We start from the raw sequence: 114468 nt of genomic DNA on the forward strand, positions 1-114468 counted from the left end.
AACAACCGCCACTGTTACATTTGGCTATATTAGAAATTGCCTCTCCTCTCTGCCTATACAAACACAGCAACACAAAGAATATTTTTGCAGTTTATTTTTCATGGATGCCACTGTGATCTTGAAAATAAAAAAATCTTAAAAGTACCCTTTGGCACTGTTCTCAGTTTGTTGCCTAGCACTAAACAAGGAACACTTATACAGGAAAGCCAAATTCCCGTGTAGTTGCACCACCACATATTTTAGCTACTTCACAAAGATCTACTACTACTACTATTATTATTGAATCATTGATCTTCTGACTAGTTTGAAGCAGCTCACCACAAATTCCTCTACTGTGCCAACCTTTTCATCTCGAAAGTAGCACTTTTACCCTACACCCTCAATTATTTGCTGGATGTATTCCAATCTGTCTTTATCAGTAGCTTTTACCAATTATTACAGACCAGTTATAGGTTGGAATGAACACATTTTATTGATTTACATATAAAATACAGACAGCTCTGTACATTTATACAATACATTTAGAATATAAATTATACTTCAAAATGACTGAAATAAAAACTTCAATAAAAAAGTGCTACGAAAGATGTAAATGCAAGATCTCTGTACACAATACCATCTAATTATTAAAAATCAGTCCAACAAAGAAAGATCACAGAGCCACATTCAGCATCACTAACACCACATCAATACTGTAAAGATAAGTGCACTAAATCCCACCCTCCCAGCTCTTCATCCATTCCTCATCACGACTGGCAACGCAAAGCTGAACGATGGAGGCAGAATACTGTTAGGCGTTGTTACATCACGCTAAAACAGAATTGCATATTGCAGAAATGGGTGAATACACGAACTAAATCTGCAGGTTTAAGTCTTTATTTCCAAATTAAATACTGTACACAGTCTGTAACAAAGCAACACAACAGCATGTGAGCTACCTCCAACAGCTTCAAATCAGGAAAGGTTAGGACTTTATTTGCATATTAGAAGTGAAACTCCATGTCAGATCAAGAATTTCATGTTGATAATACTGAAGCATCCAAAAACAAATTAATTTGGACAGGTACAAAAATGACGTTGTATGGAGTGTGTTGTCATTATCTCGCTTCATCTCTCCCCCGTTGCCGAACTCCAGTAGTTATCCCCGATCACATAATCATCTAAAACAAATAAGCAATAGCACCAGGAAAAATATCTAGAATTAACATTAATTTTAGTGCATCAAAACCAAGCCAAATTATGTGAACATATGGAAAAGTCTGAATCCCCATTTATAAAGTAATCAACATTTCAAATTATCATTAATTAGGAACAAATTAAGTCAACTGTATGAAGTTTCTCAAATGCACTATTTGAGAACCTGGTGACAAGAAGACACAAACCTTGCATGCTGCAGCCTAATGGTGACTGTACCCATAGCCATTGGCCAACGGTGACATCATCTGTTGTGTTGTGTTAGAGGTAACAGAAGAAAGTGATGGAGCAGACTGATTGGTATCAGTCTGTGGCAATTTCTGAGAATCAGTTGTGGTCTGGGATGTTGGTGAAGAGGGAGGTTGTTGCAATGCAGCTGGAGGAGGCAGCCCACCATTGCTCCCCAGGTGAACCTGCTGAGGCTGCTCCTGATTCTGCTGTGGGTGTTGCTCTTGTCGCCATGCACGATCAGGTGAAGACTCCCGCAACTTGCCTGATCGGTCATCCCGCCTGTCACGAGGGCTGCGACTTCTGGAACGGGTCCTGTCCCTCCTCCTGTCTCTGCTGCGGCTTCTGCTTCGTCTGTCTCTGTCTCTGTCCCTGTCCCTATCTCTGTCTCTGTCCCTGTCTCTGCTCCGACTACGCGTGCGGGACCGGCTGCGGCTTCGTGATCTCGTCCGACTACGGCCGCCACCTAGGCCGCGGCCACCTCTACCACGCCATCTGTTCCGACCTGATAAAATAAAATATTAATTCTTATTACACAAAAAAACTGTCTAAGATTTATTTAGTTAACACATTGCAGGCTTTCAGAAAATAATAAATCAAAGGAAATGACAGAATATTTTTGTTTAGGCATCAAAATAACTTTTAGACACGTCACTCAAAGTTCTTTCAGTGCTGCTGGAGCAAAGGTAATATACGGAAATGCAAGATTTAAATAAATTTGTTGTAGGGATTAGTACTGAAACATAAAATTTACAAATCCACATAAGCAACACAATTTTTTTTTAAGAAGCCTTTTGACAAATTCAATAACCAATGGAGAGAATGAGCTGTTTGTATTACAATTTACGATCAATTCAACTGTCAATGTGCTAAGCCTTTTTGAGATGCTGAACCACAACACAAGGCATCTTACTGAGTTTTCATTCACCAGATATTCCCAATTCACAGGTAAATGCCTGCCCATTAAATATAACGACTAATAGACAAGTTTTGATGGATTATTGATAACAGAACAATGAGAATGTAATCAATTTGACAACATAAAACTTGTTCATGACCAATGGTACTGATTGAAGTTACCAATTTTCTCTCACCAACAGCACAGCTCAGCGTTTATGCTGAATTGACAACGACCCCCCTCCCCAAACAGCAAGCCAGTCTTACACCCAAGTTTTATTTGGAACAATGTCATCACAGATTTATAGGGCACACAAAAGCACAAACAGAAATTAAGCAATCTCACACTTATACAAATATCCGGTTGCAATTTTTTTTTGTTCCAATAAAACAGTTGTTACTACCTTTGGAAATTAATACTAAGTATGCCCGATCAGATTTCACCACATCCTCTCATTGTTAAGTGTATTGTTGCTTCTTTCCTAAGCTGTTTCAAAGGAATCACACTTGTGACAGGAAAGAAAAGCACTACACTGTTATGTAACCCTACACGAAATAATATTCAGCTCAGTAACATGAGGGCATCGCTGTCAAAATCCATGCTGTGGATCTTATTTTCAGAGTTTAGAGGTTATCTATGATACGCACATAACATGAACTTCCTGCAATGTAATGTTAACTGCAAGAACAACTACTACTGTACATGGGTTGGTAAAAATCTTATGATTTTACACATGGCATTCAGACAGCAACCTTACAAGAATATGACAGTTAATACAACCAACCAGTTGCAACAAGATTTTGCTTTAAACTAGTTTCGACACAAACTATGTCTGACGACAGCAGAAATTTCAAACAACTGTTTTGATTTCCTCTGCATGTCAAAAACAGGTTGAAGAAGTATCTAGTTGCTACCAGTTGGCTGTATTAACAAGTCCTATTCTTGTACGATTACTGTCTCAAAGCCTCACTTAAAACAGTTTGGATTTTATATTGAAGACAGCCAATCAGCGTTGTTTAAAGTAAAAGCTTGTTGCAACTGGTTTGCTGTAATACTGAACTCTTACTACTGTACATATTACAGGGCACCAGAATGACTTAGCTCACCCACGTTACATTTTGTAACTTAATGTACTTTTTCTTCCTGCAACTGTTACACCTACAACTTTGAAATGTTGACAGCTGTTTTCAGCATGTTTTGTTAGCTCACTGAACCATAATCAACTACCCGTAAGTGAGAGCCTCCAGTATATTGTTCACAGAATATAGAACTATTTCTTGGCATTTCGATCAATACTGGATTAGATAAAAACCCAAAAGAAGGGAAGGAAGGGGCTGGGCAGAAAGGAGGATGGTCTTACCACCAGCACTTTCGTATTCTACACCTACATACATATTGAAAATCCATCTTAGCGTGTTTGGTGACAGGTACATTGTGTACCAGTGTCATTCTGCCCCTGCCTTGTTCAATTCGACAGTGGTGTATGGGAAAAATTGCACAATTCCAACTGCTCTAATTTTACCTGTATGGCCCTTCTGTGGATTATATGTAGGAGGAAGCAATACACTGATACTATCTACTTGGAACATACACTCTTGGAATTTTAGTAGTAAACCACACCATAATGCACAACTACTACTTTTGTAGCATCTGTCAATGGAGTTGGACGAGGAGTTCAGTAACAGGTGCTCACTAAACAAACCCTTCGGAAACAACTGTTTTCTTTGCATCTTCTCTATCTCCTCTATCGATTGTCCCAGTCTCAACAGTACTTCAAGTATTAGTTGAATATAGGGTTTTTTCCCCCCAACGAGTCTTGAATCAACCTTTACTATAATCAATTTTATGGGAGCTGTTCCTCTTCAAATCACCCCTGACCAATTCTAGATTTTTAATGGATGTCACTAGCTCCAGTGACTGTTCAGCAACTGCTCAAACAAACAATAGGTCTTTCTGCCTACTTATGCAAAGTGAATTGATCTGTTTATGCTGACAGTAAATAGCTAATTCCTGCAGCAAGAAATGATAATCTTGCATTCCACTAGAAATTTCTAGCAATGACTTCTCTATACACAACAGCATTATCTGTCGCCAGCCTAATAGGGCACTAACATCTAAAATTACAAAACAAAACTGTCATGCAGTGTACCACATTTGCATTAAACACTATGACACGGCACACTTCTGTACCACAATCAAGTCCACTGTATCTGAACAGTCTATGATTACAATTTGCTTGTGACTTTATGACTGCTGTTGTTAAGAGTGCTGGAACTGTCAACTACTGAGTGGACATACACACTAGCAACACAAATTTTAACATTAGATATGTGAACATATTAAGACATAATTTATTAACTCACCTAAATGTGTTATTACCATAAGCACACATAGTAAAACACCAAATTGATGAACTGGTTTTATGGAAATTCCGCTTTTAATGAATATTTCCATTCGTCCCGGTGATACAATAACAAAGTTATTTCTTCATGCTTTTACCAAACCGCACTTTAAGCAAAAGTCTGCTTTTAAAGAATAGACATGGAACATCTTGCAAATTGAAAGGCAGTTTTAACATACCTCCTAACACTTTCGAGCAACTTTCTGATTTCTTTCCATTGAACAGTTGTGTGTGTGCATGTGTATGTGGACACAGTAAATAGTAATAGGACAGAGTGTAGTCCAACTATACTTCCTTTGTAGCTTTATCAGCACATGCATCAAATGGAAATCAATTCCATGACACTTAGGTCATGTGCTGTGACACCACAGTCACCAAGTCTATGAAGCTCTGAAGTGTAGCTGTTTGTTGATTGAAGTATCAAAGTTATCAGTTTCACTTTTGTGGAGTTATGGCCTGCAAAAGTTCGAAGCTTACAGTTCAGCAAAACCTGATGATAATCCGAGATGTTGGTGGCAGTCTTAGCTTAAATTTTTCCTACATGGCGAACAAATACAGCGCTGTCTAGATGTGCGGCTAATGATTCCTATGGATCCAAAATAGAGGAATGTTCATATGTCTACATTCAACAACAAGGAAAACTTCTAATTGTAGTTTCAAGGACTGAGAAGCAGAAGCATTCCTGTACGGGGAAACATAATGCACGAAAAAGTTTGAAATCACTATGAACATCGACATTGACACTTTAAGCGTATTAAACAGCTGCTGGAATAGTTAAAAAAAATTATAATCTGTAGTTTAAAAATGTAGGTTAGACAGCTAGGCTCTTAGAAAAGTGTAACTTAATGGAAGAACATTACATTGCCACAATTTATATAGAGCTATCAGCCCACATACATTTCATTTCAATGCTGTTGAAACTCTTCTCTTTTATAATTTAATTCCTGCAAAAATCGTGTTTCATCACGGAGGGGAGGTGGGGGGTGGGGGGGGGGGGAGGCCCCACAGAGGTTAAAAATAGTAAAGAAATGATGATGATACTAATGTATGTAAAGGGTGATGGAAATGAAAAGCTGTCTCCATTATCAATTCCCATGTGTTTCTCAAGCATAAAAATACTATTTTGTACTCAAGAGCACAATAGCAAATCCAGAAAATGTCAGAAATCTTTGCAACTTTTTCAAGCAGTTACATGCCAAGAGTGGAGCAGCAGGAAAAAATTAGTCTAATTATTGAACCATGCCCCATACATTCTAATGAAGCATATTTCTGAGGAATGTACAACTGCAAAAGTAATCTGCAGCCTCTGGACGAGGAAATAATACACTCTGTTGAAAGCCAGGTACAGAGCAACATTTGTGTAAAAGTCAATTTCATTCCATGCGAGGAAGGAAGTGATGAGACTCAGCACTGTACAGGCTATGCATCTGTTTCTGCCCGGGATTTTGTAAAACAGACTGTTATACAAATACTGACTCTGGTAAATTGGTTGCTATTGAAGGAGACGTTCCAGGAGAATGGAGTAGCATAACAGATGAAGAGGAGGGCATTGTGTAAAGTTTCACTGCTGTTGTGCAAGGAATTGATACTGTTAACAGTTTATTTTCCTGTTTTAATATAGACAGGTCAATTTTAAACTATATCAGGCAGCTTGAGCGACTTCTTCTTTCAGTAGAATATATGCTGTAAGAACAAAACTGCTTGATTTTTTTTGTTCAGTGAAGAGTGTAATAAATGTATATTCACTGCATTTAAATTTGTAGCAGCACAGGATATTGGTGATTTTGTAATTAAATAGCACTTTGAACTACAATTCTGGGTTTCCCTTTCCACGTACTCTGGCAAAACCCCAATTAATGAAAAAAATATTTGCGTACCCAGAGATTAATAAAAAATGGGTTTTACTGCGTTACAAAAAGCAGTATATCATCTATATCCTCAGGTCATCATATGAAGTCTCATTAACATTTAAAGCCTGCCCATTCTTGTTACCATCTCACAACCCCTTACAGTTTACACACAACAGAAACTGACCATGCAGATTAGCATGAGCTACTGAAATTAACTCAGATAGACTGCAACATTAGGAAGTGATGGTAAAAAGCAAACTGTCTTAACATAAGAACTCCATTTTCAAACGACCTTAATTCAGTTATTAAGCTTTTCAACTCTAGATATTTAAAACAGAAACATGTAATAAGAATCACATGTATAATTAATTTCTTTATTCTCTGGTTCTTACGAAGTTTTACTGATGCAAGGAATTTGTACATTAACTAAACCTATTGAGGACAGTATTTTAACTGTACTGAACCACAGGTATCTAGACTGGTTACAATGCAGAGAGCACAACAGGATTAATCATGGAAAGCTACAAAGGAACACATTCTGTAATGATTTTTGATTGCAAACACTAACAAATTTGTGTACAACGAAGGCTACAGCAATGAGGTACAATTTTAATATGGTTTAGCTGAACAAAAATTACCAATACCTAGGTATTAAGGAATAAAAGTAGTGTGTAATAAACCTGTAAGCCAAAATAAAAATAAAAATAACGTTTGTGTTGTTGAAGGCAGTGACCTTAACATAGTTCATGTAGAAACAATGCCGTTGTTTTTCATACAGTTGTGCTTCACACATTCATATGTCATCTATTGAATCAATCGTATCACGGTATGTGGTTTCTTCACACTGCTAAGTTTAAGGTTCACAAATCCAGATTACTTTTAAATTCACATTGACTACCACTAAATTTTACAGTTTCTTCGAAGGACATATCTAAATATCCTACACTTGGGTATTTTTGCCTTTAAAATATGTGGGCACCATGTGGGGAGTTGTTCTTTGCTTGTAACTTGTTTTATGAATTATGGGCGTAGAACATTACATCGCAATCTTCTTTGCAAACCCTTGACACTGCTCTTTTCTGTCACCTATAATGACTGTCACCAGAAGATTATAGCACTTTATATAGATGCACATAAAGTTAAAAATCATCATTCAAAAAATACTAAATTACACACAGAACCGCTGAGGACAGTGGAATGACACTACTGGTCGCAGGCTGTATGGTTCTCTGTCTTACTACTGTGAATCTCTCCACCACCACCACCACCACCACCACCACCACCACCAAACTAAATCCGTATGAAATTAATGCTGAAAACTGATTCTGTGCACTTTGAAGTCTTAATGTGTGTCAATATAAATTTGAAGTAATAATCCATAGCAGAAATGTAAAATGAATAGTGTACATCATAAGCTAGTAGCTAGTTACAAAAAAGAATGAATAGCTGGCATCTTTTTCTTGGTACGTACATGCACACCCATTCCAAATAAATTTGTTTTGAGTATTTGTTGCATGGAGCATATACGATAGGGAACAGCAAGAAACTTCCTGGCAGATAAAATCGTGTGCCAAACCAGAACTCTAACCAGTGATTCTTTGTTTTCATTGACACCTTCTCCACCAACAGAGCTATCGGATCAAGACTCACAACTAACCCTTATCACAGATTTACTTCCACCAGTAGCTCATCAGTGAGGCTATATTTGCTCATTGTGGATATGTTGTGTAGTCGGGTATGACAAATGATTGAGGACTGTTAAAATTTTTTTTCTTTTCTGGTGATTGGAGCCATAAGTTTTTGCACAATAGGAATTACAAGAAGTAAAACAGATGAAATAGATGGTGATCCAGTCTTGTATAAATTGTGAAATCAATAAGTAAAACTGATATTCATTAAGCTCTGGCTAAAATTTTCTATTTACACTACTTTCAGTTAATGCATCCAGCCTTAATACATAGAAGGTGCCAGTTGCCCAAATGTTTCCAAGAACAGTACGCTTGCAAAATGTCAATCACTATTCACTGCTATTTTAATGCTCACCATTCAGGCAAGGTTTCCGTATTATTAAGTACTACATAAATAAAAATTTGATCACCTCTTCCTCCCATTCCTTTTGCCATTTCAGCCATTTCATACAACTTAGGATTGATGACCTGATTTGCTTCTCTTAATACTGCAACCAAATCTGCTGCTTGTCTTGCATTGCTTGGTGTAAAAAAGGTATATGCAGTGCCTGTTCTTTGAGATCGTCCTGTCCTCCCAATACGATGAACATAATCTTCCGAACTTGAGGGGTAGTCAAAGTTAATGACAAACTTTACATCCTCCACATCTGAAAAAGCAGCAAAACTATGTGAGTAAGCACAAAACAGACAAGCGATGTTACAACATTAATAACTAATTAAAAACACTTTCAAATCAAACAGCAGTACAGTAATAAAAGTATTAATTTTAATGTAACTACACGTTTATTTTCAATTTACAGGATCTTCTGAGATTAAATGAAAAAATATTTAATCACTGATCACTATTAGTATAACATTAAAATGATTACTGATACCACATTAAACAATTAGCAAGTCATGACATTAGCCTGCAATAAAAAACCACAATGATTAAGGAAACGCCTGAGCAGGTGTAGTTTAGTTATTACCTGTGTGCGAACCACTAACAGGCCTAGTAGTGCAGTCAGGTGCACACTCCGCACAAGTTGCTTACTGCTGCCCTACAACTGGGCCATCTTAAGCAACTCGGTTGGGAGCATGCACCTGCGACGGCGAACGGGGGGGCGTGCAACCCCCTTCTGTTACTCGGCTTTCTCTCAGGGGCCTACCGAGTGGCCCGCAGGCCTACCGAGTGGCCCGCAGAGAAGCCAGAGAGGCACAGCCTGAACGACAATGCAAACCACCTTTGCATTATCTTGCTTGTGCCTCTGCAAGAAAAAAGAAAATAATCGAACTTGTTAATAACAGAAGTCTCCCACAGATCGTCACTTTCCTTTCACTGACTGAAGAGAACTCAAGACAGCAGGCCACTGCTATCCCAGTAATTTATCAAATGGCATTTTTAAAAATATTTACTAATACTATTTTGGAGGGCCGTGTAGCTCCAATGTTGTTACTGGCTGGCACCAACAGCTACAAAATTGCTTCTGCACGAGTTGCGTCCACAAACTGGCTGCGGCAAAGTATAGGTTCCCACAGACTGCATGTACTTGCCACTTACTGTAAGTAAAACTGATATCTCAATCAGTTTTCAGATTTCTGGAAACCAATCATATTAATAGAAATAAAAAGAATATTCATGGCCCCATAACCTATATATCATACTTTTTCAATGAACCCAGTGGCATGTTTTAAATATACTAACCACAAGGTACCACTTACTCCCACAACAAAATTAAAATTTGTGCAATATTTGATTTCAAGGGTATCCCACACTAACATGTAGCATACAAAATCAGAAGGCTTCTTTTTAAACACTTAACCATTCCCTTGCCTGAACCACTTTGCTTTTTACAGCATTTAATTTTGTAACCCTTAACTAAAGAATTCATGTATGGTCCTTAAATACTGTAACCCACAATATTTACTGCTGGAAATGTCATAAGTGAAAAGAGTGGTTTTAAAAACACCTAAGACATTTTCCATGCTAGTAGTGCCCTGTACACATCAGTCAATCCCCTTAAACTACTATCCTAATGTTGCCCTACTATTGTGAAATTGAACATACTGATATTGCAGAAACCGAGGAAAGGGGGGAGAGGGGAGAGGGAGGGAGGGAGAGAGAGGGGGGGGGGGTAGGAGGAGGAGGTAGAGAGAGAGGGGTAGGAGGAGGAGGGGAGAGAGAGAGAGGAGAGAGAGAGAGAGAGAGAGAGAGAGAGAGAGGAGGAGAGGAGAGAGAGAGAGAGAGGAGGAGGAGGAGGGAGGAGGGGAGAGAGAGAGAGGAGGAGGAGGAGGAGGAGGAGGAGGAGGGGAGAGAGAGAGAGAGAGAGAGAGAGAGGAGGAGGAGGAGGAGGAGGAGGAGGAGGAGGGGAGAGAGAGAGAGAGAGAGGAGGAGGAGGAGGAGGAGGGGAGAGAGAGAGAGAGAGAGAGAGAGAGAGAGAGAGAGAGAGAGGAGGAGGAGGAGGAGGAGGGGGGAGAGAGAGAGAGAGAGAGAGAGAGAGAGAGAGAGAGAGAGAGAGAGAGGAGAGGAGAGAGAGAGAGAGGAGGAGGAGGAGGAGGGGAGAGAGAGAGGGAGAGAGAGAGAGAGAGAGAGAGAGAGAGAGAGAGAGAGAGAGAGGAGGAGGGGAGGGAGAGAGAGAGAGAGAGAGAGAGAGGAGAGAGAGAGAGAGAGGAGAGAGAGAGAGAGAGAGGAGGGGGGGGAGAGAGAGAGAGAGAGAGAGAGAGAGAGAGAGGAGGGGAGAGAGAGAGAGAGAGAGAGAGAGAGAGAGAGAGAGAGAGAGAGGAGGGGCGAGCACACACTGCACTCACTTATTTGTACATTCTCACTGAATAATGAAATATTACTTTAATTCATATTTAACTGGGACTAAAGTAACAGTTATTGAAAAATATCCCACTTCTTGTGTACTGAATTCACAACTCAATAAAAACTCACTGCAGTATGGAACATTTGAAACTGTAGAAGCCTTCCAACCTCACAAAAAGTCTAATCAATGAAAACTGTTTACTGTCGCGTTCAACATATAAATATAAGATTTGTGTACATGACATACATACATACCTAAGCCTCGAGCAGCAACATCAGTAGCAACAAGAATCGGTGATTTTCCTGTGCGAAATTCTAGAAGAAAATAAAATCAAGTATCACTTTACACCATTCAACTTTCTGTCCACTTACATTGCATGCATGCCAAACCATTCTATACTTTATGATTTCCATAAAAACTCAAAGGGTGCAATGCTTGCATTATAATTAGCATAACAATCCAGTAATTTTTAAATGTGTATGTGTGTGTGTGCGTGTGTGTGTGTGTGTGTGTGTGTGTGTGTGTGTGTGTGTGTGTGTGTGTAGTGATAAACATTATAAAATTATAATTAGTACAGTGGGCACACCATCAAATAAGATGTGCAAACTGAGGTGCTGATATTCAAACAGCAATCGACAGATTTACGGATGCACTTATCAATTATATCTGCCCATTCTTAAGTATGAATATTGGCAATTCAGTCCTAAACAATGGACCATACACCCATACACACTTAAGCATAACCAATTCACTAATAACTTATTATGGCAGGGTTCTATTACATCCATTATTGGAAAGATCTCTGTTGGGCTCTACGAGGATGGAATCCAAACATTAGTCTGAACACCGAAGGCATAAAGTTCCCACAAATTGCTATACCTCCTATTTAATTCATGACATGTTAAGGACACAAAGCCATGCCAAGAAAGGAGGCCAATCTTTATGTATAGTCACATTCGTGTTGCTACACAATAACACACAAAAAATGACAGTCTCTTTCAGGTGTGTTAAGTACATGCATCTCAAACACTCAGCTCCACTGATGTTCGTTTTTATAACATAACATCTGCAGAATAACAATATACTTAATGCAATGGTGAACCTGAAATACAGCTACAAAAAATAATCTATTTGGGAAACAGAGCAGAAACTATACACAACAAGAAATTACTAGAATGCCTTGTATGAAAAAGTAACCGATATTTCTTCTTTCGTTTGTTATTGTTAGCTATGCATATGGCACTGGATCTCGTCTCTTTAATATTCATATCACAGCAGTTCTCTGCAACCATATGACAACTGGATGACAGGATTGCATAATGTTGCAGTACAAAGTCCATGAACCATTCTGGACTGTCAACAACAATCATGCAGTCAAACCTGGAAGTAATTTGTTGATAAGTCTACTAAAAACACACAAATGCAACACTACCTGCAGGACTCCACACCATAAACATTAAACCGAAAGTTTTACAATAGCAAGGAAAAATTTCAGTGAGTGAAAAAAATTGTTAATTCACACGCCTTTGGATGGAAATTCTACAAAGAGTATTTTTGTACTGTGATCCGTATGTGTTAAAACTCCTTTCCCCATAATCTAGCAGTAATGGTCAAACAACAATCACAATACACAGAAATCCAGTTTTATAACTGGAGACTTAATTTAAAATAAAGCAGTTTGAGTTATCAGAATACACACAGTACAATACTGATTTTACCTGTGATATGTTGTCCTGGAAACAGTAACATGATAGCTACTGTCGGGCACTACGAGGATGGAATTCAAACATCTTGTTTGAACACCGAAGGCATAAGTTCCCACTCATTACTATACCTCCTGTTTAATTCATGACATGTTAAGGACACAAGGCCATGCCAAGAAAGGAGGAGAAATCTTTTGTACAATCTCATTTCCTATATTTGTGCAAGTGCAGAAAACTTCTTACAAAATTTGATAGGCATCAAACAGCACAGATAACTGGACACTTACATTTCATCATTAATCTTTATTAATTTAACGATATGCCTAAACCAACTAAGCTTGGAACTACAGCTACAAAAATTTAACTAATTGGGACACAACATGCACTAATAAACTACTAAAGTCATGACATCCTGAAAAACTAAAGCAACTGCCCAATGTTTTGACCACTTCTCCGCAAGGTCTCTGATGCACGATTCCTCATTTTGTCTTTGTCACTGTAAAGAATGCAGGCCCCCTTCCCTCCCCCCAGTAGCACTCACACTACAGAAGCTCTTAGCAAACTCATGTCTTACCGTATTTACTCAAATCTAAGCCACACCTGAAAAATGAGACTCGAAATCAAGGAAAAAAAAATTCCTGAATCTAAGCCGCACCTGAAATTTGAGACTCTAAATTCAAGACGAGAGAAAAGTTTTAGGCCGCACCTCCAAATCGAAACAAAGTTGGTCCATTGTAATACAATTTAGGTCGAATGAATGACGATACAGCTACAGTAGTTTGGTTCGAGTCGTAAACTTAGCAGTTAAGCTTTACCAGGTAGCCATTGCTATGCGTCAGGTGCTCCGTATTTAAACGGGTACCCTTCCTTTTTCACGTGCTTCGTCTGGTTTGAATTGATTGCTTATTTTTCTTTGCTCTGATAAGTGCCAATCTCTTTGCTATAGGGATTTACGTCTCACTAAGCTGAAAATGCATTATAATAAGACTGCGAATGATAGAAGATGTTCTGTACGAGAGTTTAGCGAAAATTTTCTCCGTTTGAAAATGTTTGCAGACGCCTCTTTAGTACATTACATTCTGCACAAAAATTAGAGTCATCTTAGATTTACAAATCTAGTTAATTCATTTCTGACTGTATGTCTATTAGGCATAAGAATAATACAAATATATACATGACATGATATGTATTTCTTCCGCGTCTGCTGTTGTCTCACTCTAGTTTCGTACTTTATTAGGCAGGCAGGATTTAAATGAGATAGCAGCAAACACGAAACAATACATGGCAAAATATTTATTTTCGTATTATTCTTATGGTGAAGACAATACCGCATGTGATTCAAAATTCATAGAAGTTCCTATTACCAACCATCTCTTCTCACAGGAAGGAAAAAATTCAGAACGTAGAGTTTGCTTTATTGACAAACAGTCTTGCCAGTCGGATTTTTGTAGTACATTGAAATGCTGCTACATTCTAAGATGAACAGTACGGAATTTGTATTTACTTCATTGGATAATGTATGAAAATGCAGTGGTCGAAACTTGTGGCGGAGAAGAAAGCTCGTCTTCCACCTTTTTTTTTAATTTATTTACTGACGCAGAGGTTTTGGCACCAGTATTTATCTTTGTGCCTACAAAGCATGCCTGTGTATATTTTTCAGAACTTCCGCTTGCTTTGCACTCGATTCTAAGCCGCAGGCGGTTTTTTGGATTACATAAACCTGAAAAAAAGTGCGGCTTAGATTCGAGTAAATACGGTATGTATGACAGGATGAGAAGACCACACAGGATGAAAGATTACTTCACTGATCATAGTGTGTGTAAACTACTTTCCACTGTCAGCAATTGTGTTGAGGCACACCTAGGACACCAGCCAAAGAAGCCTATGTAAACACACATGCAACTATCTGAAGGAAACTTAACTTTAAGTTGCACATAAAGTTTTGAAACATTCAGTGAGTAAGAGGAGGGGGCTCTATGTGCTGGACATGAATTTCGGTAAAGTATTTGCAGAATTTCCAAAAAAAACTTGTCTCTCCAAAAAGTCAAACTAACACCATTAAGCACATAAGCACTGGTCAAAACTGCTATTCCCACAATACAACAGTATTGGTGTAACAAGTTCAAGAAAAACAATGAAATCCAATTTTATGACATGACTAGAGGCATTTAGTTTACACTAATCAGTTGTCATGTGGAGTACTACTCGAGTATGCAATACAGTAAAATGTGGCTTGCTTATTCCTTACTTAGAATTTGTTCTCCTAGAGACAGTCACGAATGGGAGGTAATATAGAGCTTTACAAGGATGGAATCCAAATGTCTAACCCTTGCCCGGGGACAAACACATGCCAAACAATGAGGTAGTATTATAAATGTATAATTAATCCTTGATTTACACACACACACACACACACACACACACACACACACACACACACAGTAATACCCTTAACACATTTATTCACTTTAGTTCACTGCCAAATTATTTCAATATATCGACTGGGAGGGAGGATTCGTAAAACTAACAAGAATTCATTCCCACAGACAGTGCTGTTACTACAGGTTTCTCCCACTAGGTGTTTGTACTACACACCAATTTTCCCTATCAACCAAACATAGGTTGCACTGATTTTTGCAAATGTTTGTCCATGATCCTAAATGCAGAATTCGTAGGCATGACAATAATATGTTACCATCAAGTTCTGATTCTCACTACAGAAATCAGAAACCCCTCACTGGAAAGAATTCAGCTTGCACGAGATCCAGTAGAAGTTCACTTTGACAGCACAACCAAAGCAAAACAAATGAAAACTAACATAGAAACAATTATGGATACTGTATGCAACATAAAACATATAGCCGAGTTTGAAATTATTCTCTATAGTAATGTAAGTAACCAGTTTACAACATCGAGGAGCTAAAATGTTGGGTGAGGAACTGTAAATCCCCCTCTCAATCACAGTGAAACTACTCACTAGATCCAAACCCCTCTCACTTATTACTAGCACAAAATTTTTTCTAATGAAATGAATTAAGGACACATTAAAAAATAAATATGGGTGAACTAAGGAATAACTTCCAACAAGGTTAAAATTAAATTTTGTCAGTTGGTGAAATAGGATAAGGACATTATGTCTCACTATTTACACTACTATAATTGTTACTACTGATGCCAAATTTCTTTGTAAATATGTCATGGGATGCTGAGGAGTATGCAAATTATCTCAGGAGGTTTTGTTGGGCTCTACGAGGATGGAATCCAAACATACCAGTCTGAACACCGAAGGCATAAAGTTCCCACATATTGATATACCTCCTGTTTAATTCACGACTTGTTATAACACAAAGCCACGCCAAGAAAGGAGGCCAAATCTTAATATGTATTGATTTTTGTAAATGTTTGTCCATGATCCTAAATGCAGAATTCGTAGGTAGGCATGACAATAATATGTTACCATCAAGTTCTGATTCTCACTACAGAAATCAGAAACCCCTCACTGGAAAGAATTCAGCTTGCACGAGATCCAGTAGAAGTTCACTTTGACAGCACAACCAAAGCAAAACAAATGAAAACTAACATAGAAACAATTATGGATACTGTATGCAACATAAAACATATAGCCGAGTTTGAAATTATTCTCTATAGTAATGTAAGTAACCAGTTTACAACATCGAGGAGCTAAAATGTTGGGTGAGGAACTGTAAATCCCCCTCTCAATCACAGTGAAACTACTCACTAGATCCAAACCCCTCTCACTTATTACTAGCACAAAATTTTTTCTAATGAAATGAATTAAGGACACATTAAAAAATAAATATGGGTGAACTAAGGAATAACTTCCAACAAGGTTAAAATTAAATTTCGTCAGTTGGTGAAATAGGATAAGGACATTATGTCTCACTATTTACACTACTATAATTGTTACTACTGATGCCAAATTTCTTTGTAAATATGTCATGGGATGCTGAGGAGTATGCAAATTATCTCAGGAGGTTTTGTTGGGCTCTACGAGGATGGAATCCAAACATACCAGTCTGAACACCGAAGGCATAAAGTTCCCACATATTGATATACCTCCTGTTTAATTCACGACTTGTTATGACACAAAGCCATGCCAAGAAAGGAGGCCAAATCTTAATATGTATAATCACATCCCATGTATTTTTTGTTGCCAGACACAATCACTTAAAAATAGTACGTCTTTCTGCTGTAATCAGTACAGGCATCTTAAATGCTCAGCTCCTTTTATTCTTACAATTGATCATTAACATTTGCAAAGTAGCGATGTACTTAATGCAATGGAAAATCAGACTTACAGAAAAAAATAAAAATTTTAAAAACTGGGAAACAAAGCAGCCTACAATACACAACTAAAATTAACCAGGACACCCTAATGAAAAAGTAAAACATTTCTTCCTTTGTTTGTTATTGCTAGCTGTGCATTTGGCACTGCATCTCAGACTCTCCAATATTCAATCACAGCCATTCTTGACACAATAACTTTACTACAGGATCACACAGAAGACAGATGTACTTAATAGGTCAAAGAGAGTGGACTGCTCTGGATTATCAGCAAAAATCCTCAAGCAGTCAAACCCATGACTAATTTGTTGAATACGGATGCAGAGGGAAACATTCCACATGGGAAAATATGGGCAGTAGTGTGTTTTTCGTTGTGCCTATCGACATACCGTCGCTTTCTCGTTTGGTAAGTTGATAGAGACAACACACACACACACACACACACACACACACACACACACACACACACACATGTAAATGCAAGGAGGTTGGGCTGAGATGTCAGTCGAGGCGGAAGTACAGAGGCAAAGATGTTGTTAATGACAGGTGAGGTATGAGCGGCAGCAACTTGAAATTAGTGGAGGTTGAGGCCTGGTGGTCAACGAGAAGAGAGGATATACTGAAGGGCAAGTTCCCATCTCCGGAGTTCTGATAGGTTGGTGTCAGTGGGAAGTATCCAGATAACCCGGACGGTGTGAACACTGTGCCAACATGTGCTGGCCGTGCACCAAGGCATGTTTAGCCACAGGGTGATCCTCATTACCAACAAACACTGTCTGCCTGTGTCCGTTCATCCGAATGGACAGTTTGTTGCTGGTCATTCCCACATAGAAGGCTTCACAGTGTAGGCATGTCAGTTGGTAAATCATGTGAGTGCTTTCACACGTGGCTATGCCTCCGATTGTGTACACCTTCCGGGTTATAGGACTGGAGTAGGTGGTGGTGGGAGGGTGCATGGGACAGGTCTTACAATGGGGGCGGTTACAAGGGTAGGAACCAGAGGGTAGGGAAGGTGGTTTGGGGATTTCATAGGGATGAACCAAGAGGTTACGAAGGTTAGGTGGACGGCGGAAAGACACTCTTGGTGGAGTGGGGAGGATTTCATGAAGGATGGATCTCATTTCAGGGGAGGATTTCATGAAGGATGGATCTCATTTCAGGGCAGGATTTGAGGAAGTCGTACCCCTGCTGGAGAGCCACATTCAGAGTCTGATCCAGTCCCGGAAAGTATCCTGTCACAAGTGGGGCACTTTTGCGGTTCTTCTGTGGGAGGTTCTGGGTTTGAGGGGATGAGGAAGTGGCTCTAGCTACTTGCTTCTGTACCAGGTCGGGAGGGTAGTTGCGGGATGCGAAAGCTGTTTTCAGGTTATTGGTGTAATGGTTCAGAGAGTCAGGACTGGAGCAGATTTGTTTGCCACTAAGACCTAAGCTGTAGGGAAGCGACTGTTTGATATAGAATGGGTGGCAGCTGTCAAAATGAAGGTACTGTTGCTTGTTGGTGGGTTTGATGAGGACGGATGTGTGAAGCTGGCCATTGGACAGATGGAGGTCAACGTCAAGGAAAGTGGCATGGGATTTGGAGTAGGACCAGGTGAATCTGATGGAATGAAAGAAGTTGAGGTTGGAGAGAAAATTCTGGAGTTGTTCTTCACTATGAGTCCAGATCATGAAGATGTCATCAATAAATCTGTACCAAACTTTGGGTTGGCAGGCTTGGGTAACCAAGAAAGCTTCCTCTAAGTGACCCATGAATAGGTTGGCGTACGAGGGGGCCATACTGGTACCCATGGCTGTTCCCTTTAATTGTTGGTATGTCTGGCAAATTTGAGTGTGTGTTTGTGTGATTTTTATTGTGTTCATCTATCAGCGCTTTCCCGTTTGGTAAGTCACAGCATATTTGTTTTTTTATATATTTTTTCCCACATGGAATTTTTATAAAATGGAAATTGAGGGATGCAACTGCTGATTTTGTATTGGCTCCAAACATCAACAGGCATCTGTATCGAGGTTCCACATGCAAGTGTCTGTTAAAGTTGCATTCGCCGTAATTGAGCACTATAGGTAGAATGGAAAAATCTTGTTTTATAAGTGAAAGCTTATAGTTCACACTAAAGCCAGCTGTCATTTTCAGTACCATCAGAACACACAATAAAGTGAGAACTTTTTTCTTTTTTACTTTGTGAACTTTTCCTGGAGAGTCACATAGGCATACTGTCATGCTTTAAGAGGATGTAGTCATGTTTTAACACTGAAGGCATAAGTTCCCCTTATTACTATACCTTGTGTTTAATTCATTACTTGTTAATGACACGAAGCTAAATGAAAAAAGGAGGAAATATTAAGTATGTGTAATAAGGCCTTAACATGTTAGCCATCGTATCTTCACCTCACTCCAACACTGAAGTAAGCAAATGCAAGCGGCAGCAACAAGCTGGAAAGGGCAGTGTGGGAGTATGTGACAACACAACATGAATGCATTTACTGCAGGTACTGACTGGTTCTCCTGCAACTTGTTAATACCTACAGAGTCGTAATAACTTTATCCAACACCATCTGTGTTGAAGCTTCGACTAGGTGGGATAGTAATTTCTTTTGCAAATTTTTTCCACGAGTTCATAACTGTAGTCTGCACGCATGACAGAACAAGTCAGCATCCAGTTTTGTTTTGTGTTTCAGAAATCAGTGGCAGAAACTTCCCACTGACCAGTAACCAACAAACAAAATCACTGGAAACCTGCTTCAATAACCTAACCAAACCAAACGAAGTAAAACAAGTCAGTAGCATCGTAACTACTTTTAAAAATGGAAATGTCTGGATGAAACAATACTTAACAGAAGGGAAAGTCAACCAATCTACCTATAGTGGACTCATGGGTGGGGCATAGAAACACACAACATAGAACAGTATTCACATTAGCTTTTGAGCTCTTGTTCTTTTGCTACTGAAAATACACACATTAACAGACAGACCCAGACAAACACCAATTACTGAAAGCAGTTGCCCAAGGCTGATGGAGGTGGGGTGGGGGTTGAGAAAGTTCGTTAGTTGATTTGGGGGAGGGGACAAAACAGCAAGGTCATTGGTCCCATCAGACTAGGGAAGAACTGGGAAGTCTGCCAGGCCCTTCCAAAGGGGAACCACCCTGACATTTGTCTGAAGCAATTTAGGGAAATAATGGAAAACCTAAATCTGGATGGCTGGACATGGGCTTGAACAATCTTCCTCCTGAAAGTGAGTCCAGTGTGCTAACCACTGCGTCACCTCACTCAGTTAGGGAAGGACACACATGGCAATGAGGCAGGTCTTTCACAACAGATGATTCAGTGGCTGCACAACAAAACAAAATTAATTCTGTGGGTAGAGCATTTAAGAGACAGAGACGAGAGAGAGAGAGAGAGAGAGAGAGAGAGAGAGAGAGAGAGAGAGAGAGAGAGAGAGGTGTAGACAGAGGAGAGTAGGAAAAAATAAGGTGAGGTAATGGGAAACTGCTTAGCGGAGGTTTGGGGCAAGGGGATTGCAACTGCACAGGGTCTGCTGGGGAGAGAATTCCCACCGGTGTAGTTGAGAAAAACTTGATATGGAAATGAGTATCCAAATGGCCCACATACTGATTCAGCTGTTGAAGTCGTTAGCGTAGTAGTGTGCAGAATTTCTGGAAAGCGGATGGTCAGGTTTGGAGTTTGCCTCACTTTTGCAGTAGCAATCCAAGTGAGTAGACAGTGGATTACTTGTCATGTCCATATGGAATGGTGTACAGTAATTGTAGGATAGCTGTTATGTAACACTACCACTTTCGCACTTTGCCCTGGGTAGAGAATGCTAGTATCTGGACTGCAGTAGGGGGTAGTGGATGGGTGCATGGACTTGCCTTTCGCAGACTCAGAGTGCTAGGTTGAGAGATGAATGCTCAAGGTTATTCTGTAGGTTGAGGGGAGTGGGTGGCGAAACACTAATTTTGGTTATGTGATACTTTTACTAGAAAAAGAGTGAGAGCTCAAACTGTACATAAAAACACACAGCTTACATGATTAATATTGAAGAACTGATTGCCCGATCATGATAAGGCTCTGAATCAATGTGGCAGTTTTTTCCCAAAAAATGTTAATCACAAAGTGAATTATGTTCAACCTTTTTTCTATTAATTAGGATGAAAAGTGACCAAATAAGTATTTGTTGTTCGGCTTTGTAGTAGACATGACAGAAAACTCACAGGAGGCATTCAGCATCCCAGCCCCGGAAAACAATAAAAAAATATTTCCATGGTGAAAAAAAGATAAGCTCATTAGGACCAATGGAGATTATCTTTAGCTAGATGCAAAGTGTAATGGAATTATTCTCTATTTATGGATTTAAGCTCATGTTAATTTTCAAACCATGAGCAACTACTGAAGTCTGAAATCATAATTGCCTTGGAAATGCCAACTGGTATGCTTGTAAGTTAGCAACAATATCTCTAAGGGTCCCGTCGGGCACTTCGAGGATGGAATCAAACTCTAATCTGAACACTGAAGGTTTAGTGCCCATATATATCTATACCTCCTGTACAATTCAATGCGTGTTAAGGACAGTTATGTCAAGGAAGGAGGCAACACTATCAATGTATAGTCAGGTCTTAGGTCCACCTGTCACAATACACAATGAATTTATTAATAATCTAATGGTAAAATGTTCCAGACATTTATCCACGTACGATCATGATATTTAAAACCAAGCAACTAATTAGAAGCAATTTTAAATCTGTAACCAATTTCAGCAAAATACTGCCCCAATCAGTGCACAAAACATTGCCAATGCTACTGGAAACTGATCAATTAGCAGTTGACAGTGCAAAATTTTGCACACCAACGCATTACAACCTTGGTATTACAAGGATTTAAGTGAGACATTGGTCTTAATACCAAAAACACCACCAATGGCAGGAAATTCTCACTGCTTTCTTTAGTTGCTGTTATCGCTGTCTTTATTTGCTGTTAAATTCAAGTTGTGTTAAGGAGAGATAGAGACCCTTTGCGGAGGTCAAGTGCACGCTAAAAACATATAATGCTCATGTATTACAAAATAACAATTTAACAAGTTTTCTAAAACCAACCTTGAAGAACCCAGTCTCTCTCTGGTTGAGATTTGTCTCCATGGATGCAAGATGCTGGCCACCTGTAATAAGTCCACTGTAATAGTAAATCTCAACCACAAAATTAACATTAATGCAACATCCATTACCATAAATTTCAAAAGATGAACTTTTTTAAATCTTTGAGGCAACAAAATATGCTGATCCAATCTATATATCATACATTCTTGCTGTGAAGCAACAAAAGTTAACACTGTAACAAACACCATGTGAAAAATTAAGTGAAAGAAAAATCGCACCGAACAACAGACTATAAAAACAATGTAATACATGTGAAAGTGGGTGTCCACTGCACACTGCAACATCATGTGGTTTCAATCAACAAACATCACTATAGTATGAAGGATATATATATATTTTATAATGCAGCCCAAAATTACAGCCACCCGGTGACAGGTCAATGGAAGATTTTCACAACAATTGAAGGGTACTTTTTGTGTGGATGATGATCTAAATATTTTTCAAGCCCAGAAAATGTTAGTGGACCTTCAAAAATTTCAAATTTGAGCTACTGCATCAATTCTTGTGTTTGCTAGAGAGAGTGTGTCTAAGCACCATCACACACAAAATAATACTATCAGAGAACAAAAGAAAAACCCCCAAAAGTGTTAATTTCTGTAGGTTAGTGGTTCCCAGAAGTAAGTTCTCTAACAATGTGCTTCAAATCTGATTTGCCTTTATTATTTTATTTTTGTGAGGTCTGCCAAACCTTCATGAAAATAGAAATAAAAACTGTTTATGAGTTTTTCATCAATTTTTCTGAATTATATCATTGCTGAAAACAGCCAGGTTTCAAGGGGAAGAAGACGATTTCAATGGCAGTGCCTTTTTTTAGAGGGCTAATGAAGATAAGGAGAAGCAGTGTTACCTTTCCTCTATTCCAACTCAAAGCTAAGCTACAGAACAAGCCTGAGAAGCAAATGTTACCCACACACTACTTCCAGCACTAATAAAAAACTGAATTTACTTTTCAGATTGAATAAGGCACTTGTATCCATGGCTTCTTTACAACTATGGTACAGCAGAAATTGATAGTCTTCATAAAGCATGACAAACCATGTCTGGATAAAACAATGACAGAAATTAGGGTATAGCTGAGAAAATCTGAAGAAAATGTGAAGGAATTTCTTTGTAGAAGGAAAAACTCTCGACACCTCCCCGAAGTTCCAGTCTGTATCAAAAAATTTAAGGCTTACAAAATTAATACAATTTAAATTCCATTATCTAAAATTGGTAACTCCTCCCTTTCTCATTCCAAAAATGATTTGAGAGATTGCACTTACACTTAATGAACTAGTAATGAAGTATCTGGAATCTGTTCAAAATTAACCAAAGCGAGCATTTCAAAATTCTGTGCAAGTCACTTCTGTCACTACTTACCCATCACGTCGCATTTTTCTCGTAATTTCATCAACGCGCCTCTTTGTTTCTATGAACACTATGCTTTTATTCTCTTTCTCAGCCATTATTTCTTTTAATAGCGTGCTTAACCTGCAAAATATTAACTGGATTACTATCAATAAAATGATTGTCCAACTCCTTATGTGACCATTTATTTATCCTGTAAGATAGTCTAACCTTTTCAATAACTTAATATAACATTAAAGGACTAGCAAAAAACATTGTAACAGATGTTTGGTAATTATTATAATTTCACCTCACCAGAGAAAAATCACAGAACTTGTGAAATTCATTAACACTCGCAAAAATGCCGTAGAGCCTAAAAACTGAGAAAAAATATTTACATGCTAACAATGATGAGATTATAATGAAAGCTACCTTTCAATAATCATAATTGCAGAGCTGCATTAAGCTGACACTGCCAATGCTCTATACTGGTGATTGACAGACTTCTGCAAAAGGAGTAATGCTACAATGGGCATCCATGAAATATTTTCCAAATCACTGAAGAAGACCCCTTTAGCAGTATACAAATGAATTACACTGCCTTTTATATGGAAAGTACATAGACAGTCATATCATTTTACAACCACCGCAATGTAAGGGATTCTCTGTAGCTATCAAGAAATACCATTTCTATTCAATGAACTTTAACGTGGATAAATAGCATGTTTACGTAAGAAGAAAAAGAAGAAGAAGATGATGATAACTAGAATTATAATGTTATAACAACAATCCACCTTGTAAATTTATAGCTGAGTCATTAACAACACAGGTGTTGAACCAGTTGACTCAAGAATTTGGGATCATTGAGAAAACTAAATTTGTCCTCTATGTCAAAGAGCACTCACACCAATGAGTTGTTAAGGGTTTTGAAAGATTTACAGTCTTAAGTTTGGGAGTCATACTTCAAAACCAGCGAATCAGTGTAAATAACTCAGTAAAGGTCTTACACAGCATACAGCTAAAGGTCATAATGTGGCTCTCCATGTTTGTCTGCCCCATGCAAATCTCTACAGCAGCCTACATCCATTTGAACCTGCTCACTACTGACATCCCTCTATCACCACATTTACTACTACTCAGTGCTTCAGGATGTGTCCATGTAAGTTTAGTCAAGTTCTGCCATAAAGATGTATTCCCCTCTACTAGATTCAATGCCTCTTCATTAGTTGCCTACTCATCTAATTGTCACTACTGTTCTCAGACACAACTTTTCAGAAAGCTTTTATTCTCTTCTTCTCTGAGCCACTTCTAGTGCCTGTTTAGTTCTGCCCAAGGCTACAGTCCACACAAATAATTTCACAGACGACTTAAGTCTTTAACATTTGTGTTACACATGCGTAAAACTGGGATATTGGTACCTATACTGCATCGCTAATACAACTATTACATCAGTAAGATAGCTAACAATGTTCTCAATTTTATCTGTGCACCTACCAATGACCCTGCAGCACTAATCTCTGACAAGTTATCTTTACTTCTTTCACTACGTATTCAATTACCATTTCTATCTAGACATGTAATTTAACAACGGTGCAGTCCCCAACACTCAGCCTTTACTTTTCATCCCGTCCAGTATGTCTCCCCTGACCCGGGGTTCTGGGTGACTTTTCTGAACTGTACCCCTTTTCCTAAACCTCTCCAATACTTTTCCTTCATCCCTTCAACTCTTCTGCCATAAGGAGGAGCCACAGGCTCCCGAAAGTTTGTAAAATTTAAACCCGCGCACGTGTGTGTGTGTGTGTGTGTGTGTGTGTGTGTGTGTTTTTTCCCTTGCCACTTGGTGAGTAGATTTTTCTATCTATCCATTTACATTATACAGATATGTAATTTAATTTGTACAGGGTACCCCACCAGAGCTAATTGCCTTAATTATTTAGGCACCTTTGTAAAATACCACAGTCTGATTAGGCAGTATGATCATATGGCGGAAATATTTACGGAGAAAGGAGTCAGGGAGGAATATCAAAATTACAACACCAATGCAAGAACCCTCCAGACACAGAGAGAAGCAAAGTAAGTGACTGCAATGCTGGTTCCCATTACACAAAGGTAAGTTTCTTCAAATTAATGTAGGTCTAGATTTTCAGTTAACTGTGTGCCTAGAAAATGCAAATACAGTGGTACCTTGCTTAACGTGCACCTCCCACAATGATAAAAAAATGACTTGTTTAACGACTGATGTTTCACACAACGAATGATTAATTAGTGTCACAACACCAGCCCTTTGCATGCAGCGGGAAAACATTCAACAACATCAACACCTTCCACTGTTGGCAGCAGCATATGAACTTTGTCTTTCAGTTTTGGTCGAGTGCTCTTTCTGCTACCATCTTAGTGCAGTTTTGAGCACACACTTATCTAAACTTGTGATCACACAGTGTTTTTTTGTGTGCAAATTTTAATAACCTTCGTAGAGATGTCCCCGAAAATACAGCCACAAGAGACAACCATAAGAGAAAGAAAATTACCTTCGAAATGAAATGTAGAATCATTGATAAACACGAACATTATCTGAGTGTTGCTGATTTAGCACGAACATACAATTGGTCTACATCAAATATTTGCACTATCCTCAAGAACAAGGACAAGATTAAGTAGAAAGATGCTTCCTTCCAAGGAAGTGACAAGAGTAAACAACAGTTTCGAATTCTGGATGACATCGAAAGATTGTTCACTATATCAATAAATGAAAAGCAACTGCAAGGAGACACTATTAACAAGAACAACGTTTATGAGAATGTGACAATTTTTGCTAACCTCAAGACAACAAAAGTGTCATTAGCAGCCGAAGAAGTCGCTGATTGTTCAAGAAGTTTAAGAGAAATATCAGCATCCATAGCATTGTGAGGTGCAGCAAACCAGCCACCTCCAACACAAAGGCAGCAGAGAATTTTATCAGCAACTTCAAAGTGCTCTTAGATTCTGCCTATTACCTGCCGGAAGAGGTTTTTAATTGTGACAAGATGGGTCTATCCTGAAAAAAGATGCCAAAATGCACCGTTATAACAGCGGAGGAGACCGCATTGCCCCATCACAGACCAATGAAAGACCGCCTCACACTACTATTCTGTGCCAATGTAAGAGGTGATTTGAAAATTAAACCGCTGTTTGCATTCGGAAACCCCACGAGCCTTCAAGAAGTGTGAAGTCCAGAAGAGCAGGTAAAATGTGATATTGGGGGGGGGGGGGGGGGGGGGGGGGGCGGCGGGGGGTTCTAACAACAAGGCTTGGGTGACACATGATCTTTTTTCTGTGGATCAATGAAGTGTTTGGTCCTTCAGTGAAAAAATACTTGCTTGAATGAATCTGACACTCCAGGTCTTGCTTTTTATGGACGACACTCCGTCCAATTCTCCAGGCCTACAAGACAAACTCCTTAAAGAGTTTCAATTCATCAAGATCCAATTTCTGCCTCCCAACACCACTCCATTAATCCAGCCTATGCGCCACCAGATTATTTCTAATTTTAAGAAACTCGACACTAAACCACTCATTGAGTATTGCTTTGAATTGACTGAAGCTACCAATCTCATTCTCACAGTTTTGGAAATATCAATTCAACATCATTGCCTACGACAAAATGATAGAAAAGGCATGGGAAGGGGTTACAAAGAGAACTCTCCCTTCTGTCTGGAAGAGGTTTTGGCCGCAGTGCTTTGTCGAATGTGACTGAGGTGTTTATTTTAGTCAGTACCTGTGGAGCCTGTAGTCAATGAGATTGTGTCTTTGGCCAAAAGCACAAGATTAGAACTGGATACAAACAATATTGAGGAGTTTGCGGAAGATCACAGTCAAGAAATGACCACCAAAGAGCTTAAGAGTTGCAGAGTAAGATAAAACTTAGTACTTTTTCTGCATCACCATATTTTACATTAATTTGTACAGGATAACCTGTTTCACTTAAAGAGGAGTGTTTCACACTGTGAGTGAGATTCTAAAGTGAATGATGCTGCCTACACAAGGTTCCACTATAGAATCTTTATTTCAAAACACCAATGTTAATGTCAATGGCACTGTTGCTTAACTTTAAAATGGTCATATGCTAATACGAGTCCTCAAAGAACTGTAGCCCCTATCTCATTGCTGTAGCACAAAGACAGTGGCCACAGAAGTAATAAAACAAGCCAACTGCATGAATAGCAAGAAAGGGACATACAGTGCATAAAATTTGTGACTATCAATTCGAGGTAAACCACAAAAAACTTCTGTGACTGGCATACCTTTCTCTTTTATGCAATACCTAAATATTTAATTTTGGGCTGCCTACAGGAAATCAACCTCATCAACGAGTCAAAATAATGAAGCATCTCTTCACTGTACCTGGACAGTGGAGCACGTTGAAGTCACCCACGAGGGTGATTCATATTTAACAAGAATGATTTAACAACTAGGATCCTTTTTGAGTGATGGATGTGGAATGGTAGTATGTTTCATTCTCCAGCAATCTATTTTAGCAATACAGAGTGTTCCATCATCTAACACTGCTATCAAAATAAATGTCAGGTGTTGCTGGGAACCTGATGCCTGACAGACGAAACAGACTCATCCAAAACGGATCTATGCTATCCTCCTCGTTCATTGTAACTCATTCGGTAATAGAATAACATTTAAACATTTTTGTTGCTGTTCAACTTTATTTCCTTAGCAGTAAGAGTAACAGAGTGCTCATTACAAAATCAGCAACGTAAGGTTTCCTACCCACATGAACCATGGTGGGGAGGCTTGTGTGCCTCAGCGATACAGATGGCCGTACCATAGGTGCAACCACAGCGGAGGGGTATCTGTTGAGAGGCCAGACGAACGTGTGGTTCCTGAAGAGGGGCAGCAGCCTTTTCAGTAGTTGCAAGGGCAACAGTCTGGACGATTGACTGACCAAAACGGCCTTGCTGTGCTGGTACTGCTAACGGCTGAAAGCAAGGGGAAACTACAGCCGTAATTTTTCCCGAGGGCATGCAGCTGCACTGTATGGTTAATGATGACGGCGTCCTCTTGGGTAAAATATTCTGGAGGTAAAATAGTCCCCCATTCAGATCTCCGGGTGGGGACTACTCAAGAGGATGTTGTTATCAGGAGAAAGAAAACTGGCGTTCTACGGATCGGAGTGTGAAATGTCAGATCCTTTAATCGGGCAGGTAGGTTAGAAAATTTAAAAAGGGAAATGGATAGGTTGAAGTTAGATATAGCGGGAATTAGTGAAGTTCGGTGGCAGGAGGAACAAGACTTTTGGTCGGGTGAATACAGGGTTATAAACACAAAATCAAATGGGGGTAATGCAGGAGTAGGTTTAATAATGAACAAAAAAAATAGGAGTGCAGGTAAGCTACTACCAACAGCATAGTGAACACATTATTGCGGCCAAGAGAGACACGAAGCCCATGCCTACTACAGTAGTACAAGTTTATATGCCAACTAGCTCTGCAAATGATGAAGAAATTTATGAAATGTATGATGAGATAAAAGAAATTATTCAGGTAGTGAAGGAAGACGAAAATTTAATAGTCATGGGTGACTGGAATTCGAGAGTAGGAAAAGGGAGAGAAGGAAACACAGTGGGTGAATATGGATTGGAGGAGAGAAATGAAAGTGGAAGCCATCTGATGGAATTTTGCACAGAGCTCAACTTAATCATAGCTAACACTTGGTTCAAGAATCATAAAAGAAGGTTGTATACATGGAAGAATCCTGGAGATACTAGAAGGTATCAGATAGATTACATAATCTTAAGACAGATTTAGGAACCAGGTTTTAAATTGTTAGACATTTCCAGGGGCAGATGTGGACTCTGACCACAATCTATTGGTTATGAACTGTAGATTAAAACTGAAGAAACTGCAAAAAGGTGGGAATTTAAGGAGATGGGACCTGGATAAACTGAAAGAACCAGAGGTTGTACAGAGTTTCAGGGAGAGCATAAGGGAACAATTGACAGGAATGGGGGAAAGAAATACAGTAGAAAAAGAATGGGTAGCTTTGAGGGATGAAGTAGTGAAGGCAGCAGAGAATCAAGTAGGTAAAAAGACAAGGGCTAGTAGAAATCCTTGGGTAACAGAAGAAATACTGAATTTAATTGATGAAAGGATAAAATATAAAAATGCAGTAAATGAAGCAGGTAAAAGGAATACAAACGTCTCAAAAATGAGATCGACAGGAAGTGCAAAATGGCTAAGCAGGGATGGCTAGAGGACAAATGTAAGGATGTAGAGGCTTATCTCACTAGGGGTAAGATAGATACTGCCTACAGGAAAATTAAAGAGACCTTTGGAGAAAGGAGAGCTACTTGTATGAATATCAAGAGCTCAGATGTAAACCCAGTTCTAAGCAAAGAAGGGAAAGCAGAAAGGTGGAAGGAGTATATAGAGGGTCTACACAAGGGCGATGTACTTGAGGACAATAGTATGGAAATAGGAGAGGAGGTAGATGAAGATGAAATGGGAGATCCAATACTGCGTGAAGAGTTTGACAGAGCACTGAAAGACCCGAGTCAAAACAAGGCCCCGGGAGCAGACAACATTCCATTGGAACTACTGACGGCCTTGGGAGAGCCAGTCCTGACAAAACTCTACCATCTGGTGAGCAAGATGTACGAGACAGGCTAAATACCCTCACACTTCAAGAAGAATAGAATAATTCGAATCTCAAAGAAAGCAGGTGTTGACAGATGTGAAAATTACTGAACTATCAGTTTTATAAGTCACACCTGCAAAATACTAATGCGAAATCTTTACAGACGAATGGAAAAACTGGTAGAAGCCAACCTCGACAAAGATAAGTTTGGATTCCGCAGAAATGTTGGAACACGTGAGGCAATACTGACCCTACGTTGAGGTTCGCCGATGACATTGTAATTCTGTTACGGACAGCAAAGGACTTCGAAGAGCAGCTGAACAGAATGGACAGTGTCTTGAAAGGAGGGTATAAGATGAACATTAACAGAAGCAAAACGAGGATAATGGAATGTAGTCGAATTAAGTCGGGTGATGCTCAGGGAATTAGATTAGGAAATGAGACACTTAAAGTAGTAAAGGAGTTTTGCTATTTGGGGAGCAAAATAACTGATGATGGTCGAAGTAGAGAGGATATAAAATGTACACTGGCAATGGGAAGGAAAGCATTTGTGAAGAAGAGAAATTTGTTACCATCGAGTATAGATTTAAGTGTCCGGAAGTCGTTTCTGAAAGTATTTGTATGGAGTGTAGCCCTGTATGGAAGTAAAACGTTGACGATAAATAATTTGGACAAGAAGAGAATAGAAGCTTTCGAAATGTGGTGCTACAGAAGAATGCTGAAGATTAGATGGGTATATCACATAACTAATGAGGAGGTATTGAATAGAATTGGGGAGAAGAGGAGTTTGTGGCACAACTTGACAAGAAGAAGGGACCGGTTGGTAGAACATGTTCTGAGGCATCAAGGGATCACAAATTTAGCATTGGAGGGCAGCGTGGAGGGTAAAAATCGTACAGAGAGACCAAGAGATGAATACACTAAGCAGATTCAGAAGGATGTAGGTTGCAGTAAGTACTGGGAGATGATGAAGCTTACACAGGATTGAGTAGCATGGACAGCTGCATCAAACCAGTCTCAGGACTGAAGTCCACAACAACAACAAGGTTACATTTTGACACCAGCCACCAATACAAAGGCTTTGACACCAGCCATCATTGCAAGAGCTGACACTCCCATCCTCCCTTTTTAATGGTTTCCTAATTTCCATTGTTTACAGTATGTGTATCTATCTATCTCCATCCCTCCTTAGTACTACAGGGGACAATAATGATAATAGTATACAGCAAAAATCAAAAGCTTCGTGAAAACACTGCTACGCACATGAAAGGATGCTCCTAAAAGAGATTAAGAATTTCATAAATTTTAAACTCTACTCTGTTGCATTTTTAAGTTTAAGAGATGACACCTCCATTTCTCAAGATTAGGTACTAGATATCCTTTATTCGGAACATTTAACTTAGTCCAGAAACAAAAATTTATATATACGTACTTCTGCTCCTTTTCATACTCTTGGCAGACATCGATTATCTGAAGAATGTTATGATTTGCTGATAACTGGAGTGAGCCAACATTAATCTGCGTGTAGTCTTTGAGAAATTCTTCTGCTAGATTTCTGACATCTTTTGGCCATGTTGCTGACCACATCAATGTTTGTCTATCAGGCTGCAATTATAAACATTAATTAATGCAATAAATTGAACTTTAAATACATTTATCAATTTTTTATAATAACGTTGTCATACCTGCTTTCCATTTAACTAAATTGACAAATTTCAAATGAATGTTCATTCAAGCATCACATGGGCATTTATCGCAATTGGATTATTGAGTGTGGCAATTTTCATAATAATATTGCTCAGATTTCCAAATTTTTCGGTTTGAGGTTCCAAATTTCTGAACCTATTTTTTGTGATGTGTAAGAGCAAGTTTTACTTTACTAGCCTCAATGGTCACGTATAGCATTTTTGTGTTGGCAATCTTCTACTTATTAGTAACAGGAAATTTAGGCATAAACAATAAACAACAAAACAGTGGTTTTTACAAAAATCAGAAAAATTGGCATTTTCATCGTAACCCAGGTAAAAGTCTTATAAATATTAAGACAGCCACTTACTAATACTGGTAACTGATAAGTTGTCAGCCAGTAAAAGCTCCATCCACCGAAGTCAAATTTCCTGATCCTTTTGTACAACACATCATACAAAAAATTTCACATTTTGAGTGATGTTTAGTGCTATACACTAATTAAAGTGCATATCTCTACACTACAAAAAGTATAAATACAAAACCACCACATACAACACTTTAGCTTTTTCAAAAACGTAAGACAACATTTTGGCACATTGTTTCATCACTAGGACTACATTACATATCAGGTAGTCACTACACATTTCACAAAATCATAAAAATAAATTTATGTTCTTAAAGCAGAAGTGCCATATTTGGCTTTTTTTTTAATTTGCATTTATATCTTATGAAAATATGCATTTTAGCTTAAGCGCAGAAATAAAGGTATCTCCAAAATGTGGTGTTCTTTCTATGATTTGTTGCGCAAAAGTTTTGAGAAGTACAAGGGTGGTTTCATAAGTCTGGTAACTTTCAACTAAAGAATGGAACATTTTTGTTGTGATTTCATGGTTGATAAGCTCGATTATTCCAATGATCGTATAAAGAATTTCAACAATGTACAGCACCAGTTCATTGTTGACACCCAACTGAGCTGAAGACCATTTATTTCTTTATTAATGAATTTAAACGGTCAGACAAGCGGGAGGGGGTGGGGGGGGGGGGGGGGGCATGCTCCAGCCGTCCAATAGAAGTCACCAAAAATTTGACTATAGAAAAACCCATGTCGTCTTAATGAAAGACTGCAGAATGAAAATTCATGACATTGCTGGGATTGTCAGCATCTCAACTGCACAAGTGCATAATATCCTACACGGATAATTGGCTGCGAAGAAGCTGTGTGCGACCCCTTTTCACCAGGCTTACTTCCGGGTGACCTCTTCCTCTCCCCTAACTTTAAACTTTGGTTCCTGGGAAGAAATTGTCATCAAATTAAGTGATAGTTGCAGTAAACAAGCATTTTGCAGTGTTAGAAAGAAACTATTTTTTCAATGGGATGAAAAACCTGGAGGGTCACTGGATCAAGTATATATCCCTGAAAGGAGGCTGTCTAGAATTAAGGCCACACACTGCGGTTTTTTGTGTGTGTGTGTGTGTGTGTGTGTGTGTGTGTGTGTGTGTGTGTGTGTGTGTGTGGTCTATTTTTGACAAAGGCCTTCGTTGTTGGCCAATAGCTAACTTTCTGCCAGTCCCTTTGTTGTGCCTGTAAGCAGCTCAGCATCTCTGCTATATGCAGGGTGTATATGTAGACAAGGAAAAAAAATTCCTGTATTTCCCGGTTAAAAATACACTTTTTCGGTGTTAAGTGACAGTATACTCTTCCTCGGCACTGTAAAACTCATCAATTCTTTGAATGTTTACGTTTTTATATACCGACGTTTTGAAAGACCCTTGATGTGCAGCAACATGTACGCTGCATATTTCCATATTACGAAGGTATAAATCTGAATTCCACCAAACACCGCATGTCACTTTCCGAAGCATTGAAATCGAGATTGTGAGGCGCTTTTGTAAGCCAGTCATAGAACATTGTCACGTGATCTCACCAGCAGATGACAGCACGGACACTTGATGTAGTAAGCCAATAGAAAGATCACTTGTAAGTAGCGCGAACACACAAATGAGAAAAGTTAATGGTTTAAATTAATATACACAGAATTCACATATAATATTGGTCTCTAAGATTAACAAGCTGGAAGAGAAGCTAAGCTTCTACATATGATGATCTTTTTTGCGCGCGTTACACTTTAAGATACATCACATAAATGTGCCAGTAAAATTTTTAATAACGACTTAAATGTTTGATGTTGTGGGCTCAAAATTCTTCTGAATGATCGTCCTCAAAGAGCTTATTTTTAAATGAAAGTCAAACGTTTTGTGATTTAAGTAATTCATCGTACATTCTCGCAAATAGTTCATCTTGCGTAATAGGAAATTGGGTTTGAATGTAACGCTTTTCAAACCACCATTTGCAGTATTTTCCTGCGACCTGTTAGAAATAGGTTCGTTTCAGCAGTTGGGGGAGAGCTCCACATAATAGGCGTCACCGCGCTTACGCAGCTACAATAACGCAGGAAGCCCATATGTGCGTACGTGTGAAACATTAAAAGATCTTACATTATGTCATAAAAGAAACAAGACATCAGAGGATACTTCCAGAGTATCCGAATTTCGTGAACCATGCTAAAATGCATAATTCGGCTTAAAATGCACATTCATATGTCCAGAATCGTATATAAATTTTCTTGGAGTACCAGTACTCTATTATGTTTTCTTCTTTATTATGGCATAATGCCATACGTGCACTTGAAATGCAGCGAACAGTTGAAATTAGTCAATAGTGTGAAATTAAACACTTCGTTTCAAATAAAACAGAAAAGATTAATGAAAGCCAAATCTCTTTAGCAAACCGACGAAAATAACTTCACTGTTCTGCAAGGCGATTAATGTTTGACAGTCAGGAAGGTGGAAATAAAATCTAAAACTAATAACTTATTTTAGCCTTCCGTAATTATGCGAACGTATTTTGATTCATTTGATAACTGCCGGCCGCAAAAATCCGTTTGTTATAATTTAACGTGAGAGCAATAAACTAAGAGGAAACAACAGAATCACTGAACGTAAACACAGGTCACGTGGAGACAATCCACCTTCCCACTACAACTCAGACTGTTCTGGGGATCGGCGCCAGATTTACTATATTTCCAAACCAGAGGCAATATTAAGTAGTGGCGCCCAGCCATACTTCTGTAACCAAAAGCAAAAGAAGGTACTACAAAAGAAGGTACTACTCATACGCGACTCAACTGCGCATGCGCAAGAGCCCGCCCGCCACTGCTCAAATGAATCTAATTTGAACAGTTGTCACGTCACGGTCATCCGAGGCAATTTGTTGTTTGAAGCATTGCATAGTCTTCCTAAAGCCTTTGGCCGGCCGAGGTGGCCGACCGGTTCTAGGCTCTACAGTCTGGAACCGTGTGACAGCTACGGTCGCAGGTTCGAATCCTGCCTTGGACATGGATGTGTGTGATGTCCTTAGTTTAGTTAGGCTTAAGTTCTAGGGGACCGATGACCCCAGATGTTAAATCCCATAGTGCTCAGAGTCCAGCCTAAAGCCTTTGACACACTTTGCTGCTGGCTGACACTTGTATGAGCACTGTGTTTTGTTGTTCTATACGGCGCATTTCCTTTGCAACTTAAGTTGCATTTTAGTTTTTTTTTCTCGTTCATGTTTTGTTGCTGTAGTATTATTCTGCAATAGTGGGATACAGTAATATCCTTCGTTAGAGTATTGGTTCTTACCAGTCAAAAATCACAAAAATTTAGCTAAACAATGAAATTCCTGGAAATCTAAAAAATTCCCGAGTTTTTCCCGGATGAAAAAATTCCCGGGTTTTTCCCGGATGAAAAAATTCCCGGGTTTTTCCCGGATCATATACACCCTGTTTATGGTGAGTAGCAACTATCATTTTCATAATATTGTAGTATTCTCTCCTGAAATTTCCGTTGTTTGAGAATTAAGGTGACTTGTTTACAAAACAAACATTTTTTTCTTGCTTTTTTACTGCTTATCAAATAATGTTCATAACACTGGCAGATAAAATTTTTATATCTATTCCAAGAAAACCGTTTGAAGATGCATTCTTTATCATGGAAAAGGAATGTTTAATGATTAAACTAGCAGACTGTTGAAAAAACCTCAAGTACTTCAGACAGAAGTGAAGGAAACAATGAAATGTATTGGACTGCACCTTTGAACTAGGCTGCCACCTCTTACAGCAAAAGATACAAGTGTGTGTTCACAGCAGTAAGTTACTATTTCAACAGTATGATGAACCCTATTAAAGATGACGTGGCAAAGATCCTGTTATGTATACCTGGAATGTCAGGTAACTGCAGAGTAGATCTTGTGAAGGAATACAAACCTCTGCAGAGTACAGTGGGCAGTTTTCGAAATATCCAGGGTGACCCCTTCACCTTGACCATCTCAAATAAACCACTAACCAGAAGCAAAATAAGAAATGCATCAAGCAAATTCTGTTTAGTACCAGGGGGGATACTTACCAACATAATGGTCTTGTTTGTAACTATTTGTTATGAAGAAATGAAGGGCAGTGAGTCTTTACATGATATTAAAAATGTAAAACAAAACTGACTCACTTATTAGTACGCAGTGCAAGTACCCAGGGAGCCATAGACACAAACTGGTATTTCACTTAACAGTCTACAGCATATGATAGGTTTTTAATTATAGACTGCCTCTCCCGTACACAATTTATTATTAAAAAGCACTACAGAATTTTAATACATGTATCAGTATTCTAAATATGACACTACTGCAATTAATGTTCTATTACCTGACATTCTCCACAGCATTTCTATCTTATCTTTGTTTGCGTATACTGCACTCGCACAAAGCTTCAACTGAAGACAGCTTACTGAGTTAACAGGGCACATTTCTCTTGTGTTTCTATTTGTTTAGTCTCAACTCTAGCCAGTGAGAGAAAAAAATGGTTCAAATGGCTCTGAGCACTATGGGACTTAACATTTGAGGTCATCAGTCCCCTAGAACTTAGAACTACTTAAACCTAACTAACCTAAGGACATCACACACATCCATGCCTGAGGCAGGATTCGAACCTGCGACTGTAGCGGTCCCGCGGTTCCAGAATTAAGCACGTAGAACCGCTCAGCCACACCGGCTGGCACTAGTGAGAGAGGAACCACCAACGGGTTCTGCGATCAAGCAACATGCCTCACACTTCTCAACCTTTCCTTATTTGACTCCACAGCACTACATCCAAAGCAGAATCTACGTAACATTTAATACGACAGTACATTTCCTCGTATAATTAACAGTTAAAGTCTCTTAGTGTCTCAGAATTCCCTGACAGTAAAATCAATTTCCTTGAGAATTTCTATTTTCCAGGTGTCACCATCCTGATTAATTAACACAAGCCTGCCCCCTCCCCCATAAAAAGCTCTTGAGTAGCAGTTCAAAGCTGCCCGTCCTACCACCAATATCAGTAACACAAACTGAGAGCACTAAGGGAGTTTCGTAACTTTTCTTCAATCTACATGCTTTTAAGATACTGAACCAAGGGAAAAACTTACTTAAATGTCACTCATTATGTTGAGAACAGAGATCTCAGAATCTAGACAAAACAGACACTGGATGATCAAAGTTCTCTCAGATTTACTTTACCTCCCATCAGCATAAACAGCCTGCTACTTGTAAACAACAGGGTTCTGCCAAGATAAGGAGGTTCAACCATATGTAGACTAATTAAACATAATCAACTAAAAATAAAAATATGCCATCAAAAAACACAATGTCGCAAAGAAGACATGTACGTCCACCTCATTACAATACAGGTGTATAAAACACACTGTTTGTGAACAAAAATAACTCAAAGGAAATCATCTTCAGTTATCAGCTAAGTAATGTTTTAGTAATCTCCAGACTCAGTTGCAGATTCCTGTAAGACAATCTACGAGACTGTTCATAATACTCTTCTCCCAAAGGTATTTCATGTGGACAAATCACAAGCTTCGGTAAGAGACTGTACAAGTCAGCAGCAGAATACTGGTCGTGTGTAGTCCATACTGCTGGTGCTGCTGTCTGTCCCTTTCATATGCTTTAGACCCATATAGCCTTAACTGACAGAGTGAAACCTGTGTTTCCACAACTGCCACCTAAACTTGGGCCGCAACAACCAACCTTAGTCTCAGGTACAACTATCCAAAGCAGACATTACCCAAATGAAGAACACGCTCTGGACATTGAGTGCACTCTTCCGCAAGGTTTTTGAACGACACTGTTGTTCCCGCTATGCAGCTGACGTAGCCACAAAGAGTGTAGACTACTGTTTGTCCACATTTCAAAGCCGTCAAGAGTTTGTGCACCAGCCACTAGAGGCACTCTTGTTTGGCATCAATGGTAGATTAATTCTCTTTGTTTTTTTTTCTTTTGCATTTTTCTAAAAAGTTATAATGTGAGAATTTCCTTATGAATACAGATATCAACTAGCACTATTCTTGCACACTAGTCCCAAGTTCTTGCTATCTTCATTTGTGTTCTGTATTTGTTAAATGCTTAGTGTTAATGGTACATGAGAGTGTATATTTCGTGTGCTATTTCAGTTGATCTGCTTTAATACACAAATTTAATTTGTTCAGATCATTACTGTCCCAAAATAACAATCCAGGAAGCAGTGGAAATAATGGTAAACAATTGTTAACATCAGGGACGACAACTTCTCATTTCTGTATCGCATAGGATCCTTCATAAGCAAAAATTTGGCAAGAACGCCTTCAACAGCAGTGTTTGCATGGGTAATGTGGACATGTTGCACCAGATTGGCAACAGCTAGATGGCCACTTAATTCCAATGTCAATCATGCCCTCCCAGAGGTACTCAATGATCCAAATGATGTTACTGCTGGAGAATAGATGCATAGTTGAATTGATTACAAAAGTTGTGAAATGTTGCTTCACGATGTCAGTTATTCTGAATATAACCCAAGAAGCTTCCATCAGTGAAATTTGCTGAAGAGGCTTGCCCTTTCACAGTGATAACAATGCTCTTTGGTTTGATGGACAATGCAAATGAGTCTTTAATGGCACGAAAAAATTATCAGTAAAAGTACAAGCACTAAGAACACCTTGATACACAAACTGGCAAATCCATATAATAGTTTGACTTTTTTATTATGGATGAGGGTAGATACATTTATTAATTACAAAATAAGGCATTTCTACAATGCAGAGTTTCAAAGCCAATACTAGCATTATTGCTGATAAAATATCAGCAATTAAACAAATATCAGCTCTGAAACCCGCTTTCTAAAAAAGTGCATACTTTGTAACAACTGTCATACAAATAACCAATGTCTAAAAGATACTGAAACTATTTCAGTACAAAAACAACCAATGTCTGAAGGTCTTAAGAAAACTGCTCAAGAACTTTTAATAGCACAAATAATAGCATTTGTGATCAAATTTATTAGTGGGAAATATGAAATTGCAGACCGAAGTATTAATAGCATTTGAACATCTCTAAATTTCAATGCTTGATTCCCACAAATACAGGGAATATACACAAACAAGAAAAAAAATCCCCAGGTTTCTTGGTTAAAAACATGCATTTCCCAGGTGAAAATACACTTTTTCCCTTGGAGCTGTAAATACTACTAAGCCTTTGAACAGTAAAGGTTTTATACACTGTCTTAGAGCTTCCCATCAATTTAAAACAAACCCCACAAAAAAAATAATGCATTTTGGAAAGGTATTTTGACAAGTGACAACATGTACACTGCATATTTTCTTATCAAGGAAGTATATAAGAATTCCACCAAATACAGCAGAGCATCTGCTGAAGTCTAGATTGTGCTGTGCGATTATAGATCACATCACATGATCTCACCAACCAATGACAGCAGATATTCAGAGCATAGGACACATGATGTGGTCAGCCAATTGCAACATCACTATTAAGCGGTGCAAACACACAAACAGGAAAAGCTGATGGCTTAAATTAATATACATTAAATAAGGGCATAAGTGGCCGGTCCTCAAAGTATTAAGTCTTGAATGAGAGTCATATGCTTCATGATCTAAGAAATAATCACCCATTCTCACAAATCACATAATTCATCTTGCGTAAAAATAAATTTACTTTGAAATTAACACTTCTCAAACCACTTCACAACACTTTCCCAAAACCTATTTGAAGGCAGCAAAGAGTCTTCTTCCTAGACATGCTGTCAAGTAATACAAATGACTTGGAAGTTTATATCAATAATGTATATATGTGTGTGTGTGGGGGGAAAAAAAGGAAACTTGTTATCTGTTACACAGAAGGTCTCCTGAAAGAAGATACTTACCTAATGTGTCATATTTAAACACTCAATAAAAGCCTTAAAAGATCTAAGTTGCAAAGACCTGATTTTTAGAAAATTACATTACTCTACAAATAAGAAGAATATTTAACAAGTCAGGGGTTCATAGACTACTCCGAGCTAAAAATCACAATGAGATAACTTAAAATACAAACAATACGTGGACATGTTCAGCACTGTGACATGTTCCATGTTCAGCACTGTGACATGTTCCATGTTCAGCACTGTGACATGCTCCATGTTCAGCACTGTGACATGCTCCATGTTCAGCACTGTGACATGTTCCATGTTCAGCACTGTGACATGTTCCATGTTCAGCACTGTGACATGTTCCATGTTCAGCACTGTGACATGTTCCATGTTCAGCACTGTGACATGTTCCATGTTCAGCACTGTGACATGTTCCATGTTCAGCACTGTGACATGTTCAGCACTGTGACATGTTCAGCACTGTGACATGTTCAGCACTGTGACATGTTCAGCACTGTGACATGTTCAGCACTGTGACATGTTCAGCACTGTGACATGTTCAGCACTGTGACATGTTCAGCACTGTGACATGTTCAGCACTGTGACATGTTCAGCACTGTGACATGTTCAGCACTGTGACATGTTCAGCACTGTGACATGTTCAGCACTGTGACATGTTCAGCACTGTGACATGTTCAGCACTGTGACATGTTCAGCACTGTGACATGTTCAGCACTGTGACATGTTCAGCACTGTGACATGTTCAGCACTGTGACATGTTCAGCACTGTGACATGTTCAGCACTGTGACATGTTCAGCACTGTGACATGTTCAGCACTGTGACATGTTCAGCACTGTGACATGTTGTTCAGAGGGGAAATATGGAGTTATGGTACTTATGGCAATTGTTTTATTATATCCTATCCAGATAATGAATGCAAAATAAGAAAGTAGTCCTTGACATAATATTTATTTCAAAGCTAGGCTCTGCAACACAAAGTACCCAATATTTTGCTACGTGGTGACTAACAAAGATTTTATTTTATTTAAACAGTAGTTTGTGTACACCACACCTAAAAACAGTAAGTTTTTACAGTTCATGTTCTACTCCATGAATAAATACGAAGCCATGTGAGGAGTTGCAATGATAAAACATCATGTGTTGTCAGTCGATAATTTAGCAAGGAATGGCATTCTGTAAATTTAAGACGTAAACAACACAATTAAGAAATAAAGTCAGTCCTATAGGAGATACCTGACAAGTGCTAGAACATTCCTTGTTATCGAAAAACATTGTTTTTCATGGAAGGCAGACTTGCAAAATTCTGCTAAAGCTGTCAATATACTGGAAACAAAATATTTTATTCAGTATTACTGACCAAATTTTCCTGCTTAGTTATCCTCAAGTAAACATTTACATATGCTGATACATGTATAGCATTAAGAGATGTTACATTATGTTGTAAAAGAAACAGGACATCAGAGATAACTCCAAGGACATCAGAATTTCGTAAACTGTACTAAAATGCATAATTTGGCTTAAAGTGCACAGTTTTATTTCCAGATTCATACCGACAGGCTAATACTGAATATTAATATTTTTCAGTGAGGTTTTCGGATTGCCAATTTTCTTGGCGTACCAGTGCTGTATTATCTTATCTTTGGTTCTTTATTATGGCATAATGCCACACATGCCGTCAAGATTAAAACAAGCACTTTACAAACAACTGAAATTAACTAGTAGTGAGGAATGAAACATTGTTTTAAATATATTCAATGCCTCTGTGGGAAAGGTTAATGAAAGCCAAATTTCTTCAGCAAACTGACGAAAATAACTTCATTGTTCTCCAAGTCAATTAATGCTCAATTGCTAATAACTTGGAAATAAAGTCAGAAAATAAACTAATAATATATTTTAGTCTTCTATAATTATGACAATGTATTTTAATTCACTTGATAGCACCCAGTCTCTGATATCTATTCTGTTTTATTTGATGCGAGAGCTATAAACAAAGACAAAACAGCAACATCACGAAATGTGAACATGCCTCACGTGCAGACTACTCGCCACTAGACTGCTCTGCACATGCACAACGTGCAATGTGGCAGCTTGGGCATGCCAGAAAAATTTTCCTGTTAGCATCTCGCTGCTTGCTGCTACTGCTAATCTAGCTAACAGCCACACTTCAAGCAGCCAGAAGCAGAAGACTGCCCGTATGAGACTTCAGCTCTGCACATGCAGATGAGCACACTGGCAACTGCTCCAGCAAACCTACAATTGTATATAGATGTGACATCATGCTCATCAAAAACAGTTTGCTGTTTGTCTTTGCCCTAAGGCCTTTGACACATTTAACTGTCTAGAGACACTTGCATGCGCGCTGTGATTTGTTGTTGTAACTAGCCCATTTTCTTGAAACTAAAGTTTTATTTTGGTATTATTGTTTCTTTTATGTTTTATTGCTGCAGTATTATCCTGAAATAGCAAGTTAAAATAAATTTCTTTGTTGAAGTATCAGTTTTTATGAACACAAATTACAAAAATTTAACTGAAAAATAAAACAATGAAAAAATTCCCATGAATCTAAAATATATCTGGTTTTTCCCCCAGATTTCCCAGAGCATTCACAAACTGAAATAAGTTTTGTTTTATTTCGACACTAATTGTTCTTGCATTAGACCACAGATGCAATTTACAATACATTCTCTGGCTCTGATACTGTTTTCACATACTAATTTCCAGTAAATGCTTGGGAAGTTATTTTCATAACTTCACTGTTACCTTTTTATTTGTGAAGAAAGAGGACTTCCAAACCATCTAACAATCTCAATGACAGTGTCCATACCTACTGATGTTCCACAATATATGAAGTGTTATTTCACCAAAACGTGTGAAGGAGACAAACTTAATTCTCAACTTTTTCAGTATGTCGCAAGCTACAGCTATCTGTGGCAATTCTACAAATGTAACTACGTATTCTTACCCGTATCTGTTCAACAATTTTGCGAATCTGTGGTTCAAATCCCATGTCAAGCATTCTATCAGCTTCATCCAAAACTAGATATGTGCACCTCTTTAGGTTTGTTTTCCCACTTTCAAGGAAGTCGATTAAGCGTCCAGGTGTTGCAATGACAATTTCTACACCTCGCTCCAAATCTCTTGCCTGAAACAACACAATTCAAACACAAAATAAGAATCTGGAAAGAAAATTGTTAAATGTTACGGAAAATTTCACCTCTACCTCTATTAAGAATGCCCCAACAATTCATCATATAAAATAAGAACTGAAAGGGAAAAATGGGAAATCCAAGATGGAATAACGAAAATTATGGAAACAAGAGATTGCTACTCGCCATATAGACGAGACGGTGAGTCGCAGATAGGCACAACTAAAGGACTGCTATACATTTAAGCTTTGGGCCAAAAGGCCTTCTTTTAAAGTAGAAAAAAGAGACACATTTGCGTAAGGACAATTAAAACACACACACACACACACACACACACACACACACACACACACACACAAATCCTTGTCTGGCATCTGAGGCCGAACTTCACAGCAGCTGTGCCTGATGGGAGAGGCAGTCTGTGGGTGGTGGGGGAAGGAGGAAGCTGGGGTGGTGAAAGGCAGGTATAGCAGAGTAGGGGTGGGGAAGATTTAGTGCAGCTTATGGGGTGACTCAACAACTCTCTTATATGGTGAGTAACAATATATCCATTTTATAATTGTAGTTATACATCAAAAATTTAGACAAGGTGCCTATACCCACTACCTCCACCACACTGATCAGCACCAATAGCTGTCCCTCCATACATGAATTTGCCTGTAGTGGCAAGCAATGTAACATGACTTGTCTGCATGAGCTAATTTCGCGTATCAGTACCATCGTACTACAACCAACATTCCTATCAAATGCTATTCCCAAATTACCACTTCTTTCTTTTCTGAAACTTGCCTCCAATACAACAGCCATGGAAGAAGTCAGAAAAAATGAAATTAACAACTTCATTGAAGGCACATGATACTCAATAGGTCACAACAGCAATCATGGGAAGAGAGAAAAAGTGAGAGAGATAGTGGAGAATGAGAGAATGATGGACGCAGACTGCCACGAGGGGTAATGAATAATATTATTATTATTATTATTATTATTTATGTTTATATCACTTTCCACCTCAGTCATTGCCCCCCTTATATTGTTTCCATAAGGACACTAAGAACTTGGAGACATTAAAATAAACTCAGGCCAAGGACGCGCACAGACTGTTTCACTCATTACATTGTAACACACAACCGCTTGTACTCAGATCTTAGGTCACACATTTTTTTGTGATCCACTTTCGCGCGCGCAAATGTGTCTCTTTTTTCTACTTTAAAAGAAGGCCTTTTGGCCCAAAGCTTAAATGTATAGCAGTCCTTTAGTTGTGCCTATCTGCGACTCACCGTCTCATCTATATGGCGCGCGCGCACACACACACACACACACACACACACACACACACACACACACACACACACAAAAAAAAAGCGGATCACAAAAAATGTGTCACCTACGATCCGAGTACAAGTGGTTGTGTTTTACAATGTAATGAGTGAAACAGTCTTAATTACCCATGTTTATTTACGTCCCATTTCAGATGAATTATGTCACTTTCAGATACAAAATGCTCACCACTGAACTGATTTGTGTCTACAACTAGTTTTTTTCTTAAGATGGCCCAATTCAATTCAGGCGAATTCAGTAATTATAAATAAATACGAAACTAATATAGACTTCTGTCCATAAAAGTTGGAGTTTTCGTTAACTCGCATTACAATGAGGTGAGCATTATAAAATAATGACTCATTATTATAAAATAACGATTATAAAATAGAAACTACCACCTACTGTGAAAGACAAACGTACTTTACACAACAATTTTGGCAAGAATTAAAATCTTTTCAATGCATCTCTTTTGTTGCCTAAAATACTGAGCAAGTCATCATAACAGGAGCACGGCAGATGAATAACAGTACAAATTACATAAACCAGGCTTAGAATCAGACTTTGATATGCAATGTTGGGAGAAGGCATATAACATGTTACAATAATTTAAGAAAATATATTCCATTTGCTACATGTGCTGAGGATATATGGCTGTTCCTGTTGATGTTTAAGTCTTCCAAAGGGGTCAACATTTCAGTAGCAAATCTGAAAGCTTAGGAACCTTCCCAACAGACTGCAACTTGAACCTGCTATCTTGCTTTTGGCTGGCGATAATACAGACTGATGCTGTTCGATAGGTTGTGACACCTCACCATCACAGTAAAATGATTGGAAGTGAAAGTGTTACTATACCCATGCCACTGAAACCTTGCACTCGAAACATGTTTTTCAAGTTAGTAGTGTAACAGTTTGACAAGTGAAGAACAAGTACATGGCGCTAGGTGTGGGGTGCGAAGCAATGCCAGCACAACAGTCATTTCTGGCCACGTCGTCTCAGCTCCTGCGTTGCCAGCTTTGTTTTGTGTGAACACAAAATTCATCATTGTTGGTTTCTGCCGTTTGCTTGCTTAATACTGCGATTTAGAAAATTCCGATAAATGGAAAATGCCAGCAGAAAAAAACCGTATTTACTCGAATCTAAGCCGCACCTGAAAAATGAGACTCTAAATCAAGGAAAAAAAATTTTCCCGAATCTAAGCCGCACCTCAAATTTGAGACTCGAAATTCAAGGGGAGCGAAAAGTTTTAGGCCGCACCTCCAAATCGAAACAGTTAGTCCATTGTGATATGAGACACAATTTAGGTTGAATGAATGACGATACAGATACAGTAGTTTGGTTCGAGTCGTAAGCTTAGCAGTTAAGCTTTACCAAGTAGCCATTGCTATGCGTCAGGCGCTCCGTCCGTTTTTATACGGGTACCCTTCGTTTTTCACGTGCTTCGTGTGGTTTGAATTGATTGCTTATTTTTCTTTGATCTAATAAGTGCCATTCTCTTTGTTATAGGTGTTTACGTCACTCTAAGCTGAAAATGTATTACTGTACTGTGTCGTGCATTGTTTGTCGCACTCTGGTAATGTGTGTTCACGACCTGTCGCCGCTCGCGGCATGACTTGCTTTGGTGTGCGCGGCCGCCACTTACAACTTAAAAAAAAGAGAGGAATCGTCTCATTAGCGAAACAATGGCAAGAGACTGCTATTTGTTGTTATTTACACTGCTGCTTTCTTTGATAATGATCAAAGAGAACCAAATAATAAACTGCGTATGATAGAAGATGTTCTGAATGAGAACTTGACGAAAATTTTTCTCTGTTGAAAATCTTTGCAGGCGCCTCTTTAGTACTTTCTGCACAGAAATTAGAGTCATCTTAGATTTAAAAATCTACTCAATTGCCGTGCTTCATTTCTGACTGTATCACTATTAGGCATAAGAATAATACGAATATAAACATGACATGATATGTGTATTCTTCCGCGTTTGCTGTTCTCTCACTCTAGTTTCGTAGTTTATTAGGCAGACAGGATTTAAATGAGATAGCAGCAAACACGAAAGAATACATGGCAAAATATTTATATTGGTATTATTCTTATGGTGAAGAGAATACTGCATGTGATTCACAATTCATGAAAGTTCCCATTAGCAAACATCTCTTCTCACAGGTAGGAAAAAATTCAGAACGTATATTGACAAACATTGCAAACAGTCTTGCCAGTCGGATTTTCGTAGTACATTGAAAAGCTGCTACATTCGAAGATGAACAATACGGAATTTGTATTTACTTCATTGAATAATGTATGAAAATGCAGTGGTCGAAATTCTGGGCGGAGAAAAAAAGCTCGTCTTCCACCTTTTTTTAAATTTATTTACTGACGCAGACAATTTGGCACCAGAATTTACCTTTGTGCCTGCAAAGCACGCCTGTGTAGTGCTACATATATTCGACGGCAGAAGTTGTGGCGGCACCTACCAACATATTTCAGAACTTCCGCTTACTTTGCACACGATTCTAAGCCGCAGGCGGTTTTTTGGTTTACAAAAAACTGGAAAAAAAGTACGGCTTAGATTCGAGTAAATACGGTAGTTCTGTCTGCCTAGTGACAATCTTTTGCGACAAAGGTGTGCTGTTAGACAGGGACGTGAGTCACTTGTAAACTCTGAATTTTACGAGCAAGAGAAAGAATGTGCAAATATTCACAGTCAGCCATCAGTTCCTGCCAATAAAGTAGTAGAATGTACATAAAATACTCTTGGAATCAGTTCAACAACATGGAATTACTGCAAGAACAATAGTAAGTAAGGGAGTGTTACTTCAAAAGCTGAAAGACACAGATGTGAGCCGTAGTGAATTCTAAAGTGTCTGTATCAGCTAATATAATTATAGCAACTTCTGAAAAGAAGAAAAAGCAGCCTCCTCCTGTCACCAACAGTTTCTTTCCAAATTGATGCAGTTGCCAGCAGGAAAGAACGACCTACTGTAGCAAAGTTGCTACTATATTAATACATAAGTCCAACTTTTCAAGGGTGGAAAGAAAGTCACTAAAAGGTATGAGTTTCCATTACAAAGAGCTATACAGACACTAAGTCCAGTAAGAAAAGGCACATATTTCGATGACTTTAAACATATTTTTTACACAAGATTTGATAATATTGCTACACAAAATGTGGGTTAATGCTAGGGGAGCTGTCAGTAAATGCTGGATGGGTGACACTCCAAGAAGCAGTTATCACCCAACAGGAAGAGCAGCTTGATTAACCCTGCAACAACAGGATGCTTGGCTCCCCGGTTGGGCCACCCGAACAGGCAGTACTTGACTGTCTTGGCTGCGTACTGACAGACTGATCATTGTGCCCAAGCATGGTCATGTTAACGAATCGTTGTCACATTCAATTTCACTGACAACTTCAAAATAATAGCAGTTTCAAAGCTTCCTCAGCTAAGAAACAGTTTGCTCATTTTCAAAATAAAATCTTACTAAAAAATAACACATCTACAGCCAAGAAAGCAGGCACTACAGATTACGTATATCGACAACAAATGTACCACTGCTTGCACTGCACTGCACACCACATGCCCAAAATCCTTAGCATGCGCCATACCGCTAAGTTAAGGGCATTAATTTCTAGTGGCAGTATGTTGCTGTACAAAAATGTTCAGAAAGCCCACTAGATAGCACCAAGAATGCTGCTTCCACAATAACATAAGCTTACTAAAACTGTAAACACACAGAATTGGCTGCACTGTGACAGCAGTCCATTTGAGGGAATGTCTTTCCCAGCAGACTGTTTCAGCAGTCCATTTTCTGCAGGGCCCAATTACACTACCACAGTTGAAGCATTAATTGTGTACTTTTAACTTTTTAATAAAAAAATAATTGATTACCATTAAGACGAGGATTAAACATGATTTCCTGAGTGGTTGATGAACCTTTTAAAACAGTTTCACATCCCTATAACAATGGTAATGGACGATGTTCCAAATCATTTAGTGATACTGAACACAGCATCATAGTAGACGAAATAGCCAAGGTGCAGCATCATATTGCAATAAGGCTGCCAGCATGTCACTGCCATTTCAACCTCAGTGAGTTAGTACGAAGTGATGTGAAGACATACAGAAGAAACAATAACATGTCCTAGAGTTGGGCAGGCAGTTACGTGAAGCTCTTGGGACTGTAGGTGCAGCTTCCTGAAGGCAGCACAGACAAAGGTATCATCAGCAAGCATGAATAGCTAATGATTTGTATTGGTAATGAGAGCACCTTTGGATCCAATTCCAACAACAATGATAGGGAGCCAGATGGATTGTATCACTGTTGCCATAAATTGGTGAATGAAAATCTGAATATGTTATTTACGACATCGTGATTGTAAAATCCAGAGAAAAAAGTTACAACCTGCGTTTTTTTTTAATAAACTGTGTTATCATATTGTTTTCAAGATGGTCATCATCAAATACTTACTTCTTCCACAAGGTGACACACGGGAGACTGACAGTTTTGAACTGCACAGTACTGAGGGTGCAGTGGTGGGAGGTGGTCGTGGTGGGAATAGTTCTTATCCACACAAGACGCCATTTCAATTACTCAGTCATTATGGAGCAGTGGGACTTGCAACGTCAAGTGTTTGTCTATGACAGTTTCGTGAAAAGTGGTGAGTCTATTATTGCTACGCAGCAATTGTTTCGTGCACGGTTTAATGTCTGTCGACATGGAGCTGTTCCGAGCTGTAACACAATCCTCAGATGGGTGGAAAACTTCAGATCAACTGAAAACATACTGGATAAGAAACACCCTGGCCCGAGATTCGGAGTAACGACACCAGAAAATGTTGAAAGGGTAAGGCAAGCGGCAGTCAGAAGCCCAAGACGGTCAGCTAGACATCATGCTAGTGAGTTACAAATCAATCGTGAATCGGTCAGATGAATTTTGCATAAAGAATTAAAATTCCATCCCTACAAAATGCTCATTGTCCAACAACTTAAGGAAACTGATTTTGCTGTACGAGAAGACTTCACTTACAGAATGCAAGTGATTTTGTGATCAAATGAAAATGAAACTTTATTGATGAGTAATGAAGCTTATTTTCATTTAAACGGGACCGTGAATAAGCAAAACCTATGTTACTGGGATCCAGAGCATCCACACCTAATCCACCAGCGTCCTCTACACTCAGAAAAAGTAAGTCTGGTGTGCTCTTGGCTCTGTTGGCGTTATTGGAACTTTTTTTTTAAAAAAAGGAGAATGGGGCCACAGTTACTGTTAATTCGGTTTGTTACATTCATATGCTTGAAACATTATTGAAACCAGAACTAAGAAGGCGACGAATCCCTTTAAAACGCATTTGGTTCCAGCAGGATGGGGCAACATCACACACCGCAAACGCTTCAATGACAGTTCTTAGACGCATGTTTCCTGGCCGGATTATCTCACATTTTGGCAATGTTCCTTGGCCTCCCAGGTCTCCAGACTTGTCAGTATGTGACTTTTTTCTGTAGGGGTACCTTAAGAACTGTGTCTATAACCACAAACCACGAAATTTGGACGAGTTGAAGAATGTAATCATTCAAGAAATTGCTGCCATCCCTGCAGAGATTTTAGTCCGTGTGATGGAGGATTTTGGGAAGAGATTCTAGTCCTGCATTCGAAATGATGGACATCACCTTGACAACATTATTTTTCACAAATAACTTTGTTGACTAAAATGGCAAATAATGAGCTTTGATTTTATGTAAATAAACATGCATTAATTTTAAAGTTGGCTGAGTATTATTTCATTAAAAACTGTCCGTCTCCCATGTGTCACCCTGTATTTCTGTTCTCAAATATGTATGCTTCGTTATGATTGTATCTACATTGATATGCGGCTGTTTATTTGCTGTCATTAAGGTTGCAACTCAAATACTAATTCTTAAATTCACTGGTGCTGTCCAAAGGCTTATGTTTATGAAATGGAATGGAAATCGGTGTCTTCCGCTATGTGTGTAGAGGCTGCTGTTGCAAAATCATTACTGCAATATAGTAAACTTAGCTTTATGTAACATTAACTATGAAGTGTAACATTTCACTGGCATCAGTATACTACTGTCAAACGTCCACACATTAAATGAGATATATTCTGTCGCAGTAAAATGCAGAGATAATCTTTATTACTCAAGAATTAAAACAACAGTATTTCATTTAAGCTACACAACTTGCAACTGATCTACAGCTGTGTTCTGGAAAATCGAGTCCTAATGGAATTAAATTTTGGAAACAGCTTCAATTTGTTTTCGTTAACAAATGTCAAGAAATTTAGCATTTTGGTACTTTTCAACAACAAAAAATTAGAAAAGCCAGAGAGTATTAACACAAGTGTTCAAGCCGAAAAGTTAACTGGAATAGCAAATTAGAATGGAGGAAACAGCAAACACTTCTTAAGTACTACTGCACACTAACAGTACTGTCCAACTCTTTGTTACAACCCAATTTCTAAGAAAAGGAGAATAGCCTGGTTCACGATATTTTGCACTCCCAAAGCAAAATTCATATGTGTAACATATGTGATAGCCTGCCCACCTGACAATGTTGATACTTAAACCCTTTATAGAGGATTATGGTGTAAAGAAAATATTTGTGTGGACTGCTATTAACAATTTGCATTACATGATCCTAGCTAAAATTCTGCATATACAATTCCAACTACCGGCTCGTACATATTTCTAGAAACGATCGCAAAACACAGCGTCAGGTTCCACCGAGACTCGAACTCGGATCGCTGGATTCAAAGTCCAGAGTGCTAACCATTAGCCCATGGAACCGTATGCCTGTAGCGATTCAGTAGCATCATGTCATTAAGCCGTGAGATTATTCCATTCTTTCTTATAAAGATACAGCTGAAAATAAAACAAATTTAGTTTGTATTGTAGTTACCTGTGGAGCTTTTGGTGCACCACCAAAAACACAAGTGTTGCGAATCTGTGAAGAAGCTCCAAAATCATTTGCTACTTGCTGAATTTGCTGTGCCAATTCCCTAGTTGGAGCCAGTATCAGAACAATTGGTCCATCCCCACGCTGAAGACGAGGCTGATTATTTATGTGCACAATAGCTGGCAAAACATACTGAAATTGGTAAAAAAAAAAAAAAAATGTTATAGTATATGAAAAGAAAATATGGCAAGGCATTTCACTGAGCTAAACACCTGTACATGTAAACAGATAAGCACTGGTATTAGGCTATCCCAAAAGGATAAAAGTCAACAAAATTTGCAAGAATGAAAGCATAAAATGACATTTTTCCAGTAAATACACATTGCGATACTATCCACTCACACACTGACTAAGAGAAAATGCAACTGTAGCCTGTAACTTGGTAGCATCTATAGGATGAATTCACTCCAACAAAATCTGAGAGGTATTCAGAGATGCTTGTGGAATGCTTTGGTATAAAGGAGGTACTTTTTCCAAGGTCTTATTGCTGAGTAATTGCATTTTGTTTCTTACCACCATTTAACTCTGAAAAGATCTGCACTACAGTTAAACTGGACAGCATGAACTGTGTGTGTCTTGTTTGGAAATTAACTTGTTAAGACTCAGTAACAAGCCTGCTGTTGACAAAAGTTATGCTGATTTCACTGTTTACTATCAACTTTGCATTCATTACAGTTCAAAATTGTTTCGAGCTTCTTTTTCCAGCATGTTAGCTGCATCTTGAACAGTTTCACACAGCCGTATAGACAAGTTTACTGATGAGTTGGGTGAAATGAACATTGTTTATGGGGTACATTGACTGCAATGGAAGAGCAAAACAGTGCTTTGTTGAGCTGCTCCCATTGCAACAACAACCACGTCAGAGTACTTATCCACCTGAGTTATTACTCTACTCCTGTGTGTTTTACATTTCTGATGATTACCAAACTTTGTTGGTATTCACATTCCCTCTGTCGAAGGATACCTAATGTTTAGTGACATTAGTACAGCCCCTAAGTGTGAACCCTCTGCATCAGGAGCCATAGGGGCAGAAAATTTGAGAGAAAACTTTGAGCAGGTTAACAAGCTTCTCAAGTTGCAGTCACTAGTGAACAATCAGTTTTCTGCTCCTTAGTTTCAAAATCTGATTACAGAGGACGGCATTCGGAACATAGCTACCTTAACAGCCTGGATTAATTCCTAACTACAGACCACTTTTATCTAAAAACAGTTATATCTACATGATTACTCAGCAATTCACATTTAAGTGCTTGGCAGAGGGTTCATCGAACCACGATCATACTATCTCTCTACCATTCCACTCCCGAACAGCGCACGGGAAAAACAAACACCTAAACCTTTCTGTTTGAGTTCTGATTTCTCTCATTTTATTTTGACGATCATTCCTACCTATGTAGGTTGGGCTCAACAAAATATTTTCGCATTCGGAAGAGAAAGTTGGTGACTGAAATTTCGTAAATAGATCTCGCCGTGACGAAAAACGTCTTTGCTTTAATGACTTCCATCCCAACTCTCGTGTCATATCTGCCACACTCTCCCCCCTATTACTTGATAATACAAAACGAGCTGCCCTTTTTTGCACCCTTTCGATGTCTTCCGTCAATCCCACCTGGTAAGGATCCCACACCACGCAGCAATATTCTAACAGAGGACGAACGAGTGTAGTGTAAGCTGTCTCTTTAGTGGACTTGTTGCATCTTCCAAGTGTCCTGCCAATGAAATGCAACCTTTGGCTCACCTTCCCCACAATATTATATATGTGCTCTTTCAAACTGAAGTTGTTCGTAATTTTAACACCCAGGTACTTAGTTGAATTGACAGCCTTGAGAATTTTACTATTTATCTAGTAATCGAATTCCAGCAGATATCTTTTGGAACTCATGTGGATAACCTCACACTTTTCGTTATTTAGCGTCAACTGCCACCTGCCACACCATACAGCAATCTTTCCTAAATCGCTTTGCAACTGATACTGGTCTTCGGATGACTTTACTAGACGGTAAATTACAGCATCATCTGCGAACAACCTAAGAGAACTGCTCAGATTGTCACCCAGGTCATTTATATAGATCAGGAACAGCAGAGGTCCCAGGACGCTTCCCTGGGGAACACTTGATATCACTTCAGTTTTACTGCAACTCTCAATGCTAAAACTTTTATTCGTAACTTTATTTTCAAGTTCCACAAAAAATGGAACATTGTGCAATATTTCACATTACTGCAACAGTTAACAGAATAAAATTAATGTTCGTGTACTGGAAATCTTATTTATTTGCGTATTATCCTTACAAATTCGGAAGGAAGTGTACAGATGAAGTACTCCTCTGAGGCTGCTTAATTATATTAAGCTCACTCTAAATCAGTGATTCAGCACTTTCCTCACTACCCAATAGAACTGGTGACAAGTTAATGCAGCACTTCACAGTAATAGAATTTAATGTTGATTTGTGGGTAACGGTACTAAGCAGCAAGGTCTAAGTGCCCCTTCACGAGTGATACACAAGGCAAGCATGGTGAAAATTTTAAGTTGCATTTACTCACAAGAACTGAAAAGGCAATCTTGATAACGTAAGCATCAATAATCATCATATAGAACACTACTACTTGTGCTGTGGTTAAGGACACAAGCACAGAGTGGAATGAGTCCAGATGAACATTGCAACCCCAGCTTTCATCCTGACACCAGTAAGGTCATCTTTTCTGTAAAAGTTATAGCCTCCAAGTGTAGGCACAACAGTGTATTTAAAATGACTCTCTCAGAAAAGGAGGCAATAGGTATGTTCTATACTAAGAGTTAACTCCTCCAGACGAGACCTGAAGCACTGTGGGTTCAATTTACTTCTACCCATACGCCGAGGTGGTGAGGTGCTTGTAGAGTGAGGAGGATTGGAGGGGCTGTCTGGGTCTACTCAAAAGGCATCAAAATCCATGATGCCTTACCTTGTAAGTCAGACATACCAGAATGACATCTGATGGTGCCAGACAGCTTTTGGCCCTCATGTCATGACCCTTACCCTACGAGAATGATGGGGAAGAGGGCATTGAAAGGCACTCTACTTTTAAGGTGTCTACTTGATGCTCACTGTGAAAATTTTGCGGTCTCTTCTGTTGTAGCTGCCTGGATGTCTTTGCTCACTTCAGTTTGGCCTGTACAGGTGCCAAGTACAGGTGCTAGTGGTGAATAATGGTGCACTAGACATCTGTGTCAAAGGGTCCACCTTAGGAACATGTTTCTGCAGCACACCTAGCGGCATTCATCAACTGGATGCTGAGCCCCTGAGGGCAGTACAATCTGTGGCTCTTCACCAGGCAGTTTCAAATGAGGATTCCATGAGAAAGTGTCATTCATAATTTTACTTCAGTAACTTTCAATTCCCATTGGTAGCCGAAATTAACAAAGTGGATTTCAACTACAAGTGAAAGAACCACACAGCTGTTTCCAAAATGACAAGTCTGACAGTGCGCTTGTCGGTTAGCATAGCATGCGGTATCAGTGATCAAAAGATCATTACATGAATACTAATTGTGGCTGTAAATAGGAATGTTAAGTTACGAGGATATTTCTCCTTAGCAAGTGCAACAAGAAACTTTTCAGATTGCCTGAACAGTCTACAGGACTGAAAATTTTAAGCATAAACAAGACAAAGTTCAAGAGTACTGTTAAATGTGTCTTAGAGACACTTGTGTGTCAAGAAAAACTGAGAGATGGGAAATACGTGACACATCTTGACAGCTGTGTTAAGAAACGGCCGCAAAAGCAAACAGATCTTCACTGCAAATTTAAATATAGCCAAAGCCTCACAAACTAAAACTGAATGAATCCATTAATTGGGGGAAGGAGGGTCACGCATGAAGTATTCAACAAATTCCAAAGTAAAAATATCTACTGACAGAAGATCTGAAGTTCTGATCTCTGACTGTCATATGTCTAGAAACAATATGACCTTAGGAGATAAAGCAAAAACACAAAATGACTTTTCCAAATCTGTTTCATGTACACATATCACACTGTGGTTCTTGCTCTAAATCGCCTCAATGTTATCACATACATTAATGATTATGGGTACTTTGTAGGGTTGTGACATGTTATCGGTGACTGGAGGAGGACTGTGGTTCTATCGAACGAAGATTGTGGTTCAACCTCCTTATCTATGAATAGGTTGACTTCATCTTAACTCGGAAAAAGCACATCAAGAACTTTGAACTAGGGCACTGTACCTCATACTGGTAATGTGTGTTACCATATGCTTTATCACATCTTTAAAGCATCTGGATTGACAGTCGATGGGCACACTACAAGCTTAACACACTGCTCAATGAGCTTAAAGTCATGGAGAAGGTGCCTGCTCAGAATATCACATTCAGCTACCTCTAACACAAGCTCTCCTTGAGCACATACACCCCAAAAAAGTAAGACTCTCGGCGACCTGTGATACAGCTTCCCCAGAGATTAAAACTGTCTCCTTGAATATTGGGTGAATTTCACCATACAGAACAATATGCAGTTATATAAAATAAGCTTTAAAGAGTAATTCAGCAGCAAGACCATTACTTTTCTCTCCGGACATTTACTGTGGGGTTGGTATTCTGTCTTCTATCTAACGGATAGAATTACAACACCTGCATCATAAAGATGTAAAAAATATTCCACCATATTTGAGAAGCAGCAGCAAGTGGTCCCATCAAAACAGCTGAGAGTAAATCAAGTAGAATCCAATCACTAAATCAACAGCAGATAAAAAAATTGTGGTAATTTAATGGGAAGGCAATTCAACGCAGCACTCAACCTGACCCACCCAGTTTTGCTTCAGATACGGTGCATCCAATGACCTGATTTGCAGAGGCATATAATAATCATGAAGAAAGCTACAGGTCTGCAAAGTCTGAAAACTGTGTAAAATTTACAGGCGTCTATATTGGCACGTATTTCTGGACCGGTAACTCTGCTGCTAATCAAAAGACAGCAGTGAGACATATACAATTGAAAAGCTAATGATTAGGGCTTTACAATACACGCAACAAAGCGAGTTCTAATTCCTCATCTTAGACCTTTAATGTCTCAAAAAATCACTTCCTCATTTTTTTTTTAAAAAAAAGAAAGTCATATATATGGTTTTTCCCAGAACAGTAGCCGATAGTAGTCTTCATTATTCTGACCACTTGGTGAACATTTCTTGCTGTGAACAGCCAGCCACAGAGACTCATTTCAGCCAATCATAAGTAGCTTTTTACTCAAACTGCAGTATACATGTAATGTGAAGTAGTACTTAGTAGTAGTTTCGTAAAAAATGGATTTCAAGTCATAACTGTACTGTTGCAATCCATTTAAATGTGGTCATGTGAGCTTAATGAAGAATGTGATGAATGTTCAGGAATGGATGGTAAACAGGTGCCCGAATGTATTGCCAGGTGGAAAAATTTGCAGCAAACCTAGAAAGCAAAATCAGAAAACCCATCGCCCCCGTAGTGCTGCCACAGCTGTCCTACGAACTCCCACAAAATGTGTAAATGAAGAAGAAACAATGTAAGATGTGGCACTGGAATCTTTAAGTACTAGCCTTCAGTATTTAGGTGAATCTGCTGCGAAAAAAGAAGAGGCTTCAGTATGAGAAAAAGTACCCAAAGCAAAAACTGTGAAAGACTGCCTCAGTATTGGAGCATACTTATGTGGCGCAGCTGGTAGAAGAAGAGTGTACAAAATAGAAAAGGAAAAATCAATGCAGCTGGAAGATGTGTCACAATTCAGACTATATGTGACAAAATACAAATTCTGACAGTAATTTGGAAGAGCTGGATTATAAGGAAAACTATGAAAAAATTTTCCACTTCAGGTTGCATGCTACAAAGAGTAACTGTTAGTAGCAGACCACGGTATATTAATGTCACAAAATCTAAAGCTTGATAAGACGTGTGAAAAAGCCATTCAATGTGTACATGATTTTATCATGAGCCGTTTGATGCCAGGGAGAAAAGAACGTCTGTAAAAGAAAATGCAATTAAAGTACAGAAGCAGAATGTGTTGCACAACCTTAAGGAATTGCATGCATCTTTCAAAGACACACCCAGGTGTAAACAGGATAATCAAAATTTTGTAAGTTGTTACCAAAGCACTTTGTCCTTACCAATGCCACTTGGGACCCATGTCTCATACAAGAATTTTAAGTTAATGGTTGAAGGGTGTAAACTGAAAGAACTAATGAAGTCTGGAAAACACATATTACCATCAAACAAGCACTGCATAGCATTTGGTACATGTAATCCTGCACTTGCAGCATATGTCTTAGGGAGAGGTGTCCATGTCCCTACTGTCCAAATTTGACAGGACTGTGTGTCTGGTACAAATTGCACTGTTGAAGTTACACAGAAGTTTAGTTTTTGACACAATAAAATCTACAAATGATATCATTGACATGTTTGCAACAAATTTAGAACAGCTCCTACCACACACTTATCACCCAGCAGCATTCACAGCTCTCTCAAATCACTAAATAAGAACTCAAAAGTAAATGAAGACCTTGTTTGTGATTTTGTGGGTAACTACTACACCATTTGAATGGAGTACAATGCTTTCAGTGGAATAATTCTCAGGTTACAATTCATCTATTTGTAACTTACTACAGATATACACTGTGTATCATATGTGGAAATATTTCCCTGCCTTCAACATGATTTTTGTTTGTTTTTTTGTTTGTGTGTGTGTGTGTGTGGAGGGGGGGGGGGGGGGGGATGCACGCTTTCCAGCACAATTTCATCAATTTTTTCAAAACTGTCACTTTATAACTCTGAAGCTCATTCACTACTTCTCAGGTGCACGTGCTCTCAAATACAAAAGCAGGAAGAATTTCATGAATCGCCTTCATCATGGGGTTTTTGATGTTACAGCAGAATGGAATTTTTGCTACAGCTCAAGATAAAGGACCTTGTGGTGTGGTTGTGCATAGATTAGCCACACTTGCCAACCTCAATACATGAAACAGTATTTTTAAGTTGTTTCGGTGGTGCAAAGAAAATATTCCTTCATATGTCTCCCACTATACATCAGCTTCCCTTCAAGGAGGCACTTCCACGCATACAAGGACATTTCCACATACCCACAAGCTTCAATGAGTAATATCTATTAACAAAAGTAGAGCAATAGCAAGAAACATTCTATAGCAATGAAAACAAGCAATTACTGACAAAACTATTTAAATGGTAGATAAAAAATCCCAGTGGCTCCTTCAGGTAGAAGGGTTGAAGGAGAATGAAAAAGGGGGAAGGAAAAGGACTGGAGAGGTCTAGATAAAGGGATGATTATCAGAAAGTCACCCAGAATCACAGGTCAGGTGGGGACTTACCGTACGGGGTGAGAAGTGAAGACTGGATGAGATTTGAAAACCTGAGAGCTTAAAGGTGGAAGACACGATAATATGCAGTGATTACTGCTTAAACATCATGCACGAGTTGTTAAGAGTGAAAAGCTAAGAGCATCATACGTAACAATGGTGGGAGTGGGCAGTGAAAAATAGACGGGAAAGCAATGAAAGATGTAGAAAACTACAACAGGGTGAAGCAGAGAGAAGTTACAGTGAAGAACTCCTGAGACTGAGGAAATTAACGTAAACTGCACTAGCACAACAACATGTCCTTTGTTCTCGCCATCCACATGGCCTTAAATTACGTTACTTTCTTCCGTCTCAGCAGTTTTTCATTGTAACTACTCTCTGCTTCACTCCATTTTAGTTTTCTACATATTTCATTGTCTTTCCCGTCTATTTTTCACTGTCCACTGTTACGTACAATGCCTTTAGCTTTTCACTCTTATTAACTCGTGCATGATGTTTAAGCAGTAATCTCTGTCTGCATATTACCTTGTCTCTCAGGTTTTCAAATCTCGTCTGATGCAGTCCCCAACAATCAGTCTTTCCTTATCACCCCATACGGTAAGTCTACCCTGACCCGTGGTTCTGGGCGACTTTCCCAAAATCTACCCCTTTTCCTAGACCTCTCCAGTCTTTTTCCTTCCCCTTCAACCCTTCTGCCTGAAGAAGGAGCTACTGGCTTAAAGCCTGCCAATTACAAAGTACAATTGGTAAGTAGATTTTTATCTATCCAATTAAATAAAGAACATTTTCTGCTTCTTTATTGGGCTTACAAGAGTCAAGAGACTGCCGTGGTGAATGAAATGGTGTTAAGAGACATACATGGACTTGTTGCCTGTATGTATGACAGTCATTGGTGGTATCCAAATGTCTTACAAATATATGAAGAAACAGATTACGTACACGCCAGCTTCTTGCATCCAAATAGGCCATCTACAGCATCTGCCTTTCCTAGCTAACTGACACCCGTGTTATCAGACGATGTGACATTTAAAAAGATTGGGTCCATTGACACCGAATGGAAAGACACGCACTCTCCCTGCATCAGATCTGGTTAACAATAACAATTTAAATGGAGACTTGTGAGATGAGATGTAACCACTTTTACTGAAGCTATACTGTAAATCATTCATAATACCATAATAACAATATAAACCATATTTTTATACAACATTGTCTTGTACTTTACAATAATGTGTGTTTCATATTTACTTGCTTCCTTCAGCATTTTGAAAGTGTACTGAGGGTGACAAATTTTTATACCACATATTTTTCAAACAAATTGAATGTAGGGGTGGGGGGTGTTGATATATTCAAGGTCAATGATGGTGAATACGAAAATTCTTAGAAACCTGATATGTTGCATATCAGTGTGAAGATCTATCCATTAGCTTTTTAATTATGAGACTTTCATTGCTGTATCAGAATTAGAAAATTCCAGTAACATAAGTTGACACAGACATATTTAAGTTTAGGATCATTTCCAACTTATATGGCCCCCGTAACTTTGTCAATTGCCATATCTCTGCAAATCAGTAGTTTACCATCTCCTATCTGGATCATTGGGTGCACCATATTTGAAAGAAATCTGAGAGGGTTCAGGTTGAAAATGTTACTTATCTGTGTTGAATTGACTTTGAATTGCCCGATGAAGTACCTCTGGTACACAGTCATCTGTAGACACCAGAAGACTGCTGTTCAATGTACATAAGCAAATTGTAGTTAGATGGAACTGTCTGGTCCACTACCACTTGTGCAAATTAACTACAACGAATACTGGAGCATAGTTATAGGTATAACCAATAAAATGAACCAAGTATAGCATTGAAATTACAGAAAACTTTCCACTTCATTGGATGCATCTGCTTAACGTGCACCAAATAAACCAAGTTATGTTGAATGTATAAAATGTCAGCCCCTGATACGCAGTTAAACCTCACATTCACCAGAGAAATACAATTTTTGAAAAAGAAATATGCAAGGGTAGCAGTGGGAGAGGATGTGTAACACAATACAAACATCAACAATGATCAATATTTACATAAAAATCTTCCACCATTATTTTTCTGCAACCTTAGAACCTAACAAGATCTGATTAACCACAGAAACTTAAGTTTTAACATATGTGTAAGAACATTACAAACTGAATAAAGAATTTTAATGCAGTGCACAACAAATGGCAACTTTATAGTAACAGCAACTACAACTAAATGTCCTTGCATATCACGTAATAATCTGGTCCAATTGTTATTAATAAAGGGTAATTAATGTCATTTTTACACAACATTCACACATTCAAGGCTCAGTATAGCGTATATCACATACATGTAACATTCATTTGCTTTTATTTCATCACTGCCTCTTAAATGAAGTCAAATGATTTGCAGAGATACTTTACCGAAAGAGTTTTTCCTGAACCAGTTTGCGCAATGCCCACCATATCTCTTCCACTCAATGCAATGGGCCAACCCTGAGCTTGGATAGCTGTAGGTTCTGAGAACCCTTGCTTTCTGCACATACAAACAATCAAATCAAAAATCAAAAGTTTCATTAAGCATTTGTTATCTATTTTTGTAACCTGTATTCTCATGGTTAAAGAAAACAATTTCAATCAAAATAAGCACTGGCTTACATCCCTACAGTCACTATTAGCCATTCTATTACAGTAATCTACAGCAAATATGAAGAACATTGTACTTAATCTTCAAAAACACTGTTTTTGAAAACATACATACTTTATTTCTTTAAGTACATATTCTGGGAAACCAGCTTCATCAAATGTTCTGATAGGATTTGGAACATTGCGACCTTTAAGCGTTATTTCTTTGGAACTTCTATATTCTTCAACTTCCTGTGGTGACCTGTAAGGATGAAAATACAAGCATTTCCACAATTCTGACTAGTAGTAACAAATCGTAAAAAATGTAGCAATTTGGTATAAGCATCTTGGTTGTTATATAAGCAGTCAAATGTACTCCATCTAAACTCTGACCACTTAATGCACTGGTAACAATATTCCACTAACCTGTTTGCTACATCTGGATGAGGAACATAGAAGTCTTTGCGAAAAGGTTGAAGTCTGCTTAGGTCCCAATGTGGTTTCCGGAGATTAGCTCCAGCTTGACTTCTTTTCCCTCGTCCACCACCACCTCTTCGGTCATCACGATAACGATCTCTACTGCGACTACGGCTCCTTCGCCGACTTCTATCACGATCTCTGTCCCTGTCTCGGTCTCGGCCCCTGTCACGAGACCTGTCTCTGTCCCTGTCCCTATCTCGATCCCTGTCCCGGTCCCTGTCTCTGTCTCTACATAGGAAAAAAAAAAACAATCAAATCAACTAACAGATTTATAGTTTTACCATGTAAAGAGAAATTACATCATGAAAATATTACAATGCTTACCTACCAAAGAATGCAATAAAACAACACAAGTAAATTTTAGTCTGACCAAGTGTACAAAATAACTATTTGTCTAAATACTATAATGTATCCAACACTTTCATTTAAAAAGCCCATGTTTTCCTTAAAGTTACCGTAACTGTACAGTCATCAAGTTTTCTTGAGAGAGTTGTACAATGAAACATTTTACTGCATCATTACACGTATATATTTCAAAATACAATATAGCCCTGTGCAACAGAAACTTTCTTTACAAACTATTCATTTGTTGATTATGTTTTATTTTACAATGTGTGTCCCTAACAGGCTTTCTTCTGACAGGGCAGAGAACATGATCAGAACAATCCCTAAGTCCTTCCTCTTACTCCAGATGTGTGTCTCATTCACAATGATGAAAACCACAAAGGTGTCTGCAAAACTTCTCACATGATAAATGAGAATTCTAGCACTAGGAATCTAACAGTTGTGGATGAAGTGTACAATGTCACTAGCTAGTGTATTGAATGAAATTGGTGGCAACTAGATCGACTTGCCCAAAACACAATCTGCAAGCAACCAACCAACCAACTTTCGTAGTTTCCAAGCGTCCACAGCAGAAGCACTCAGCATCTATGAGTTGCTCCACTTGCTGCGTAAACAGAATTGCACACAAATGGGTTTCATACATGACTGTAAATGGCATGACCACTGCACACTTGAGTTTCATCATTTTAAAAATGCTGTATTCATGTCTAAAATGAAAGTTTCAGCTGTTGCACGAGTTGCAGTGGAGTTAATTCTTTGTTGGGCGAAACTGCGTCATAAGAATAGAAATAAGAAACTTGTTTGGGTTCATGCCTAGATAAAGACATCAGCTCGGGTGTTCAGTGACCTTACTGAAACTAATTGCTGTGAAAGATCACATAAGTTATTCTAATCATCTTAGAATGACACTAGAACAGCTCGCGCTACGCCAAAAAAAGTTAATGATGCAATAAGGTAAAAAGGTATGGCAATGTGTGAAGCACTGTCACCAGAAATATAATTAAAAATTGTGTTTTGTGCAAAAGTCTCAAGAACCCTAGGCCTGACATTTCCATTAACACCATGCTTAATTAAACCTTTGTCATGGCATGGTCCACTAAGTTTCAAAGAGAAGAAGCTCACCAGATTGTGGAAAATGCATCTGGAATTGCAGTTTCCAAATTTCACTCGTATGAAAAGTCAGCTCCATTACACCAACAAATGGTTGATAAAATTGTCAGTGCTACAGATGCAATTCTTAACTGGCAGAGGAAAACAGCTATCTCAACAATATGCACAATGACAGTTAACAGACCAGGAACATGTCAATAATGGAGTTTACCAGCCAGAAACATTGAGAAGCATATATGCTTGGGAGCAGGTGGGGAGGGGGGGGGGGGGGGGCAGTTGGGTGTTCAGGTTGATGGCTAATAGACAAAACTGAAGTCTGGTAATAATAATTATTCAAAACAGCCTGCATTTAGTACAGAATGGTTCCCAAACTACTATTCTGAAGACACGTGTACAGTGGCAACATTTCAGGGTTTGAACATATGTCCTACAATTTGTGAATGGGAAGCACTCCTTAACATTTTAAATAAACAAATATTGATTAAAAACTGACCAACTCTAACTACAGGATTTTAGTCTTTTAGACATGGACTGTTCCACAGTCCTGTTTTGTTTACTTGTATGTACGAAAACCTCAAATGCAGCAAAATGTCACTGCTTGTTTATGCAGTGAACATCATTCAAATCCCACAAACACCTACACATAGCATAGATACCCATAAAATGAACAATTTCCTCCATTCCCCCCATTTAATATTGCTGTTCATTTACACAATACTGCCACACCTAATATCAATACTTGTGCAACTTGGGTCACCAACGTTGTAAGAAACGAAAGTTGTTTAATTTTACTAATGAGTTGTGCAAAAGTGTGCCAACAAACGCATACTGGCCGGTACCACAAACGCGTGCAACACAGTGTCATCAGGTAAACTAGGCTTTACTTTGGGAACAAGTATGTATGAGAAACAGACTTAATGAACATGCATATTTAAATAGCTCACAATCTGAAAGTGAAACATTACTGACAACACCTGTCCGTCGACAGAAAATTAGCCTACTATTACAAACCTAGCTATGTGAGAGTCTAGAGTGAGGCCAATCCAAGTCACCAGTGTTTCTCTACTGCTCATAGGCAGCTAATGCTTCAGTTTCAGGAACAAGTCATGCAGTGGGCCCACCTGCATTTTATTTATAGCTTATGTTTGATAAATATGCACAATAAACATCAAAATACTCAGGCTTGGCCATTACTTAAAATACATTTTCTGAATCAATCTTGTTGCTTTTATTTCTATAGTGAGTGAAAGTGCATTTACCTATGGCACAAACAAACATTAAGCTACGCTACATGTCAAACAGTTACCACCCTTATCTGGCATTCAAATTTGTTTGCTTCACCAGCTCGCACCCAGTTACCACCTTTCTACCAAATCCCTAGAACTCCAGCAACGTTACCAATCAGTCTCCCACTACAACAATGTTTTTTGGGGGAGGGAGGAGTTAAACAACATACTAGCCTGAGACCGATGGAATAATAGATTCACATAATTACTGCTCCCATTGGTTGCATACAAACAGCTGCTAAAACATCCCCTTTTTTCTCCATCACACCCCATGTTGGGAGCTGACGACATTGTTATACAATACACGTTAAGTCACAGTATTGGCCCGACTGTAGCAGACAAGTTTGGTCATGAAAAAAGGATTCCTGCTCAAATGTCTTTGTTAACATGGCAGCACACACTGGGAATGTCTCGAACCAAGAAATGTAAGTCCATAAAAGTGTTGACCGCAATTATGCAACGAGCTCTCTCTCCCCCCTCCCCTATAATAATAAAGCTAACACACAACCTAAATCAAGGCAGCCTGATAAACCTGAATCCTGCTTATTAGTGAGGTTAAGATTTATAAGGGGTGTTCAAAAAGAAATATGCCAGAGGCATTATTACAGAAACCAGTACCTGTATGTTAGAAGTATTGACCCTGGCTGTTGAGACATTTGTCCCACTGTGACAAGGCAGTGAATGACTGACTCATAAAATTCCCAGGGCTGGGATGTTAACCAGTTCCGCACGTACGGGTGGACGTTGTCTGAGGTGAATCGTTTGCCCCTCAGAGCCTTTTTAAGGGGACCAAAAATGATTCACTTCTGATCCACTTCCTGCAGCATGGGGCAACAGTGAATGACCAGCATTACTTGCAAACCTTGACCACACTTCGCCAAGCATCAAATCAAAATGACCAGACAATCTCACCTGTGGGGTCATTATGCTCCACGAGAATGCAAAGCCTCATATGGCCAACACAGTCGCGGCACTCCTGCAGAAATTCAAATGGGAGGTTCTCGGCCAACCTCCAAACAGTCCGGACCTCTCCCCCTGTGATTAGGCCATTTTTGGTCCCCTTAAAAAGGCTCAGAGGGGCAAACCATTCACCTCTGACGCCATTCAGCTGTACATGCAGAACTGGTTAACATTGCACCCCCAGGAATTTTATGAGACAGCCATTCATCATCTTCTGTCAAAGTGAGGCAAGTGTCTCAACAGGCAGTGTCAATATTTCTAACATACAGGTACTGGTTTCTGTAATAATGCCTCTGGCTCATTTCCTTTTGAACGACCCTTATATTTAGTGTCCCAACCTCGCATCTTTTATGGGAGTATGACACGATGATATGACACATCTATAGTGTCTGCCATCTGGTGGCAGAACATGTGGAACTATGAGAAATAGCAGAAATTATCAGCATGTGGAAATATACAAGAGTTCTAAACTGCCGAGAATCTTCGCATCCATGTGCGACTGTAATAATGAATACATATGCAGAATGGGGTACTTCGCATCCATGTGCGACTGCAATAATGAATACATATGCAGAATGGGGTACTCAGTGTGTGCTTTCTACTAGCTATTGTTTATGGTTTGCTGACATCTGTAGCCAACAGCTAACTTCACATTTTCATATGGGAACTTTTGCATATTTTTATTTAATGATTAACTTCCATAAATGCAGTAATCAAATGCAATATTTTATGCAAGCTGTCTGCAAAAAGAATTCTTTGTATCAGCTGTATATTCTAAAAATGGAAGTGGACCAAATAAACAAATATCCTAGTAAAAGCACACAGTGAGGAAATATGCCTGTATGATCATGACTTACTGAAATATGATAGTAATCCTTTCTTTCTGACTAAATATGAATAATTTTACAAGTCTGATTCAGTATTTGTATATTAAACTTACAAAGCCCTCACATTTGATTTGATTCCTTCTATAGCATTATTCCAGCATGTCCGGAAGAAGAAAGGAAATTGTGGGTGTGAGTGCCCAACAAGAAATTTCCCCTGAGTTTGTTAGTGGTGTTTAACGTCCCGTCGACAACGAGGTCATTAGAGACGGAGCGCAAGCTCGGGTTAGGGAAGGAAATCGGCCGTGCCCTTTCAAAGGAACCATCCCGGCATTTGCCTGAAACGATTTAGGGAAATCACGGAAAACCTAAATCAGGATGGCCGGAGACGGGATTGAACCGTCCTGCGCGTCTCTGGGTTCCTATCGAATTTGAGATCGGACCAGCCCGTTACAATTTCTGCAGAAAAACTGACGTGCGACGTGAATCGGTCTGCAGTTCCAGATAAGTTCGCTTGGGGCGCTGCTACAGAGGTGCATCGTGAAACACTCCTTACAGTTATGCAGAACGTATTTACACACGGGACTAACAGCCTTTTCGTATATACACATTGTCGTTAAAGTTCTGAACGTGAAAAGAGAATTAAATTGAGCACAGACGCGAAAGTGGGCTCTGCAACAGATCGATCTTTTATTTTACACTCACATTCGTTGGCTTTCCATCCTCAACAAAATAGCCACCTTCTAGCCTAACCAAGCTACAACGAAGATTTCACCACATTTGAACTGTGGAGCAATACAAGGCATAGAGTATAACTGTAGCGAGGCAAATATAACTGAACGGAATGCAATTCCTGTATGGTGGATGACTGCCTTCAAACTACTACGCTTTGAAGGTAATTTTTCCCCTATTTATTATAGCACAATTCTTCAGAAACATTAAACAGGTTAATGTCCAATGAAGTATTGTGCAAAAATTAAGCTTCAAGTTATACAAATTTGATCATTATACGTGTTTCACACTGTAAAATAATATAACAGTAACTCTCGGCGCCGAATCCAAAAAATGTAGTCATAGCACCGCTCTCTCCCTCCCCCTCCTCCCACCCCCTCTCTCTCTCTCACACACACACACACACACACACACACACACACGATATATTACAACATTAACATTACACATTTTGAAGTTCAGTACCAAACTACGCAGCAATCTCCACAAATTTTCACAGCTCTTAGCAATTAAAGAATACATAACTTCAATTGGCTAACAATCTTCGAAAACTGTTCATCGTTGCCTATAAATAACTCCATATATTTTTATAATTAAGCTAATGATCCTATTGCCAATTTCTACTTCAACACCGACAATACTTTCAAAATTTACTCAGTCCACAACGCACATCAATGTAGCCCAATATGGTCCTTCATTAACAGTCAAATTTTGTAAGAACTTGCTCCTTACTTACCTTCTATCCGACCTTCCCATTTCGCACTCTTTTTTTTTTAAAACACGGTTCAAGTTCAAAATAAAGTCAAACTAGTAACAAACTCAAATTAAACGCTTTTCACGAGTCAACCTCCACCAGATCAACCACTCCACGTAAGAACATGGCGTCAAGAGGAAGCAACTGCTGCACGCGGAAGAATACAGTTATTATTGTCTCTCGAATACGCTCCAGATGTTACAATTTTTCGCTTTAATAATACTACTGAACAAAATGCGATAGCCATAAACTAAACGAATGTGATCCCTATAACACTGTATAATGATGCACTGTTTACGTACAATAACATTGTTCACCGACAGTAAAATCACAAAACTACTTTCTGCCGCTCAGGTCACAAACCAACGAAACTATGCAAAAAAATTAAGTACTTCCGTTACGCCTTCGACCGGTTGTGCATATGGGTATCTTCTATTTGCATCAAACTAACAAATTTTTCGAAACAAAACAAAATGACGCAATCCATAGTCTTTAAATTTTTTTCAATATTTGCTTAATTTACAACAGATTTTTCACAATTGAAACTCACAGTTCATCGAAATGTTTAAACCCCTCTAAAAAAATCAGAAATAGGAACATTCATAATAGAAAAGGTAACTTGTGAAAACTCTTCTATAGTTTTCCATTCACAGAACCAGTACCAACAATTTCTCATTCAGATTTGACGATGATTTCACTCTGGATCTAACGGGACGGAAAGTAAAAACTGTCGCAAAACTTTAAAAAGAAAAAAAAAAGGGAAAGACGGAAGTCGGGGTCTTTGTTTTCATTTCGATATTTGTTTAAGTTACAACATATTTTTCACTTTCGAAACTCACAGCCCATCGAAACGTTTTAAGGTTTCGAAAAAAGGTAGTACTAGAAAAATTTTTTGTAGTTTGCAAAAGAGCAAAAGTCTGAAGGTGGATCTGCGCAGAGAGGAGGAGCAATAGGGAAGCTTGGAGGGGATAAGGTTGGTGTTGTGGCACAGCGGCGGCGAACTAAGTCCTCGTTGCCAAACCGAACGGACAAGTCAGGTTCATTTGCCTACAGTATCTCGTAATATATGTTCATAACTGTGATGTGAATAACACATAACAAAATTACCAACTGATATTGATCAGTTGTCTACATGACAGAAATCATCCTTCATGTATTGACGGACGCTGCATTTACTGCAACACAATTACAGACGACGTCATGTAGGAACACGAGAACAGCTGACACAACTATTATCTAACAGATAATTAAATTAACTCCAAACATAAATTGAAGCCACTACATTTGCTTGGCTCTTTCTGCAGGATATATTTTTTAAAAAAGTGTGATTTTTTTAAATGTGTGTTAAGTGCAAATCATTGTGTGTAAGAAAGGGTTACAGGTATCAAAGTAAAATTTAAAGTAAAATACTATCGTGTATATGGTGGGTATGTTTTCATATTTTTTTCTGACAGGGAGCATTATGAATGTAAACTAACTCGCTTCACAGCACTGTGTGAGAGTGCATTTGTGATTCGTGTAATGAGCGGTCAACTAACCTCCTTCAAATAACTCGAGGAAATGCTGCCCGATAAGTTCGTCGAAAACACAATGAGATCTACTTTGTATGTTATTCTGAAGTTGGCGCTTCCCACATACCTCTATGGTAGAGCAGAGCTCCTGAAATATATGGATACTTGTAATGCAGTCGTCGGCCTAACCTGATATAGACCGTTGGTGTCTCCAACGTTTCTTCTGGGTTTGCTTACTGAGCGAAGGGTGATGCTGTGGTTGATTGCCCAGTTTCTCCACTGGTTTGCCCCAGAGTCATCAGTGCGGCTTTCTCATTTTCCTCAAGAGCTGTAGCAGTGTCTAATGTAAGCAGATACACTAACTTAACATGTTCTAGTAACATCGTTTGTGGCTTATCGTTATTTGGATCTGCACTGTATGATCATCATGTTTTAAAATGATTAATACACCAGAGTACAGCAGTTGTAATGGCAGACACACTGCGTCCATTATTGGAGCATATTTTCCGATCTCTGTGGATGAATATCTTAAATTCCCATGGTTTGATGCTGGTGAAGGGCTTAGACTGGATACTGAGTTTTCACCTGCTGTAGCGAGTTTAGTAATTCTGTCTCCCTCAGTACATATTGCACTGAAATAGCTCTGACAAGAGATGCAACGCCACACCACAGACTATTTCTGCAGCTGAGACTCCTGTGCTCATCTTATATTCAGTGTGCAGTAAATGCCAGTGGCAGTGCAGAACTGTCCTTGTGACACATTAGTGCAGCTTTCGTCATCCTATGCCAGCACTCTACCATCCCACTACATGCTGCGTGGTAACTGGTTGTATGGTAGTATTAGAATCCACAGAACTTTAGCAGCTGCACGAACAGTCTCAATTCGAATTGTCATCCCTGACCAATAGTGATATGTGATGCAGAGTCAAACCATAACATCCATGACATGAAAAAAAATTCTTGCCTTTCTCTCTGCTCAGCTGTCACTGATTGCAACTGCCTCAGCCCACTGAGTGTTTGTCAGCTCAGAAAACATGCAGTGACAACCTTCTGATGATGGCAGTTGACCCACAATATCTATATGTACGTGGAAGAAACAGTCTATCGCCTCTAAAAACTCTCCCACCAACTTGTGTACATGTCTGCTGACATGGTATGCATGTTCCGGTCCATTGGCGATGTTCTTTCGTTATGCCGGGACAAGCGAACCTTTCTGTCAACAGTTTGGTGCTTCTTTTTGCGCTAGAGTGGGCTAGGTTATCAATACTATCAAAAACCACTTTGCATAAGTTTTCCAGCACGAAAGGTCAGGGGCTGGTTTCGTAAATATCAACCAAATGATATACTTAGCCCCTAATAGCCGCATTTGTTTAAGCTGTAGCTCCATTGAACTACTTTGAATATATTCCTGCAGCTGACTGTCAGTGGCCCATACTTTGCTGAATTACTTGTAAACAAGAGTGTATGTGATAGCTCCAATTCATGAGAAAAAAAAAGCTACTGTGTTCTCGCCCCTTTTATGTACCTGACGTCCATGGTGAATTGGATGAAAAACTCAAGCTGGCGGATTGTCATGGACAACAGCCTATCTCTGTGTTTGCTAAAGGCAAATGTGACATCTTTTAAGGTCCATAAAAGTTACGAAAGACTTGGCCTCTATGTAAGAGGGAAAGTGTCACATGTCTCTGTAAATGGCTAATAGCTCCCAGTCGTATGCACTCCAGTTTGTTCGAGCTTCCCCAAGTTTACGAGAACTAAAACTCAAGGGATGCCAATTCTTTCCTACATAATGATGAAGAGCTGTGCTGATTGCCTGCTGGCTAGCATCTACCACTATCGATAACGGCGCATCTCGAAGTGGATGGGCCAAAGGAACCTGAATTTTACAAGCTAGCTTTTACCTTTTCGAAGGTTCTTTACATTTCCACTCTCCTTGGCTTGGGACAGTGGCCCATTGCATCATTACCTTACCGTGCTGCCATCAACAATGTTTGAACCTCCAATGCCCCCACTATGTGTCGACAGTAAAAGTGCATGTTTCCCAGGAATCCTCTTCATTGCTGAAAAGCATTTAAGCTTGGTACATACCTGATGACGTCGATCTCGTTTTTTAATGGAAAAATTCTGGTTCCCCAAACTGCATGACTAAGGCATGTTACTTGCTTCCGCTGCAGAGCACACTTTGCTTCATTGACTATTATACCATATTTGCATATTCTGTTGAACACTGCTCTCAGGTGTGTCCAGGTGCAATGTAATCATCTTTGAAAATATCAGAATATCGTCCAGTTGAACAAAGCAGAAACTGAGTCCTATTAAACATCTTCTAAAAAACGTTGCCATATGTGTGTGACATTATTCAAACCGAATGGTATAAACAAATATTCAGAGAGACCAAACGGTTTTATACTGTGGTCTTGGGTATGCCTTCTTCCGCTGTCAGTATCTGGTTGTAAGCTTTACTACAATCAGTGATGCTGCAGATCATGGTTCCAGCTAATACATTTGTGAAATCCCTTATATCTGGTACCAAGCGGCAGTCTGGAATGAAGCATGCATTTAATGTTTGGTAATTTCTACAGGGCCTCAATGTGCCATCTTTTATTTCGACCAGATGCAGTGGTGATGCCCAAGAGCTATCTGATCTGTGTATAACCCCCACTTGTAGCATCTCTTCACCCTCCGCTTTTGCTGGCCAGGTGATGTCCTATTACAATGAATTGTATTATGCTATCCTTGCTTTATCTGGTCCTCACCATCCTGTCTGTTCTCCTGTATAATTGAACTACATGGTGGGCAGATGGTGTCGGTAGTGCCATAACCTGTAGAACCTGACATGACTTCCCTATCCATCTTAATTTATACTGTACTGAGATTTATGTCTAGATTTTGCTGACTAATGAATTCCCCTCTTAATCTGGGGTCCACCACATCTGCGAACACAAATCTTCACTTGTACTTCTTACTGAATCTTAGATCAACTTCCACTTAGTAATCTCTGTATGTCCTTTTTGGCAAACTGTTGGCTGCCATAAGATGAATAGATGCGGCTCTCATTGCATTCCTGTCTTGTCCAACTGGTAAAGTGCTTAAGCATGACCTCCAATGGAATACATACCAAAGGTTTGCTTCTTTGTTTCTTATCTGCAACCTTCATGACAATGTTAGCAAGCTTGATTGGTTCTATATGTCTATGGACCCCATTGAATTTTGCTTGCATGATTGTTGACGCTTCCAGGACTCATGTTGCTTTTTCTTTTTCAATTTGGTGCTCGTGCAGAGTTTCACAACTGCTGCTCTTTGCTGAGACCATTTCGGTATGTACATGTGGACATGTACCTTGTGGGCCACTCACCAAAACGTCTGTGATACCAGCACACTGTATTTTGTTGCTTCTTTTGAGCCATTTGTCCACCTGCTTGCTTATTTTGAAACAGTTTCTTCATGTGTTCTTTGATGTCTGGTTGGGGTTCTTTTGTCCACTGCAGTGTTGACACTTCCTTTTGCAGTGCATCTACACTGGTGTCTAAAATTAAAGCAACAAACGGAAATTTTGCAAGCTTGCGTTTACTTTCCCACAAAACAATGTAAACAGGTGATAATAAAGTACAAAGAAGGAATACGAATGTAATCAACTGAAACATGCATAATGGTAGGCAAAAATGATCTTTGTTTTTTTTTTCAACTTAATAGATTTGCATTTACATTCTGACAACTGCTTAATGTGCAAAGTATGGGATGTCACCACCTCTGGCACCAATATACTCCTAAAAATAATGGGACATACTGTGAATGGTGTCATCAATCTCATTTTCAGGCAATAACACCCATTCTGCCTGCAGAGCTGGTCACAAGACTTGGAGAGTGGTTGGTGGATGTTGATGAGATACAACCCACCTCTCTAGTGCATCCCAGACATTTTCTATGGGGTTCAAATCAGGAGAGAGAGCAGGCTACATAATGCGTGCAATATCTTCTATTTCCAAAACAACATCAACTATTTTTGCTCTATGAAGTTGATCATTATTGTCCATCAACATGAAGTCTGGGCCCACAGCACCACGTAACAGTTGTGCATGAGATCCCAAGATCTCCTCACTGTACTTGACAGCAGTTCAATTTTGCTAATTCACATGTACAATTTCATAAAGAGGTTTTCGTGTGGTCAACATAATCCCTTCCCTCACCATGAGGGATCCAACTCGATATCGCTCTCCACAATGATTTAGTCTCGAAATCGTGTTCCACGTGCCCGCCAGATGCGAATCCGTCGAGAATCACCCTCACGACCAAATCGGGACTTATCTGCGAAAAGAACGTTGACCCACCATTCGACTGTCCAGGTGGCATGTTGGCGGTTCCGTTTTAGACGTTCCCTTCTGTGAAGACACGCCAGAGGTAAACAGACAGCAAGTATCCAACAATAAAGGCGAGTCTGCTGAAGCCATCTGTACACCGTTTACCTCTATACAACACGTCCAGGGGATGCTGTGAGGTCGGATGCCAATTGCAGTGCAGCACAAAGCAGTACCGTCGTACCATTACAGTTAAATAACGGTCCACTCTTTCTGACGTCGCATATAGTCGGCCTTGTCCTGGTCTCTGGGACACAGTTTTGGTCTCTGTAAATTGTCGCCTCATCTGAGAAACAACAGAACGATTCACATTAAGCCACTTAGCCACAGCATTTTGCGACTTTCCTGCTTTAATTCTTACTATGGCCCTACACAGCATCGAGCCTCCAGTGTCTTTTCTGTGCCATACTGCACCGTCTGTGACTATGTACACAGCGATTGTGGATGTGAGACAGCCCTGCAAACGCTACCCCGCTGCATAGCTGCCCTGACGTCATTGCTGGTGTGGTTGTCGATTGACCGGAAAGTCATCTTCAGTGCAGAACGTGACCTTAAGGACATCTGTTGACAGTTGGTATGATTTTTCGTTAATTAGGCACAGAACGGGGAAATAGCGGTTTGTTGTTTTAATTTTGGACACCAGTGTATTTGGCTTTTCATGCAGTGAAGCTCCTTACTACTGTCTGTTTGCTGGTCCTTCAGAAGAGCAACTGCTTCTTGTAAGTCGACTTCGTTGGCTGCCATCATCACTGTCGAAGTACTTGCTTAGTCTATTGTCGCATACACCTTATCTGCTACAACGATAACAGAAGTGATGTCGATTCTCCCACACATCAGTACACGTGCCTTCACCGCCTCTGGAAGCTGCATAAACCAAGCACGCCCTTACGTAGCATCAGGCATTTCCTCCTCTCCAGCAGTGCTGCAATAACAAGTGCTGCCAGAACTTCGAAGGTGTTCTACCACCAATACAGTAGATATGTAACACCTGCTGTATGTTTTATTCCAATGACTTGCACAGTTGGTTGGCTAGTATCTCTCTCAGGTGTAGATATTGTCTTTCTTGACTTGGCTTCAATATAATATCGAGGGCTATTGCGGCTGCCCTAGAATCTAAACTCTTCATTATTACCACAAACTCACGACCTTTTTACAGTCGTTGGCAATGCTGTTCTGCGCAAACACTAATTTCAGCACCACAAACCACAATTCTGCTTTTCCAGTTACTTCGAAATTTGTACCTTCATTTGTGAATTAAGATTTATTTCATCCCTATCAGCGAAAATGTTGGCTGAATTTATGTTGTGCTTCAGCATTCGTGGAGATAATTCCATATTCTTCTGCATTTCAATTTTAGCTTGGGGTCTGTCAAATTGTATTTGCAAGTCTCCTTGCTGCAATAACAGCTGCATCTCTATCTGAATTCGTCTTACGTCTTGATGCGAAGGCATCGTACATCTTTGCACAGTTTCTGGTGTCTCGCATTCTACAGGATTGTCGGGCTCACCAACTTGTAGGTATTCTTCATTTCACCCTATTGTATTGAAGCAATGAATTAGCACTTCTGAATTCAACATATTTTGTTAAGCACTATAAATTAACACAATGATAAAGTCGCAAATTAACACAGAACTGTCAAAATCAGGGTAACGCTCGTTTCACACCACTTCCTACAAACTAGACGTCATTTTGACATCACGGACACTATCGACCATTGTATGATCGGCTATTGACTCGGTGACTTTGATTAGATTAGATTAGATTCAGTTGTCGTTCCATAGACCCAAAAGATGAGATGATTCTTGTAGGTGTGGAACATGTCAGAAAGTATAGCATAAAACATAAAACATTTGAATATAATACTTACTACGCAGATCATTTGTCAGGAGATAGTCGAAATATGTTAATATAACACAGTAAACTGGAACAGCTAATATTTACAGAATTAACATGCTGTCAGAATGAAACTCGGTTATGCACTATTAATAAATTCATTATACACAAAACGCCTCTTCTTGACTGTTGTGACCAAGTATTGTCAAAACTGAAACCTAACAGATATTTTTACTTAAGCCAGCTTAACAGTCTCTGTTAAGATATTCATCTATGGAGTAGAAGGAGTTGCCTATCAAAAAGTCTTTCAAACTCTGTTTAAGCCTTGCTTTATCTGGAACCAAGTTTTTAATGATTGCTGGCAATTTATTGCAAATGTGTGTTCCTGAATATTGGACTCTTTTTTGGACCAAGGTAAGTGATTTTAGCTCTTTATGTAGATTGTTCTTATTCCTAGTTTTGATACTATGTATTGAGCTATTGGTTGGAAGTAGAGATGTATTACTTGCAACAAAATTCATTAAGGAATAAATATACTGAGAAGTAGTGGTTAGAATACAAAGTTCCTTGAACAGGTTTCTACAAGATGTTCTTAAATTTACACCACAAATGATTCTTACTACACACTTTTCCACCCTAAAAACTTTTGCTCAGTTTGATGAGCTGCCCCAGAATCTGATCCTATATGACACAACAGAATGAAAGTAAGCAAAGTATGCAAGTTTTTTTATATTTATACCTCCTACATCTGACATCATTCTCACAGCAAATACAGAATTGTTTAGGCGCTTAAGCAATTCTGTGGTATGCCCTCTCCAACTGAATTTGTTACTGAGTTGTAATCCCAGAAATTTAACACTGTCAACCTCTTCGATCTGCATGTCTTCATGTATGTTACACTCATGCTGGAAGGAAATCTCTTACAGGTTCTGAACTGTGTATAGAGGGTCTTCACAAAGTTTAATGATAGTGAATTAACTTTAAACCACTTATTAATATCAGTGAGAATTTGATAAGCAGCTATTTCTAAATCTGTACTTGACTTGCTACTTATTGCAATGTTTGTATCATCTGCAGGCAAAACAAACTTAGCAGCTGGGAATGTAACAGATGAGAGATGATTAATGTACACAAGAAAAAGCAATGGACCCGAGATGGAACCTTGAGGAACACCACATGTAATTAATTCCCAGTCAGATGAAGACTGGCTGCTTACTGCACAGTTATTTCGCAACGACGCCCTTTGTTTCCTGTTACATAGATAAGACTCAAACCATTTCACAGCATTGCCAGAAACGCCATAATATTCTACATTACTTAAGAGAATAGTGTGGTTCACGCAATCAAAGGCTTTTGACATGTCACAGAAAATTCCCATTGCCCCTAATTTATTATCTAATGAATTAAGTACATTCAGATTGTAAATGTAAAGATCTTTTTCTATATCAGAACCTTTAAGATATCCAAATTGTGACTTTCACAATACATTGATTGCAGTCAGATGCTTAAGGAGACGCTTGAACACAACCTTTTCAAATATATTTAAGAATGCCGAAAAAAGTGAATATGGTCGATAGTTTGATGGTATCTCTGTATCCCCCTTCTTTTAAAGAAGCTTACCTTCAGCATATTTTAGCCAGTCTGGAAATGTTCCACTGATAAGAGATTGATTACACAAATAACTTAAGATAGAACTCAACTTGCATGAGCACTTTTGATTATTAGTTCTGGTATGTTATCATACCCACTGGAATACTTAGATTTTAAGGATAATATGATGGATGCAACTTCTTTGGGAGACATGAGTGTCATTTCCATTTTACTGAAGTTATTTTTAAAGACTGGTCTCAGATAGTCCATTGCACTGTTCACTGAACCTGATAACCCCAGGCTGTCAGTAACAGAAATGAAGTACTTGTTTAAGAGGTTTGCAACACTATATGTACTTGTTTCCAAAGTATCATCTATTTTTAGAGCTATCTGTTCCTCTTCCTTTTTAGCCCCTATTTTGTTACCTGATGTAATTATCTTTTTCTCATAATAAAGCTGCTTCGATTTCTGGATTACTTGCTTCAATATTTTGCAGTATTCTTTGTAATACATTACAATTCTAACATCAGAGCTGTTCCTAGATAGTACACGCAGACCCTTTTTATCCTACATGATATATTTATTCCTTGTGTAATCCACCGTTTATTTTTTGACTATTGTGTGATTTGAGTAAAATAGGAAGACAAGGAAGAATATGAATGTTATTGCTCCTTGATTCACTTGCAGCAATTTAAGCTGTCATCTGAGGTTCCTGCCTGACCACAGACGCGGAAATCGCTAAATATTTATTTCGTCCTTCATTCTCAAATCAGAGGCAACGTTTATTGCAGAACATACTTGTATTACATTCCTAAGAGAGTCCCAGAACGTGTTAACAACGCTACAGTAACTTGAAAAAATGGTATGTGACAGGATGCGAATCCACAACCATTGAAGCTTTCATTTTTCTTTGCGTAATAAAGCAGAAAACGTGAAAAGATCGTGTAGTTGTATTTTCTGTTAACGTTTTGCCGCAGCAAATGTATAGAATTTCGTTTAGTTGTTCTTTGCTCTCTCCGGCAATTTAAATGTAGCATACCACCTCATTATTTAACTCACATTCTTGTAAAGTAGCGTTAAGTTTAGTTTATTGTTTCAGAAACTTTGCACTGTTGTTTTTGTTTACACACAGTTGAGTATAGGCCAAATTTGTGGAACCATATTTTCGTGTTTAGGTGACTTATTCTTAATAAACTATTACGTTCATCATGAGTGAAAAGTGCTTGAATTTTTATAGAATTGTTGGGTCGGGGCTTTGGTGTGACGGGTGCTGTAGTTTTTTCCATGTGGGTGACTGTAGTGGCGTGCGAATAAAGGAAGTAAATGAGACTCATCAGTGATTTTGTAGGATATTTAGTAGAGATAGGAAGATACTAGAACAGGAAGGGAAAACTGCCGCCCTTCAGGCAGAGTTACACAAGGCCAGGGGAGATCTTGACAGGTTAAGGAGGGAGAAGGGTAAAGAGAGATGGGAAGGGCTAACAAGCAACAGGAGGGATAGGTCTAGAACTACGTCTGACAGCTTCGTGGTGAATGTGGAAAATAGATTTTACCTGTTGCTTCAGTTAGAAGCTGATGAGCCTCAAGCAGTTGCAGGTGTAGACAGGGCACAACAAACTTTCAGCATCAAATTGAAAAGTAAGACTGCAGGGAAATCAGTAAAGAGAAAGAAAGTGTTGTTGTTAGGTAGTTCGCATGGAAGAGGTGTAGGCCAACTTCTGCAGGATGAACTACGATCAGAATACCAGGTCACAATTTTTTTTAAACCTAGTGCTGGTCTGGAGCAGGTGACAGAGGATTTAGGACCACTTTGCTAAGATTTCACTAAGGAAGACACAGTGGTTATAGCAGGTGGGGCAGGTAATAGTATTGACAGAGATCCTGGGTACAGTATAGAGTGTGACCTGGCAAAGCTTGCATCAGCAGTGAAGCTTACTAATGTTGAGTTTGTATCTGTTCTTGGGCGCCTGAGTGACCTCATTTGAACTCTTCTGTCAAGAGAGTTAATTTGGAGTTGTAACAGCTGCTTATGTTGGGTGCAGGATCACACATTGGATGGTTCCTGTTGATTCTCTCAATAGGTGGGATTATACTAGACATGGCCTTCACCTCAACGGGAAAGGGAAGGGTAAACTGGTTGGGAAAATAGCAGGAAACTTAAAGGAGGAGGCACTGTCATGAATGATAAAATATCAGTGATTATAGGGTTCAGAAAAACCCCTTTTTTAGGGTACGGAGGATAGAAAGTAATCAAATTTTAATAGAGGTTAGTACTGAGACAAACCTTCAGTTTGAGAAAGAAACCAAAAAAGAATTCTAGCTTATTACATCAGCATAAACAGTTATTGGTTAAAAACTTTCAACAGTCAGCAGATATTTCAACTCTACACAATTTTAACTCAGTCAATGTGAAATATCAGCTTTCTTTATTGCATCAAAATATTCTAAAACTGAGAAACAAAATTAATGAATTAATTATCTGTATAGATGAATTAGAGTCCTCCAGCCCTGCTGACATAATCTGCCTCTCTGAACGTCATGTAACCATTCGTATAGAACTTTTAATTGTTACGGGGTTTAGGTTAGCATCTCACTTTTGTAGAGCAGAAATGGAAAAAGGAGGAGCTGCCACATTCATCATGAACTGTCACAAATTTAAGAATATTGATATTCATAGATTTTGCCTGAACAGCATACGGAAGCATGTGCAACAGAAGTAGAATTTCACAAAAAACCCTTCATAACATTAAGTGTATATCGAGCACCTGCAGGTAACTTTAATCTGTTCGTAAATCACCTTGAAGCTGTACTGGCCCATTTAACGACCAAAAACAAAGAAATAGTGGTTCCTGGTGATTTCAATGTAGATCTCTTTGAAGACTCTACCAATAATAACTTATTTTAGTTAGTAACACTATCATTCAATTTAATTCCCACTGTAAAGTTCCCCACTAGGGTAGCCAATTGCTCACAAACAGCCATGGATAATATCATTATAGAAAAGTCCAACGAACAAAATTATATTACAAAACCAATAGTCAATTGCCTGTCAGGCCACGGCATGCAGTTAATTCTGTTAAATGTTAATACTGTACAGGACATAAAATCTGTTAAACCTGAGCTCAAGAGGGTAATAAATAAGCCAAAAATTGATTATTTTAGGTCACTCCTCAGAGAAACTCACTAGACTGATGTTTACAGTCCTCATGGCATGAATGAAAAATATAACACTTTTGCTAATAAAGTGCTTACCTTATTTGAACACTGTTTTCCCCTAAAACTAACCAAGGTTAGAGCAAAGTCTACAATGAAGCTATGGATTACTCAAGGAAGAAGGGTATCTTGTAAAACAAAAAGAAAACTGTATATGTCAATCTGAAACAGTTCTGATGTTGATACTATAGCATGTTACAAGAAATACAGCAAAATATTGAAGACTGTAATACAGACATCAAAGCAAATATATTACAAGGAAAAGATAGTCATATCAGATAACATAAAAAAAGACAAATATGGGTTATAGTGAAGGAGGAGACCGGTAGAACCAGACATGAAGAGGGACAAATAGCATTAAGAGTAAATGGTACACATGTGACAGACGTATATAGTGTTGCAGAACTTTTTAAGAAAAATTTTATAACTGTTACTGAAAAGATGGGTTTGTCAGGTTCTGTAGATGCTGCTATGGAATACCTCAGACCAGACATTTCAAGTAACTTCCATAATATGAATTTGACCCTACCCCAGTAGAAATAATGTCCATCATAAAATCTTTAAAATGAAGAACATCTAGTGGGTATGATGAAATATCAACAAAGTTAATTAAAGAATGTGATTCTTAGTTAAGCAACATATTAAGCTATTTGTGTAACTAGTCGTTTATCAGTGGAATATTTCCTGAATGGTTGAAATATGGTAAGGCCACTGTCTAAGAAGGGAGGTATAGAAATACCATCAAATTTCCATCCAATTTCACTATTGCCACCATTCTCAAAAATTTTAGAAATAGTAATGTACAATCGGCTCTATAACCATCTTATCTTAAATAACATATTGTCAATGTCACATTTAGAGTTCTAAAGTGTTCTGCCCCCCCTCCCCTAGATGAACCATGGACCTTGCAATTGGCTTGCATGCCTCAGCGATACAGATGGCCGCAGCGTAAGTGCAACCACAGTGGAGGGGTATCTGTTGAGAGGCCAGACAAACGTGTGGTTCATGAAGACGGGCAGCAGCCTTCTCAGTAGTTGCAGGGGCAACAGTCTGGATGATTGACTGACCTGGCCTTGTAACACTAACCAAAATGGCCTTGCTGTGCTTTTACTGTGAATGGCTGAAAGCAAGGGGAAACTACAGCCATAATTTTTCCCAAGGGCATGCAACTTTACTGTATGGTTAGATGATGATGGCGTCCTCTTGCGTAAAAAATTCCGGAGGTAAAATAGTCCCCCATTCGGATCTCTGGGCGGGGCCTACTCAAGAGGATGTCATTATCAGCAAAAAGAAAACTGGCGTTCTACGGATTGGAGTGTGTAATGTCAGATCCCTTAATCGGGCAGGTAGGTTAGAAAATTTAAAAAGGGAAATGGATAGGTTAAAGTTAGATATAGTGGGAATTAGTGAAGTTCGGTGGCAGGAGCAAGAATACTTTTGGTCAGGTGAATACAGGGTTATAAATACAAAATCAAATAGAAGTAATGCTGTAGTTGGTTTAATAATGAATAAAAAATAGGAGTGCGGGTAAGCTACTACAAACAGCATAGTGAACGCATTATTGTGGCCAAGATAGATACGAAGCCGATGCCTACTACAGTAGTACAAGTTTATATGCCAACTAGCTCTGCAGATGACGATGAAATTAATGAAATGTAGATGAAATAAAAGAAATTATTCATGTAGTGAAGGGAGACGAAAATTTAACAGTCATGGGTGACTGGAATTCGTCAGTAGGAAAAGTGAGAGAAGGAAACATAGTAGGTGGATTGGGGCTAAGAAATGAAAGAGGAAGCCGTCTGGTAGAATTCTGCACAGAGCACAACTTAATCATAGCTAACACTTGGTTCAAGAATCATGAAAGAAGGTTGTATACATGGAAGAACCCTGGAGATACTAGAAGGTATCAGATAGATTACGTAATGGTAAGACAGAGATTTAGGAACCAGGTTTTAAATTGTAGGACATATTTCAGGGGCAGATGTGGACTCTGACCACAATGTATTGGTCATGAACTGTAGATTAAAACTGAAGAAACTGCAAAAAGGTGGTACATTAAGGAGATGGGACCTGGATAAACTGAAAGAGCCAGAGGTTGTAGAGAGTTTCAGGGAGAGCATAAGGGAACAATTGACAGGAATGGGGGAAAGAAATACAGTAGAAGAAGAATGGGTAGCTCTGAGGGATGAAGTAGTGAAGGCAGCAGAGGATCAAGTAGGAAAAAAGACGAGGGCTAGTAGAAATCCTTGGGTAAGAGAAGAAATATTGAATGTAATTGATGAAAGGAGAAAATATAAAATGCAGGAAATGAAGCAGGCAAAATGGAATACAAACGTCTCAAACATGAAATCGACAGGAAGTGCAAAATGACTAATCAGGAATGGCTAGAGGACAAAGGTAAGGATGTAGAGGCGTATATCACTAGGTGTAAGATAGATACTGCCTACAGGAAAATTAAAGAGACCTTTGGAGAAAAGAGAACCACTTGTATGAATATCAAGAGCTCAGATGGAAATCCAGTTCTAAGCAACGAAGGGAAAGCTGAAAAGTGGAAGGAGTATATAGAGGGCCTATACAAGGGCGATGTACTTGAGGACAATGTTATGGAAATGGAAGAGTGTGTAGATGAAGATGAAATGGGAGATACGATACTGCGTGAAGAGTTTGACAGAGCACTGAAAGATCTCAGACGAAACCAGGTCCTGGGAATAGACAACATTCCATTACAACTACTGACGGTCTTGGGAGAGCCAATCCTCACATAACTCTACCATCTGGCGAGCAAAATGTATGAAACAGGCGAGATACCCTCAGACTTCAAGAAGAATCTAATAATTCCAGTCCCAAAGAAAGCAAGTGTCGACAGATGTGAAAATTACCGAACTATCAGTTTAATAAGTCACAGCTGCAAATACTAACGCGAATTCTTTACAGACGAATGGAAAAACTGATAGAAGCCGACCTTGGGGAAGATCAGTTAGGATTTCATAGAAATGTTGGAACACGTGAGGTAATACTGACCCTACGACTTATCTTAGAAGAAAGATTAAGGTAAGGCAAAACTACGTTTCTAGCGTTTGTAAACTTAGAGAAAGCTTTTGACAATGTTGACTGGAATACTCTCTTTCAAATTCTAAAGGTGGCAGGGGTAAAATACAGGGAGTGAAAGGCTATTTACAATTTGTACAGAAACTAGATGGCAGTTATAAGAGTCGAGGGGCATGAAAGGGAAGCAGTGGTTGGGAAGGGAGTGAGACAGGGTTGTAGCCTCTCCCCAACGTTATTCAATCTGTATATTGAGCAAGCAGTAAAGGAAACAAAAGAAAAATTCGGCGTAAGTATTAAAATCCATGGATAAGAAATAAAAACTTTGAGGTTCGCTGATGACATTGTAATTCTGTCAGAGACAGCAAAGGACTTGGAAGAACAGTTGAACGGAATGGACAGTGACTCGAAAGGAGGATATAAGATGAACATCAACAAAAGCAATACGAGGATAATGGAATGTAGTCGAATTAAGTTGGGTGATGCTCAGGGAATTAGATTAGGAAATGAGACACTTAAAGTAGTAAAGGAGTTTTGCTATTTGGGGAGCAAAATAACTCATGATGGTCGAAGTAGAGAGGATATAAAATGTAGACTGGCAATGGCAAGGAAAGCGTTTCTGAAGAACGGAAATTTGTTAACATCGAGTATAGATTTAAGTGTCAGGAAGTCATTTCTGAAAGTATTTGTATGGAGTGTATCCATGTATGGAAGTGAAACATGGACGATAAATAGTTTCGACAAGAAGAGAATAGAAGCTTTCGAAATGTGGTGCCACAGAAGAATGCTGCAGGTTAGATGGGTAGATCATATAACTAATGAGGGGGTATTGAATAGAATTGGGGAGACGAGGAGTTTGTGGCACAACTTGATAAGAAGAAGGGACGGTTGGTAGGACATTTCTGAGGCATCAAGGGATCAGAAATTCAGCACTGGAGGGCAGCGTGGAGGGTATAAATCGTAGAGGGAGACCAAGGGATGAATACACTAAGCAGATTCAGAAGGATGTAGGTTGCAGTAAGTACTTGGAGATGAAGAAGCTTGCACAGTATAGAGTATCATGGAGAGCTGCATCAAACCAGTCTCAGGACTGAAGGCCACAACAAGAACAAAGGGTTCTGATATTGAGAAGGCTATCTACACTTACAGTGAAACTGTGCTTAATTCATTAGACAAAAATTGCAGGCAACTGGTATATTTTTTGATCTGTCAAATACATTTGACTGTGTAAATCATAATATCATTTAAGTAAATTAGAATATTATAGTGTAACAGGGAATGCTGCAAAATGGTTCAAATCTTATATCTCTGGCAGAAAACAAAGGGGTTATTAGGAAAGGTACATGTATCAAGCTATCAGGCTTCGTCCAACTGGGAACTAATTACATGTGGGGTCCCACAAGGTCCCATTTTGGGGCCTTACTTTTTCTTGTGTATATCAATGACCTTTCATCAGTAACATTACCAGATGCCAAGTTCGTTTTGTTTCCCAATGATAAACAACTGCAATAAATAACAAATGAAGTGTAGTCTTAGAAATACCAGCTAATACAATACTTGTGGACATTAATCATTGGTTCCCAACCAATTCCTTGTCACTAAACATTGAAAAAACACACTACATGCAGTTCAGAACTTGTAAGGGGCTTCCCACGAGTATATGTCTAACATAAATTTTAACATTTTTATGCAGCGACAGCAACTGATATTGTTTATATAAGAATATACAGTCTACAGTTGCAGGTTAACTTTATCGTTTACCTAGGTTTCAACATTAGTAATAAAGTCTTCTTCAGGACATAAATTATTATTTAAATGTTTTCCTAAAACAGACCATGTCCTAAGTCATCTTCATAAAACTCGATGCATAACCATAAGGTTTTGTCACTTCTATTAAACCAACTGTAGAAATTCACTTTAAGCCCGTTGTATGGGCCCCCGCGACGTAGCGCCATTTACCAACAGCGGTAATGTAAACCGGCATAATATACTGTATTGGACAACGGAAAATCCATGATGGCTGCGACATGTGGAACATCAGCGACCTCGGCGGGTTAATGTATGGTGCGGCATAATGGGAGGAAGGATAATGGGCCCCCATTTTATCGATGGCATTCTAAATGGTGCAATGTATGCTGATTTCCTATGTAATGTTCTACTGATGTTACTACAAGATGTTTCCCTGCATGACAGAATGGCAATGTACTTCCAACATGATGGATGTCTAGCACATAGCTCACGTGTGGTTGAAGCAGTATTGAATAGCATATTTCATGACAAGTGGATTGGTCTTGAAGCACCATACCATGGCTCGCACATTCACCAGATCTGACGTCCCCTGATTTCTTTCTGCAGGGTAAGTTGAAGGATATTTGCTATCGTGATCCACCGACAACACCTGACAACATGCATCAGTGCATTGGCAATGCATGTGCGAACATTACGGAAGGCTAACTACTTGCTGTTGAGAGGAATGTCGCTACATGTATTGCCAAATACATTGAGGTTGATGGACATCATTTTGAGCATTTATTGCATTAATGTGATATTTACAGGTAATCACGCTGTAACAGCATGCATTCTCAGAAATGGTAAGTTCACCAAGGTACATGTATCACATTGGAACAACCGAAATAAAATGTTCAAACGTACCTATGTTCTGTATTTTAATTTAAAAAACCTACCTGTTACCAACTGTTCGTCTAAACTTGTGAGCTATATGTTTGTGACAATTACAGCACCATCTATCACAAAGTGAAAAAAGTGGTCCAACAAAAATATTCATATTTCTTTACTTATTACACGAATATGTAATAAAAAATGGGCGTTCCTATTTTTAAAAAAACGCAGTTGATATCCGTTTGACCTATGTCAGCGCCAACTAGTGGGCCAACCATAGCGGCATCTGGTTTCCCCCTTCAAGCTAGACAAATTTCGTTCTTTGTAGTTTTTTGGCCCGGTCATGATCAATGGACCAATGTCGCCTGCGGCGACATTACACCAGATGTACTGCGGCATGTACGACATTCATTACGCCAGAGATGGCAATTGTGTGCAGCAAATGATGGCCACCATACTGAACATCTATTGGCCTGACATGTCGGGACACACTCTATCCCACTCTGTAATTGAAAACGGAAACCACGTGTGTATGTGTACCTCACCCCTCATGGTAATGTAGATGTGCGTCAGTGAAAAAGACCAATAAAAAGGTGTTAGCATGTGGACGTAATGTGCTGTTCCAGTCTCTTCTGTACCTAAGGTCCATCACCGTTTCCTTTGGATCCCTACGTAATCCGGTGCTCTCCGATACACGCGATCGAACAGCGGAGGAGTGGTACTCAAGCGTCAACTTTAGGTTACAATATCTCTGGATATAATTAACATTTTACAATACAACAAACGGCACTGATTACGTATTTGTCTATATGTTCAGATGTGCTAACAAAACTAACATGGTTCCATTTAAAAAAACGTAGGTTTGTGTTAAAAAACATACTTCCGTGCATTTTTGTATGGTTTGTATTAAACAATTACACTAGCCCTTCTCCTCACGTTCGGTCTGTGGAATCGGTTCGTCAGCATTTGATGTGGTTTACGAAATATATCCAGCGGTAATGTATGTGTGTATACATACATACATACATATATATATATATATATATATATATATATATATATATATATATATATTACAAGCTTACTACCTTATAAATAAAAAACTTTTTTATTTCAAATTCAGTACATTAGTATTTGTAAAAGATTCTTTCATATAGTGTTCATTAAAAAAATGACGATCATTCCACTTGGGACCTGTGGAAGGTACATTAGTTAATTTGTTTCAGTTGTAAATATTTGTCATGTATTATTGTTTTTCTGACAAGTTCTACATCCTGCAGGACCTCCTCACTACGGATCAATTGAAAAGTAAATCTAATCTAATCTAAAAACCATATCGATATTGCATATCATCCACCAATTAGCCAGTGCTCATTTAGGATGTTGCCAACTGGACAACTCGCAATTTGGGAGAAAGTGGTAAACGCTGTAAGAGGGTATCACTGAACATTCATAGAGTTCTTTGCCGTTTCCTTCTGTCATAGTGAAGAAGAAGGATGGTACATGGCGTTTCTGTATCGAATACAGACGACTGAACAAAATCAAAGAAAAAGATGTCTATCCATTGCCACAATTGATGTTACCATTAACTGCTTGAAAGGAAAAAGTATTTATTAAGTGTGAAAATGCGGACAAGCTACAAGCAAACTGAAGATTGTGAGGTTAATTGGGGGGGAAATACTCCCTTCTTAACACATTATAGAAGCTATGAGTTCAAATTTATGCAATTTGGACTACATAAAGCTGCAGCCATCTTTGAGTCTATGATGGAAAACGTGCTTCAACACCTTAAATAGATGACGTGTGTTTGCAACCTTGATGATGCTATCAATCTTTGGAACATGTCTGGAGAACATCTGAGACAGCTGGTGGCCATGTTGAAGTGTGTTCAGACTGCACCCCTCCTCCTGAATCCATAGAAACGCTTCGTCATCGCCCGAGTAATTGAAATTTCTGGCAACTAGTTATTGGCGATGGAATCCGTCCTGGTCCAGAGAGAATAAGAGCTTTCACCGATTTTCTAACTCTACAACACATTTCTGATGTGAGAAGTTTTCTTGATATGTGCTTATACTACTGATGATTAATAAAGGACTTCACCATCAAGGCACGTCCCTTGCAAGAAATATTACAGGAAGACACCAAAGTTTCTTAGAAAGAGATGCGAGAAATGTCTTTCCTTGTAGTTAAGGAAACACGAACTTCTCCCTCAGGCCTAGCATTGTGTAAAAGAATGTCATGACAGAACTTCACACCAACATTAGGTGTCATGGGATTGGTGCATTTCCAGTACTAATCCCTGAAGGAGCCGAAAAACTGCTACTCTACAGCCAAGAAATACTGCCTTGCTGTTGCTTGGCCCATCAACAAGTTTTGACTTTATTTGTTTCGCAAACCATTCACTGTTGTGATGGACCACCATTCTTTATGTTGGCTGATTAGCCTGAAGGATCCATTGTGTCAGCTGGTGAGATAGTCACTGAGGCTTCAGAGTATTATGTCACAGTGCTGCACAAGAGTAAACGCAGATATACTACCATCCTTTCAAGGAATCGTTTGGTGGAGCATAGCAGCTTAGATGAAATCTCAGTCATCGCTGTATTAAATGACATTCCTGTTGAGCAGAGGGAAGATCCAGGACTGCTGAAAACCATAGAAACCTTGCTGAAGAAGGAACGGATCAAAGGAAAATATCAATTAATAAATGTAAAATTGTATAACAGGAACTAGGATCCCCTGGTGCAGAAATGTTGTTCAGCATCCCAGCTCGTCACAGCCTGCTATCCTGCAGTATTTTACGACACTCCAGCATTTGGTCTCCTATCGTTAAGAGCCTACGCAGATTCAGATGCAGGTATCACTGGCGAGGTCTTAGACACCGTGTAAGGAATTCCAGCAATTGAAGCGAATACAGCAATTACATGCAGGGTTCAATTCCACCTGCAACAGCACCATTCCACCGGACTGAAACGGACCTCTCGGGAAAGTTCGTGAAACTGACAAACAGGAATCGATGAATAATAGTTTGCACTGACTACCTCTCTCACCACGTTTATGATCTGATGATAACCGACGGTGGAGAAGTTTTCCAGTCGAGACTAGTATCAAAGGTACTTTCGTGTTGTGACATCACCAACGTGATGATTGCTGACTAGCACCTACAGACGAATGGCCTCACAGAACGCTTTAATAAAATGTTTGCTGATGTTCTCTCAACATATGGTGACGCAGAACACAGACAGCGGGACAGAATACTGCCTGTCATAACATTCGCATACAGCACTGCGAAGCAAGACGCTAAGGGCTTCACACCATTGTTTCTGCTCCACAGCAGTAAGGCTGAAACAACAATTGATTCACTGTTACCATTTCAGCTGGATGATACTCAAGATGACTATGTGGAACACCTCATCACATGGGCAGAAAAAGCAAAATAGCTGGTTCGCATATGGTTCCTGGACGTCCAAGAAAAGGAGCGAGATGGACATAATACCAAGTACTAGGCAGTAAGTTATATCCTGGAAGCCTTGGTATGGATTTTTAAGCCTGTGCGGAAAGTGGGACTATCAGAAAAGCTACTATAACGTTACTCTGAGCTGTAATGCAACCGTATTTGCTTGTCGGGCACGACACACAAAGTCGAGGATTATGCTCCTTCACCAAGAAGACGAAAGTGCAGAGACGTCATGTATGTCCTCCATATGAAGCCCTACTTCAGTCCTGAGGTGCAGACTGACAATACGGGCTTATTCAAGAAACCGAAGGCCTGCATGATGATCACAATCGCTTTGATGGAAGGGCTGCCTTTGACACTCATCACAGGGAAGAGAATGTGACAGCACGACCCAACACAAGGTTCTGCTCGTGCTGCGATGCAGAGGACTACTGACAAGATCTATAGATGAAGGATCAATGAGAACTTCTGAAGCAGGGGGTCACTGTTTCTCCAGGAAAGGGAGCACTGCTGCAATTTTTGGTCCATACAATGTTGAATAGCGGTTAGCGTCATCGTTCACCTGACCACCGATAAATGTTCGTTATTTGGTATTTGTCATACGTAGAAGGTTTTCGAAATATCTTATATTGTAATGTTTCCATGATCTGGAATTTCGATGTTTGTATAAGCAGCAGCCTTCTGCAACCTTGAGGCTGTTCTGTTCTGTGATGTCTGTATGTTCATGTCCATAATAACTAATAAATATTCTTTTAGTGCTATTTGTGGTACTGCAGTGACGACTCTGGTTTTGGATTTGGACTTGATTGTGGTTACGAGGTGACTATGCCCATAGCAATCTGAATTTTTCTTTAGAACTCGCAGCCTGGCGTAGTTTTGGAGATCCAGTTGTGACATTACTCACATTCATTGCTCTGTGCGGATCCAGAGGTGTCATCTCATACTCATGTCAACACATGTGTCTACCCCGTGACAAGCAACTATGGCTCCATGCTCATGAAATGAGCCAAGCTTTGATTCGGAATGCAAATTTAAGTGTTATTTATATAGTACACAACATGAAGGCAACCTGATCTTTGCAGCCGACTATTACACTGTAATATCATTGGAAGAATATACACAGCATTTAAAAAACGTGTCACATCTCCTACAGAAGAAAAAATTTCCAATAATGATATATTAGGAAACCAATACCTGTTGAGATGTGGACCAATCTGAAACTTCTTGGACTGAAACTCAAAATCAGGATATCTGCCTTTCACAGGCAAGTGCTCTACTGACTGAAATATCCAATCACGCTCATGACCTGTCCTCACAGTTTTACTTCCGCCAATACCTCATCTCCTACCTTTCAAATTTCACAGAAACTCTCCTGTGAAACTTGCAGGACTAACACTCTTGGAAGAAAGGATACTGTGGAGACATGGCTTAACCACACCCTGAGAGACTTTTCCAGATCGAATTTTCACTCTGCATAGTGTGGGTAACTCAGTGCCAATCCACTGTGCTGTAACAGAGAAACAGTATGTCTTGTGCCTCAACTGTACAAGGGTTCTCGAATTTCTTACGAGCAGGTAGCTTGGAAGAGTTCTGGCACAGAATGCAGTGTTGCCATATTTCCACCTCACCTCACCCTATGATGTCATGCACTGTTGGCAGATTTCTGACAAAGGCCAATTGCCTATGTATAAAAATCAGGAAATTCAGATTTTGGTTGGAAATTCCAAAATCGGTGAGAAATTCAAGAATAGCTCAATTGTTGTAGTGGGTTCCCCCATACCCCTCCCCCCCAGGGATATAACATCACTTTGGATGTAGAGCTGTTGACCTAAGTATAAACTGGCAGGAAATTCAAAATCTACAACAGAGCATTGTCGCGCTAGACATGAAGATGTGTGACAGGGAGCACTGGTCCAGCCTGAATTTTTTCCGTATTTCCCCTCTGAGTGTGTTTGTTTCCCCTGAAGTTCCAAGCCTATATATTAGACAGAGGATACCAGTTTGAGCCTGAATATGTTTTTCAACCTACAGGTGGTAGCCAGTCTGCTGACCTATTTACGACAATACAGAATACCAGTTAACATGTGTTGTCCAAGATATTATTCACTCAGATCACTGGTTTGAAGTCTGCGTGCACCACACTGCAGCACCGCTTTAGCGACAGGCATGTACAGCTAACAGAAATCGGGACCCTCAATTGCCTAGCCGTCCGACAAATGTCTCTATGATCATGCAGCCATGATCCTTTGTGAGTTCAGAATGCCTATTCTGCTGTTTAGCTCTGGAGAAGCCAAGTCAAGGCATGGCACAATAAAGATTTATCACAAACATATCACTCTTTCTTACTATTTGTTATAAATAAATGTTCTTTAATGACATCAATGTTAAAGAGGACTTCAGATCATTATTAAGAAAAAGCTAAACTCCAATTTCGTGTAACTCCAGTATAGTGTAGTGAGAGGGGACAGACATTTGAGAAGAGGAAGGAAATAAGTTTGCTTCCGACCATGTTCTAAAACTTTTTTTCACGTTTGCATTTGTAAAAGATTCTATGATTTTATATGAATGTAATAAAAGCGTGTACCGCAATATTCGATGTGATTTACATACGAAAGCACTCACTCAAGTACTACTTTGTTACATTTTGTGACATCTGTCCCATTAAAAATACTGTAGATTACACTGTTGGAAGGGACACTAGCAGCAGTGACATTTATGTTCATCCTCGTCATACGTACTGGCTGTTTACTTCTGAATTCGTCGCTGTTTGTGTGTATATGTACATAATGTACACCAAACCACTGCGCTTAGACTTGTCCATTATACAGGGTGTTTCTAAATGAATATCGGGGTTTTAACGCTTTATAATATTTATTACATTTAACTTACAATTACAAATGATATGTCAAATGAAAGAGCAACTCAAACAGTTGTATTTGGCACCAGGGAGCATGCACAGCGCGTAATATTTCCGCCTAAATCCGCTAGACAGAGGTAGTAGCGAAGATGGTGGCTAATGAACAGAAAGAGTATTTTGTTTTGCAGTTTGCAAAGACCGAATCTGTAGTTACTGTGCAACGTGCATTCCGGCTGAATTTCGGTTGTGATCCCCCAAGTGATAATAAAATTCGTAGATGGTATCATCAATTTGAAGATACTGGCTGCCTTTGTAAAGGGAAGAACACAGGACGACCAAGAGTTAGTGAAGAGACTGTTGAGCGAGTGAGAGAGTCGTTCACTCATAGCCCAAAGAAATCGGTCCAGAAGGCTAGTCGTGAATTACAAGTTCCCATGTCGACTGTTTAGAAAGTTTTAAGAAAACGCGGACAACTACGTCCTTACCGTTTACAGCTATTACAGGCTCTAAAGCCGGCTTACCATGGATTACATGCCAACTTCGCCAACGAAATGTTTCATGACGATGAAGATTTTCTGGATCATGTTGTCTTAAGTGATGAATCGACCTTTCACCGTAGTGGACATGTTAACACTCACAATGTGTGCATCTGGGGCTCAGAAAATCCTCATGGTGTGGTACAAATGTAACGATATTCCCCTAAAGTGACTGTTTCTTGCGCCGTATCTCGGCGGAAAGTTTACAGGCCTTTCTTTTTGATGAACCTACTGTAACTGGCACTTCTTACCTTGATACACTAGAGCAATGGTTCTTCCCTCAGTTGGAAGAAGATGAGCCAGAGAACTTCATTTTCCAGAAAGATGGTGCGCCACCTCACTCGCATAGCAAAGTATGCAATTGGTTGAACTTCACTGTACCCAAGCGCTGGATAGGCCGCAAGGGGCCCAATGACAGAGCTTGCTTTGCATGGTCTCCACGTTCACCCAACCTAACGCCATGCGATTTTTTCCGTTGGGGCTTCATCAAGGATCATGTGTACGTGGCTCTGCTACCAGCAGACCTCCCTGAATTAAGAAACTGGATTGAAGCAACTGTTGCTACAATCACTGAAGACACACTCATCATTGTTTGGGAAGAACCCAGCTATAGATTTGATGTGTGCCGTGTGACAAATGGTGCTCACATTGAACATTTATAAGGTTCTTGGTAAAATTGTTTGAGTTGCTCTTTTATTTGACATATCATTTATAACTGTAAGTTTAATATAATAAATATTATAAAGTGTTAAAACCCCAATATTCATTTACAAACACCCTGGTGTTTTCGGAATTTACATTGCAGGTTTAGTTAATTTAATAATAGCATATTCTATGATATTCGATGTTATTCACATATAATATCACCTTCCAACATAATCTAGAACTCGGGTTAACCTACAGACCAGTGTCACCACAAACAAGGTTTGTCAGGGGTCGAGAGAGGGGTAAATACTTCATTCTAACCAGTTTTCATTGCAACACAAAGATACAATTTTTGCAGATTAATTAAAATGTCAGCCAATGGAAACAGGTTAGGTCATTCAGATTTAAAAAATGTGTTTTTTTGTCACAGACCCATCAGTGAGTATTAACACAGTCTGTCATGTCAAGTCAACTTAAGTCATATGATCTCAACTTCTATGGCTGTTCTCCACCGGTTTTGCGCCGGAATTACAGTCTTTGCAAGATGATTCTCAACAGATTTTACGCACGAAGCACACATACAGAACACAATAGCTCATACACTCCTGGAAATTGAAATAAGAACACCATGAATTCATTGTCCCAGGAAGGGGAAACTTTATTGACACATTCCTGGGGTCAGATACATCACATGATCACACTGACAGAACCACAGGCACATAGACACAGGCAACAGAGCATGCACAATGTCGGCACTAGTACAGTGTATATCCACCTTTCGCAGCAATGCAGGCTGCTATTCTCCCATGGAGACGATTGTAGAGATGCTGGATGTAGTCCTGTGGAATGGCTTGCCATGCCATTTCCACCTGGCGCCTCAGTTGGATCAGCGTTCGTGCTGGACGTGCAGACCGCGTGAGACGACGCTTCATCCAGTCCCAAACATGCTCAATGGGGGACAGATCCGGAGATCTTGCTGGCCAGGGTAGTTGACTTACACCTTCTAGAGCACGTTGGGTGGCACAGGATACATGCGGACGTGCATTGTCCTGTTGGAACAGCAAGTTCCCTTGCCGGTCTAGGAATGGTAGAACGATGGGTTCGATGACGGTTTGGATGTACCGTGCACTATTCAGTGTCCCCTCGACGATCACCAGTGGTGTACGGCCAGTGTAGGAGATCGCTACCACACCATGATGCCGGGTGTTGGCCCTGTGTGCCTCGGTCGTATGCAGTCCTGATTGTGGCGCTCACCTGCACGGCGCCAAACACGCATACGACCATCATTGGCACCAAGACAGAAGCGACTCTCATCGCTGAAGACGACACGTCTCCATTCGTCCCTCCATTCACGCCTGTCGCGACACCACTGGAGGCGGGCTGCACGATGTTGGGGCGTGAGCGGAAGACGGCCTAACGGTGTGCGGGACCGTAGCCCAGCTTCATGGAGACGGTTGTGAATGGTCCTCGACGATACCCCAGGAGCAACAGTGTCCCTAATTTGCTGGGAAGTGGCGGTGCGGTCCCCTACGGCACTGCGTAGGATCCTACGGTCTTGGCGTGCATCCGTGCGTCGCTGCGGTCCGGTCCCAGGTCGACGGGCACGTGCACCTTCCGCCGACCACTGGCGACAACGTCGATGTACTGTGGAGACCTCACGCCCCACGTGTTGAGCAATTCGGCGGTACGTCCACCCGGCCACCCGCATGCCCACTATACGCCCTCGCTCAAAGTCCGTCAACTGCACATACGGTTCACGTCCACGCTGTCGCGGCATGCTACCAGTGTTAAAGACTGCGATGGAGCTCCGTATGCCACGGCAAACTGGCTGACACTGACGGCGGCGGTGCACAAATGCTGCGCAGCTAGCGCCATTCGACGGCCAACACCGCGGTTCCTGGTGTGTCCGCTGTGCCGTGCGTGTGATCATTGCTTGTACAGCCCTCTCGCAGTGTCCGGAGCAAGTATGGTGGGTCTGACACACCGGTGTCAATGTGTTCTGTTTTCCATTTCCAGGAGTGTATATGTGGATGCTGGAATCCACACTGGTACCAAAATGACATTTATTGGAGGATAATGCTTTGTAGCTTGCGGCAGGAACAGCTTGTATATTAAAGAAGGAAAACAGAAGTGTGAAACAAGAAAAATGTCACATGATCAGAAGTGAATTCCAGGAAGACGAATCTGCATTTTACAATTTTTTTTACAAAGTCGAGCACCAATTTTTTCATTTCTTACGTCAAATTGCATCCAGAATTACTAGCAGGAACACAGTTTTGCCAGCTGCTACCACAACACCTGAAAAATTGATTTCTTTAAAATTAATAGTCTTTTTTTTTAATCATCACTCTTCTGATCAGTCTGCTGCAGCCCAAAACGAATTCCTATCCTTTGCCAATCTTTTCGTCTCGGAGTAGCACTTGCCACCTACATCCTCAATTATCTGGTTTATGTATTCCAATCTCTATCTTCCTCTATATTTTTTACATTCTACAGCTCCCTCTAGTATCACACAACCAAACCAAATGTTAAGAGAGGTTAGGACTGAGACAAACCTTCAGTTTGAGAAAGAAACCAAAAAAGAATTCTAGCTTATTACATCAGCATAAACAGTTATTGGTTAAAAATTTTCAACGGTCAGCAGATATTTCAACACTACCCAGTTTTAAATCAGTCAATGTGAAAAGTCAGATATCTTAATTGCATCAAAATATTCGAGAACTGGGAAATAAAAGTAATGAACTAATTATCTGCATAGATGAATTAGAGTCCTCCAACCCAGCTGACATAATCTGACTCTCTGAACATCATGTAACCATTCGTATTGGACTTTTAAGTGTTACAGGTTTAGGTTAGCATCTCACTTTTGCAGAGAAGAAATGGAGAAAGGAGGAGTTGCCACATTCATCAGGAACTGTCATATATTTAAGAACATTGACATTCATAAAATTTGCCTAGAACAGCATATGGAAGCATGTGCAACAGAAGTAGAATTTCACAAAAAATCCTTCATAATATTAATTGTATATTGAGCACCTGCAGGTAACTTTGATCTGTTCGTAAACCACCTTGAAACTGTACTGGCCCATTTAACGACCAAAAGCAAAGAAATAGTGGTTCCTGGTGATTTCAATGTAGATTTCTTTAAAGACTCTACCAATAAGAAATTATTAGTTACACTATCATTCATCTTAATTCCCACTGTAATGTTCCCCACTAGTGTCGCCAATTGCTCACAAACAGCCATTGGTAATATCTTTATAGAAAAGTCCAATGAACAAAATTATATTACAAAACGAATAGTCAATGGCCTCTCAGACCACGACATGCAGTTCCTTCTGTTAAATGTTAATATGGAACAGGACATAAAATCTGTTAAACCTGAGCTCAAGAGGGTAATCAATATGCCAAAAATTGATTATTTTGGGACACTCTCCAGGGACATTCACTGGACTGATGTATACAGTCCTCATGGCAAAAATGAAAAAATGAACACTTTTGCTAATAAAGTGGTTACCTTTTTTGAACACTGTTTTCCCCCAAAACTAACCAAGGTTAGAGCGAAGTCTACAAAGAAGCTATGGATTACTCAATGAAGAAGGGTATCATGTAAAACAAAAAGAAAACTGTATATGTCAATCTGAAACAGTTCTGATGTTGATGCTATAGCACATTACAAGAAATACAGCAAAATATTGAAGACTGTAATACGGACATCAAAGCAAATATATACAAATATATTACAAGGAAAAGATAGTCATATCAGATAACAAAATAAAGACAATATGAAACTTCCCGGCAGCTTAAAACTGTGTGCCGGACCGAGACTCGAACTCGGGCACTTTGTCTTTCGTGGGAAAGTGCTCTACCAACTGAGCTACACAAGCACGACTCACGCCCCGCCCTCACAGCTTTAATTCCGCCAGTACCTCGTCTCCTACCTTCCAAACTTCACAGAAGCTCTCCTGCATACCTTGCAGAACTAGCACTCCTGGAAGAAAGGATGTTGCGGAGATATGGCTTAGCCACAATATGGGTTATAGTGAAGGAGGAGACCGATAGAACCAGACATGAAGAGGGACAAATAGCATTAAGAGTAAATGGTACATTGGTGACAGACGTATATAGTGTTGCAGAACTTTTTGAAAAACATTTTATAACTGTTACTGTAAAGATGGGTTTGTCAGGTTCTGCAGATGCTGCTATGGAATACCTCAGACCAGACATTTTAAGTAACTTCCATAATGTGAGTTTGACCCTACCCCAGCAGAAATAATGTCCATCATAAAATCTTTAAAATCAAGAACATATAATGGGTATGATGAAATATCAACAAAGTTAATTAAAGAATGTGATTCTGAGTTAAGTAACATATTATGCTATCTGTGTAACCAGTCGTTTATCAGTGGAATATTTCCTGAATGGTTGAAATATGCTAAAGTGAAGCTAAGGAAATAGCATCAAATTTCTGTCCAATTTCACTTTTGCCACCATTCTCAAAAATTTTAGAAAAGTAATGTACTTTATAACCATCTTATCTCAAATAACATACTGTCAAAGTCGTTTTTCAGATATCCAAAGGGTTCTGATATTTAGGAGGCTATCTACACCTACAGTGAAAATGTGCTTAATTCATTAGACAATAATTGCAGGCAACTGGTATATTTTGTGATCTGTCAAATGCATTTGACTGTGTAAATCATAATATAATTTAAGTAAATTAGAATATTATAGTGTAACAGGAAATGCTGCAAAATGGTGCAAATCTTATATCTCTGGCAGAAAACAAAGGAGTTATTAGGAAAGAGACATGTATCAAGCTATCAGGGATCATCCAACTGGGAACTAATTACATGTGGGGTCCTACAAGGTTCCATTTTGGGGCCTTACTTTTTCTTGTGTATATCAATGACCTTTCATCAGTAACATTACCAGATGCCAAGTTCGATTTGTTTTCCAATGATAATAAATTGCAATAAATAGCAAATCAAGTGTAGTCTTATAAATATCGGCTAATAAAATACTTGTGGACGTTAATCACTGGTTCCCAACCAATTCCTTGTCACTAAACTTCGAAAAGACACACTACATGCAGTTCAGAACTTGTAAGGGGCTTCCCACTAGTATGTGCCTAACATACGATGACAAGCAGATAGAAGAAGTGGACAGTGTTAAATTATTGGGATTACAGCTTGATGATAAATTCAACTGGGAGGAGCACACCACAGAACTGTTGAAGCGTCTTAACAAATCTCTATTTGCAATGCGTATTGTGTCAGACATAGGGGAAATAAAAATGAAAAAGCTGACATACTATGCTTACTTTCATTCCATAATGTCATATGAGATTATTTTTTGGGGTAATTCATCAAGCAAAGCTAAAGTTTTCTGGGCACAAAAACGTGCAGTATGTGTTATATGTGGTGTGAACTCAAGAACATCCCCATTCCCAATATATTTATTCCTTAATAAAATTTGTCATTAAAAATATATCACTTTTTCAAACCAACAGCTCAATTTATGGAATCAATACTAGAAATAAGAATAATCTTCACAAGTATTTAAAGTCACTTAGTCTTGTAAAAAAAAGGTGTGCATTATTCAGGAACACACATTTTCAATAACTTGCCAGCAGCCATAAAAAGCTTAAGAGCCAATGAAATTCAGTTTAAGAGAAGTCTAAAGGATTTATTGGTGGTCAACTCCTTCTACTTCATTGATGAATTTCTCAGTAGAACCAACTGAGGTGCAATATATCTTCTGCCCAATTTCAGTGCAGTAATGTGTTCATTGTAAATAAGTATTATAATAGTTGTATTACCTTATAAATAAATAAGAACTTTTTTATTTTAAATTCAGTTTATTAGTGTTTGTAATATTATTATTTCATAGAGTGGTCATTAAAAAATGACGATCATTCCACTTGGGATCTGTCGAATGATACATTAACTTATTTGTTTGAGTTGTAAATATTTGTAACATATTGATGTTTTTCTGAAATGTTCTACATAATCGATGACCTCCTCACTATGGATCAATTCGATTGAAAGTAAATCTAATCTAATCTAAATTACCTGATGTCACGACAGATATCCTGCTATCCTGTCCCTTCTTCTTGTCAGTGTTTTCCATACATTCCTTTCCTCACTGATTCTGTGGAGGACCTCCTCTAGCTTACCTTATCAGTACAACTAATTTTCTACATTCCTCTGTAGCACCACAACTCAAATGTTTCGATTCTCTTCTTTTCCGGTTTTCCCACGGTCCACATTTCACCACAATAAAATGCTGTGTATCAAACGAATATTCTCAGGAATTTCTTCCTCAGATTACAGTCTATGTTTGTTACAAGCAGATTTTTGTTGGCCAGGAATGCCCTGTTTTCCAGAGCTAGTCTGTTTTTTATGTCCTCCATGCTCCATCTGTCATGGATTACTCTGCTGCCTACGTAGCAGAATTCGTTAACTTCATTATTTCGTGATCACCAATCAATGTTATATTTCTTGCTGTTCTCATTTCTGCTACTTCTCATTACTTTCGTCTTTCTTCGATTTACTCTCAGTCAGTACCACACACTCATTAGACTGTTCATGCTATTCAACACATCCTATAATTCCTTTTCATTTTCACTGAGAATGGCAATGTCATCAGTGGATCTTTAAATTGATATCTTTTCATCTTGAACTTTAATCCCACTCTTGTATCTTTCTTTTATTTTGGCCATTAGTTCTTTGAGGAGTAGAATAAATAATAGGAACGAAAGACTGCATCCCTATCTTACACCCTTTTTAATGTGAGTTAGTTGTTTGTATTGTACATAAATCATTTTTTCCTACAGCTTAACCCCATTTTTCTCTGAATTTCTAACATCTTGCACCCTGTGACACTGCTGAACGCATTTTCCACATCGTCAAATCCTGTGTGTGTGTCTTGATTTTTATTTTGTCTTGCTTCCATTACAACCACAGTGCCAGAACTGTCACTGTGATGCTTTTACCTTTCCTGAAGCCAAACTGATTGCCATTTCTACATCTACATCTACATTTATACTCCGCAAGCCACCCAACGGTGTGTGACGGAGCCTCAATTTTCTTTCCCGTTCTTCTGGGTATTATTCTTCTCAGCAGCTTGGATGCATGAGCTGTTAAACTGATTATGCGATAATCCTTGCACTTATCGGCTTTTGCAGTCTTTGGAATTGTGTGTATGATATTTTTCTGAAAGTCAGATGGTATATCACCAGATTCATACATTTTAAAAACCAATGTGAATAGTCGTTTTGTTGGCACGTCCCCCAATGATTTTAGGAATTCTGATGGAATGTTATCTATCCCTTCTGCCACATTTGATTTAAAGCCTCCCAAAGCTCTTTTTAATTCTGATTCTAATACTGGATCTCATATCTCTTCTATGTCCACGCCTGCATTTTTTTCTATTACCTGATCAGACAATTTCCCCCCCCCCCCTCCCCCATAGAGGCCTTCAATGTATTGTTTCCACCTATCCGCTCTCTCCTCTGCATTTTAACACTGGAGTTCTTGTTTAACTCTTGTTGTCCACTCTCAATGTTCACTTTTCTAGATGTCGAGTCTGTCCTTCCAACCATCATTTCTTTTTCGATTTCTTCACATTTTTCTTGTAGCCATTTCCCCTTAGCTTCCCTGGACTTCATATTTATTTCACTCCAAAGTGACTTGTATTTCTGTATTCTTGAATTTCCCTGAACATTTTTGTACTTTCTTCTTTCTTGATCAACTGAAGTACATATTCTGTTGCTCATGATTTCTCCACAGTTACTGTCTTTGCACCTATAGTTTTCTTCCCAGTTTCTATGATTACCCTTTTTAGAGATGTCTGTTCCTCTTCAACTGAACTTCCTACTGAGCTATTCCTTATTGCAGCATCTATAGCTCCAGAGAACGTCAAGCTAAGCTCTTCATTCCTTAGTACTTCTGTATCCAAGTTATTTGCACAGTGATTCTTCCTAACAAGTCTCTTACACTTCAGCCTACTCTTCATCATTTCTAAATTGTGATCTGAGTCTGTATCTGATCCTGGGGTATGCCTTACAGTCTAGTATCAGGTTTCAGAATCCTGCCCGACCATGATGTAATTTAACTGAAATCTTTCCATACCTCCTGGCCTTTTCCAAGTATACCTCCTCTTTTTATGATTCTTGAACATAGTATTCGCTATTACTAGCTGAATTTTGTTGAAGAACTTAATTAATCTTTCTCCTCTCTCATTCTTAGTGCTTAGCCCATATACTCCCATAACCCTGTCTTCCATTCCTTACACTACAACTACACTCCAACCCCCATGACTATCAGATTTTCATTTCTCTTTACGTACTGAATTACCTGTTCAATATCCTTGTAAGCTCTCTCTGTCTCTTCATCTTCGGTTGTCAGCCCAGCATGTATGCCTGAACTATCATTGTCGGTGTTGGTTTGCTGTCAACTCTGATGAGAACTACCCAATTACTGAACTGTTGACAGTAACTCTCTGTTCTACCTTCTTATTTGTAACGAATCCTACTCCCGTCATACCATTTTCTGCTGCTATTAGTATTATCCTATACTTGTCTGATCTGAAGTCCTTGTCTCCTTTCCATTTAACTTCAGTGACCCCCACCATATCTAAATTTTCAGATTTTCTAGCTTCCCTACCACATTCAGACTTCCGACATTGCATGCCCTGACTAGAAGAACATTATCCTTTCGTTGATTATTCAGTCTTTTTCTCATAGTAACTTCCTCTTGGCAGTCACCTCACAGGGGTCTGAATGGAGGACAAGTTCGGAATCTTTTGCGAATGGAGAGTGCATAATCAATTACAGGCTACATGCCCTGTGTATACACATTAAGTGTCTCCAGTGGAGTGGTTTTCATTGTCTTCTGCACCCTCATGCCATTGATCATTGATGATTCTTGAACCTTTAGGAGCCGTTTCCCATCCCAAAGGTAAGAGAGTGCTCTAAACCTCTGTCCACTCCTCAGTGCTCTATGAGAAAGTCATTGGCTGAATGAGGGGTGACTTATTATGACAGAAGTCTTTGGCCGCCATTGCTGACGATTTTTATTCAAAATTTAAGCAGTGGTGAGGTCAAACACAGGACTGAGGGAGTTTTGATTACAAATCAAAGATGCGCCCCTAGACCGCAAGTGTATATCTCCATCACAATCTTCTCCTTCAAGAATTATAGGTTCTGTTTACATATAATATTTGACTTTAATAGTTCAAGTGCATTATATGTTCCGGGGTTAGCTAGTGAAACCATATAAGTACTGATCTCTGGTGCTTGCAAAACTTCCACACAAAATTCAGAGAGCTACTTAACAACAATAAGCCTACCACAAACACATATTTAAACAAACAACTGTAATACATGCTTCACAGAAAAAGAATTTTGACACCATTGCATTGGCAGAAAGTTTCAGTCCATCTCTCTGTCAAACATTAAAAATACCTGACAATATACAAATAAATTCCTTTTAATAACCTACCTTATGCCACCCACAGTAATTTTATCACTTAAATTAGCAGCCATATTGAATCCATGCCATTGTAAAATATTAAGAATGTTACCAGTATGTTTAAAAAACCACTTTACAAATGTAGTAGAGGGCAAGTAATTTAGTATGTTCATGTGATTCAAGTCAGACTGGCATCTCACTGCTTCAATTAACCATTCACCATTCATTATAAAATTTGGAATTTTAGCAAAAGAAATAATGAAATAAAACCATTTATAACTATTAACAAAAATAAGTAATGACAAAAACTGATATCAACCACAAAGGGCATGATGAAAATAAGTATAGAGATTGTGGTGGTATATAAAAAAAATTTTATTTCGTGGTGGGTATAAAGGCTCCTTTGAAAAAAAATATTTTTGCTTACTACTACTACTAGGCTAATAACTGTTTAGCTCTACAGGACCTTTATACTGAAATGTTTCCCACACCACCTTGTATTGTCTTTCTATGTGTGTGAGTAACTGTATGTTCACTGTTTTGGGTAAATACATACAGCATACACAGGGCGATGTGTGAAACTGATAGCGATTACACGGTTCTGCTGCTGTAGAAATCTGCTCCAGATGCTGCAGATACCGTGTTGAGCTGAAAATGGCAACCAAAGTACGGAGAAATATTCTTTGGGGCTCTGCTGCATAGCAATCAGATTGCTTTCAGTTCTGAGAAATGTCCAGGTACTATTGTGGATTTGAATGATCCATGAAGTGACTTCTTTTCCGTAGAAAACATCGAACTATTTCACTAGAACTGAACTCTCCCATCAGAACTGTTCTCAAGCTGGTATTTATTATTAAATCACAATAGAAGTATACACTTGGTGTAGAATAACACATACCTTCTTGAAATGAACAATATTTTATTGTTCTATTAAATGATTTCCTTCCATATACACATATATTTTGCAATTTGAATAAAAAACTCGCAATGGCGTCGATTTTTACATCACAAGAATGGCTCTCTTCTTGTAAAATTTACTCTTAACAAGAACAAAAGCTCTATATCCGAAGAATAATTATGTGAGCGCTGACCGCCACAGAGTAATAAACAATATCTTTGTCTCTCTCTCTCTCTCGCACTGTCACAGCAAGTTACGCTGCATGATACATCATATATGCCCCTCTTGTGAACGAATGTTTCTGGGAAAAAACAAACATACCGTTCACACAATACTATATCGGTGATTGTTCATGACACTGTATTAATGTCCACTAGAGTATTAATGTCCACTATATTTCTTATGATATTTTGGTATTAGTGAATGACTATCAAAATGGAAATTATAGATTTGGGTGCAAATACTGCTGACAAAGGCTGTGCTGCATGAAAATTACTGATGCAGCTTATATGCATAGCTTACTTGCTTGCTTTTATTCATTTGTTGAGGATGGCATGAGATGTGATCATTAACCTTTTTCATCATCACTCAAAGCTTCTGTCACACGGCTTGGGATGTCTCAAATGGGTAATCTAGCCATTCAGCCAAGCCCCACAAAGGAAAACCAAGGAAAACCTCGAGGTAGATTTACCATCCTCGTATTTCTCATTTGCAAAGAAAATTAATTGAATTGTAATGGAAAAAAGTATTTACAATATGGATTTTTTTTAATAAATTTAAACACTGTTCACAAAAGAAACACAACACTGTTAATTTCCTGTGTCTTCAGGTGAACTGTCGATGTGTTGGTTTACGTCCATCTACGATTCCCTTCTATCTGTCATCTCCGGGTAACTGATCGAATTCTATTCCCATTTCACCGTATCCTCGTGGGTATTATAGTTTTCCGCATATGGTTAACATGAAGATAAGAGTCAGTGTAAGTTCCATGGAGAAGGTGTTTTATCTATGCTGAGCTGAAATAGAATCTAAGCTAAAGTTCTTTCTAATTCTCTGTCCTGAATTCGAAATATTCGCAAGTCGTAGGGTGTTCTTCATTTCTATCAACAACCATAGAATGCACTATACACTAATCCAACTGGTGATGCCATCTCAACTTATGCTCGACATCTTTCAGATCGACTTTAACACTTGTTATGTGCTTGTAACTGATAGTTCAGTTGGTAACTACGTGAGCAACAATTGACATAATATAATTTACATAGACAGGTATGTTACAACAATAGTACAATTACAAAGACAATGTCCATCACAAAAGATTGAAACAAAGTAATAGGCGTTTTTTTTTTTACTGAGAACGGGTTACCCCTTCTGAACACATGACTTCAGCTCAGCATGTAAAAAAAAAAAAATACAAACACACACTGACATTATCAAATTGACATAAGAAAAAAATCTTGGCATCGATCAGATTCATTTGAGTCACTACCCATGGTCATTATGCATTGTGAAACCTGATTGAAGTTACTGTCAACTAAATAAAAATTTTTTAAAAGAAATCATTCATACTATACCTAAATTCTTTGCATACTGAAAAAAAACTTATCATTACAGTGGAAAGCAAATACATGATGTCTGCATATCTCTTGTACATTACGCCTGAAAAAAAAACTAACTACTAAATTGCAAAAAGAAAGAAACTATCCTAAGTATGATTCGTAGGTTTTATGAAAATTGTCTAATCAATATTATTTGATAAGAATAGTATCTTCAATCTTCAGAGTCTTCAGTTATCATGAAATTCCTTTAACAAGTGATGAGGATACATTCCTTTTACCTTTCAGTTCTTCACATCCTTCAAAACAGAAGTTCCTGGATGGGGTATTTTGGTAATCACAAATGGTTCTTGATACAATAATTGCCATTTTGTGTTCTTCCTCTGTATAAGTGAAGCCTTAGTATGAGTTTTTACTAAAACTTGGTCTTTCACTTTATATGTTTATATTTTTCCTAGCCTTGTCCATTATATTGAGTAAAGATTGTTGTACTTTATTTTGTAGGTCCATTTTGTTAATAGCTACTTTAGTAATTGGTCGAATCCAATCATTCTGTTCCTGTTTTCCAAACATCAGTTCGTATTGTGTGTATTCTGACGTAGTATGTGGGATATTGTTTACAATTTCCTGAAAATCGTCCAGATAATCGATCCATTTGGGTTGCTGGTTGTGGCAATATGTTCTCATGAACCGGTTTAATTCACGAAAAATTCGTTACACTGGATTCGCCGAAGGATGGTACACTGATGTCAGAATTTGTTTTATACCACAACTGGTTAATGTTTGCCTCCAACGAAATCCAGTGAACATTGACCCATTGTCAGAAAGAATAGCCTCTGGTTTGACTACCTTGACTATATAATCCTTGACCAGCTTCTTGGCTATGGATGCACCAGTAACTAATTTTAATGGATAAAGTTTGACATACTTAGTGAATATATCAAGAAGAGCTACAATATATTTGCATCCTCCCCTTGATGATGGTAGAGGACCACAGACATAGACCAAAATGATTGACAGCGGTTTATTGGGTATAATAGAGTGTAGGAAATCTTTCATACAAAAATTTCCAGGTTTGGCTAGCTGACAAATTTTACATGTCCTTAACTGCCTGTGTACTTTCCTGCGAATATTTGGGAAGTAGCAGTATGCTTGAATCTTCCGAGCACACTGTGTGTGTTCAAAATTAAATCATTCTCATTCTTCTCAGGAATACACACCTTCCAATTATCTTAATCAAGATGCCCTTTGAAAAATAAGACATCGTCCTCAACTTTGTACAGTCTCTTCAGATCATCGTTTCCAGGCTTTGCTGAAGTTTTCTTTATTGAATACCAACAAGGACCTTCATTCTGTAGTTTTCCCATGTTCTTACACATGTTAAGAAAATGTTTCCTGTATATTCTATCAGTCATTATAAGATTTTTAAATTCAGATGGATTGTTCATGATGATAGTTGACAAATCTCCATCTGGCATTTTAGACAGTGCATCGGCGATGAAATTATCCTGTCTGCTTATGTATTTAATTTCAAACTGAAACTCTTGAAGTGAGAGCGTCCATCTTACTAGTCTTGGACGTAATAATTTACATGTTTGCAAAAAACTTAACGCTTTGTTGTCACAGTATACTGTTGTCTTCGCTCTGTATAAGTAATAGTAAAATTTCTTAAATGACCAGACTACAGCCAATGCTTCCTTTTCGGTAGTTGTATATGTTCTTTCACTAGCAGTTAAGAGTCGGCTAGCAAAAGCTATTGGACTGAAAGTTGACTTTCTATCTATCATCTTTACTTGGAAGAGGCATGAACCTATTCCAATTTCCGAAGCATCTGCCATTAAACCGAATTCTTGGATCATTTCTGGATGATATAATATTTGTGAATTGACTAAGGCATGTTTTATTGCTTCAAATGCATTCTGACATTGTTGCGTCCACACCCACAGAGTATTTTTGCGCAACAAGCTGAACAACGGTTTTGCATTAATGGAATGGTCGTAAATGAAATGCCTGAAAAAAGAGACAACTCCGAGGAAGCCCTTTAATTGACTTTTTGTTGTTGGAACTGCAAAGTTTTTGATTGGCTTTAGTTTCTCGGAGTCCGGTAAGATGCCTTTTTCATTTATAAGATGACCCAGAAGTTTGGTTTTATCTCGAGCAAAATCGCATTTTTGCAGATTTGCGGTTATGCCTGCTTCCTTGAAACGTTCTAACACTCTTCCCAATAAATCAACATGTTACTTCCATGTGGTTGTAGCTATGAGCATGTCGTCCACAAACAAAGTTATATTGCTTTGAAGTGCAGGTCCCAATGCGTAATCTAGAGCATTTATAAAAACTCCTGAGCTCAAGGATTGATAGCTTCTACCTGCATGTACAAATGCAGTGTACTTTTTTGATGGCTCGTCTAGTGCCACCTGCGAAAATGAACTTTCCAGATCAATATTTGTTAAGTATTTTATCCCCTCGAACTTTTGAATTAACTCATCGATATTTTCCGGATGAGTTCGCACAGGTACGATAATCTTATTTATCTGCCGTGCGTCTAGCATGAGACGAACTTTTCCTCCTCTTTTTGGGACAACATGAAGCGGACTACAGTATGGACTCGTCGAAGGTTCGATCAAATCCCATTCAAGCATCTGTTGGATTTCCGCATCAACTGCCTTTCGTTGGTACCACGGTACTGGATTAAAAACACGGCAGAAAACTAGGTGTGGAATCACATCTATATGGCATGTGTATCCCTTGATTACACCAGGTTTTTCTTGAAAGACTTCATGATATTCCTGTAGAAGATCATATAATTGCTTTCTTTGATGTTGTTGCAAATATTCAGGTTCTTGCACCTTTTCGTATACCATATCTTCAGGTTTTAAGACTGGTTGCAAGTAATTAATTTGGTAATACCGTGCAGGTTTGCTATGTATCCACTTTATTTGCAGCTTTCGTCCCTGACAATAGTTTCCATGGGTACTATATTCCCTGGGAAGATTCACTTGATGTTTCTGATCCATTATTGTAAAACTGGCACGGCCTAGAGAAAAACTGATATGCCAATTTCTCTCTTTAAATTCATCTATACCCAGGATACAGTCCTCAACCAATTTTTCTATTACAAGGAATGTGCAATTTATAGCTACATTTCCTATATCTAACTGGAGTTGAGTCTGCACTACAACCTGAGATGACTTATGAGCAGTAGGGCCTACAATTCTACAACACTGAACAGGAAAAATCGGTGGATTTGCTTTCTGAAGTATTCTTTGAAATAACTTCTCAGAAACGACATTTACTGCTGCTCCTGTGTCTAAAGTAACTTGCACAGTAATGCCTTCAATTGCCACCTGAATTCTGGCAACAGGTTCAGTGATATGTTCTTGTTGACAAGGCATCATATCTTGCTAAAGTTCTTCTATTAATAATCTGCCATCATTGTACCGAAAAAAATTGACACTTGAATTTTCGCCCCTCAAAACTTCCTCGACTGCACCGTCGGGGCTTCTGACAGTCGAGTTTAGTTTGACAATTGTCCATTATTAGTAGATGTCTGCTCCATTACGTCAGTTATTATTGGTGGTTGATTTCTCCATTCGTTTGCATTAGCATTTGGTACCCAACCTGAAGTTTGTGGTTGGATGTGATATTCTAGGGTTGGTTGCTGATATCGGCGTTTTTGCTGATAATTCCCTTCTTGATAGTATCCTTTCCTCTTCTTATTATTCTTCCTACATTTCCGTTTATATGTTTGTTCACATCGTTGGTCATGATTCACTGGTAGGGATTTTCGTTACCAAATTTCACTTTCTTCTGGAAATAATTCACCTGTGGGTTTGGTGAATTGTGTGCAAAAGGTTTGTTTCCATACTGTTTGTTGTTACTATTGTATTTGTTAGGTTGGTAGCTTGGTTGGTTATAGCGCACACATGATTCTTCGAACAGAATGCCTATAGAATCCAATGTGGCTAGAAAATCTTCCACATGTTGTTCAGGCACATGTAGAAGTTTTTCCTTAACTTCAAGTGGAAGTTTGCCCTTTAATATTCGAATGATATCCTGCATCGGGATTGGTTCATTGCTTTTATTTATATTCTTCTCGAAATACTTTCTTAAAGATCCATTTTTGAAAGAAAAAGGTTGTGGGTCAAAAACCTCCTTACATAGTCTTTCATGTATTCCCTTATTCCAGTATTTGTGCAAGAAAGCACGTTCAAATTGGTCATAATTTTGACACCAATCAGATGCTTCTGACGCCCACATCGTTCCATCTCCATGTATGAATCCTGCAACGTACATAATTTTTTGTTGCTCAGTCCACATTCGTGGCTATATGCCTCTAAATTGCTTGATAAATACCACGAGATTGATCGACTTCCTTTCGGGAATAAATATCTGGAATTGACGATATTTAAGCATTTTTTCTTCATTCATAGTCACAGGTGTATTCTGGTGGCTACTTCGCGGTGAATGATAATCTTGATAATTTGTTTCTGGTTGATTATGTGAATATGCACCAATACATGGATATTGTTGCGTGGATTCGGATTCACTGGTTTCATCAGGAATAATGTCTGCTTTTGATAAACTGCAAGTAGTATGTGCCCCTCTAGTATTAACTAGACCCTGCTGGCATGCTTTTAATGTATTTTCTATCTTTGCTTTCCAAGCAGGGAATTCATCTCCTGTATTCTCCTTAATCTCTTTAACTTCTGCTTTAAGTTGTTCTTGTGCAGTTTCGTTGTTAACTTGCACATTAGCAACCGTTTCCTTCAAGGTTTGGTCAGCATAATTTCGCACTGTCTCGGTTTGCTCTTTCGCCCAGTCTTCAATGTCCTCAGAGATAGCGATCTTATGTTCACTGAAAAGTTTCTCTACGTGTTTCTCGCCTTCTAGACTGAGAGTATCTATCCTCCGAGTAAGCTCAATGACAGTTTGCTCGTTATCATGTTTAATTGTATTCACGTCATGTACGATAGTGTTCTGTACATGAATAACTTCTTGCACTTGATGATTTAGTGTATTTTGACGACATAAGATGTCTTTGTATTTGGTTGTTAATTCCTGATACTGTTGTTCTTGTGTAACTATGAGTTGTGCCTGACTGGCAATCAAGTGACTCTGCTTTGTTTCCAAACTTTGGAATTTTTCAGTCATCTTATCATTTATTTCTTTTAGTTTGGTAGATTGCTCCTGAGCCAAGTTAACATTGCGCACTCTCCAATACTTGGAATCTACGATTCATGTCATTTGCAAACGTGGATTGTGCCGTTGCAAGATTAGATTGCGTGGTTTCCAATGCCTGAAATCTACGATTCATGTCATTTTCAAACGTGGATTCTGTCATTGCAAGATAAGATTGCGTGGTTTCCAATGCCTGGAATCTACAATTCATGTCATTTGCAAACGTGGATTACATGGTTTCCAATGCTTTTATCCCTTGTGTTATTACAGTCAAACTTGACATCAGATGGGATAACAAATCGGTATTGTCAGCAATTGACGATTGCACTGGGCTTAATGAGGATTGTACCGACACATTTTTCGGTACAGTCATTTCGTTCTCGCACGCGTCTGTGTCAGAGATGAAATTTATGTTGTTTGTTGGTTGCTGCATATTTCTCTGGAATTCATTCGACATATGAATGTCGGAACTAGCAACCGTTTGTGTCGACGGCGTGAGCGCATTAATTTCTGCTGGTTGCTCAGCCGTAATCGACATATCGCTAACTACGCCAGTATTAAATTCTGTGGCACTAGTTGACGATGCATTCACACTATTTAATTCATTTTGAGGTATTGTGATACGTGCTTGCTTATTGGCTTTGAACATAGAATTAGTTATCACCATGTAAATAAGCAATTGACAGTTTCTCCACTAAATAAGTCCTACAAAAGTGACTATTAAATTTTACACAAAGTTAATGTCCTAATGCTGTTAATGTACACTTTACAATGTGACACAAACGCAGTTCATAGATAACACATAAAATATTGTCTTATTATATCTACTGAAATACTGGAATTACACTAAAAGTAATGTAGCAACACTATTTATACTTAGAAAATCAATACGTGAAAGGTCACTACAATGCATAAATGCTCAAGAAAGCTAGTAATTCAAATGTTCTGGCATTTTTGAAGTTTCTGATCGGCTGCTAGGACGGCATACTCGTTCTCTTCACAAGATACATCCGCACGTTCCGATAGCATGAAACATACAAAGGACCATAATGTAGTTACTCTATAAAATTAGACATATATATACACAATGAAACATTAATTACTAAATTACTAACATAGTTATATTGCAGTTGTACTGTTGTATCAGGAACGTGTCCTGTCAGGGTCGCCATATATAAAGGGTTCTTTGAAGAAAAAAAAATTTTTTACTACTACTACTAGGCTAATAACTGTTTAGCTCTACAGGACCTTTATACTGAAATGTTTCCCACACCACCTTGTATTGTCTTTCTATGTGTGTGAGTAACTGTATGTTCACTGTTTTGGGTAAATACATACAGCATACACAGGGCGATGTGTGAAACTGATAGCGATTACACGGTTCTGCTGCTGCAGAAATCTGCTCCAGATGCAGCAGATACCGTGTTGAGCTGAAAATGGCAACCAAAGTACAGAGAAATATTCTTTGGGGCTCTGTTGCATAGCAATCAGATTGCTTTCAGTTCTGAGAAACGTCCAGATACTATTGTGGATTTGAATGATCCATGAAGTGACTTCTTTTCCGAAGAAAACATCGAACTATTTCACTAGAACTGAACTCTCCCACTGGAACTGTTCTCAAGCTGGTATTTATTATTAAATCACAATAGAAGTATACACTGGATGTAGAATAACATATACCTTCTTGAAATGAACAATATTTTATTGTTCTATTAAATGATTTCCTTCCATATACACATATATTTCACAATGTGAATAAAAAACTCGCAATGGCGTCGATTTTTACATCACAAGAATGGCTCTCTTCTTGTAAAATTTACTCTTAACAAGAACAAAAGCTCTATATCTGAAGAATAATTATGTGAGCGCTGACCACCACAGAGTAATAAACAATATCTTTGTCTCTCTCTCTCTTGCACGGCCGCAGCAAGTTACGCTGCCTGATACATCATATGGGTAAAACTATTACGTAAAATTGTAATTTCCTTTTTCTATTGTGGCACTTGATTTAAAGAGAAATGGTCATCATTAGCTTTGGGCTCTGATTTTGGCTAATATGAGACTGTTAAGCCAGCTCAATACCACCAGAAGTTTTACACAGACCTTGGATTTTCCGCAGTACATACATAACAATTTTTGAAACACATCTAATCTAATCTAATCTCTAATCTACAGTGTGCGGCTCACAGCCTTCTACAGTTAGGTTTGCGTGAGTGGCTGGTATTATTAATAAAAATCTGCCTATATTACGTGGAATGTTGTAATAAAAATTAGTTTCAAGGGGGCTTTAATTATGCACCAATTTTAAAATGACAATTAATACCTCAGAATTGCCGTTTTCATGATAAGTAATAAATTGCTGCATTTATTTTTAATTAGCAAGGCAAATCTTAGGAGATTCTCGTCATCTACCAGACTCAATAAAGCGATGATTTTAATTATTGAAGCTTTAATTTAATTTTACTGGCTTTGGAATATTGGATGAGAAAAACAGAGAACTCTCCTGCATTTACATTTACATTTGATAAATGATTTAGTAAGAGTAATTGTTTTGCTGGCGTAATGGCCGACCTGTGCTGCAAGAGAAATGGTGGTCCCATCTGGAGCACGCGCTAATACAACAAATTTACACAAAATATTTATTAACTTATATGAGAGGTGCGAGCTGTACAAAAAGTAAATGTTATTACATGGAAATGTTATTTATATTCTGAATAGTTTTACAGAACTTATGCACAATTATATGCAGTGCACAATGGCTCCTATTATCCATATAAGAAACGAAGACAAGAGAGTGAGTCACATGATACAATGTCTCTGGTCTTTTTTCATTCACCAACACAGACAAAATAAAGAAGGTTGGATATCATTATGTTTAGTTCTCCAGATTTTTTTCCAAATGTTACTGTTTGGTGGACAAAACAAATCGCACTTTAAGACTTCTACCGTCACATGACGAATTATTCATCAGAATACATAAACTCCATTTGATTTTTTAATAAATGTATGTGGCGTTCCGCCAAAAGTTGATTGCATAGCTGTGTATGAGGAGGAAATCCGCCTTATACACAATATGCCAGAGCTGCTGGATTCAAATCTCCACAAGTGACATCAAATTTTTATTTTTAAATCATAATCAAAATAACTATGCTTATTATCTCGATTCAGTTAATTTGTTTAAAGTTAATTATTTTCATTTTTAATCCTTAAATATGTAATTTTAATCATCATTCTTTATTTGCTTTCTTCTTTTTCTGTCGATCATTCTTCTTTCATTCTGAGTTATTGCCCATTTGATTATAAGTATTTTTTATGTATTAGCTTCAATTTCATTTCTTCCATTTTATCATTTTATATTTTTGTCCATATTATTGCATTCGATATTTATATTCTTCATTTTGCTTGAGTTCTGTTTCATTCATAGTACTTTCTTTCAGTTAAATCATTATCTGGGTTGTTTTGCTGTAGAGGAACAAGAAGTTATGTTTTAAATGTTTTTATGATGATTAGCATCCAAAAATTCTCAGTTTTCAGGTTTCTCTTCTCATTCTCATTTCGTCGTTCGCACATCTCAGTTTTCGTGTCTGTTCTCGATTTTCAGGTTTTCCTTCCCTGTTCTCATTTCTTAATTCTCGCTTCTCAGTTCTTTCTGTTTTCGGTCTCAGTGTCACTTCCCAGTTCTCATTTCTCAGTTCACACTTCTCA

The 114468-nt window shown here is 38.8% G+C and overlaps 1 protein-coding gene across 4 annotated transcripts; it reads right to left on the reverse strand.

Moving 5' to 3' along the window:
* Positions 1-446: 446 nt before the first annotated feature.
* LOC126473923 (uncharacterized) lies at positions 447-68267 on the reverse strand. 4 transcript variants are annotated; one of them, XM_050101281.1, is made up of 13 exons: positions 67977-68252; positions 61930-62211; positions 61640-61765; positions 61303-61414; positions 51487-51675; positions 43076-43255; positions 31586-31758; positions 23563-23673; positions 22144-22205; positions 11300-11359; positions 8670-8906; positions 1688-1927; positions 447-1160 (listed from the first exon to the last, which is right to left on the reverse strand). In XM_050101281.1, the coding sequence occupies exons 1-13, from the start codon at positions 67994-67996 to the stop codon at positions 1108-1110; spliced, it is 1845 nt and encodes a 614-aa protein (XP_049957238.1). In that variant the 5' UTR covers positions 67997-68252; the 3' UTR covers positions 447-1107. The 4 variants fall into 4 exon arrangements, 3 of the variants coding, with proteins under 3 accessions (XP_049957238.1, XP_049957239.1, XP_049957237.1); XM_050101282.1 differs by having other exon boundaries at positions 447-810; positions 67977-68247; XM_050101280.1 differs by having other exon boundaries at positions 1383-1927; positions 67977-68245.
* Between the last annotated feature and the right edge of the window lie 46201 nt (positions 68268-114468).

The sequence above is a fragment of the Schistocerca serialis genome, chromosome 4 (assembly GCF_023864345.2).
Source record: "Schistocerca serialis cubense isolate TAMUIC-IGC-003099 chromosome 4, iqSchSeri2.2, whole genome shotgun sequence".
NCBI classification, from domain to species: Eukaryota; Metazoa; Arthropoda; class Insecta; order Orthoptera; family Acrididae; genus Schistocerca; species Schistocerca serialis.

What these genes read in the sequence shown, in the direction of transcription:
- LOC126473923 (XM_050101280.1), bottom strand. Translation starts at nt 67,996, where the DNA reads ATGGGAAGGTCGGATAGAAG. An exon ending in ATGGGAAGGTCGGATAGAAG is followed by an intron (nt 62,212 to 67,976) that starts GTAAGTAAGGAG and finishes TTTCCTATGTAG; the next exon opens with AGACAGAGACAGGGACCGGG. An exon ending in TATGTACTTAAAGAAATAAA is followed by an intron (nt 61,415 to 61,639) that starts GTATGTATGTTT and finishes TTGTATGTGCAG; the next exon opens with AAAGCAAGGGTTCTCAGAAC.